Here is a 121896-nt window from a genome sequence, read left to right as displayed (position 1 = left end):
TGTCGAGGCAGGGGCTGAGGCCCGGGGAGTGGCGGCTCCACCCGGAGGTGGTGGAGGCCATATGCGAGAGGTTCAGCCCGGTGGAAGTGGATCTGTTTGCATCTCTAGAAACGACCCACTGCCCGCTGTGGTTCGCCCTCAGGCTCCGGCCCCGCTGGGGCTGGATGCCATGACACAGACGTGGCCGAGGCGGCGTCTGTACGCATTTCCCCCGATCGTTCTGCTCCCGGGAGTTCTAGAGCGAGTCCGCCGGGAGGGCATCAGCCTCCTATTAGTGGCACCCCGGTGGCCGTTCCGAGTTTGGTTCTCCGACATTGTGGCGGCCCCCCCATGGCAGGTCCCTCTGAGGAGGGATCTGCTGTCTCAGGCAGGGGGAATGATATTCCACCCCAGGCCAGAGCTGTGGGATCTCTGGGTCTGGCCCTTGAGGGGGCACAGTACCCAGGGAATGGCCTGCCACAATAGGTCGTAGAGACCATTCTCAGCTCTAGGGCTCCCTCTACGAGGAGACTGTATAGCCTTAAGTGGTATGTCTTCACTAGCTGGTGTAGAGAACGGGGGGGGGTGAACCCAGTTAACTGTGCAGTTGCCTCAGTGCTGGAGTTCCTCCAGCACCGTTCCTCCGCCGGTTTGACCCCATCCACCTGAAGGTGTATGTGGTTGCCATAGGGGCTTTCCACTCGCCTTTAGAAGGGGGCCCGCTGGGCAGACACCACTTGGTAGTACGGTTCCTCTGTGGGGCTAGGAGGTTGAGGCCTGCGGCTTATCCCAGAGTCCCAGCTAAAGGGGACCTGGTAGTGGCTCTCGAAGGGCTGGTTGAGGCCCCCTTCGAACCATTAGAGTCGGCTGAGGCGAGAAATCTGACCCTCAAGGTAGCTTTTCTCCTTGCTATCACTTCTCTGAGGAGAGTGGGGGACCTTCAGGCCTTGGCGGTAACGCCAACTTGCTTGGAGTTTGCCCTTGGCGGGGTGAAAGCTATCTTGTACCCCAGACCGGGCTACGTTCCCAGGGTCCCATCTACGGGGATGGGGTCGGTGTTTCTTCAGGCATTTCATCCTCCGCCTCACGCGACGGCAGAGGAAGCTAGGCTGCACCTGCTCTGCCCTGTCAGGGCATTGAGATTTTATTTGGACAGGTCAGCTCATTGGAGGAAGTTGGACCAGCTTTTGGTGTGCTTGGCCCCCCTAAGAAAGGGTTGCCTGCGGCGGGACAGACTATTAGTAACTGGATCGTGCAGGCTATAGCCACGGCTTATCGGGTGCGCAATCTGCCTTCACCCATAGCCGTGAGGGCTCACTCTACGAGGGGCTTGGCCTCCTCGGTGGCCCTCCTTTCGGGAGCCTCACTTATTGAGATTTGTGAGGCGGCAGGATGGGCTAATCCACACACCTTTATAAGATTTTATAAGCTGGACCTCCCGGCTACGCTGGGTGCTAGAGTGCTTGCGTCCTGAGTGTGCCTGGTTTCCAGCTTCACACCAGGACGTGCGTGTCTCGGTGTGGCATAGTGGGTATTGACGTTCCAAGAGTGTCGTCACTCGACGACGCAGTGTTGAGTTCCCTCGATAAAGGGAACGTCTCGGGTTACTATTGTAACCCTTGTTCCCTGAGAGGGAACGAGACACTGCGTCTCGTCGCCACACCTACACGTAGAGCGCTCGCTTCATCGCAAAGGCTGTCTTTCGTTTGGGGCGGCGCCTTCTTATAGCTTCCGCTTACGCCGTCGCCTACTACGTAGGACGTTGCACCAATCGGATTGGTGACTGATTTCATTCATACTTCAGAGCCGTCACGCTGGGGGCGTTCCCAGAGTGTCGTCACTCGACGACGCAGTGTCTCGTTCCCTCTCAGGGAACAAGGGTTACAATAGTAACCCGAGACGTTTTTTACAGCTAATAAGTGTATTGAGAGTTGCTAGACGACACTCGTGACAGATTAGATTTGCTGCCGCTAGGGTGCGTCTAGATTTCTAGGCTAGGCCTATTCTGCTTTTTGACATGCTCATCTTTCTTGAGTGTGTAATGTTGTTTGAGAATGAAAAAGCTCTGAAAAGTTACAGAGCACAAAGTCACTCCAGCAGGAGTTACTGTATCACTGTCACTGTTTAAACTCCTGAAACAGTAGTCTTGAGTTTTCTTCCGGGAACGAACACATCATAATATTCCTCATTTAAATAATTCCTGCCCAAAGAAAATGCAAAATAAATGGGCAGGGCCTGTTTGAGCTGTGCTAGTAGTGTGATGGTGAGGGGCGTGACCAATCACAACACACTGGTCCAGCCGGCCAATCAGAGCACATTGGCAAAGTCAAATGCCATCCAGCTCCACCTCTCTGGACGTCTAGTTGTGAGGGTGAAAGGGTTAGTTCACCCAAAAATGAAATTGATGTCAATAATGAGTCACCCTAATGTTGTTCCACACCCGTTAGACCTCCGTTCATCTTCAGAAGAGTTTAGATATTTTATATTTAGACCGATAGCGTATCTGTGTATGCACACTATACTGTCCATGTCCAGAAAGGGAATAAAAACATCATCACAGTAGTCCATATGAGACATCAGTGGGTTAATTAGAATCTCTTGAAGCATCAAAAATACATTTGGGTCCAAAAATAACAAAAACGACGACTTTATTCAGCATTGTCTTCTCTTCCGTGTTTGTGTTCAATCCTCAAATAGAGATTTGAGCGGTTAAAAATCAGCTTATTGATTCATGTTTCGGATCGCGTGTCAAACTGCTGAAATCACGTGACATTGGCGATCCGAATCATTGGTCGATTTACTGATTCATGACTGTTTGAATCTTTTTTAGGATTGGTAATGTAGTTTTTCAGTTCAACAGAAGCATATCCCATCAATTAACAACCTCATAACTCTGTCTTTAAAGCTTAATGAGTTTGTTAAAATGAAATTTCCCTAAAGAAAATGAATGGATCTTCTACTTCCAGAACCTGACTTGAATAACAATGACTTAACCACATTAAAGTGTTCTCCACACTGACAGTGAATAAAGAGGGCACGTCATATTACCTCTGACTGTTTTATTTTTAATAACCATGCTGTCTATATCTTTAGCAACCATCTTTATGGCATGTGAGACGCACATCATGGGATCAGATATTCACAGATGTATTTCTTCTGGCTGCGACAGACCTCGTCGTGCCACTTTCCCTGTGCGGCCAGCGAGAGCGTGACACAGCTCTCTCTCTTCCCCCCAGTGGGCTCTCTCTTGGATCGGTCCCAGTGGAAGAAGGTGACGGGCAGGCTGTTCACGTCCACATACTGGCCTTCCTTCACTATGTCTGTTATGCCAATCCAGAAATCTTTGGCCCCAGGCGAGCTGCGTTTGGCATAGTCTCTGAGGTCGTCGTTTTCGCTCATGTCTCGGGGTATGGCCAGGGTCCCTCCCTGAGCGATGCAGTCCTCATTGGCCTCATGGTAGTGCTTGGCCTGCTCAGAAACCAGGTAACACTTCCTGTGGGCCTTGATGCCACGCAGGCAAACTGAAGAAAAGTATACAAAACATTCACTCATGTTAACTACAGCAGTTTGTCTTTCACCTGCTTTACCATGTGCATATTTCCATCATTATTTATGAAGCTTTTACTGTTGTTATATTATTAGTAAATCAACTTTATTCTTATGACACCTTTAAAAAACTGATAGTTAAAAATTATAGACAAAGCAATGCCAACACTAACATGCCAGCTAACAAGCCCTGACATTGTTCTTTCTTTTGTCGGTTATTTTATACACATCTGTCAAACACCATTTAGTCTCTCATAATATATTTAGGGAACACATTAGACCTCTCTCTCATAAAAAAAAGCCATTACAAATATGCACACTTACATATTTATAATACATGTATTATCCAAAATTTGGGATCTTTAAGATTTGTATGATTTCTTTTCTTTTTTATCTTTCTTTTTTCTTTTTCTTTTTGTGAAAGAAGTCTCTTACCGTCGCATATAGGCTTCCTTTATTTGATCAAAAATACAGTGAAAACAGTAATATTATAAAATATGAATACATTTACTTGAAATAGGATCTTTTGTAACACTTTTGATTGAGTTTCCACCAATTGGTTGATTACCACTATTGTTAGAACTATAAATCTGTTCATCGTCTATAAAACTATTAATCTTCACTGCTGCCTTTAAAATAAATAATTAAAAAGAAAAGAAATGGAAAGATGTTTTGAAAGCACGCTGATCGAAAGAGATACACTATGAATACATTGCAACTTTACAGTAAATTGTAGTGACTGTTATTTTGGTGAGAGCTAGGGTTACCACGGTACTTTTTTTTAACGTTCTGCCATATTCTTGGATGAATCCCAATCCCAGATTTCTCCTGAAAGACATGTTGCTGTCCTCATCAGGTAAACTGCAGTGACAGAAAACCTACATCATTTGACATCATTGAATGTGTACAGTAATCCCCCATCATTTTCACTCATTAGCCTTGAGAAAAAGAATTACACTTTAGCATACTTTTAACTAGATTACATGTGAAAATAATATAGATTAAATAGACTGAATGGGATTAATGGGGGTTAGGGTCAAAAACGCCACCATAATAGCAGAATTAATATTTATAGAAGCATTTAGAGTGCTGTTTTGCTGAATATCAGCACGGTTGTAAATGTGATAGCAAATGGATTCCATCAGTTCAATAAACAAGAAGTTAATTTTGGGTGACTTTCCTTTTAGACTTAGTCTATGGTTGAATGAATTTGAGTTTTGAATGAATTGCAAAGGCTGATTCTGTCAGTGCATGAAAATGTTCTAAGTTAAATTTATATTAAATGCAATTATAGTTGATCTTAAGAGTAGCAATGGAGGCTAGGGTGAGATGCGTAAGAAATGAGTCCCAGACACAAGAGTGTTTTAGGACAAAAACCTGACAAATGTCTTGAAATCAGCATCTGAACAAAGTCTAGAGGTGTGGTATCCATATAAGCAGAATAATTGATGACTCATCAGTTTTTTCATTATTTGGTAGAATGTCTAAAGGCCCAGGCATACTTAATTTTCCACATTCCGCACCGTCTGGCACACACTGGAGCGCATGCGCCATTGAAAGGCCCTGTCGTCCCCTTGGAATTATAAGGTTCTATCTGCGTTCTGAGCAGTTTTGAGATGTTGAGCTTCAAAGTTTTTGCATTACATATAGGAAAATGTATATTGGGAACAAGTTTCTTTTAAACATGAAAATAACAGGGACCCTTAATGTATTCTAAATATACAATATCAAAATCCTCTCAAAATTGTAAATGGGGATTTTTGGAATGGGTCAAACGCAGATAGAACCTTTAATTCTAAAAACACATTTTTCGCGTAGAATTATAAGGTTCTATCTGTCAAAACATTTTTTTATTAACATTAAATATAAAATTAATGTTGTAACAAAGTCTCAACATGTGTTAGATAGTAAAATTGTATCCTTTTTATGATTTATTTCATATTTTTATCACTTCCATGTATTTAGGACATTTCAAATTAAGCAAGGTAGGTCTAAATACTTTGTCCAGTGCAGATGTTAATTTTTGGTATACCAATTTGGTGGGTAATTAAACATATTATTGCAGAAATAGTCAATTTTTCTTTTGTTTAGACAGAAAGCAGCTACTGTAATACATCTGAGCAGGATTTTATTCCACCGATAGTGGGCCAGGTAAAATGGCTTTCTCTCTAGACATCAGTATGGCTAAAAATAACATGCTAACGTTTATTATTGTAACTAAGACTCCATAAATTAAACTGATGACTAGTTTACCTTTAAGGCTTAATATTGTAAAAAATTTAAGACTTCAAAAACTGAAAATAAAATTGTTGATCTTGAGGTTTCTTAAAAACTTTGCGTTGCGTGCCATAATCCTCACAGATATTGGCTGTGTCCGAAACCTGGAAAAGGCTGCCTTCAGAGGACACATTTGAAGGCAGAAAGGCATTAAGTCACGTCTGAATCTATTGTTAGCTTCACTTCCTGTCTCCTGAAAGATCTAGCTTCATCTGATCGAGTTTTGAAAGCAGCATGCATGTATCCTTCGCTGCCTTTGATATCCCACAATCGTGTGCTTTCCATTCAGTGACAGTTGAGCTGGGGAAAAAGATGGCGTCTGAAAGTTGCGTTTTCTGGTCAGTTTGTGTGTAAATGTATGTTTTTTACCTATATTTTCCCCTTCTGATGTCCTTTCTAATGGGAAATTACTAATGTAGTAATTAAATATGTGTTAAGTTCTCACCAAAGCTCACTCTTTTTTGCTGTAGATCATTAAACTATTACACTGCCTTAAAAGTCTGAAATTAGTTTTGTGAGGTGCCTTCATGCACAAAACAGTGCCTTACAAGCCATTGTCTGATAAGGCAGCGAGGCAACAAGTCAGCTGCCTAGGTGTTCGGACGCAGCCATTGTGTGTCTGCGATCCTTCCTGTCAAGGAAAAGGTCGGTGACATTATATATAAAGTTGATCCTGATTGGTCCTCCTCTGTGCATTCGAAGTGCTGATTGGCTAACACAGAGAGAAGCTTATAGAGCCAAGTCAGAGTTCGACTTTGTAGATAGAACCTTTTTGTTTTTTCTCAATAACAAGTCCCAAAATGTACACAAGTAAAAAAAAAAAACCATCACATAATGTAAATAAGTTGTCACAGAATAAGAATATGTGAATAACTCAATTTTGACAAATATTAAAAAATCTGTCCAAAAAACGAAACCTTATAATTCCACGCCCCATTACCTTCAGCCCCGCCCCCCTCTCTGCAGCTCCAGCTCCCGCCTCCTCTTAATCTACTGTAGGCATGATGGGTGGAGCTGCATCCCCTAACCACACCCTAACCTTACCTAAAACTCTATCGCTCCAACCATTAAACAGGTTAAGCTCCACTCTTGAGCTCCAGATGCTCTGCAGCAAGCACAACTCGCCCTAAACACTCGCGGTCTACCTACGAGTACCTACACCGCTTTGACTGTCGGTAAGAAGTCTGCTGTGGAGCTCGCTTCAGTGTGGGCAAAAGTCAGAATAGAGGGTACATATCAAGCCATGACCATAAATGATTAAATTACTTCCTTGAAGTCTAAGGGCTTTGTGAAGGGATTCAGTTGTTCACCTTTGTTTGGAACACACCTACAAATGGCGTCCCCTTCCCAAGTGCCCATCATGATTGCAAAAGCACTGTTTGGGATTCTCCCTACGTCCCATTGGCCGTCGCAGAACACGGATGACCAAAGTACTGTAGGCCTATATTTTGGCTCAAAGAAGCAATATATAATTTTCACAGTCAGTGGCCGCTTACTCAAAACAAAGGCGTAGCTTGATGACACCTTGATTTCACAGAATCATGGCAGTTGTTGTCTTCACCTTCGGGCAGAAATGATATTCATGGATGAGCTAATGATTTATTAACATCACTGTAGTATGAAGCAGGGTGGAGCGCTAATGAGAGACAGGTGTGACACACTGCTCAACACCAGCGGAGCTGTTATTCTGCCACAGACGAGCGCTTTTGTTTCTTCCACTCATGTGTATGTGGGGGAACACAGCGCTGTTTTATGATATTAGATACATTTGGGTGTGTTGAAAGTTGTAGCAATGCTTCTCTTTGCGGTCACTCAGCAGCTATCATAAGACACTTGTTGCACACTGCAGTGAGCTAGATCGATATTTGGCGTGGTAAAACATGGTATTCGCTGTAAATCAAGAAAACCAGATGTAAACAATAATAAGTGTTAACAATAAGTGTGTTGAGCTATATAACAATGATTACGAATATCAAGGGTAAAGTGGGTACGATGTCATTGATAGGCGACACAGTCCGTGTCCTGTTTAAAATTGCTTATTTAAACATTCTTGGAAACATTTGGGATAATGGAAGTGTACAAGTCAACAAAATATATGACACCGTTCTAGTGGTTTTTGGATATTTAAATCAAAAAATATCTTACATATTGTGCCTTTAAAGTTTAAAGCGGACCATCGAAATGAAGTGTAACCAACACTTCTTTTTCACAAATGTAGAGACGCTTCTGATGTCGACACTCTTATTTGTTAACACAGGCACTATAAAAAAAATATGCACTGATTCTTCTGGTCAGAAACAATAAGCATCGAAAGCTTTTATAAATGGATGAAATGAAAATAAAAAGCAAATTTAAATGAAATAAAGTGTGTATTATTGTTTACCTGTTTGCAGTGCCTGCATCTCTTTCAGAGAGTTAATTTCCTGCCACAGCTTGTCAATCTGTGTCCTCACGTCGTCATCTTCTGTAGCTGTATCTCAACAGAAGAACGCCAGAGCAGAGGTTAAATAAAGGCTCTGATTATGATAAACATATATTTCTTAGAGCTGACACAGAAGTTACCTCTCTGCTGAGCTGGAACTGCTTTCTTACTGCGAGAGGGATGGCCATATCCGCAGTGGAGAACGCTGAAGCAGATCACCAAAAGCAGAAGCCGAGGTTGTGCCATGGTCATGGACGGGCTGTTTGAAATCACTGGGAGAAATATGGACAAGTCTAACAGTTTTCTCCCTTCCTCACTCTCATGCTATTGGCTGGACATGGAGTGTTTGTGTGTACCTAAAAGGGAATTCAAATACCTTCAGTGCGGTCACAACAACCCTTCCCCTGTTTCCAGCCATTAAAAAATATTTACTCGGAAAGCACACAGAAAGTGTATTTATTCGTTTCTCATTCATAACCCAACAAGAAAATTCATTCACTTCCACACGTTATGTCATGGATTATCAAAACCCAAGTTAAAGTGCCCCTTTATGCTATTTTAAAGGTTTCTGAGGTCTTCTACAACAGGTTTACATCTAAGGTCAAAAGGTACTTTAATTTTCTCATAATATACATTACAACAAACTGTTTATTTGAAGATTCTCTCTAAACCCCTCCTTTCCTAGAGCCTACTCTGCTCTGATTGGCCAGATGGCCCAGTCTATTGTGATTGGTCTACTCTGCTCTGATTGGTCAGACGGTCCAGTCTGTTGTGATTGGTCTACTCTGCTCTGATTGGTCAGACGGTCCAGTCTGTTGTGATTGGTCTACTCTGCTCTGATTGGTCAGACGGTCCAGTCTGTTGTGATTGGTCTACTTTGCTCTGATTGGTCAGATGGTCCAGTCTGTTGTGATTAGAGTTGTCAAAAGCACAGACTTTGGAAATTTAAAAAATATGATACCAGTATTTCCCTATAGCATTTTTAGTGATGTTGAACGGATTATTGAACACCTCTGATTGGCCATTGTGTTTACACGCTCAACATATATGTCTGTGATTGGCCATTGTGTTCACACACTTAAAGCAGCACTTGGCAACTTTTGCTCTCGGGGTCCCCCTACAGTTTGGAAAAAATAATGTTCTCAACTACTGTCGTAAGCTCTGTCATCCTACAACAGGGGATGCCATCGCACGTGCATTTGTTGACATGACAACCTTGATAGCCCTGAACTAGTGATGCGTGGGTCGTCTCATAACCCGCGGACCCCGTATGTCGATTTAATGGTCGTGGGTGCGGGGCGGGTTGTAAAAATATATACAGTGGTGCGGGGCGGACCAAATAACTTCATAAAAGCGGACCCGCAGGTTGGTGCAGCACTAACAGTTAACCTGAACACTGCAGGAGTTCACATGCAGGTGTTCTTCTGCACGCCTCCTTCAGCTCACGCCGACGAGCAAACGCTGGTCACATGTTGATCCTAGTCCTGCCTTTAATCCCATCACTTTTTCGTTTCCTCTTATTGCTTTCCTACAACAAAACCGCTTTTGTTCTTATTTGTCTGTGCTGCTTCGGACATGATTATCCGACTAACAAAGTTGGGCTCGTGTAAACCCTTCTGTTCAGACCGGGACTCGAACCCGGGTCCGCCGGCATGAGAGTCGGACACTCTAACAAAGAGGCTAAAGGCTGCAACCTCTAGCATCAGTCGCTAGAGCGTCTCTTGAGGTCAGAGGAGTGAGGTTTACTCGCACAGCAACTACTACTAGCTGGCCTTTGTTACACTCACCCCCCTAAACCTCACTCCAATCCGGGTCACGGCACCAATGCTACCCCTTCTGTTCGGACCGGGACTCGAACCCAGGTTCGCCGGCATGAGAGTCGGACGCTCTAACAAGGAGGCTAAAGGCTGCAACGTTAAGTTCACGCTAGAGCGTCTCTTGAGGTCAGAGGAGTGAGGTTTACTCGCACAGCAACTACTACTAGCTGGCCTCTGTTACACTCACACGTCCGAATTTAAGGAAGTGTGGGTGTTGGTGGAAGTGGAAGTGACGTATATGCCGTAAAGCAGTCGAATTTTGTAGTTCTTTTTGTTCTCGGGTTACTACCCGAAACCCGAAGTTTAAAAGTACGATTAAAAACGATACAGACCCCATCAGGCTATGGCAGACGTGTCATTCAACCTATTGTAAGTCGATTTATCATCACAAGAGTCTTAAAAAATATATTATGAAGGTTGAAAAGTTACCTAGTGCAGATTTAACATATATGTCTATGATTGGCCATTGTGTTCATGCACTCAACACATTGTGTATGTTGATCATTGTAGCCAATCACAGACATTTATGTTGAGCAAGTGAACACAATGGCCAATCAGAGGTGTTTAAGAATCCGTTAAACAGCACTCAAAATGCTAGAGGAAAATGGTGGTATCATCAAAAAAAATGTAATATCAGTAGCGACTTGGTACTGAAGTCAGTACTTTTGAAAACTCTTGTAATTTGTATACTCTGCTCTGATTGGTTAACGGCCCAGTCTGATGTGATTGGTCCACTGCTTGTTTGTCAGAAATGAAATGCTTATTGCCATATCTGAATTTCAACTCTGGCAATTCTTCAGTACTTTGTACACAATGATGCGAACAGTAACGGTGGCGTCAGTTTTTCCGTATCAATTCGAGTCGGAGTTGTCATTCCTTTTCGTGCATGAAAAATAGCGAAATGTCCACGACACGAACCAAACTCTTCCAGGCCTCAGCTGCAGTGTTTGAGGGCACGTCTAAGTAGACTTTGTTCACGGGCAGCCAATAAAGACCCTGCACTGGTATTATGTCCATTTTGTTATGTGGCATTATGTAAATGTTGTTTTGCAATGTTGTACATTTGAAATGTTCATAATTGATTCCATTTGAACATTTTCAGGTACAATCTTTTTATTCATAAATGTTGATGAGCTTAAAACAAATGATTTTATTTTAGCTAAAAAAAAATAACCATATTTTTTGTTTACTTATTAAAAAAAGATAAATGTATTAAATCATTATTTAATAAGTTAATAAATATATATGTTTTAATCATAAAGATAAATGGAGCAATTCCGAAAGGTAATCACACAGTTATTAATTAATTAATTGCATAACTCTCTTGTTCATAAACACGTGAATTACTTCACATTTACTTTAGATGGAGTATGAGACAGAGCGGCTGTTGATCAGGGAAGGAAGACCAGTTCAGAGCTCCGTGTTCTCGGCTAATTTTAGAGTGTGATGCTGTGAGATGAAGGGAGTGGAGAGACGAGTGCAAAAAAGAACAAACAGCCCAAAGGGAATATCTTTCACTGTGTGTCTTTGAAACCCATGACATGTGCCCTGAAGATCATTTAAAGACTCCTTCTCTTTTTAAAAAGAAAAAGATTTTGACAGCCTAATTTGTGTTTCATTAAAATTTCCAGGAATATAAATTGCGTGGACCATGTGTCATTCCTGAGCTGTGATCTGATGGTTGTAATGTAATTTCACTCAGTCAGGATTCTCACACCTTTTGACTCATTTGAGCATTTCAAAATATGAAAGAATGAAAAACTTATGAAAGTTTAAATTTACTGAAAATAAAAATACAGTACTAAATATTTTTTTATTTTAAATAAAATATTTTACACAAAAAAAGCCATATGTGTAACCACATTGTGTTCCAAATTTGAAGTTGATTTCCCAAAAATTGAAGTCCCCATGAGATTTTATTTAGGCGCTATACCAAAAATAGCCACCGGGTGTCATTAAATTTCCATTGATTGTTTTAATGCATTTTCCTGTAAATTTATTTCCAAATATCACTTCCATCATAAAACAGTCATCAAATATGGAACCTTGAGACTCAGACCTTTCCAAAGATATATGTTTTGTCAAGATTAGAAAAGATTTTGATTACGAAGTAGTTCAAATACATTTTGTAATGTGAAACATGACACTGCCCACTAGAAGAATTTAGAGTACCATTTCCATGGTAACGCAACGTCTGATTTTAAAACAGTTTTCACAGGATGAAATTTGAGTTCGTAAGCTTTCGAATGATACCTAATTTATGATAATTTCTAAAATATATGATACGAAAAAAGGTAATAAAAACATGTGTTGCTGTACTTGCTTTTTAAAAAGTGATGCAATTGTTTTTGGCATGCATAAAGTATACGTGAATAGGCTTTTTAGGCCTAATACAAGTGTCCCAGATTACAAAGTGACCTGTCCCAGATGATCAAAATCAGGTGGGGTTTTTGGCACAAAAACAATAATAGGTGTGGCATGTTTCCTCTATCTTTCTTCCGGTGTTAGAAAACATCTTAGGAATTTCAGAAAAATCTATTGTGTTGACCTAATGTGTTAATAAATAAATTGCATCAAAACTGCAGTGGTGTAATGTATTTGAGTTAATGTAATTAGTTATTGTACTTAAGTATCTTTTTGGCTACTTGTATTAAGTATCAAAGAATAGCACGTTTTACTCTCTATAAGTAAATGTACTTTTTACTTCAGTGCATGTATGTTGAATAATGCAATTACACATTACATTATGCACGGCACCTAACCTTTTCTGCAGCAGTTTATTTCTTATAAAGATATCGCCATCTAAGGGCATTGAAGGTACTATTGCCTTTACCCACCCAAATATATCAACAGGGCTATGTTACATGAACACAAGTGCATTAGCAGGGAGGTGATGAATCGAAGTGTTTGATTGATGAGATGAGGACATGACTGCAGCCAGTGATCAGGCCAAACCAGCACATTCACTGCTAAGGTTTTGACTATTTCATTTGACTTAACATTGTTTTATTTGTCCGCTATTGTTGAGAACTTTTCAAGGATGTTGGTTTGCTTATGGCTTTTTTGTGCACTTGAGCTGAACTGAGTCTTGAGAGTTTGTAGATGTTAAAGAGGCGTTGTGTCGACCTTGATTTATTGCAATATTGAGGCGTTCAGTTTTATTTTGACTTTAGAAAATGAACATGATTTCTCATCTTAAAAATCAATAATTTCTTGTGTTCACTGACACGTCTCACGTGCACATGTATATTTATTATGAGTAAAATACTTAAGTACTGTTAAAATCAGATACTTTAAGACTTTCACTTGAGTTGGAATTGGTGACTAACTTGTAACTTGTAATGGAGACATTTTCCCTGTAAGGAATCTGCACTTTTACTCAAGTATGGTTTTACAGGTAAGCTACTCTTTACACCTCTGCAAAATTGCAAAAATCCCAGAAATTACCCTACATTTAGGCTACATGACAACAATATGCTTAAAATGTAGTTTTTCTTTGAGTTCGAAGTCTGCGTTGAACAGATTCACATTTATGTTGTTTACACCAAGACTGTTTTCAAAAACATACATTTTAAAACCCATTTTCACACACAAAACGCCCCATTTTCATGCAAATGAACTGCCAAAACGCACCAAAAGTTTTACGTTTAGTTGAAAATGGTGTTGTGTAAATGGACCCCAGGGTTGCCAGGTTTTCAAAACCTGCCCAAAACAACCCCAATCGTGTTTCAGAGGGGTTTTTGGCACGATTCCCTGTTAAAATTCGCATTCCCGGGCCTAAATATCACTGGGTCGCTTTAACCAACGGACATGATAAGCAGCCTGCGGTAAAAGTATTAAAGTAGCCCAATTTCTGCGGAAAACCGCAGACTTGGTAACACCATGATAATAAAACAGAACATACACGTTTCAGTTTTCAGACTTGAAAGACCTCGTGCACAAATCATGAACCACTTTTGACACTTGGTTTTCTTGTTTCCTTTTTGAAGCTTCAAGCTTCAATCCTAGAAATATTCTTCAACATTTTCATTTCTGGTAGAGGTAATCCTGAAGATATTTGTGGCTATAACAGGAGGATTTTCAGGCAAATCAATATCTCAAATATTTCCATCACCACAGTGACGGTTAGAAAATCCATGGGAAAGGTCAAACACATTTTTATCATAGTCATATTTCAGTTTTCTGATTAGCAAAACCATGCAAAGGTCACTGACTGCTATATTTTGAACTGAAAAGAGCAGAGTGATGCTTTGTTAATTTTCTCAGTGCCATGTGTGAGAGTAACCTCAGGGGTTAGGCCAACTGACTGAGAGAAAACAATGTCTGTCATGTGCTACCATTTCTTATTGCTGAAAGAAAAAACAAATCTGATATGGCGTGTCAAAAGTTATTTGGTTGGTAGATGCACAGAACAGCATTTTAATGGAATAAACACCAAATCACACTCCACAGAAATGCTCTGCACAACATTTTATTCAGGCTTCGTGTGTTTGTAGTCTCTGACAGTCCAACATAAAGCACGTCTACTAACTAAAACTACACAGCAACAATAGACGCTTGTGTTTTGAGCTGAGATCGGCTAACACATCAGAAATGTAGAGCTTTATCTTTAAGGCAAGTTTTTAAACAAATCTCAGATAACTGTAACCCAAAATAATGACAGGAAAATGTGGAAAGAGGCTGTCACATGCGTCTGATTTTAGAAACAAGCAAAAAATACAATTCATTGTGGGCCTTTTTAGGGTAAATGGGTCAGGATTAGGAGTCTTTTTTTGCTCATGTGTAAGTCATTCCTTCTCGCTTATTGTAAAATAAAATTAAAAACACTCATACTGGCTGTTTTTGTATATATTCTCTATAAAGCCAACTCGTTTAATTATTAGATAAGAGTTGGGGGGTGCACAAGTAAACATAACAAAAATATAATACCACACGAGAACATCAAAGTGTTCATTTATGAGGTATAGGCCAGAAAATATTTGCAGTAATAATTTTTGACATTAAAGTGTCTATTCTCCATAAAATAGAAAGAGAAAAAGCCTTCTGGTCCTCAGTGCAGATAAGGCACTAAGAATATATATTTTTTAATTTTTGTTGTTGTTGGTTACTAGTTTAAAGATAATACCCGACTTTGACCTTTAATGTCAGAACATTAACTTGTGATTCTTTAAGCGACAGTTCACCCAAAACACACTCCTGTCATCATTTCTCACCCACATGGAAAAGAGCAATCTTTCAAATATCTCCTTTTGTGTACCATATGAGAAAGTCATATGGGTCTGGAACAACATAAGGGTGAGAAAAACGATGACAGGATTTCATTTTTGAGGTGAACTGTTTCTTTAAGAAAAATGCACAATACTGTAGGGCTTATATCACATCCTGTAGTTGATCATGACAACTCATTTAAATGTCTTAAATCATATCTTTATATTCTGAGGTGAACAAAATGTAACAAAGCTGATTTTTTATGCTTTGATGCAGTAGAACTCAACAAACACACAATATATATTTCCAAACGTATTGGGAGACCTAAATAATTGAATTCAGGTGTTCCAATCACTTCCATGGCCACAGGTGTATAAATCAAGCACTAGGTATGCAGACACTTCTACACACATTAGTGAAAGAATGGGTCGCTCTCAGGAGCTCAGTGAACTCAAGCGTGGTACCGTGATGGGTTGACACCTGTGCAATAAGACCATTCATGAAATTTTCTCATAACTAAATATTCCACAGTCAACTGTTAGTGGTATTATTAGAAAGTGGAAGCAATCGGGAACAACAGCATCTCAGCCATGAAGTGATAGGCCACCTAAAATCACAGAGCGGGGTCAGCACATGTTGAGGCACACAGTGCGCAGAAGTCGGCAACTTTCTGCAGAGCCAACAGCTACAGACCTCCAAACTTCTAGTGGCCTTCAGATGAGCTCAAGAACAGTGCGTAGAGAGCTTCATGGAATAGGTTTCCATGGCCGAGCAGATCATCCAAGCCTAACATCACCAAGTGCAATGCAAAGCATGGGATGCAGTGGTGTAAAGCACGTGGAGACGTGTAAAGAATGAAAATCATGCAGGTTTGGAATAACATGAGGGCAAGTAAATGATTACAAAATTGACATCTTTGGGTAGTTCATCCTTTTAATTGGTAGTGAATACACATTTACTCTTTTCATTAATACACATTTGATGGTAAATTGGCCACTGAGGTAAAAGTCATAAGAAGACACTTGAAGATTTAAAGTCACTTATATCAGCGAGGGTCCTACTGTTTGACCTACACCATGTTTTAAACTGCAGTTCCTTATAAAGTTGCTGCATTTAATGTACTTGCCAAAACCATCTGTCTCTTGGCAAGTGTTAATTCTGGACTTTGACTGCAGCAATCTGTCAATCCACTGATTGCCAGGCCCAAATAAAACATCCGAAAGGCTGCAAAAGGCATTCAGGAAAAGTCAATCCAATAATGACATTTTGGTCTGAAACACTGCAACAATTCAACACTGCACTAAGAATGGCACTTAAATCGAACATTAAACAGCACAATTAGGTCCAGATTTACTCAGCGGGGCAAATTAACGTGAGAGCGCAATCCTGTAAAAGCGCTGACGTGAGTGGAAAGTTCTTGCTCGATCTACTGACGACGCGCAAATGAAAGAATACAGACGCAGCCGGATCACTTCCATAATGACCAACACAATCTACCAAGAGCAGAACAAGTTAGCTTTTTGGTTTAAGACGTGTTTTTTTGAGCCTTAAATAATGGCGCAAACACCAGTAAATGGACGAGCGCAAACCTTAGTAAATCAGCTCACATTGCAAATGCATATGCAATAAAAGTTTCACTGCATTTCTTTAGTAAATCCTGACTGTAGTTTTTTTAACACCAGAAGAGGGTTTGCACTGGCACAAGCTGTTAGTAAATCTGGCCCCTAGTGTTTTGGGGTTCTTTTGACTGCATTGCCCAAAACTTCCAAAGATAAAGACAAACAACAGATCAAGCACATCACATAAACATGTTTCACAATGGCACGGGTCAGGACAGTCTCTGCTTGTGTCTGGGTTCACTGAATGAAAGGCATTCGCTCCTTGTTGTCATTGTCTCCCTCTTGTTCCTCTTCCTCCTCACCTGCTTCACTGGTCTCTGTGCTGTCATTGGCCATCTGAAAGAGAAATGAAAAATCACGCACCACACACCGGCTGGCAGTCTGAAGGGCCAGGTTATCTCTTGGGCAGCGTTTCAGAAGAGATCTCAACAACTGAGCTAGACTGCAGCAATAAAATGTCAGAGAGCTCAGATTGAAATCAAACTTCTTATATATAATGTACATTCTAAAAATATCTGATTTTTTTTTCTACTCAGAGCACCAGTTTAGACACTATCTGTTGTTTCTTCTGAAACATTTCATTTTTAGGGAGAAACAACTAATATGCAGTAGATTAGAGCTATACAAAATCCACACTTACACACACACACACACTTGTGTTTTTGTGACATATGGGGACATAGGCGTAATGGTTTTTATACTGGTCAAACCGTATTTTCTATCCCCTTACACTGCCCCTGCCCCTAAACCTACCCATCACAGGAAACATTCTGCATTTTACTTTCTAAAAAACCTCCTGTATGATTTATAAGCATTTTGAAAAGTGGGGACATGGCCAATGTCCTCATATTTCACCCTCTCCTTGTAATACCAATGTCATACACACACAATTGTCTTCTGGGAAAGGACAGAAATGGGAAAAAAATTCTGATGTTCCTCTTCAGTTGCTCCCAGAACCTCCTAGGTTTAAGTAAAGACACTAAAGGTAGATTTCATGAGAGCACACTGTTGTACGCCACTATTTCCACTGTTTATGACTCTACTCTGAGAACAGCGTCATAAGGCGCAGTCTCCATGGAAACTGCTGAGGTGATGTCGCCTGACTCGTGGATCAGTGTCACAATACCATTTTTTGTTCCTTCTAAACAGGTGCATTATTCAAATGTGCCTTTGTACTTCATAAAAGAACATTTCTTTTCTCTCAGAGTTTTGGACAGTGTGTACACTGAATGTAAAAAAAATAATAATTTTAGCAAACTGAACAATGCAAGACATTATGAAAACAGAAAAATGAAAGGGCCGCACTACTCTCTGACATGATAATTATAATGTTTTGCACATAATGTTTTGCTTGCCTTAGAACACTGGTCTGAATTCAAAGGCAGGTTTTCAGATGACTCACTCACCAAAGGCGTGGGAGACTTTTCCACATCCAAAATGAGCTTCCCTATGTTTCCTCTGTCATGGATTCTCTGCATGGCTTCCTTCACCTACAGGTTAACACAACAAATCACGTAAATAAATCATTAAGTCAAACAAATGTGCTTTTGCTCTCGTGAAGTGATGCTTAAACTCCATATTGGCAAGTGTGTAACACCACAGACAAGACTAGAGAGGGCAGCAGAGTCACGACCAGCAATCAAAGTCATGTAATGTGATTAGACAGACAGACAGACAGACAGACAGACAGACAGACAGACAGACAGACAGACAGACAGACAGATAGATAGATAGATAGATAGATAGATAGATAGATAGATAGATAGATAGATAGATAGATAGATAGATAGATAGATAGATAGATAGATAGATAGATAGATAGATAGATAGATAGATAGATAGATAGATAGATAGATAGATAGATATACAGACGGACAGATAGATAGATATACAGACGGACAGATAGATAGATAGATAGATAGATAGATAGATAGATAGATAGATAGATAGATAGATAGATAGATAGATAGATAGATAGATAGATAGATAGATAGATAGATAGATAGATAGATAGATAGATAGATAGATAGATAGATAGATATACAGACGGACAGATAGATAGATATACAGACGGACAGATAGATAGATAGATAGATAGATAGATAGATAGATAGATAGATAGATAGATAGATAGATAGATAGATAGATAGATAGATAGATAGATAGATAGATAGATGGATAGATGGATAGATGGATAGATGGATAGATGGATAGATAGATAGATAGATAGATAGATAGATAGATAGATAGATATACAGACGGACAGATAGATAGATAGATAGATAGATAGATAGATAGATAGATAGATAGATAGATAGATAGATAGATAGATAGATAGATAGATAGATAGATAGATAGATAGATAGATAGATAGATAGATAGATATACAGACGGACAGATAGATAGATATACAGATGGACAGATAGATAGATATACAGACGGACAGATAGATAGATAGATAGATAGATAGATAGATAGATAGATAGATAGATAGATAGATAGATAGATAGATAGATAGATAGATAGATAGATAGATAGATAGATAGATAGATAGATAGATAGATAGATAGATAGATAGATAGATAGATAGATAGATAGATAGATAGATAGATAGATCTAGCAGGAAAAATGGGCAAGTGTAAGGATTTGAGCGAGTTTGACGAGGGCTAAATTGTGACGGCTAGATGACTGGGTCAGAGCATCTCCAAAACTGCAGCTCTTGTGGGCTGTTCCCGGTCTGCAGTGGTCAATATCTGTCAAAAGTTGTCCAATGAAGGAACAGTGGAGAACTGGAGACAGGGTCATGACTGGCTTAGGAGCCAAGGCTTATTCACATAGGGAACACATGGCCCCAGGATGCACTATGGGAAGAAGGCAAGCAGGCAGAGGCAGTGTGATGCTTTGGCCAATGTTCTGCTGGGAATCCTTGGGTCCTGCCATTCACGTGGATGGTACTGTGACACATACCACCTATCTAAGCATTGTTGCAGACCCTGTACACCCTTTCATGGAAACGGTATTCCCTAGTGGCTGTGGCTCTTCCAGCAGGATAATGCGCACTGCCACAAAGCAAAAATGATTCAGAAATGGTTTGAGAAGCACAAGAAGAAGTTTGAGGTGTTGACTTGGCCTCCAAATCTCAACCCAATCAGGCATCTGTGGGATGTGCTGAACGAGCAAGTCCAATCCAATTTACATGACTTAAGGGATCTGCTGCTAACATCTTGATCCCAGATGCCCCACCACACCTTTGGGCGGATGGATGGATGGATGGATGGATGGATGGATGGATGGATGGATGGATGGAAAGGTTATTTTACTGGTCAGGCACTGATAAAATTAAATACAAGATTCAATACAAGACACGTTCTCAAAGATTGTTATTCACAGGACATCATAGGGCACAGTGCGCACCAGACAGATACTTCTTTTTTTTTAAAGTGCAAGTAGGCCTTATGTTTCTGGGGAAATGTGTCAACAGTAAAAGTAAAATTAATTTACACTGGATTAAAATAAAACAAAAAAACATTGCCTCCTCGTTTCTGAACCACCACTGCACAGCACAGACATGAAAGTATTATGTAACATGAATGTGAACCTGTGCCCACAGGTTATGTGGGGGATGCATGGTACAGTATGTCCACATCTTGTAAAGTGACTGTTAACTGGATGAATCAGCAAATTAATAAATATGACAGCTGCTAGACAGGGCATGAGAATAGAAACAAAACCTGGCAACAGCTTTCTAAAGTCAAAATGACAAAATAAATGAATAAATATTAGTTTCAAACCACTGGATTGTAACAATACATAATAATTCAAAATGTCAAACCTTTGGCATAAACAGGTAACTGCCTTTTAAAAGATGTTTTTTCCTCAACAGTCCCCTACAGCAGCCTGTCTGGCTCAAGGACAAATGTATTTCATCCGGAAAAGACGGCGATATTCTTCACACTTCAAATCCTTGTTTTGCTTATAAACCAAAAGTTTCTTAAGTATGTTACAGTCAACCTTTAAATACATTTTTTGGAAACAAATAATTGCTAGGGTTTCATGTTCAGATTAGCACTAATAAAGGCCAGAGTACCACAAGTGTCTGTTCTAGGACCATTAACATTAACAATACATTAATATAACATCATTAAATAGAAATTCACTAACATTCATTTAATTACTAAATGAAATCCAAAAGCTTAAGCAGTAAAACAATTTCTGAGCTATCTTCATATAAATAAGAGGTCGTTAGGCAGCACATGCTGTCACTAATAATTCATAATGTCAAACCTTTGGCATAAACAGGTAACTGCCTTTTATAATTCAAAATTTATATTTTTCATCCACATAATATGAACCAAAAGTGTCGTATGTTACAGTCAACCTTATAAAGGGGTGGTTGATTATGATTTCACTTTTTTAACTTTCGATACTGTGTAATGTTGCTGTTTGAGCATGAACAACATCTGCCAAGTTGTAGTCCTTAAAAATCGCTTTTCAAGGACTACAACAAACGGCTGGTAGGGACTACAACAAGCATATTCACGGGTTAGTGACATCATAAACCCTAAAATTTGCATAAACCCTCCCCAGGGAACACACAACAAAGGCCATGTTGAGAAGAGGAAGAGTTGTAGTCGAGCACATTTGTGAGTCTGCTCAAGCTGTCGCAGCCGTCTTTTCACATTTATTGTAACGCAGTACGTAACACGAATGAAATAGCATGTTATAAATGCAAGATGACAACATAAGTTATAACCATAATTAAACTAAACTATACAGTACATGTTCTGTCTTCATACGGCAGATATACTCTGGCTCTGAAGGATCTTATAACAGTTCCTACATGAGCGATTTACAGATTTTCAGAATATGCTAATCGATGACTTGAAGAAAGTTAACTCCACATCAGCTACATAAATTCATCAACTAACCCTTCAGAAATGTCTTGTCTCATTCTACATGTTGTCACTTCTTCTCGAGTCTCTCCATCATTGACCAACTCCAGTCTGAACATAAAAGGCTGAACAGTTTCTGACATTTTCAGTGCGTGTCTTTGTGAGGTAATCGGATCTGCTAACAAAAACCATCTTTAAGCTCCACACTCTCATGAAAGGGGGCTGGAAGCAGAGACTCAGTTACATTTAAAGGGTCACGAAAACGGCGTGGAAACCTGGCTTAGGCTTATAGTTTTTTATCTTTTTTTGCAATAAATACCTGTGACTTTGAGAAAAAAGAGTTGACATTGTTGAGAAGTAGGTAGATTTAGGGTAGGAGTGGGGTTAGTTGCTGTAAAATATAAAAAATATATATTTATATATTTTTATATGCTTTTACAAATGCAAAGAGTTAAATGTCTTGATCTGACACATAAGGAAAATATCTAAAAGCAATGGAGCACCCTGCACATCGAAAAAAGACACTAAAGATGAGTTGGAAGTGAGAACGTGTTGCTCAGATTTGAATATTACACTCATCTACTTCGGGCACTGCCATCATAATCTAATTTCATTTGATGATTTTAAACTGTGAATCATTATTGGATTGTTAATGGTGCTTGTTAATACCTGCTCAGTATTAAACTTCTGCATAGCTCATCTCAAAAACACCTCAGATTTAAAGGCAAAGGACACTGGGATTTAATTATTTAATGCCACTGATGTTTGAGTAATAAACACGGACATCATTCTATCCCATAAAACATCAAGGGTCATTTCTCCAGCCGTGCCCCTCAGAATCAGTTTCATTTCACCGCTTTTGCAAATATGTGGAGGGCTTGATTGTGTCTGAATGAGTCACAGAGGTTATGCAGGATTGGAGGCAATAAAACGCATCAGTGGAAAGATTGCCTCAATATATCCCCAGAGGCACAGAGTACAGTCACTGAGGAGTTCCAGCACAAATCGAATTTAAGTCTCACAAATATTCATTTATACATCTAACTTTCTTCACAAAATCATGTCAGACTTTATAAAATTTCATTCTAATATTAGTTATCAATTTCAAGGCTCAATTTAAGACTGAACATTGGTCTGGGGAGTCTGCTCTGTATTTTCTACTGCACAAGAGGCGTGATCAACGAGCATTATTCAAATGACTCTATACGCAATTGGATAGTCCTCCACCCAATCAGACCATAAGAGATCAACAGGCAACGACCCATCCTTCTCTATCCGTCATCATGTTAAACCCGCCAATAGCGCGCCAGGTGGATAAGCCAGTCTGTGATTGGTTCCCCAAAAAGTGTAACAGAAGCAGTAGAAATGAACGTACAGGTTTCAAGGCTGAGTTGCTGGGTGAAATCAAATCGCCGGCAGATCAGGCTGGGTTTACCCAGTCTAAGTTCTTACAGCATTTAGAAACAATCAGGGGCGTAACAATGTCTTGAAAAAAGGGGGAGGTGGGTCATTTTATTTTTTTTGTCTTTTTCTATAAAGAAATTAAATAATTAAAGGATTTAAAGGAATTTGAGGAAATAATATTTGCTAATAATATATGTTTTTTAAAGATGTCATGAACTGGCTTTTTTTATACTGTTGTCTGAGGTCAACTAATGACTCGATGATTTGTGTGGTTTTCACATTCAAAAACATCATAACTAATAAGTAATAGGCTATTCTCTACACTGGTATTGAGGCTCGCTCCTGAACGCTGGGTTTTGGTGGACGTGACGCACTGGAGACTTGGAAGTAAACGCCCACGGCTAGGATTGGAGAAGATTTGCATATTTAATGAACTTAAGCTCACCTATCAGTTCAGGGAGAGAAGAGAATGAGGGAGAAGCGGCAACCAGAATGATTATCTTGATCATAGGGCTTGTGAACGTCTTTATCAAACAAACGCAATGTTTTATTTCTCATAGACCCGCGATTGATTGGACTGTAATTTTTATATTACACATAGCCCGCAAGATCGGACGATATAAGCGCGAACCGCACGCACACATACACGTTCGGAGCGCGTGCCGCCCTTCAGATGTCAACGAGAGAGAGAGAGAGAGAGAGAGAGAGAGAGAGAGAGAGAGAGAAAGAGAGAGAGAGAACAAGAACGGAATAAGAGATTCTTTTCCTTCTTTTCCTTTCCCTGGCCCATGCGTGTCTTAGTCCAGCGTGCGAAAGGTATGCTCTGTTAGACACGTACACATGAGCAAAACGATCTATAACACTGCAACACTATTACATATAAAAACATGTTTTACTCACATCGGTGTGTTGCACCATTCCTGTCGGATCCAAATCCAGCATTGACCGGAGATTTGTTTACAAACGATCCCGCAGTGAACTGAAGTGAACACCACTGTCTTCCCCATGTGAGCTGGAACTTCATTAAAAATAAAGTTTAACCACTCATTCCTAATATTAGGATCAGAAGGAAGCTTATGCAGCGACTGTGTTCTTCCACAATCAGGAATAGCGCAATATCTTAATCTTCCTCAATGTATTGTTGTTGACCAGCTGCTAGCACGAGCCCTCCATGAGTCAGTGGGCGGGGCTACTGAACTACACATGCTCATTATTCTGTAGAGGCGGTGTTTCGTCGCACACTGACGTCAGTATGAAGCAGAGGACCGTTTGCTGAGCCGGGTGTCTATAAAAGCTTTTCTTTGACTAACAAGGACGTTTTCAGCTCTGAAACTTAGAGGATATTCTTTTATTACCACGACCTTTTATATATCAAAGGCTCAAGGAAAAGTTGATTCCTCAATTCATCACCCCTTTAAAATATGTATTTTAACATTTACTCCTTTCATCCTATAGCTACTATGTTTAAAACTGGTCTGGTGGTGTTTCTGGTCACATATGGTTATGAATTACTTGAATGTATGTAAATTGGAGCCTACATTTTCGATTCAAAATGGCAAAAAGTAGAGTAGTATGCATTGGATATTACTGTGTGTAATATTTCAAATATTTCATAATACAGTTATTAAAAATATTAAAGTGCCCCTATAACACTAATTTAAAGGCTCCTAATTTTGTTTGGGAGTCTCCTAAGTTCAGGTTTACATGCATCTAAGAACATTTTCATTTTCTCATAATATAATGCACATCACCAGATAAACTGGGTACTGCATCTTTCAAGAGGAAGCGATTTGTGAATCCTGTGTTGAACTCTGAGATTTGAGAAGCAGTCGTCAGTAAAGTCCCAAGTTGAAAGGCAGGTCAAGTTGTTCGTGGCTGGAAAACATATTATGAAAGTGACGTAGAACAGTCACACAGTGAGATTCGAAATACAAGCGACTCGTTTAGGCGGTTCAGAGTCGACTGTTTTCAAGTCAATGACTTTGCAGAACGTTTACATTCACAAACAGCTCTATTAAACTGCATTTGTCAGGGTTCTCCTCTGACGGTTCAGTCTTGTCTTTGTTTCATGTCTCTATGTTTGTGTTGTGTGTCACCACACGACTTTGTCTTTGTTCGTGTTTTTCATTTGCACCTCTTGTTCCGCCTCCTTGTTTCTAATTCCCACTGCCTTTTGTTCATTTAAAAAAAAGAGAAAATGACCACAAAAAAGGGGAAAATAATGTGCCTAACAGGTATTTAAAGGTGCATTGTATATATTTTAGCAGCATCTAGTGGTGAGATAGCACATAGAGAACCTACGGTGGCCGACACAGATCAAAGATGACGCGGAGAGTAGTTAGCGCTCTGTAGAGAGGTTTGTCCATTTAGAAACATGACGGAGCAAAATGGGGCCTTCACTGTAAGAGGATCTGCGGTGTGTGTAGATAGAAATGACTTATTCTAAGGTAATAAAAACATAACGGTTCATTATGTAAGGTCTTTATACACCACTGAAAACATAGTTATGTATATTATATTGCATTTCTGTCAATAGATCCTCATATATTTTACACATTGCAACTTTAATAGTGGGAATAAAGTGTTGAGGAGGGCTATAAATGTACACGGGAGGCCTTTAGGGATATAGGGACAAGTAATGACCCAACAAGGGATCATCCATTTAATAAATATAATCATAAACACTGAATATAATGTACTACAATACACTGAGGTGCAAGTAGTACAGCATCTGACACTAATTAAGCATAAATAACATCTAACAACTATTTACACAAAATACTGTTTTTGCACTTGGCACTTTGCAAATGGCCTCTACCATAATGTTATTCCAGACAAAATGAAACTCCTCCCATGAGAACAATTCTCCCTAATCTGTACCCTGAACTTGTTCATTATCACAGAGACAAAAGGTGACCTCAGATCAGACTTGAATGAGCCGAGGTTGGCACTGGTTTTCACCCTCTGGAATTCCCCTCCCACACACTGCAGTCATGGGAGCCTGACCGCCTGGCACTCAACACACTCACACTATCCTCAAATAATGCACCTGGTCAAAAGCTGCACTGGAAACGATGGGCGATATTGGTCAATTACTAAAAATGAACATCACTAAATTAAAAATGCACTGGTATTCATTAAAGCACTAAATGAAATCCACAAGCTTTTTAAGCAGTGAAACTATTTCCGAGCTATCTTAATATAAACGAGCAGTCGTTGGACAGCACATGCTGTCACTAAGAAACTTCATTTTGAAGTGTGAACCACGGCGCGCCCTCGCATTAGTGCGTTCCCTGGTGTTATGTGCCAGTTTGAGCCTTGTGCCGCCACAGCTTGTGAAGACGATTAGTCTCTTGTCAGACACATCATCAGAGCACACACAGTCTCTGACTTTATCAGGCTGCTCGTTCTGTTCAGCCGTTTGAATATAATGATCCGGGTTACTCTTTAACTTGGATTAAAGGAACACTGCCCACAGAAGGAAAATAATCAAGAAATATTATCGTCTTTCCCGTTACCTATTAAATGTGGTTTCGCATAGCTATGCGGTTGATGGGGTACTCTGGGTATTTGGTCTCTATTGATTCATTCAGCAACATTACTTGTTATTTACTAAACACGTTAGCGTGAGTGTGCAATTGCAAAACAGTGCCGATGTGAGAGGAAAGTTCTTGCATGATCTACTGACATTGCTCAAATTAAAAAACAGACATAGCTGGATCATTGCCATAATGACCAACACAATGTACCAAGAGCAACGCAAATTAGCATCTGGTTTAACACATGCTTTATTTTGGCAGTAAATAATGGCACAAACACCAGTAAATTGAGGAGCACAAACCTTAGTAAGTCACCTTGCATGATCCCCTTAAATACTCTCCTCCCATAAATATTGCGTCTGAAAGGAAAACTCCTACAAATGTAAATGCAGTAAGGTCAGCCACAAAAATAACCCTGTCCATGCCTTTTCAGCGATAATTTATTACTGCAAGTCTTTAGTAAATCCTGACAGCAGTTTTTTAACACCAAAAGAGGGTTTGTGCTGGAGAATGCAGTTAGTAAATCTGGCCCTTATTAATATAGCATTAAAATGATGTCCACGTTTGTATATGAGCTATTTTCCAACAAGTTTGAATACAACTGTCACATGTCTGTCTGTGTGTTTGGTCTTTCGGTTGCGTTTTGATTCTGTCACAGGTTCTTGTTTTCTAGGTTGCCTTCGTTAGTTAAGTTCTGTTCAGCTGTGTTTAGTTAATTATCTCGTTTCTGTCTGCTATTTAAGTTAGTCCAGTCCATGTCTGATCACTGTTATGTTGGAGTGTATTTCCCTGCCTTTCTGTTTGCTCCAACTGTAACAGTGGCTTATGCTGCACTCCAGGCAGGTTTTTGAGCCCGTAAGTTACGACTTCAAACCACGACTCATGACTTTGAAGCACTCCAGGCAAAGTCACGCCAAACAGCCTGAGCGCAATGAATTGTGGTGGCTACACGTAAACCAAGCATGGCGGACCGTGCAGTTTAATTTCATTTAAAATAATTTGTAATGCCAAAGGGGCTTACTCCTTGCTTATTTGAGGGAAACTGAGGAGAAAAAAATGGCGCATAAGGCAAGAGAAGCACATCGAACTAGCACGAGTTCACGAGTGGGAAGTCACGGTTTTGCACTTTCACGGGTAGAAGGCTGGAAAAACACAGGTTACGGGTTGCCAGGAATGCGACATTAGTTTACAGTTTATTTTGCCTCATTGTTAGGCACATCTCATAAATAAAATTACGGGACTTTGCTTGTTCTTCTAATGTGAATCAGAGAGTGCTCTACAAATATTCTTGTCAATTAGACCAAAATTAAACTATGCTTTTAGTTGCACAGAACTGCATGTCCTCATCCCATGAGATCAGCACAGGGGAATCTGCAAGGCTTTCAAGAAGCCTGTGATGAGAAAAATCAAAGTGTGCATGGTCTCCCAAAACTCAGAGCTCTGCTTTTAATCTGTTTATGGAGAAGCCTTTGTTCCCCTCCAACAAAACAAAGGCTGTGTCTGAAATCGCCCCATATACTCTTAATTAGGGCATTATTTGTAGTGGTGTCAGAAACCAGTGGACGCTATTGAGTGCACTCATTCAATCCCATAATGCACCGCAATAACAAGTGTAAAACTGATGTGCACTCAACGGCTAGAGAATACCCATAATGCAATGTGAGGGTTACACACACAATGCTAAACCCTCCATCTGTCCATTTTCTAAACCGCTGGTCCAATGTGGGTACAGCGTAATATCATACAGGTACACACAGAAAAATAGGGTGTCAAAATTTTACCTTTAGCTTGTCGCTGGGGCAGTACCCTTAAAAGGACATCTTTGTACCTGTTTTACTCCTAAAATTGCATATTAGTACCTTTGAGTACAAATGCGTACCTTAAGGTACAACTATGAACCTTTTTATGGTAAAAATGGTACAACGTTGTTCTTTTAAGGGTACTGCCCCAGCGACAAGCTGTTGTACCCCTAAAGGTAAAATTCTGACACCCTATTTTTCTGTGTGTATAAATTCACTTTTCATTGATTATTAAGTTGTTTAATTAAGGTTTATACATAGTTCCCATGACAACATTCAGGATAAGTCTTTTCATTACCACTGGAGCTGCCAAATTGCTAAGTTTTTAGTTATTAAACAGCAAAAACAAGCTATATGCAAACGCACCAGCCCTTCTGAATTCGCTCACTCGTTCTCATTCACTCCCTCAAGTGAACCATATTAGTAAAGTAATGTAGGGAATAGTTAACTTGGGTGTAGGGGTGATTTCAAACACAGCCCATCAGTTTTACACTCGTTATTGAGGAGGTGCATTGTGGGATTGAATGAGTGCACTCGATAATAGTTTCTGACACCACTGGCTGTCCCCTCAAATAGTGCTCTATTTAAGGGTATAGGGGGCGATTACGGACATTCGGACAGTCATTGTACAAAATGAAGAACAGCGCAGCATCAGTAATGAGGATGACGACTCACCAGGGTTTCGTCTTGATGGGGAGAATGAAAGATAAACACATCTTAAAGGAATATTTGAATTTTTTAAAGGAACTTTTCCATACACAATGAAAGTGGTTTGAAGCTGTCAAAAGGCAATAATGGATCTTCAAAGTAGACCATATGTTCTTTTTTTTTTTTTTTTTTTTTTACTAACAGGAGGTAAGATCTGGCATGAAACTGGTTAATAATTATTCATTTGAATAAAATAGGGTTATTTTCTGTCATTATATTCTTTTAGATGAAGCAGCTGTATTAGTTGTCCATATGTTTTCCAACAGTTTATCCAATGATGATAATAATATCAATCCACAATATGACTTGTGATGCAGTCTGAATCATATTCACACCATGGCTGTTTGTTTGGCCAGAGGAGTACCAGTCCCCTTGACTGAGCCTGGTTTCTCCTCTGGTTTTTCTCCATTTCTGTCACCTGATGGAGATTGTGTTTCTCACCTCTGGTTTGCTTAGTTGGGGTTCAATGAAACTAGTGCTGTCAATGTTAATGGGTTAATGCATGCGATTCATTTTTTACAGCTTAAAGGGGGGGGGGGGGGGGGGTGAAACACTCAGTTTCAGTCAATCTTGAGTAACCAAAGAGTAGTATTGCATCCTTCATATCCCCGAAAAGTATTTAAGTTTTATTATATTTATAAAAGAAATATAGGCTGTACCGAGTCTTTCCGGGAAAAAAGAGCGCCTGGAGGCGTATCGTGTGGGCGGAGCTAAAGAATGACGAGCACAAAGCAGTGACGTCTTCAAGCGTGGAGAAGCCCATCGCTATCGATCTCAGCTAATAGATATATGATCCAGAATCATTCGGAGGCTGAAATAAATTGAACAGGAGAAACAGCAACAGCAGGACGTCCGTCTCTGTGGTATGGACTGTATTTAGTGGCCTGTCAACATTTGTGTGTCTTTACTCGCAGTTTATGAGGACATGATTCGGTTTATGGACTATTGTATGCGACTAAACCTTAGCAGTAGCAAGCAAAACGGTTTTGCACGTCAGACTAGTGTAACGTTATACATAGAACAACAATGGAGTCCGTTAGCGCATTTGAATGACGAAGCACGCGATCGTGTCGTTTACTGATGTTTACTCACGCGACGATAGCCAACAGCACAGACATCTGAAGCAGTTTTACTCACCGGCTGCTTCCAAAGCAGGACCGAACCCTTATCGCTGGGACCGCTCCGTCAAAAACACACTTCTTTGGTCCTGTGACAGCAGTGACCGTGGAAATCCACTTTGCGACGCGACTGACGCGATGTTGTGAAGCTTCCCGTCATTTCTGCGTTCAAATCGGTTCAAATGCAGCGCTGCCTTCCCGGAATGCTGTGCTGAAGCGTTGAAGTCGCTCGACGTCACTCATAGGAATAAAGTGGAGCGCGGCGCGACCATAGGGCGCGTCAGAAGTGTTCACGGATGACAGGATCTGCAGCTGAGAGAGTGTTTATGGGCGTGCATTTCCTCTCTCGCTCTAGTCACGCGCGCGCGCACCCTTCCGGGAGAAGAGCCCGTACGGCCCATACAAGGACCTTCCGCTCTTTTTAACGTCAAGTCGACCCATACTCGAAAAAAACTCTCCGAAACTTGTGAGAAACCGGAAGGAGTATTTTTGACACAGAAATACTCCATCAAACGTCCAACATTAGTTTTTGAAACTTTGTCTATGTTTAGGATGGGAATCCAAGTCTTTAACTGTGTAAAAAGGTCAGTATGCACGAAACAGCATTTCACCCTCCCTTTAACATGTTAAAAATGTTTATAGCAAATAACGCAGCATCCGTTTTTTCTGTCATCCTTTGGCTAGCATTATATTATATGATCCACCTCTTATTCGTGCAAATGCTTTTAAAACATTGTCAGTGAATGTCCTGACACACACACGACACACGTGCTGCTGAGTTTGGTCGATTTATGTGAGGTGTGGCGCTCCTCAAACAAGTTCAAGGAAAGGAAACCAGACGACAGAAAACACATCTAGTGTTCTTTATTTTACAATAGCACAATGTAAGCAAACACTTTGCAATTTTAAAAGATGTCCTACTTATTATCTTTATGACCAAAAAGTATTTTAGGTTTCCTCTGTTCGATCGTGCCGGTGCCTCACACGCACATAACAGCTTGTTCATTGTCAACATAGTCAACCTAACCTATAAAAAGTTACACAGCTCAGTATAAATAGTCAATAGTAAGATTTGCCCCATTCAGTGAGAGCGGCACTCTGCTGTGACCAGTGTTTCCAAACACATTTTTGCGCATGTAAAGAGGACAATTTTTCCAACAATATTTGGGATGTGAGTGAAGTACAAAACCAATAATAAATAATGGTTTAGCATCCAAATACATCGCGAATATGGAAACATTTAGATTCGAATGAGAGTTAGGATACGTGAGCCCAACGCAGTTTCTCTTTCAATTATTTTGTTTTGGCTTGTTTATAGTTAGCCATATATATATATATATATATATATATATATATATATATATATATATATATATATATATATATAAAGGATTTGTTGTGGAGTGAGGGTTGTCGTGTTTGTAGTGTTTATAATGTTTGTAGTACGCTATAACATTTCACTTTATTTACCGTAGTGTAGTGTTATTTCTGACTTATACTGTATATGTGACTTTTTTCTTTCTCAAAAACATAAAAAAATAAATATTTGAAGTGTATTTTGAAGCATGCAGCAAAAGACTAATTGGTTAAATTACTGTTGGTTAACAGTTAACCAGTTAATTAGCGTCCCATATAGATATCCCACATGTGAATGGTTGTAGGCCTGTATATGGCCTGTGACAATTTTAAAAAGAAAAGAAAAAAGAAGAGGGTTGCTCTTAAAAAAGTTGGAAAACCACTGCAATAAATAAAGATTTAAAATAAAGATTATGAGGGAACAGTAATAACAAAAAAGATTGAACTGCACAAATAAATCATTTATAATAAACACAACAATTTTAAACATAAAAAAAATTGATTTGCAAGTTTTTATTGAATTGTGACTTTAATTTTAATCAAATAACTTTAAGTAAGACATTTTGTAGCTTTAATAAAGTTAAATTAAATACATTTAATTTATAATTTATGCAGTACAGACTGTTTGATAACTTTATTCAGTCTCTATAGGCTATATGTCCAACCTGTTTATAAATATGACAATTATTATGGGTTTATGTGAGGATTGTTTTAAGCTCACTAAAATTAAAAGATTTAATATTAAATATTTTTGAAACCTAATAAATGTAAATGTAAAAAAAAGATAGAATTGGCGTGGAAAAATAATTTTAGCTGTATTGGTATCAGTACTGACCTTCATTCATAAAAATATGTCATGCATAAGTATTTTTAATTGCGATTAATCACAGAAAGTTATTTTTTTAATCGACTGACAGAACTAAAAGACACTTAATATTTGGTGATATACTCGATTTGATAATATCAGATGAGAGCAAAACCTCAGGGTGAGTAATTCAAGAAAGAAATGTTATTATTGGGTGATCTAGAAGTAATACAGGGTAATAACATTTCTTTATTTGATGTTCTTCAAAATCCTAAAACTTTCTGGACGCAAATAAGACCCAGGGCTTTCAAATTGACATTGCGACATCTCAAACCCAGAGATTAATTAGAAACTGAGAGACATGGATGAATTGGGGTTAAAAGGGATCCATGAAGTGTGAGAGCTTACTTAACTGATCATAACTCAGGAATACAGCTGCGGCCTTGAGCATACGGCTTCATCTGCCGCGAGGACGCAGTAATGTGGCTGACATGCTGCTTTATACGTGTGTGGGTGGCTGAGACTAAACAATATGCAAAGAAACAGATCATTTCTGTGCTTGTGCAAACCGTGTACAAATGATTAAGTGCTTCTTTTTTCTTTCATGCGTCATACAATACTCTCTTGAGAAAATGCTCACTTAGCCATGCAATATGAGGAACTAATTGGTTAAAGCCCACAAGCGCAGACCAATTAAGCAAGCGTCCAGCATGCCTGTCAAGCTTCACGCTTTGAGACGCTTTTGCTGTCCACAGGCCTCAGGTCAGTGCTGATATAAACGTTTTCTGCAATGCCAGGTCACCAGACACCAGCACAGAGCAGGCCCCTGGTTACCACGACAACAGTGCAACACACCGTGTGATTGAGAGGAAAATGTCAGCGAGCGGACTCTTTGTTGGGCACAGCAACCAATGAGGTTCGCTGCGGTCACTGACGTGAAACAACACTACACATCGAGCTCAAATGAACATGAATGGCCAAATGTTCCAAAGAAAAGATTAGTGCTTCAAAATGGTGATTAGGAAGAATGTCTCAATTAGTCAGAAATCATGGCTGAATCAAAAGAAAACGAAGCCTATAAATTTTTTTTAAAAAAAGTGATATTATTTATTACAGTGGTTCCTAAACCTGTCCTGGAGGACCACTAGCCCTGCATATTTTGTATGTCTCTCTATATCTGACACACTCATTTCAGGTCTTGCAGTCTCTACTAATGAGCTCATGAGTTAAATCAGGTGTGTTAGATGAGGGACACATACAAAATGAGCAGGGCTGGTGGTCCTCCAGGACAGGTTTAAGAACCACTGATTAATTATTATTTGGTGTAAAGCCTTAAAAATTTAAACAATTAACAAAAATATAAAACATGAAAATATACACACATTATTATACAATTTTGGTATGTAATAAATATATATTCATAATTGCATAATCATTTTTTATGCATATTATGCATTAAAAAAGTCTCTTTTGAACTAACTAATAATTTGCTTTAAAGTTGTCATGGCTTTTTTTAAAAATGTTATACTGTTGTCTGAGGTCAACTAATGACGTTCTTGTGGTTTTCACATTCAAAAACCTAACTAATAAGCAATAGGCTATTTTCTACACTGGTTTTGAGGCTCGCTCCTGAACGCTGGATCGGTCGATATATGCGCGAACACACAACACACACACACACACACACACACACACACACACACACACACACACACACACACACACACACACACACACACACACACACACGTGCGCAACCAGATCAATAAAGATTTTCTGCCGATGGGCGTACGTTTTGGTAGCCCGTCTGGAAAACTCACAGCCCCCGGACTATTATTATTACATATAAAAAATATATTTTACTCACATATGTTTGTTGCACCATTCCTGTCGAATCCAATATAAAAGGTACAACATTGTGTCTGCAAATCCAGCACTTGAGACTTGTTTACAAACGATTTCACCGTTAAATGAAGCGAACACACAAACGGTCTTCCCCATGTGAGCTGGAACTTCATTAAAAATAAATGTAGTATCACATATTCCGAATATTATGATCCGAAGGAAGCTTATGCAGCGACTGTTTTCTTCCACAATATCTTGCTATCTTCTTCCACATGTTTATTGCTGCTGGCTAGCGAGCTGATCAGCTCCATGATTGGGTGGATAAGGCGACTGAATTACACATTCTGTAGAGGCGTGTTTCGTAGCGCTATGACGTAAGAATGAAGCTTACGACTGATTTCTGGGCCTGGTATCTATAAAAGCTTTTCTTTAACTAAAAAGGAAGTTTTCAGCTCTGAAACTTACAGGATATTCTTATATTACCATGACTGTTAATATATAAAAATCTCAAGGGAAAGTTGATTTCTCAGTTCATCACCCTTTTAAACAATGAAGAATGAATTATCACAATTTAAAGATTCAAAGAGTGAAGCCCTGTTAAATCAGTATAAATTAAAGTGTAAAGTCAGAAAGTGTATAAAGATTTAAAAATGTATATATTCTAAAAAATGTATTTTGCACAATATAATACTTTTTTAGTAACTAATAAATATATACAAAATTTCATAATGAAAATGCATTATGTAGGGCATTAAAATACGTTTTTATTCATTTTAGGAGGTGGATATTCAACCATCTTTATGATGAGAGAAATGTTCCTTTATCTTTAATGTGTATGTCATAAAGACATTTGTTCCTCCACCCCCAAGAAAGGACGAGTGCTAACCATTATGTCTCCTTATTTACCTAAATGTGTGGTTTTCCTTGCTTTACCCGAGGCAATTAAGCCACGAGTTGACTTTGAAACAGAGTAGACTTGAGCATCAATGCATCTGTGGTGGAAATACTAGATTTTCGTGTCAATGCGTGTCCAGCACAGCAAAAAATAGACTCGATCGCCGTACTGCTGTATACGCACCGCTCCTGGAAAGCACTGTCGGACCGCATCTGCGTCCAGTGTGAAAACTCTAACCGGCTAACATGGGTACGGAAAAAAAATTGCACCACACATGCACTGCAAACGGAGTATGTGTTAAAGGGTAACTAAACCCTAGAACAACTTTTTTTAGTTAATGATCTGCAAGAATGGAGGTTTATTATTATTGTTCATTGAGTCGAGTAAATGTTTTGACAGTTGGGTTTAAAGTGTTTAAATTCTATAATATATGGTGTAAAAACGTCTTAGTGCTGCCCTCTTAAGGTTGAACGGTGGCTACTGCAGTTGAATTTTCCTATTGGACGTTATGGTACTTCGTTACGTAGGTTTGTACTTCCAACGGCTCACTACCACCCCCCTGGCGGGAACTCACAACGCCCCTGGCGCGAGCTCACCACGCCCCTGGTATAAAAGCATCCTGTTTCAGTTCAAAACCTCTGTAGCGAGTCAGGAGTTGTAATTGCGAGTATAGAAAATTATCAGGATAGCATATATTATCATCTAGTTAGCACAGCCATTTGTATAGTTATTTAGATTAATTCGTGTAGCCTAGTTAGTTAATTAGCATAGTTGTTAGTGTAACATTGTTAGAAGTTCTCTTCACTTGCTTTCAACATACTAATTAAGAAAATACAGATATATAATGCAGTTGTAAGTACATGTTTAGCTTTTCTTCTGATATTTTTGCCGCCTGTCATGTCTACAGATAATTTTCATACTTCAGACGCTTTCAGACAAACCCTGACACGCAAATGGTTGCCGTGGTAACAAACAACAAATCCGTAACGTGCTAGACTGCTGGCGTATGTAGTCTAACTTTTATTTAATGCATGAGGAATACAAAACTAATGTCCTCACTCCAGTCACTATCCATCTTTGCGAGTCTGACAACTGTCAAACAAGTTGTCACTACGGGTCTCAGGTGCACCCCAGAAATGACGGGAAGCTTCACAACATCATTTCAGTCGCGTCGCAAAGTGGATCTCCACCGTTCACTGCTGTCAGGACTTTACCAAATCATACCAAAGAAGTGTGTTTTTGACGGAGCGGTCCCAGCGATAAAGGTTCGGTCCTGCTTTGGAAGCAGCCGGTGAGTAAAACTGCTTCAAATGTCTGTGCTGTCGGCTCGTCGCGTGAGTAAACATCAGTAAACGACACGATCGCGTGCTTCGTCATTCAAATGCGCTAACGGACTCCATTGTTGTTCTATGTATAACGTTACACTAGTCTGACGTGCAAAACCGTTTTGCTTGCTACTGCTATGGTTTAGTCGCATACAATAGTCCATAAACCGAATCATGTCCTCATAAACTGCGAGTAAACACACACAAATGTTGACAGGCCACTAAATACAGTGCATACCACAGAGACGGACGTCCTGCTGTTGCTGTTTCACCTGTTCAATTTATTTCAGCCTCCGAATGATTCTGGATCATATATCTATTAGCTGAGATCGATAGCCATGGGCTTCTCCACGCTTGAAGACGTCACTGCTTTGTGCACATTCGTCATTCTTTAGCTCCGCCCACACGATACGCCTCCAGGCGCTGGGTTTTTTCCGGAAAGACTCGGTACAGCCCATATTTCTTTTATAAATATAATAAAACTAAAGACTTTTCGGAGATATGAAGGATGCAATACTACTCTATAGGTACTCAAGATTGACATGAGATTGACTGAAACTGAGTGTTTCACCCCCCCTTTAAACTACTCCTATGATAACTGCACACCTACAATAAAGGCATATTTCTCCCAGTTTAGTTAGTTTTGACATTCTATAATAATAAAAATAAGAATAAGAATTCAACCGTTTTTTTTGTTTTTGTTTTTTTGCTCGAGAATGCAACCGTTAATGCAATTACAACTTAACGTTTGATAACCTTTGATAAAGTATGAGGTTTTTGTATGAAAAGGATTTTCATTTGAGTGTAGAGCAACATTCAAAGCATGCACCTCCGGGTTCTTGTGTGGTCTTGAGCTATCAGCCTATCATTTAAAGGCTATTTTAATAATACGCAGGACACTTTGATTTGGGAGACAGAATAAAAACACAAGAATATAATTGTAAATATTTATTTAAACCTGCAATCATACGCAGTTAAAAAGCTTAATCTCATTCATTCATATTTTTACTATCATAGAACGTTGACAACTTTTAGAAATTTGATGAAATATGCCTTTTCTGTGTGCAGTTGTTATAGGAGTAGTTTAAGCTTAAAGGGTTAGTTCACCCAAAAATAAAAATTCTGTCATTAATTACTTACCCTAATGTCGTTTGACACCTGTTAGAACAATGCTTTAAATGTTATGAATCAGCGTATCGATTCATGATTCGGATCGCGTGTCAAACAGCTAAACTGCAGAAATCACGTGACATTGGCGATCCGAATCATTATTCGATACACTGATTCATAACGTTCAAGTCTTTGTTTTGAAATCGGCCCAGCACTATATAAGTCGTTATTTCTGGGGGTTTTTGCGCACAAAAACACAAAAACTATTCTGGTGTCTTCATAAAATGATTGTAGAGCCGCTGTAGTGAGATGGGCTTTGTAACGACGTCTTTAGTGCCTTTATGGGTCCTGAGAGAGGAAATGACATTGGTGTCAATGAAGGCCTTTCTGAGCCATCGGATTTCAACAAAAATAGCTTTCCTATAGCTCAAACAGTAGAGCATGGCGCTAGCAACGCCAAGGTCATGGGTTCGATTCCTAGGGAAAGCAAGAATTGACTAAATGTAAAATATGTACCTTGAATGCAATGTAAGTCGCTTTGGATAAAAGCGTCTGCCAAATGCATAAATGTAAATGTAATGTAAATGTAAAAATATCTTCATTTGTGTTCCGAAGATGAACGGAGGTCTTACGGGTGTCGAACGACATTAGGGTAATGTAACCCTTTAAATTCTTTTAACGTTATTACCTGTTTGAAATAATGCATAAAACAAAATCCAATCTGAGGCGCTCACGCTAATAATTTCTGTTCTACTCGCCTGTATTAGTCTTCCTGCCCATGACAGGGGCTCATGGATATTCATGCAAGCTTCACCCATTGTAACCAAATATTTCAGGGGCCGAATATATTGTAACATCGGCTGTGTCTGTTCTTTAATTTGCATGTCGTCAGTAGATCAAGCACAGAGGAGGAGGAGGAGGAGGAGGAGGAGGAGGAGGAGGAGGAGGAGGAGGAGGAGGAGGAGGAGGAGGAGGAGGAAGAGGAATAGGAAGAAGAAGAAGAAGAAGAAGAAGAAGAAGAAGAAGAAGAAGAAGAAGAAGAAGAAGAAGAAGAAGGTACTTTCCGTAGCTCAAGGTCTACATTGCACAATTACAGTACATTTAGACACCTACATATACAACTATATATACACATCACATAATACATATAATTGCATAATCCAAAATGCTTGTTGAATAGATATGTTTTTAACTGGGACTTAAATGCACCCACAGATGAGATATTTCGTAGTGTAAGAGGCAGCGAATTCCATAATTGAGGAGCATTTATAATAAATGACTTTCCACCAACAGTAGACAAACAGAAACGAGGGAAGGACAACAAACCAAGTTCAGCTTATTGACAGACAGATATTGGGGAGCAAGACCATTTAATGCTTTGAACGTTAGAAGCAATACTTTAAAGTGTATACGTGATGCTACAGGTAGCCAGTGAAGGTCATGAAGCAGAGGAGTAGTGTGAGCAGAGCGCCTAGTGGAGGTGAGAACTCTGGCTGCTGAGTTTTGAACATACTGTAATCTTGCGCTAAGTTTTTTGGGAAGACCAAGAAGTAAGGCATTGCAATAGTTCAGACGTGAAGTGATTAGCGTGAATTAAGGTATCAGCTATAGTGAAGATCGGAGATGAGAATATTACGACGATGGAAAAAAGAGTTTTTAACAAGAGAAGAAATGTGAGGGCAAAAAGATAGATTTGAATCGAATAAAACACCAAGTTTATGAATCAATGACGAAGGCTTAATGTGAGTTCCATGAACATCCAAAGACTGGTTCATCCTTTTGACTGTGGCAGTAGAATCAATCAATAATATCTCAGTTTTCTTATCATTCAATTTAAGGAAATTCCGGGACATCCAATACTTGATGTCCCTGATACATGCAGTGAGTGAGTCAGGCAGAGATGGCCTGTCAGAGCTGGTGGTGAGGTAGATTTGAATATCATTAGCATAGCAGTGGAACTGAAGTCCATGCCAATATGCCCTGTTTAGTAAATCTGGCCCTTAGTATGTTTTACTCATGCACAGTAAGGTGATTTAAGCATTTTCAGATGTTTCAGTGTGGATGAGCAACTTTTGGAAAACGCTTGAAAAAAAAAAAAAAAAAACGTTTTCAAATATATCTGGATTAATGTAGCCCCAACCTAAGCCCTGAGTTTCCTCAGTTCTGTGTTCGGTCTCGTTTGCGTTTATGTTGGAAGTGGGTGTTCATTATTAGATTGTGAAATAAAGAATTTCTGTTTATTCTCCAGCATTGTGTGCTCATTACAGCCACACAACCCTAACAATATCATTAACTCAGGAGATTTGATCAGTAAATAAACATGACATTTTACATGGAGCACAGACAAAAACAGTGTCCTGCCGGCTGTATCATTTGTCACAAACAAAAACAACTTAATAACGATTGAATATCCGCCAGGTAAGACTTCTAAACACGTTTGATGTTCAGTTTCACATCAGGAAAGCCATCTTTATATCATGCCGAGGGGGAGACAGCAGCTTGAACTGTAAACACGTAATGAGATTTCTGTCCCTCCTGCAGCGCCGAACACATTACTGTCTGCCGAACTGAGGCCCGTGCCCCCTCAGATTTTTAGAGCCATTGGATTTTAAATGTGAAAACTTTCTTCCATAAAATTAGCTCCCATTGGGTGCCTCTTTTTTTTAAAAGAAGAAATAAAAAGGTGCATGACGCTCCTGGTTTGCCATCTGTACTCAACCTCGGCTCACGTTTTTGTTATCTCTCAATTCAAAGCCGTTTCTTCCCCTCCTCCTCCCTCATTTTCATCCCCCACTCTAATCATTTTGTCTTCTTTCACCATTTTCTCGTTCTTATTATTGTGGAAAGTGTCAGTCCGTGATTAGAGCCACACATGGTGTGTCTTTTGTGTTGTACATAATCACCTGACACTGGCTGACAAGGATCTAACCGCACTACAATCCCCAATCACCCATCTCCAGCTTTAAAGCAGCCATCTGTGCTGCCTAAAGCAGAGGACATGCAGTAAATGTTCAAGCAAAATGCTATAATTCATCACAGAACATTTTCAATAGACCCAAAGGCTCTTGTGATTCTGTTGCAGTTGAGACAGAAGACCCATGTAAGTCAATGATTCATGACAACATAATGGTCTTTGCGGGAAAAAAGATTACACAAGAATAAGCTGGTTTAACTTGCATTCACATGGTTTAGGTCTCCCAACATTGCTAAGCTAGTGTTTAGCTGGTTTGGCTGGTCTCAAAAGTGTTCAAAAAAGGGGGTTATCTTGCTTCTGCCAGACTACCTATGCAACTTACAGAAAAAGTGTAACTAAGTGTTTTGACCTGAGAGAGACGTTACACTTTCTTCGTAAGTTGAATACGGAAGGCAGTCTGCTGGAAGCTAGATATTTTACTTTATAACGTTAAATATGGATATTTTTCTTATACAAATGCATTGCTTCATTCTGAAGGTCGTTATTAAACCCCGGAGCCATTCGGAGTATACGTTTATGATGGATGGATGCTCTTTTTGAGCTTCAAACTCAATGGACCCCAACAGTCACTGCCATTATAAAGCTTGGAAGCGTCAGGATATTTATTAATATAACTCTGATTGTGTTCAACAGAAAGAAGAAAGCCATAAAAACCTAGGATGGCTTGAGGGTGAGTAAATCATGGGGTCATTTTCATTTTAAAGTGAACTAATCATTTAAGTGCTACTTACGAGTCGCTGTCCGTTTTTAAAGAGCTGAAATGTCGCCTTATAGAATGGCTCGCAATTGTAGCACAGCTTGTATTTTAAAATGTTAAACCTATATATCATTTGCTACAAGGGAAAACATATAAGCACATAGGCAGTCATACAAATAAACAAAAACCAAAAAAACAATCTGGAAGGATATTGCTACAAAACTAACTGCAACAAGGGGCATTAAGAGATCAGGGAAGGAGGTCAGGAATACGTGGCAGGATTTTGCAAGCCTCAAGGGCACTGCAGAGGACAATCATTAATAAAACAGGTGCTGTGCCCAATAAATCCCCCCTTCTTACACTGAAAGAAGAAAAGGCACTGTCAATACTTGGCACAAGTGCTTCAGATGGGATTTGTGGTGGTATTGCCCTCCATGGAGGAGTAGGGATGCCTCAACCTGAATCTGAGTCAGGTCCATCATAGTCTCACGTAGCCAGGCCTTCAGACTCATGACAGAAGGTCTGGACTCCACTTAAGCTTTTTATCCAAGATGTCCGTGCAGATCGGCAGTGCGTCTATACATGATTAATTCAAGAATGTTGTGCAAGTTTACTGCAACACTCTCAGAAAAAAGGTACAGTTCTGTCACTGGGGCGGTACCCTAAAGTACAAAAGTGAAAAGGTACATCTTTGTAGCTTACTCACCCCTAAATGGTACATAGTAGTACCTTAAAGGTACATATTAGTACCTTTTCAGTTTTGTACCTTAGGGTACCACCCCAGTGACAGCAATGTACCTTTTTTTCTGACAGTGAACAATGGAGCCACAAACTTCATATAATTGTGAAAATCCAGCGTTTATTTGATCCTGGTAAGCGCTCATTGGCTCTGTCCCAAATGGCACACTTCATATGCACTTTTGGTCTTGTGAACTTACAATGGCTGTCATTTTAGGTCTCAGATATGCGGTCGATATGCGCACTTTTACAGAGCCTGACCTGAATCAAGCTCTGCAGCTGACTACTTCTTGACAGTCAAATCAGCATTACATTATAAAAGTGCGGACTCGTAGGTATACCAAGGCCATTGTCACAGTTATTAACTTGGTGGCGTTCTTCTAAAGAATGGAGTACAAACGTTTCGCGGGACATCCTGTAGAATTCAACCAATCAGATGACAACTTCAAAACTCCTGAAGTGTTTCCAGAAAAGTGTGCCATATTCACCCAACAGTCCGTGGGCATGTCTGAGGCTGAGACTAGATCCATCATGCTCACAGGAGCAATTAGGTTCACCTCTAATTGGCAGACACCTACCATCTCCCAAACCTCCCAACACCCCACCCATTGCCCAGAAATCTTCAATTGTCATACTACAGCCACAAGACTTAAGTGGTTTGAGAAGGTCTGTGGTTGTAGTCAGGACTAAAAACGATGTCCTAATGTCAGAAAATGTCTTTAACATGCCAATGAGAGGGACAAGAACTTTCAGCAGCAGCTCACTGACCTCAAGAAGACCAAGCTCGCTTTAGTAGAGAGGAGATTGGCACTGGAGGAGATGAGGTTTGCAAGGCCCTCCATTCCAGTGCCAATTATCCTGCCAGATGATTCAGGTAATATTGTTTAATGTTGTTAACCATGACTAATTATACGTTTTAATCTCTTGTGCAACATGAAATAATATTTTCCATATGAAGTAAGTACTCATCCCATTGTGCAATGTCTTTTGCAAATCCTGGGGAACAAACAACAAACTCAAATCAATAAAAGCGCACTAATCAACTTCAGAGCACTAGTTCTACACTTCTAAAAGATTCTTCTAAAGATTTTAAAATACTACATAGGCTTACGATGCTTTTGGGAAACCACCCTGTTAGGTTTGGGTCAGTAGAATAAGTTGACATGTACACTCTGGGTTAAAAACAACCCAAGTTGAAAATGGACAAATCCAGCAATTGGGTTGTTTTGTGAAAACATTTAACCACACTGCTGGGTTAAAACAACCCATTCACTGGGTTAAAACAACCCAGTTGTTGGGTTAATTTATTTTCAAACCAACTTGGGTTGTTTTTAACCCAGCATTTTTTAAGTTACTTAAAAAAGCATTCAAATATAGTGTTAGTAGATATAAAGCAGACAGTCTCTAATAACTGGTAGTTGAAATGTATTTGCAAAGTTACTTATAGTTAGTAGAATGTCTAAAGTGAACCAATGAAATAAAGTGTTCCAAATAATTGTATTAACAAGGACGAGATGTCAGTCAGCCAAACACATCAGTCAGCATCGGTGACTAATGCCTTGCAAAAAACAAACTTATTTGTAATGCTGAATATAACTTTAGATGTTAACACATGTTCTCAGCGCTGCTTGTTTATGTGCAGGCTATAAGGAGCCTGTCATGATATCTGTCAGAATCATGGGGTTCACAGTTCTCCTGCCAAACATCAGCCCAGCACAGCCTCAGATTCTGGCAACACACCGGCATCAATTCAGTGGAAAAGGGATGGCAGAGATCGGTTGATTACCCTTGAATTAAAATATTACTTCTAAATGTTACAGTTGTTTTTCTGAAATGTTTGTTAAACGACTTTAAATGTAGTTATGCACAAATAAAAACTGTATGAAATGTGCTGTGTTAAAACTGTATTCATCTAAAATAAAGAACGTGCCTTGTTTTCACATGCCTGTCCTGTCTCGTGTGAACATGTGTGTTTTGTCAGTGTGACCATGTGCTTCTGTCATTGTTTGATTCCTCCGCTCTTGTTATCTCATTATTGGTTTCATTTGCCCCACCTGTGTTCCTTCATACCCTGCCTGATTTCTTCCCTTCTATAAGCTCCTTGTGTTTGTCAGTCTTTGTTGGATCGTTGTTGTGTCTACGTCTCCCGTTTCTGTTTTAGGTTGCATTTACACTGCAGGTCTTGATGCACAGTTCCGATTATGTGATTATATCCGATTTTTTTTGACAACCCGCTTACGTCATCCTTTCAAAAGCGCCCCGTATCCGATATTTGCATTTACACTCTACACTGGCAAAACAGCCCAAGACGTTCTTAACCGGTGGAAGGAAGTAAAACAGCGCGGTAAGCAATGGACACAGACAAAATGATTGCACAATGTTTTGCTGTCTGCACTGTTCCACACATCTTTAAAGTTGGTAAAACATTTCTCTCTTAAGGCGGAGAAAAAGAGGAGAGCCCTTGACGGGGTTGCCAGGTTTTCACAACAAAACCCGCCCAATTGCAACTCAAAACTGTGTTAAAGTAGACCTATTCTGCATGAAAACTGTGGACTTGGCAACACTGATCGCAGTTTGTGTCCACCTGAGTTGACGTCATTCGCCCCCGTCTTTTTTTCAATGACATACGACTCGCATTTACTGGGGAATATCCGATTTGACCGCTTACATGGCAGACGCTAATGCACGCATCCGAATCATATCGGATTTATTATCACATATGAGTGAGGCCTGAATCCGATCTGAGGATATCGGAATTCATCCGTTGTTTTACTGCTTACACGAATTGGGTCACTTGAACCATGCAGTGTAAATGGGGCCTTAAGCCTAGTTCAGACTGCACGATTTTCAAACTCGTCGGGTCACAGCTCTATTCACACTGCATGACTATCTGGGGTATCATTCAGTCACTGCTGTGTTCACACTGCACGATGGTTTGACGACAGAGGAGTTCACACTGCATGACTGAACAAGAGGAAGAATCGCCGACAACTCTCTCGCTCTCCGGTGTGCAAACTACTTTCCCAAACACACGTGCGATGTGACAAGTAAACAACGCGAGATCACACGTGCGTCAGATTTGTTGGAATTTTTATTTTATTTTATTTACTTTTTTGGAATTGTTATTAAAAATGATAAACTGCACAAAGTTTGCTTCAAATTGTATGTGCGCTGATTTGTGGAGAAAAAGAAAAAAGATTATGGCGGAAGAAATTGTTGGAGAGACAGAGGGAGCCAGGATTGTGTTCTGCAAAGACAGTTTGAGGTAAATAAATAATTATTTAATGTGCTGCTGCTGTGGCTGGATGTGCAAATGTTTGGCCTTTGTTTCTGTTTGATAGAACTGTAAATATATCTATTAAAATACTGAAATTCTGCTTTATAACTCCTCCCTGAACCTCCTGCTGCCCTGTATCTCACTCTCTCATTGGCTGTCGGTGTAATTTTCAGTCAGAACATAGTTCACACAGCAGGAGTTTGAATCGCCGACAGGTCCAGATATTTAGCATGCCAAATATCTCACCGGCGTCGGCGACTCGTCGGCGATTCTCTCTGATCGCGTCTTTGATTATTCATACTGCGTGATTGTCACTCGCGTGCACGAGCACCGATTTGCCTGTGATCTCGGGCATTTGTCGGCGATTTCACAAAACCTGTCGGCGACTCAAAATCGGGGCAAAAATCGGGCAGTGTGAACTAGGCTTTAGTTGTGGTTGTTTTTTTCTGATTATGTGCCCCCAAAAAAATCCCTCTCCCCACCCCCCCAGGCCATTTACTTTCAAATAGAAATCAATGTTAATGTAGAAAACTGTTCTAAATGTGGAAATAAAAATCGAAATGTTTAATAATAATAAAAGCATTTATGCATTTATTAAATGTCTAACCAAAGGTTTAAACTCACATTTTAGTTTTGTCCAAATTGAGTTATTTTCAGTCTATATGCTCCCTATCTAGGCATCATAGGGCATCCACTGACATTAAGTCTGTTTTAAACAGCAAACAGCAAAATTATGATTGCTAAGAGCAATCCCGTAAACAAGAGAAGTGTTTGCTAAAAAGCATTTTAATTGAAGGTACTGAAAAATATAGATCAGTCTATATTTGTGTGTGCTATTTTTGAGGTTTCATTTCCGTTAATTAACATGTATTTGCAAAATTACTTATAGTAAGTAGAGTGTCTAAAGTGGACCATCAAAATTAAGTGTTATCAAATATTTACAGCAAAGTAAAGACTTTTGCCATCATATTTAATAAAATCATAATACCAGCTTACACTTGGAAAGTAAATGTCTGCTCATTTTCCTTCTCCCTAACTATTTAATGTGCTGCAGGGATAAAGACAAGAGATAAATTAGAGCTAAAACATTTTGATCCCATTAAAAGGTTAGGGAGAAAAGAAAAAGTTGGAGCTGGTGTGAGTATTAGGATTTTATGAAATATGATGGCCTAAAGTAGCATGGCATTTAAAGCGACGCTGTACGAATGAACACTGAGCGCGAACACCAGCTGTACATGCTAATGTCATCAGAACAACGCTTTGAAGTCTCTCCAGAAGATCACAGCTGACAAACAGGATCACAGGTGTGTCCTACATAATGGCTCTCAATTAGCATTTACAAGAACACAATTATTCCGCCTTCTTCACAGCACAAGCTGAAAACTGCAAACTATTTTTTAAATACATTTTAACTGTAGTGACATGATCCTGTATACAAGTGAACCGTGACAAGGCAAGAGCCTAAAATGGGTCCTAAATAAATTATTATTATTATTTCTAAATTTAACAATAGTCTCTCTTTAAATTCATGAGTTTTAATTTAAACTTTCATTTTCTAGTTAATAATTACACTTGTGGAGTTATTTGCATTTATTTGAATTTCAATGCAATTTATTTTCTACGTCCTTACATTCAATTATGTTGAATTAAATTGTAATTATAAAGACATTTTTGATTCAGTTGTTGGGTAGGCCTACTTTAGTTTGTACATAACCTTATATTATATAAATGGTCAATGATGGAGAGACTCAAGAAGAAGAGACAACAAGTAGAATGAGACAGGACGTTTCTAAATGGATAGTTGATGAATTTATGTATCTGATGTGGAGTTAACTTTCTTCAAGTCATCAAATAGCATATTCTGATAATCTTAAATCGCTTGTGTGGGAACTGTTGTAAGATCCTTCAGAGCCAAAGAATATCTTCTGCATGAAGACAGAACAGGTATAGTTTAGTTTAATTATGGTTATAACTTATGTTGTCATTTTGCATTTATACCATGCTATTTCATTTGCGTTACATACCGTATTGCAATAAATGTGAAAAGACGGCTGCGACAGCTTGAGCAGACTCATAAATGTGTACGACTACAACTCTTCCTCTTCTCAAAATGGCCATTGTTGCGTGTTCTCAGGGGCGGGGCTTATGTCAATTTTAGGGTTAGTGATGTCACAAACCCATGCATAAGTTTGTTGTAGTCCCTACCAGCAGTTTGTTGCAGTCCTTAAAAAGCATTTCTTTAAAATAAAATATATCCCTTTGCTTTGAACGTTATAACATTGCAGATATTGTTTATTCTCAAACAGCAACATTGCACACTAGCTAAAGTTAAAAAAGTGAAATCATAATCAAGCACCGTTTTAAAGCCTGCAGCCATCTCTTATAAAGATAGTCTTTCCTCAGCAGTCCTGCTGCTGCCTCCTGAACTGCACTAAAACATCTGTCAATGATACATTCTTGTGCTGACATCCAGCAATTTCCCTCCAAAAGTCAGGTATGAAGAAACAAAAACTAAATTTAATTATACACACAAAAAGACACCAAATGCTGTAATATCCACCAATTCAAGAGTCTGACACATGCTCTCAGTTGATGCAATCAATCAGTGTGATATAAACACTGCACTCAGACAGCTGCAGGGAAATGTGTGAGAGTGTTCAGTGAGAGATTGAATCGCAGAATCTGGAGAGTCATGCGGATGACAGATATCAAAGCTTACAGAGCATTAGACGACAAATTTTCCACACGAGCAAAAGTATTGTTGTTCAGAATATTAGCATGGCTGTGATTCGGCCATAGGCACAAAGCAAACCGAATATACAGTGGGGCAAAAAAGTATTTAGTCAGGCACCAATAGGCAAGTTCTCCCACTTAAAAAGATGAGAGAGGCCTGCAATTTTCATCATTGGTACACTTCAACTATGAGCGACAGAATGAGAAAAAAATCCAGAAAATCACATTGTCTGATTTTTAAAGAATTTATTTGCAAATTATGGTGGACAATAAGTATTTGGTCAATAACAAAAGTTCATCTCAATACTTTGTTATATACTCTTTGTTGGCAATGACAGAGGTCAAAAGTTTTACACACTGTACACTGTTGCTGCTAGTTTGGCCCATTCCTCCATGCAGATCTCCTCTAGAGCAGTGATGTTTTAATAATAATAATTAGTTACATTTATATAGCGCTTTTTCTGGATCAACGGCAGCCATATTGTGCCAGAACACTCACCACATACCAGCTGATTGGTGGAGAGGAGAGTGATTAAGCCAATCAGGAGAGGGATGATTAGAAGGCCATGATGGACAGAGGCCCATGGGCAAAGTTTGGCCAGGATGCCAGGGTTACACCCAAAACATTTCACAATATTTTGGGGGTGTCGCTGGGCAACACAGATTTTCAACTCCCTCCAAAGATTTTCTATAGGGTTAAGATCTGGAGACTGGCTAGGCGACTCCACGACCTTGAAATGCTTCTCACGAAGCCACTCCCTCGTTGTCCGGGTGGTGTGTTTGGGATCATTGTCATGCTGAAAGACCCAGCCACGTTTCATCTTCAATGCCCTTGCTGATGGAATGAGGTTTTTACTCAAAATCTCACGGTACATGGCCCCATTCATTCTTTTATTTACACGATCAGTCCTGGTTCCTTTGCAGAAAAACAGCCCCAAAGCATGATGTTTCCACCCCCATGCTTCACAGTAGGTATGGTGCAACTCAGCATTCTTTCTCCACCAAACACGACAAGTTGAATTTTTACTAAGAAGTTCTATTTTAGTTTCATCTGACCATATGACATTCTCCCAGTCCTCTTCTGCATCATCCAAATGCTCTCTAGCTAACTTCAGACATGCCCGGAGATGTACTGGCTTAAGCAGGGGCACACGTTTGCCACTGCAGGATTTGAGACCCTGGTGGCGTAGTGTTAGTGATGGTAGCCTTTGTTACTTTGGTCTAGAATCCTGCAACGGGTAGGGTACCCGCGGATACCCACATAAAAGTGGCTAAAACGGGGGGATTGTGACCTTCCTAAAATTCCCAGGTTTAATGAATTTGGATATGAAGGGCGGATAATGAGCTTTTTTTTCTCATTCTGTCTCTCATAGTTGAAGTGTACCTATGATGAAAATTGCAGCCCTCTCTAATCTTTTTAAGTGGGAGAACTTGCACAACTGGTGGCTGACTAAATACTTTTTTTTGCCAAACTGTAGTTTGATAGTACAAATCTACTGCAAGTGTGCTATTGATTTTATATTAACTAAACAAGAAATTATAATCTATATAATTAGAGAGCCGACCTGGAACAGTTTATACAACTGGAGTGGAGTGACATTAACCTACCAGCTCAAAAGCCTGCTTCTTGCTTCAGTTCAGCGCCACACACATAATCTGGGACAGCATAAAAGTGATGAACCATGAACACATAAAAGTGGAGGGATTCTAAGAGTGAGTAAAAGTCATTCTCTTGTTTTGGGAAAAAATAACTCAAAATTAAGAGTTTTTGCTTAAAATAAGCAGATATATTACAGATATATTATCAGATACTTCGTTTTTTAAGAATTTTTAGATGTTTAGACTAGAAACAAGACAAAAATACAAAGTACGAAAAGCATTTTTTACAGTGAACCTTTTAGGGTTTCCAAATACGTATGGCCGATAGAACCTTTTCTTCTAAGAGTGTATAGTGTAGTATGATATCGTATGATATAGTATAGTAAGATAAAGTATGATAAAGTATAGTACAGTATAGTATGATATTGTATAGTATAGTACGCTATCAGTACAGTACATTACAGTACAGTACAGTACAGTATAGTATAACATGGTGTGGTGTGGTATCGTATAGTATAGTATAGTTTACACCTGAGAAATTCGCTTTCAACAACAACAAAAATTTGAAATATAAAAAAGTTAACACTTTATTTTACAGTCCTGTTCTCCTTTTACATACTATGTATGTATTATAGTAATTGCAATAACTGGGTAATAACTAGGTACTAATCATGAACCTACCCCTAAACCTAACCTTAACCCATGTAGTTATCTTACATTACCAGTACTTTCTTAAGTAAGTAAAGTGTAATGTTTAAAGTGCAACGGCTTCAATCGTAGCCTTTATATTAAGTGTTACAGAAGAGGATTAGGGCTAAGCAATAATAAAAAGTAAAAATATCTCAAGATTAAAGTCATTATAATGTGAGATTAAACTAGTTACATTTTGAGGAAATACAATGTTGAGAATAAATACCTGCATGCAATACTTTCTGTATTTACATCTATAATTACTGTTGACCCTTCCCTTACACCTTAAAGGGGTGGTAAAACATTCTTTCGAAGGCTTGATTGTGTTTGTGGGGTGCACTGTAACGTGTTCATGCTTCGTTTAAAAAAAAAAAAACATTATTTTTCAAATATTTTACCTTTATTCTACACTGCTCTGTCTCTCCTTGTAAAAACGGTCTGATGGTTTCCGGGTTCTATGAAGCCGGTCCCTCAAAAATATGCCATAGGCTCAGATTGGTTAGCTGTGTTCTGATTCTCTAAGTGCCTAGTGCACGTATTTCAGAAACCCCTTACCTTTACTGGTAGTCTGTAAAGACTGCGGATCTATAGTGATCGCCACTGAATGGCACCTTTTGTATTTTTAAAACGATTATAGCCAACTATCTGTCGCAAGAACTATTAACCCAAAATGAACACTAAACATTGGCTTTGCTATAGTAGCCAAATCAAACACAGAACCTGTTTAGCATGCCTGTAGATAAACAAGCATGTAGATAAACATTATAAGCGCTAATAAGAATAATTTACACTAATTCCAAGCAAATTCGCTGTTGAGATTTAAAAAAGTTTGTAACGTTAGGTGTTTGTCGGATAACGTTAAGTATGAATAAGCATTTAACAAACTGGTTTGCAGAGCCAAACAGCATTGTCATTTGTTTACTTCCTTGCTACAATATACAATTAACAACTATTAGAGGAAAACACATCTACAAAAAATAAATCCTACTTACAGCTTGTGGCCCGTTTTTAAAGTTGGAACTGCTCCATCTTTCAGGACAAGACGTTGTGCGAATCCTGCATTGAACTCGCAAAGATTGTGTAAGCTTTCCTCCATAAAATGTGCAGAACACAGAGCGAGATTAGGGTAATAATTATGAGGGACCGAGTTAAAAATACATTTTAACCATTGATCCCTAACTCCCCCATCCCTAGGAAGGCTGAACAAAGTGGACCTGCAATCCAGATGAAAATAACAGTATTCGGTCGGCATTGCGGCACAAACTCTCCAGCCTACAAACAACTCTTCTCCACAGCAATAAAAAATGGCCTAGCCTCCCTTATTTAATATTCTCGGAGGAGGGGTTTATGTATTTTAAACATTAATATTGGGGCTGGTGATGTCAGCAACCCTGGAGGAATGTTTGTAGTCCCTACCGGCCATTCGCTGTATTCCTTAGGAATTTAATTTTTTAAAAGCAAATATCTCCCTTTGCTTTAAACTTTGAACGTTGTAACTTTGCATATGTTGTTTATGCTCAAACAGCAACATTACACACTAGCTACACTGAAAAAATAAAACCCTTGGATCAACTTAAAAAAATTGAAGTAATCGATCACACGAAATATTTTACATTGACTCAAGTAAATAATTTAATTTAGTTTAATTTGAAAAGTTTAAATCCATGCAACCACTTTTTAAAGGTTGATCAAACTAATTATTTTAGATTGGAACAAACTAATTATTTTAAATTGGATCAAACTAACAAATCATTATTTTATGTTGGGATAAACTAATTATTTAAATTAAAACAAAGTAATATTTATAGGCCAAAGTAAATTAATTATTTTAGGTTGTCTCAAATTAAGATGTCATTATTTAAAATGTATAATCAAAACAAAAAAAAGCTTTTAAAACATTTTGATCAATGACTATCATAACACTTTCCTTTAGAACACATTTATATTTATTGTTCAATGAACATGTTCACATGTATGAAGAACAGTCTGCTTCACACAAAAATACAAATTTGTTACAAATAATCAAATCACCACTCGATGACATCACATTAGTAGTAATATTAAATTAGGAATGTTTGTCCTGACAACACAGTTCGCCATAAAACATCCTAAAATACAATTAAAATATTAAGATACAAATGTATTTCATGTCCATAAATGTATATGATGAACAGTCTCTTTCAGCTGAACACCAGAGACAAATCCTGGAACTGCTCCTCAGACAGTGAACAGTGATCACTGCATCAGTTTCTGATACAGAGCTGTAAGCTCTACATTTAAAGGGTTAGTTTACCCAAAAATAAAAATTCTGTCATTAATCACTTATCCTCATGTTGTTCGACACTCGTGAGACCTCTGTTCATCTTCGGAACACAATTGAAGATATTTTAGTTGAAATCCGATGGCTCAGACAGGCCTTTAATGACACCAATGTCATTTCTCTCTCTTAAGACCCATAAAGAGTTCTGATTGGGCCAGCGCTTCCCGTGATGTGATTGGACAGCAGCTTAGCGCACTTTGCCCGGAAAGGTCCCGCCTCTTACCATAACGGGGCGATGCAAGCGCTGAATGCGCGCTCTTCTCCACGTAGGAGAGCAACGAGACCACGCCCCCTATTTTGTGTGTTCTTGTGGGTGGAGGGTTAGTCAACAAACGGTTCTAGTGACGTCATTACAGCAGGAAGTGCAGCGGTGTAGTCCAAACCGGCTGTTCGCTGTAGGCTTTGAAAGGGAACTTCTGTTAAATAAAATATCTCGCTTGGCATTGAACTTTGAGCTTTATAATTTTACAGGTATTATTTATGCTCTAACAGCAACATTTCACACTAACTAAAGTTTGAAAGATGGAATTGCGAAGAACGGGACCTTTAATGACAGAATATTCGTTTTTGGGCGAACTAAACCTTTAAATATAACCTATTTGTATGCAATATAGCAAGCAGGTTCCGGACAATTTTAATGTCTTTTGGTGGATGAAGAGGATCCTCTTTCCCAGTGATAAAGATCGTTTGCTCCAGTTCTTCAATCTCATTTTCCTGCATAAAAAAGAAAGAGAAAATAAGTACATTATAGTTTCAGAACTCTCCCATTTTCAGCTCTTACACACTCTAAACTGAACTTGAATAGGCGCGTGACGAGTGAGAGCAAAGCGAGGCCGGTAAGTAATTGGATGATCAGTGCCAACTGCACGTCACACTGGTCTCAGAGCTTTCACAGAGGAGTGAAGGGAGAATAAAAGGAGGAGCGACGACAGTGAAGGAAGAGAGAGGACCAGGCATGGATTTTACATAGCATATAGGTGTTAAGTCATTTGCAAATGGATTCCTTTGGACACACTTATTTTGACAGTGTTCCAGGGAAGACAAGGAAAAAAAAGATTGTTTTAGTACGTCTGGACATGGTCTAAGTGTTCACAGCTCAAAATTCAGCATCAAAGATTTCTCATAAATAGTGTTAAAATCTCATCTTGTGAGCTGAGTTTCTCATCACACCCCTATTTATTAAAAGTGGCTAGGAAAACCTAGACTATGACCATGTTAGTCTGTAGGTGTTATTTGTGTGAGGAAGTGAGAGAGATGCCCTTACCTGGTATTCTTTGAAAAGGTGCGCAAAAGGTTCGCCGAGGTAGATCAGAGATTTGAGGATGCATTCTCTTCTGATGGTGATGTCTGCAGTCTGAGTAAGAACAATAACTATGAATTAAAATTAAACAATTACAAAAAAAAAAAAAAACACTATTCAGCCATGGATCCCACTGATTATCAAATTCATAGATACCTCATCTAAAACCTGCAATGTCCTGGTGGACTCCTCCCTTGCTCCTGATGACCTCCAACAGTTTGGTGGAGTGCTTGTCCAACTGCACCAAGAACTTGTAATCCAACTTGTCACCAAAGGAACTGTTGTAATTCGCATGAACTTAAATTGATCTTAAAAGTAGAGCATACAGAAATAAGTTTAGAAGATGGTGAACACAAAACAGAATCCCCAGCACAACCGTACTAAATTACAACAACAACAACTCATTAGTGAATCAACAGTTAGGTCTAAAAATGTGGAATGCCAGGGTATGGCAAATGCCATACGTAAACGAGTAGTCGTGTGCCCATTCTATTCTCTGCTATATGCCGACCTAAAACATTCACTTTTATAAAATCATCATCAAAGCAGTCCATATGTGACATCAGTTAGTTAATTCGAATCTCGAAGCATCGAAAATACATTTTGGTCCAAGTATCACAAAAACTATGACTTTCAATCTATGACGTGTTCCTCAAAAAAAGATTAAAATGGTTCATGAATCAGTGAATTAATCAATGATTCGGATCGCCAATGTCACGTGATTTCAGCAGTTCGGATCGCGTGTCGAACTCCCAAACTGCTGAAATCACGTGACATTGGCGATCCGAATCATTGATCAATTCACTGATTCACGAACCGTTTTAATCTTTTTTTAGGAACACGAAAGAGAAGACAATGCTGAATAAAGTCTTTTTGATATTTTTGGACCAAAATGTATTTTCGATGCTTCAAGAGAATCTAATCAACCAACTGATGTCACATATGGACTACTTTGATTATGTTTTTATTAGCTTTCTGGAAATGGACAGTAAAGTGGGCATTGACTGCATATGCTCTGGGACTAAAATATAAAATATCTTAAACTGTGTGTGAAGATGGAGGTCTTAAAAGTAAGGAACGACATTAGGGTGAGGAGTTAATGACATTAATTTCATTTTTGGGTGAACTAACCCTTTAAGAGCTGGAATAGAGTGTGGCCCCTTTAAGAGCTGCGAGTTTCACTATTGAACTGCCGGTATTTTGTGTGTGTGTGGAACTGTGCCGCGATTCACGCAAACTGTGAGAAACACAGACTCGGGAGCACTCTTTTTCAGAAAAGTAACCTGCTTATTCGTTTTAGGCGATTGTAATTTATTTAGTTCAATACTGTAAGCAGTGATGGTGTTAATGATTTACCTCAGATATATGAGCAAGCGCTTCAGCGCGCTCGGACTGCAGAGTGCTCAGCGAAAAAACACACTTTTCTTTTGAACTGGAGTCTAAAAAAAGATAAGCAGAAAATATTGTAGCTTATATAGGCTATAACTGCACTTGTTTCGAGAAATGTTATTGTTATAACTCTTTCCCTTGACACGGTCAATGCCCCCACAAAATGAATTTAGACAGTTTGCATGCATTTAGGTTATTACTCACCCGCCCAATGAGGGGCTAAAATAACCGAACGTTATAGTTTGAATGAAGATTACGAACATTTCGAGTGCTATCTTAAAAGTTAATTTACACGCTATCAAGCGTTAGCGCTGAAATTACGGCCAGACTCAAGTCCCGTCAGATATACGTGAGGTAAAAACGTTAACGGTAGACAAAGTTTCTCTTACCTTATCAATGTTCCTCCTAGTTCTGTCTCGGAGCCTGGCTGGATGGGTCTGACGTCCGTTGAAATGTAACGTTATCGTCACGGCCACCGCTCAAGTTCGTGCTGTGTTCTTCTCAGACAGTTCTCAACTTCTCAGACTTTTTTTTTTTTTTGAACCACAGAGAGCGGGATCTGCAAGTCAACAATGCGCATGTGCAAATCCTGCTTAATCTAAAAAAAATGCTCTGATCAAATTAATAAATTCAGTTTAATGTCCCGCTGCCCATTTACATTCTATCAATGTAAAAAAATGGATTGAACCATAAATCTAAGCTAAAATGTTTACTTGACATGAAAAAATTAAAAAAATTAAGCTATTTCAATGAGAAAATACACATTAAACGAACAACACTAAAGTTATACTTTTTTCAGTGTAAGTGACATGAGTGAATCAAACTCCTCCCAAAGGAAGGGAGACTTTAATTCTCTCTGGCGAGTGACTTGATTTGATTCACTCACCAAAACCAATTTTTCTCTTGCAGTTGGCACTTTGCTGAGTGTTTATTTTGGACCCTGTTAACACTGTTGCTGAAAACTGCAATCCATGGACTCTGAGGTTGAAGACTACTTTTATGTCTGACATTAAATTTAGTATTTCATACATATAATGAATACTATTTGTATTTTATAAGGTATCTAGTTAAAGACTGATCAGCTAATTAAAATATTTTGTTAAATAAAAAAATAAAAATGTATCAATTTCAGACAATTTGTAATATACACTAAATTGCCAAAAGTACTGGGACATTCCTCCAAATCATTGAATTCAGGTGTTCCAATCACTCCCATGGCCACAGGTGTATAAATCAAGCACTAGGTATGCAGACACGTCTACACACATTTGTGAAAGAATGGGTCGCTCTCAGGAGCTCAGTGAACTCAAGCGTGGTACCGTGATGGGTTGCCACCTGTGCAATAAGACCATTCGTGAAATGTATTCTCTACTAAATATTCCATGCTCAACTGTACACAGTGGAAGTAATTGGGAACAACAGCAACTCATAACCACGTAAAATCACATAACGGGGGTCAGCTCATGCTGAGGGAGACAGTGTGCAGAAGTCTGCAACTTTCTTCAGAGTCAATAGCTACAGACCTGCAAACTTCTAGTGACCTTCATATTTGCTAAAACAGTGCGTAGAGAGCTTCATGGAATGGGTTTCCATGGCCGAGCAGCTCATCCAAGCCTTTCATCACCAAGTGCAATAAAAAGCGTGGGATGCAGTGGTGTAAAGCAGCCGCCACTGGACTCTAGAGCAGTGGAGACGTGTTCCCTGGAGTGACCAATCACGCTTCTCTGTCTGGCAATTTGATGGATGAGCCTGGGTTTGGCGGTTGTCAGGAAAATGGTACTTGCCTGACAGCACTGTACCAAGTGTAAAGTTTGGTGGAAAGAGGATTATGGTGTGGGATTGTTTTTAAGGGGTTGGCGTTAGCCCCTTAGTTCCAGTGAAAGGAACTTTTAATGCTTCAGCATACCAAGACATTTTTGACAATTTCATGCTCCCAACTTTGCGGGGACAGTTTTGGGATGGCCCGTTCCTGTCCCAACATGACTGCACACCAGTTCACAAAGTGTTGGTCCATAAAGACATGGATGGGTGTGTAGGAACTTGACTGGCCTGCTCAGAGTCCTGACCTCAACCTGACTGAACACCTTTGGGATGAATTAGAGCGGAGACTGAGAACCAGGCCTTCTCGTCCGACATCAGTGGCTGACCTCACAAATGGGCTTCTAGAGGAATGGTCAAAAATTCCCATAAACCTTGTGGAAAGCCTAGAGTTTAAGCTGTTATACCTGCAAAGGGTGGGTCAACTACATATTAAACCCTCTGGATTAGTAATGGGATGTCATTAAAGTTCATGTGCATGTAAAGGCAGACATCCCAAAACTTTTGGCAATATAGTGTAGGTCCCAAACAGACCTCTTCTTTAAACACACAGTATTCCTGACAGTTAAAATGTACCCATATAAAGAAGAACTCTTACTAGTAATACAATACAAACAAGCTGAATTTTAAAGCAGTGATATCACTTTGAAGTGTGCTTATAGACTGGTTTATTATATATCTTTTTTTTTTCCCACAGGGCTAATTGTAACACGCATACTTCTTGGCTTTAATTGGATATATTGAGCTAGACTTGCTGCTCAATATTCATGGTACATTGCCAGATTTCACAAGAAAAAACAAGCAACCAGAATAAGTGGCTTGACTTACCAAAATATGTTCTGTAACAACGAAAGCAAAGTAAATAAAAATTAAATATAGCAGGAAGCCAGTGGAAAATCAACCTCATTAATTATTCAAACCCCAGTGCATGATGGGAACACCAGTATGAGAAAAGTTGAGTAGTTTTACTTAATTTTATAACATTGATATGTACGCTATTGACATTTCTACAAGCTTGTATTGAGTATCAATATAGAATTTATTTATTTATTATTATTCTTGCCTGAACTTTCTCATGTAGAAAATACATTTGTTTTTTCTGTAGTATTTACTACACCACAGAATCATTTTCATCAGTGCAGGAAATTAGGCCAAAACATTAATGCGGTCAACCGCCAGAGTACAGTACGTCACTTCTCAGACATTTCACAACCTGACAAACGCTGATTGAACATGTTCAATCTATTAAACAAGCAAAACCCAACGAAGCGTCCATCATGTTCATTGTCAACAATGCAATAGTTCTAAGAGACACATACACAGCTTGATAAAACATGGCCACAGACTGTGCCGCTCTGCAGGGTTTCACAGAGGGAGGGTGTCTGACTGTGTAGGAAGAACAGAACAACATAAACCAGCCGTAATCAAAGCAGAGAAATGTACCAGAGCCGGACAGCCCACCCGTCATCTGATGGTCTGAGACAGCAGCTGATCAAATGCAGAAATAGAGGTTGGCGTGCGTCTTCTTTTTTAAATATCTCCAAGCTTTCAAAGGGCTTCTGGGAATTAGATTTTCAGGGATTATGAGGAGGTAAATGTATTGCTTGGCTGATGACAGCAATCTAAAGAGAAATCACTCTGACAGAGCATAACGAATGTGTTTCAAACCCAGCTACTGTTGAAATGATAAATGACGTGAAAGTCAACAATAAATTAAAAATAAATTACATCTGAAATGGTTTTGCACCCACATTTTTGATTTACATTACCATTTTTCACCTTAGAATTAAATGAGCCATTTTTTGATCAGCTACTATTCCCTTTAAAACTAAGGCAGGCAATGTTTTTCATAAACACTTTTTATCATACAGGTTGAAACTCTCTTCACATCCTGATAGAAATCAATAAGGCTACGATCACACTGCAAGCTTGATACTAATGTATTGCTTAAATATATTTGGCTGAGTTTAAACAGGCACAAATAATCCGATTTTTTTACTCACATCTGACACAGTTGGGAATTTGTTCCACAATTGTAACCCAAGCGGCAACCTCCTACGGTCTCTCTTGAAGCGGAAGCGACTTTAACTGCAATTCATCGACTGGCCACTAGAGACAGGCTCCAGAAGGAGCAGAATCTCATTGAGCCCCATGCTAAAATGCCCAACTTTACAGCAGAAAAAAACATGTTTACATACTAATACAAATTGTGGTTTTGGTCTATACGGCTAATTTTGCCCTTCATGACAACTGTGAGGGTGTGATCGTTTTGTGACTCATTCATTTACATTATATAAAGCTCTGCATAATTAAGGGTGTGGTCCCTTTGAGTGACAGGTGGATTTCCGTTTGTCTGCTGTCTATAGTTGGTCATTGCATCACCTCAGCTCCACCCACGCCTCGCCTCTTTGGCCATTAAGCGGGTGACGAGCGATGACGCACTGGCAAATTGGCAACAGCCAGCTCGACCTTACTTTACGCTTCAGTACTGCTCTTCAGAATCCTATGGGTGACGTCACAGACACTGTAATTAAACCAACAAGCATCACTATTAGGCTACTCACTCACACTCTCGCAACTGTCTTGATATCTTTAGCTATTTTTACCCAAAATTATTTTTTTTCTGGTTGACTGACTACTATTGAGACTAATTTTCAGTAATCAAAAAGCATGTCTAATTCATTGAAATCATGAAACGCATACAATTTAACAACAATTTATTAAAAGATGAACAAAAATTACATCTTTAGGGTGTTTTTTTTTTTTTCTCAAATTCTGTTTGATTTTTACCAAATTCTGTTTTTCTGGCAATCAAATGAAGACGTAAAACATTAATTTACTTTTCTTTTGATCATATTAGACAAACAAACTGTTTTTCAAAGTGCTGCACAAAAAAATATGTTTTAATAATAATTTATTATTATTATTATCATTATTATTATCATTATTATTAAATTGAGATGTGAAATTCTACTTTTATTTTGGGTTGCCATGAAGACCTTTGAGAGTCTGTGTGTTTATGATATAACAATAAAATTAAATAAAAAAGTATTTGTGTGTGTGTGTGTGTGTGTGTGTGTGTGTGTGTGTGTGTGTGTGTGTGTGTGTGTGTGTGTGTGTGTGTGTGTGTGTGTGTGTGTATGTGTGTGTGTGTGTGTGTGTGTGTGTGTGTGTGTGTGTGTGTGTGTGTTTAAGGTATATTAAACCACAGTATCTATCAAAAGTGGTCCAACGAAGGAACAGTGCTGAACCGGCCAAGGCTCATTGATGCACGTAGGGAGCGAAGGCTAGCCCATGTGATCTGATCAAACAGGTGAGCTACCGTAGCTCAAATTGCTCAAGTAGTTAATGCTGGTTCTGATAGAAAGGTTGTCATAATACACAGTGCATTACAGTTTGTTGCATTTGGGGCTGCATAGCCACACAGACTAATCAGGGTGCCCATGCTGAAACTTGTCCACTGTCGAAAGCACCAACAGTGGGTACGTGAGCATCTGAACTGGACCATGGAGCAATGGAAGAAAGTGGACTGGTTTGATGAATCAAGTTTTCTTCATGTGGATGGCCGGGTGTATGTGTGTCGCAAACTAGGGGAACACATGGCACCAGGATGCATTTTGGGAAGAAGTCAAGTCGGCAGATGCAGTATGATGCACTGGGCAATGTTCTGCTGTGAAACCTTGGGTCCTGCCATCCATGTGGATGTTAATTTGACACGTACCACCTGCCTAAACATTGTTGCAAACCATGTACAACCTTTCATGGAATTGCTATTCCCTAGTGGCTGTGGGTCTTTCAGCAGAATAATACGCCTTGACACAAAGCAAATATGGTACAGGAATGGTTTGAGGAGCACAACTACGAGTTTGAGGTGTTTAAATTACTCCAAATTACTCAGATCTTAATCCAATCAAGCATCTGTGGGATGTGCTGAACAAGTCCAATTCATGGAGGCCCCACCTCACAACTTACAGGACTTAAACCCTCTGCTGCTAACATCTTGGTGCAAGATACCACAGCACACCTTCAGGGGTCTAGTGGAGTCCATGACTCAAAGGTTCAGGATTTATGCCTTTATATGGCAACACTATCAACAACGAAATGAACCTGCAGCAGTCAGGTGGTACAAGTCAGAGCATTTACAAGGTGAGTTACAGAATATGAAAACTTTGAGTTCTAAAAATATCCTAAAGAAGTTGTGTATGTTTATTATTATTGTAATGTTATGTGCTTTGAGACATGAGGTAATTTAAAGGTTGGGTGTGTGCTATCTGGTAACCGTTGTTGGTATTTCAAATCACCAAAACAAACACGCCCCTACCCCCAAAAGGGTCTCGCCCATATTTTGATAGCGCCGCCCCACACATACGTGAACCCAGAGGCATCAACGGCTATGGCAGAATCTCTGTGTATCTAATCCAGGTCGAATATTCAATGAAAAAGTCATCCCTTCTATCACAAAAACACAAACCGTTCTTGTGAACAACTCGATAGTACACGAGCAAGACAGTCCAACTAATGAACATATTACAATTATGACAAGATTAGAGTTACAGCAATCACAAAAACACACACAAACCGTTCTCATGAACAACTCGATAGTACACAAGCACACAGTCCAGCTAAACACAGATTACAATTATGACAAGATTAGAGTCATAGCGATCACAAAAACACACACAAACCATTCTTGTAAACAAATCGATAGTACACAAGCACACAGTTCAGCTAACGACATATTACAATTCTGACAAGATTAGAGATAGCGATCAAACTGTTCTAATGAACAACTCCATAGAACACAAGCACGACAGTCCAGAAGGACATATTACAATTATGACTGGATAAGGGTTATAGATCATGAAAAGAGTAAGCAAACATATATTATCTTACTTGTCGGAGACATTGTGTGAGCTGATGCTTGAAGCACACAGTGATTAGATTTAGATGCTCCATACGGTGTGGAAATGAACGGGTCTTTATCATCGCTGAAGTGAGACACAATACGATCGCAAATGGACTAACAAGCGAAAATGACACACGAGCATAGTGAAGCAGCATATTTTAGGCTAGTTCTCGGCTAATGTCCGTCATGTGTGACTCGTTTGTTTTGAATAATGACATGCACAGAGCGAGAGGGAGCGCTCTTCTCACCATCAATAGTAGACACGCCCTTACCTGCTGATTGGCTACAAGTTTGTTATTCCACTCAGCCCGTGTCCTTTTTCTAAAACGGTTTTGAAATAACACTTATCCCACCTTAAGCCGCCTTTCCACTGCACACGACAAACGACCGCCGTCGGACCGGAAGTCATTCATTTCCAATGGAGAGTCGTACAGGGATTGCGTGGGGTGCCGACCATATGCGAATGCGGAATTTACGGATCCGATTTGAGCTTCGGATGCGTTCAAATATTTGAACTTGAGCGGCTACACCGTATGCGACACGCCGACCGGATGTGATGTATTCCAATGTTGTCCAATCAAATCAGTGTGCGCGCAAGTTGAGAATTATTATTCTTTTTGTTTATCAGGTTTTATTTTGTTTTACAACCTTTTTAAAAATGCATAATAGATGAATATTAAATTATATATTTTTCTAAATAAATCTGCCGAATGGGTCGGGGTCAGCCGGTTATTGAAACACACACACACACACCATCATTATATTCAATGTGTGAATAAGAGTAAACGGTGTTATTTAGTGCTGATATTAGATAGGTCAGCGGCCGCTGTCTGGCTCTTGTGTAACGATCGCTGCGCCGCTCGTGTGTGTGTGTGTCTGTGAGAGTGAATCACAGTTCACCTTAGTAGTTTATGTGATCTAGTTTACTAGATTGAGGCGGCTGGTCCGGTCCTATGGCTGTTGGAAGAATAAACAGATCAGAGAATACAAAAAAATAAAAACACTTAAAAGACGCAGTGTGTCGTCATGTTTTTGTCTACCGTATATGAGAAGGTTGCGATATGATTCTAGAGAAGTATACAAATGAGACCGCAAGATCTCTCCCATGTTGCCGTGTACGATCATAATAACATTTCCGTGCGACTGCCACTAGGGGGCAAACTCCGACAGTCGTGTCCGAATGTCGTGTGCAGTGGAAAGGCGGCTTAAAAGGCCTTCTCTCGTAACTCTTTGCAGACTCTGCTCTGGAAGGCTCTCGCTGTCTATTGATTACGTATTCTATTGTATATAAATCCGCTCTGTTACAATTCAGTGTAACAAGGTGTGTTTAAAGTGTCTTAACGTGAAATGTACACATTCAGATGAGTATGATACTTTTACATACTGTAGCAATTTGATTATGCTTATGAAAACGCTGTCTCTTACCTCCTCAAGCGCCCACAAGGAGTCTACAAGAGGCTTGATCTTCTTTTGGTCGTAGAGAGAAAGAAGTTTTTGCACCGCTTTCTTGACTCGGCTGCAACCCCCCTGCTTGAAGAGGAGATTAAGGAGCGAGAATCCGGCCATGACTTTATTCTCCTCATAGAGTTTGATAGGGTTCACCTTCTCAACCTGCCACCACTGGGAGACAAAGAGCAAATTTAACAATGACAAATGAGCACCAAATCTTTAAAACATCTTTAGACCAACACTTAATATGTTTACATGTTATGGAAAATAGATATCAAACTCTACTCACAGACTTAGCAAAACTGAAGAAACTTTTTGTCTCTCCCGTCACCATGTTTGATGAACCTGGAAATATGTTCACAAAAGTACATTTTAACAGTGTGTAAGGTTTCTTAAAGATGATATATGAACTTTCTTCTATCCCTACCTAACCATGTAAAGCCTGACATATGATATCATATATTTTTATATGGAACTGAAAATGGTTTAATGAACCTTTAGACAGAATTATATGGGGAAAGAAACCAGAAATATGCAATTTGGCACAGATGTTGATATTTATATGACCAAAAAGTAAGACATAATATAAAATAATGTAATAATATGATATAGTGCAATATAGATCAATGATTTAAATAACAGTATAAGAGTACTTACACAAGATGCATATCAAAATTTTAGTCATCACTCTATATCTGCCAATAATGTATTTGTAAGATGATATTTAAATGTTTTATGAGCAAAGCTGAAGAAAGCGAAAGGCTTCTTCACTAATGCAATATAATGATGATTGAGAGTTGAACAAACAAGCGTTCTTCAAAAGCCTGATGGACCGTATTTGATACTCACATTTTAATATTTTTCTATAAAAAAATGATGCACAGATAATCAATTACACTGAAGTTGCTTCAGTCCAATAAGTTTTGATCTTGGAATATTACTAAAATATAAAAGATATTCTAACATTTAGTTTGTGAATATCATTAAAGATTCCACAGCAAAAAGACACACAAACCACAACCTGAAGGGGGACATTTTAAGAATAATACTAAAAAACCTTTTAAAAGACTTGCTAAAAAGTGTTAACTATCAATTGGTCGACAGACGGCATGTAGTAAAATGTGCAGGGGCGCCTTAAGAACCCAGAAGCCCCTGGCTTATGGCATTAGGGTAGTTGTTAATAATTATATTTATTAAAATGATTAAATGGAGGCCTTAATGGGAAAATAAAGCCCTCCCTACACCTACCCCTAACCTTCACCGATTATTAAACACTCTTTAGACACTTTATTTCCACTTTTTGACAATTTCTTAATTTTTATTGAAAATAAATGCCTTTCCAATCCGATATGCGATGGGAAAAGGGATGACAGTGAGTTCGGCAAAAGGAAGCGATCTGTGAAGAAACGCAAAAAGTGCCCTAAAAACCAAGATTTGTATACTACTCAGAGTAGCAAAAACCAGAAAAAGGGGGAAAAAAGATAAGTAGAGGAGGAAGAGTTTAGAGGGTTTTTTTAAATGATAAGATTAAATGCTCATGGAAGAGATGAGTTTTTACCTGTCTTTTGAATGAAGCAAGTGATTCTGTCGTGTGTATGGAGGACGGAAGATCGTTCCACCAACCAGGAACAATGAATGAAAAAGTTCTGGAGAGGGATTTCATGCCTCTCTGTGATGGTACCACAAGCCTCTGCTCGTTAGCGAAGCGAAGGCTTCTGGTGTGGGTGTAGACTTGTAGGAGTGAGTCGAAGTAAGCGGGTGCTGAGCTTGTGGAAGATCCATAAGCAAGAGTCAGAGCTTTGAATTCGATCCGAGTGGTAGCCAATGCCGAGAGATGAAAAGAGGTGTGACATGAGCCATTTTGGACATGAGCCAAGCACTGCAACATGCAGTGCTTGCGTTTAAATAATGAAATCGTAGCCTTTTAAAGTTTAATTATGACATTTAATAAGTAATATTGTGAGTCCTGTTTTTTCCATCCCCAGATTCAAAACCTCTTCACTTTAAAACTGAGACTAAAGCAGCACCGATGGAACACAGTGACCAGATCTGGAGCATTACGAAATCACAGATTATATCCGCGTTGTCCAGTCCAGTTCAGACAGCAGTTCTTCACCAAAAATTCGTTTGCGAGTCATGAATTTCTAGAATGATGTAGTCACTGCTGCAAATTCTCATAAATACAAATATAAGCCTATTTGAAAAATCAAGCATTATGCGTTAGTTCAGGCAGGCCATGTAGTCAAGCTCCGCTATCAGCTAATTGACAAAACTGCAACCCCACCAATATCAGCTGATCTGATTCCTATGCACTTAAATGGTAACTGTAAAACTCTCAAAGCCTTACAGTCTAGTCTGCCTTCTTGGCTGCTTCCACTGCATGCTGCTCCTCTACCCCAGCTCCTCCATGAAGGTGTCATGAACTGACTTTTTTAATATTTTTTTTTACTGTTGTCTGAGGTCATCTAATGACATTTATGTGGTTTTTAAATTCAAAAACATCATAACTAATAAGTAATAGGCTATTTTCTACACTGGTTTTAAGGCTCTCTCCTGAATGCTGGGTTTGGATGGACGTGACGCACTGGAGACTTGGAAGTAAACGCCCAAGGCTAGGATTGAATAAGATTTGCAGATTTAATGAGCTTCAGCTCCTGTCATATCTATGCCACTCTCAGTTCAGATTGCATGAGGGAGGGATTGATTTGAAAGCGGCAACCGGAATGATTCTCTCACAGGGCTCGTAAACATATTTATCTAACAAGCACAATGATTTATTTCTCATCAACCCGCGATTGATTGTAATATTATTTTTGTATTACCTGGCCTGCACGATCGGTGGATATAAGTGCGAACTGATCAGACCCAGATTAAGAAAGGAATATTATTTCACCATTTGAGATTCACCGGCCTGCTGACAGGTCTATGTTTGGTAGCCCGTCTGGAAAACACACAGCCCCGGGACTACTATTGCATATAAAAAAGACGTTTAACTCACATAAGTGTGTTGCACCATTCCTGTCGGATCCAATTTAGAAGGCACAACATTTTTTAATGTGTTTTAATCTCAAACTTGTTTGAGACTTGTTTACAAACGATTCTGCAGTGAAATGAAGCGAATAGCGTACAAGTCTTACCCACGTGAGCTGGAACTTCATTGAAAATATATTACACATTCACACAATCACACATAAAGTATCACACATTCGTAATATTAGGATCCGAAGGAAGCTTATGAAGCGAATGTGTTCTTCCACAATATCTTGCTATCTTCTTCCACATGTTTATTGCTGTTGGCTAGCGTGATTCGAACAGCTCCATGAGTCGGTGGGCGGGGCGACTGAATTACACATGCTTATTATTCAGTAGAGGCGTGTTTCGTCAGTCGATGACGTCAGGATGAAGCACACAATCGTTCCGAGTCCTGGTGTCTATAAAAGCTTTTCTTTGACTAACAAGGAAGTTTTCAGCTCTGAAATTTACAGGATAATCTTATATTTCCATGACCTGTTATATGTCATTCTGTTGTCATTGACACATGCTCTGTTCTCATTGGGGGATTTATGCTGCCCTCCCAGTTAAAAAAAAAAAGAGTGGTTGTCCCCAGAAGCTGCCGGTGTTCCCAGTCTTGGCTTTTCATGGAGCTCAAGAAAAGTATGGGGAATTTAGAACAGAGCCCTAGTGTAAATTTTTTTACAAAATATGCCAATAAAAATGTGTTCTATGGTGTTTTTGACTTAAGTGGACCTGACTGAAATATCATTTTCGTGCAGCCAGTAGGCCCCTCCCCCCTGGGCCTCAGCCCATAGAAGCCTGTGCGTTAATGCACCCCTGGTTGTGTGCAACAGGTTTTTCAGCAAAGTTTTGATCATGTTCATAATTTAGAGGCCTTAGAAATGTGCATATCAAATATGATTCAGTAGGCCTTATAGGGTTAATAAGCAGAGTAAGTTCATAGGTTGATTTTCCTTACTTAGGTTGATAAGTCTCTCTGGAGCTTTAAAATCATTGCATTGTTTGGGCATCCCAACAAACCCCCCACAACAAAATCCATCTGTTTAACTGAACAATGGCAGATGAGATGCATTCAGCAAACATCTTTGAAAACAAGCATTATATTTGCAGGTGCAAGTGGCTCAGAAATTAAGCAATCAGGCATGATTAAAGATGTAAAAAGATACAGAGAAAAGTCTTGGCATTTGAAGCAATAAAACATGGCACTATTACAGCTATGCCAATTGGCTCTTATTAATAGGCTCCATCCAGAATTATGATGCCTGATTCATTCTTTTGGCAGTAATGTGTTTTTAAACATAACTTTTACATTATCTCTGCTGCATCCCTCTTAATTAAATATTCCTAATGGACCAGCAAGCTGAGGGAATTGGAGTAATTAAAGATGCAGGCATTATCTTTTATATGAATTAACCTCAATTTGCTGTTAGCCACCTACAACGTGACACTTTCAAATGAGGGTCAGGAGGTCAAAAATTGCTATGCAAAATATTGCATGAAGCAATAGTTACCAAAAATGAAAGTTCTGTCATCATCTTTCATCACAGTTTAATGAAGTATGCAAATGAGTCAATAACTTGTTTGTTCATTAAACACAGCTGTCATGGATTTAGAAGAATTAGAAAATAGTGCATGAGGCAAATCGACCCTTGTGAAAAAGACCTAGATGTAGTGAATATGCACTTGTCGTGTACTTCAAATTTTTGAAAGTATAAAGTATAACATAAATATAACTTGGATCCTGAGATTACAAGAGAGTACATTTTCATGACTATGTTTCTTAACTTAAGTAATTTTTTAAAAGTACGCTTTGTAATAATAATGTCAAATTAAAAGTTGTACTTTAAAGTACATTTTAAATCACTATGTTTCAATAATCGGTAACACTTTAGTTTAGGGTCCAATTCTCACTATTAACATGCATATTATTTTGATATTGGCTGTTTATTATTACTTATAAAGCACATATTAATGCCTTATTCTACATGAGCATATTCTAACATCCCTTAATCCTACATAATATCTAAACTACCGCACTAACTATTAATAAGCAGTAATTAGGATTGTATTGATGCAAAAGTCATAGTTCATAGTTGATAGTGAGAATTCAACCCTAATCTAAAGTGTGACCCAAAAATCTTTTGCAGTGCTTAAAAATAGTTAAAAGAAAATGTTCATGCATGCTTTTTATTAAGTATTATATACTTGAGGAGGAAAGAAACACCACAATTTTAGACCCAGAGTGAGCAAAAATACGCAATTTGCTGCAGTTGCTGGCCAAAAAGTAAAATATTTTAGTTATATTTAGTACTATAAAAGTATGCTAAAATTTACTTTTTTTTAAAAGAGGTACTTTTTGTCCCTGGTCACTCAATGCTTTTAAAGGGATAGTTCACACCAAAATGAAAATTACCCCATGATTTATTCACCATCACGTCATCCTAGGTGTATATTCTTCTTTCAGATGGATAAAATCTGAGTTATATAAAAAAAATGTCCTGGCTCTTTCAAGCTTTATAATGGCAGTGAATGACAGCACAAAATTTGAAGCTCAAAAAAGTGCCTCTTATCCATCATAAAAGTAATCCATAGGGCTCCAGGGGTTAATAAAGACCGTTTGAAGTGAATTTATGGTTTTTTTTAGCCTGGATGCCAGCCGAACTTAGCCCCGCCCACAAATTGTTTAGGTCGGGCAGTTCGGTCTGGCATCGCTCCATAGAGGAGTAATTATCTCCGAACAGAAACTGTTCAGACCAATGAAATCATCAGGGCGGGCTTCAGACGATGACGGACAGATGATCAACAGTAATGTAATCATCACGTCATCAAAGGGGCTTGGATTATATTTGTTCGAATTCTAAACGGAGAGCTTGTTTGTGTATGCATTCACCTTCACTATTTCTCTCAGAAATGATGATCATGTTGGGTAAGTACTCTGTGTATCATTATATTATTTTATTTTTTAACAACACCGGCAAAGATTGTGTATTCCAGCCTGATTTCAGCGCGCGTGCAGACAGGGTTGCCAAGTTTTACAACAAAGCCCGCCAACTACTAGACCTAAACAATAGCTTTAGGGGGTTAAATGACGTTTGGGGGGTAAAATGTATGTTATTTTGGCAGGGTTGCCTGCTAAAATTCGCACTCATGGGTCTATATATCACATAATAGTCGCTTCAACCCGCGGACATAGAAAACAACCCGCGGAAAAAAACGCGGACTTGGCAACACAGTGCAGTTGAACTCTGTTGCCATTTGAATGACAATGCGTCGCTTTGTTGCTCTGATTGGTTGTAGGTCTGTCCAATTGATGTCTTTCCTGGTTCGGTTGAAACACGCCCCATAATCACAGCCCAATGGAGCATCAGACTCATATTCTGACTAGAATTGAGTATGACCACGTCAGGCTAGATTTTTGTAAGAAAAATATAATATTTACACTTAAAGCAAAATATCTACCTTCCACCAGACCACCTTCTGTATTCAACTTAAGAAAAAAGTGTAACTGCCGCAAGTTACGCTTTGAACTGCGTTACACTTTCTGCGTAAATAAAATATGGAAGGTGGTCTGGAGGAAGCTAGATATTTTACTTTATTAAGTTTTTAATATGGATATTTTTCTTACAGAAACCCATTGATTCACTTCAGAAGGCCTTTATTAACCCCCCGGAGCTGTGTGGAGTATGTTTATAATGAATGGATACACTTTTATGAGCTTGGATTAGCCAGGACATTTTTTTATATAACTCTGATTGTATTTGTCTAAAAGAAGAATGTCATATACACCTAGGATGGCATGAGGGTGAGTAAATCATGGTTGGGTGAATAAACCCTTTAATAACAAAAAAAAAAAGAGCATTTTTGAATATTCTTCAAAAAAATCTTCTTTTGTGGGTAAAAAAAACGGGTTTAGGGCATTTTGGGACCCACGGTCCCTTTTTTATATATATCCTCAAAATGTTTAATTAATTTCAGTGCTGTGAGAATTCTTGGTGTGTACAAACCATACAGGATGTACGTTCCCATGGGCTTGAGCAAAGTTAGGCCTTTTCCTGTGTTCTCTCCACACAAACTGTCCAGTACAATATCTACTCCTTCTGGAGATATCCTGCAGGGAAAAAAACGAAACAAAAATAATAATAATTAACGATACTTTTATTTTCAAGCCCTGGCAAGTTACTTAAACAAGACCCTATACAATTTTGAAACCATAAAAATATCAAACATCTGTCATTTTTTCAGTATCACAGCTGATAAGTAATGAGAGGCATGGGCTCTAATGCATTCCTGTCTTCATGGTGCTTAGACCGCCTACAAGGCTTAACCAGTAGGAGGTCTTGTGATGCCCGGGGTCCTGCCTATTGTGGAAGAGAGACCAACCTGAGACCAATTTAATTTTGGTTTGCCCCTAATCCTGAAAAGAATGTGTCCTAATCTCCTCTCTCATTCTCAGTTTACGTGAATTTGTTTTAGCATAAATGTGTTAGAATAACAGTTACACTTTATTTTAGAGAACGTGTACTTACAGTGTAGTTATCAAAAAAAAAGTACTGATAAATATAAGGTCACTACATGGGTTAGGGTTAGGTTCAGGGTAAACACCTAGTTATTACCCAGTTATTGTAATTTCTATAATAAGTACATAGTATGTACTTGCGAAAAAGGACTGTAAAATAAAATTCTATCAGAATAACACTAACAAAAAGTATCAAGTACTACCATAGTTTTCTGGAGATGAACCATTGTTTTACAGATGATAACTGGCCCCCTGGCTAAACCTGGTTCCTCCCAATGTTTTTTGTTCAAGTAGTACAGTAAATCGAAAGATTGTTGTATAATAACACTGAAACAAACATTTTTCTTCAGAGAAATATATTATAATTTGAACATGAAAAACAAATGCAAACAATGCAACAAGTTGTGACCAACAAACCGTGAAATAAGATATACTGAGGCTACACGCATGGGCGGCTATTTTCATAAACGGACATTTTAAGCTCTCCGCAAATAATCTTCTCAAACACAAATTGAGGAAAATATACTGAGTGAAAGCAGTGTAAAACACAAACTACATACAAATAGATAAATATACTGACTTTTGTGTGCTGTGCTATGTGAGAGAGTGCTTTGCAAGCGTTTATTTCTGTTTGTTTTCATGCACGCAAATTCACACCCACTTTCACATTGATTTTTCAGAGAAATATGTAATTGGTGGTTCAAAAGACCAAAAACTGCGTTTATTGGTTGTATGACAGTTTCAACAAATCTTGGCACGGGGGTGGGACTAATTATATAAAAATACTTTTTGTTTGGCTCAGGGGACCAACCCACATGTGTTTCCTTGACAAATCAATGCTGCATATTTTGATTTCACATATCCACGCTGACTACGGAGCCTCTGAATGATCAATTACGAGAAATGTTTAATATTATCTCATAATGTGGCAGCAGGTTTATTAGGCTGCTGTCACTTTAAGACCTGACGCACTGATCCATTATACTGTTGCACATGCGTTTTCTTTCTCAACTGTTTATGTACACTTAAAACATAACTGATTGTGTGTATTTGACTGTTTAAGTTTAATAATCAGTGAAAAAGAACTGTTAAGTACTGAGATGAGGGGTTATGTGTGCACACTTTGGGTTTGAGCACAGAATCTGCAGGAATTAGTAAAATTATGTGCAGTACACACAATCTCACACCAATCCCATCCCAAATTCAAGCCCTGTAACACCAATAATATTCATGAGGAGCAAATGAAGTGAGGGAGTGAGTAGAGGCGGGTTTGTGTGTCACTCGTTGACAGAGAGATGAAAGAAAGAGAAAGGGTAGCTGGAGCTGTGTCTATTCTGCAGGAAAATGAGTACTGGGAGTGTTTCAGATATTTCAGTACTGATGTGTCGAAAAATCTATATTTTTGACAAAACTACATTGCACTTTTTAAAAGACTAACATTTTTTATGCAGTATGTTGAAGGTTCCCTGCCAGTCAAAACCGTTTTTACTTGTATATTTAAAATATGTTAGGTCCATATGTGTTTGTGTTATGTCGTGAATGTGTAAATAAACTGCTGCCTCCTCTATCGCCCAAGCCACTGAATATAAATAAGAGGAGAAATCAGGCCATTTACAAAAGCTGGTCAGTCTGACGTGGTGTTGCCTGGACTCATTAGCATTCATGAGCTCGCCCAGTTGAGACTGCGCCCACAGAATTCGTCTAGCTCAGTGACAGTTTTAGTATATAGCAAGGATGTCTGAACGTCATAATATATATGGCAATATATCTGAAAAAGCCATTTCTGCAGCAATTCCAGACGACAAAAAACAAAGTTCTTCTACTTGAGCAGGGTAAAGGATGCTGATAGCCAAGCTCTCATTGGCTAGCTGTTAGCCAATAAAAAGAGTCAAGCAGCTTAGCTTGTTGAATATTAATGAGAACTGGCGCAAGTCACTACATCTGAGTCTGCAGGCTTTCTATACCACGCCAGCATGGCTTGAAACAAAGTAAGCAAGGCAATTTTTTCTCAAAAAAATGTTACAGAGTCCATGGTAGAACATCTGACATTACCACAAAATTAATCAAAGTGTGGCAGGGCATCTTTAAATTAGTTTCTTTGTGCGTGTTACCTTGTTACCGTCAGTGCATAATACATTATATATTATTATCCACTGTTTATTCACAATCAGTCACCACTTACATTAAAGGGCAGATTTACTAAAAAGAGCAAATTAGTGTGATAGCGCAATTCCAAAAAAGCACAGATGGGAGAGGAGAGTTCTCACGTGATCTACTGAAGACGCACAAATAAAAAAGAATACAGATGCAGCCGGATCATTTTCATAATGACCAACACAGTCTACTAAGAGCAGTGCAAATTAGCATATCTGCTTTTTTGAGCCGGTGAATAATGGCTGCAAACACCAGTAAATTGATTAGCGCAAACTTTAGCATGATTCATCTAAATACTCTCTCCTAAATTTAGTATGTGAAAGTGAAACTCCTACAAATGCATATGCAATTAGATCAGGCGCAAAATTAAAGGCACAATATGTAATGTTTCAGCATTAAAAATATAAAAGATCACTATATCTATGTTATATATTTTTTAAAGTTGTGTGTTTACATTATCCCGACAGTTCCAATTAACTTCTAAATCTAGAGAAATTTATATTTTAATTCGAAGACACGGACCGTGTCTTTATTTCCGTTATGTCGCCAGTCTTTCACGTCATATCCACGTTTGCGTCTTGCTTCCTGCGAACTCGGCGGAACCGCCAAACTCAAAGAGGAACACTGACAGACAGTATAAGGGGAACCCCCGTATAAAAAAGTCTGTATGATAATGGATCATGATTACTCTTTGCCTGTACGTTTTGCCAGCTCAACAAAGCGCAAACGTACGGGTGAAAAAAATGACCCAAGAAGATTTTGGGACAGTAGAAGAAGCAGGAGACGTGTAAACCTTGGAGAAGCCTTTGAAAGATGGCGAAATCTTCGTGACAAGCTGACTGCAGAGAGATGCTGATCTCGCTTGCGTTTTAATAAACAGGTCATTTAAGTAACCATTCAGCTAACATAATAATCATATAATCATAACATGCTGTATGTTTGCATATTGCATAGCGATCTTGACCACATTGAGACGCGTTTAGCTGAATACGTAACGTTATACATTTTGTATCGGCTTTTCAAACAGGCGGATTCTGTGTTTTTGGAGACTGAAACAGCTATTTTTTTAAAAACTGATTCAAAAGTATTTCTATCCGTATATTTGGTGACACGATGATGTCATGTGTAAAACGCAGATGGACTAGCTATTATTGGTTTTATATGTAGCTGGAGAAAGTAACGTTAGCTTCATAAGGTAATATGCCACTATCTTGGTCAATTAATATAAGGTGACCGTCACTTTTTTATCATATGTTAATACTAGCTACATATAATATTGATTTAATAATGATCTACTTATTCATATATCTCTGAGTTCCAAAATAAATGTTTATTAAAATGATTGATGAACGTGGGGAGCGACACAGCGCGTGTTCCAATAAACAACGTATTGCTGGTGCTGGTTCTCTCATTTACTATGTTTTATGTTGGTAATGATAAACTAAATTGAAATTTATTTCCTTATTGAAGAGTTGATATACAGAATGTTCGACAATCGCGGATGCCATGTCAACATATCTATAATTTGAGTAACTCAAATTATGATGCGCGGTTAATATGTCAACATAGCCTACCAACTTATAGGTATGTTGACATAGCGACCGCCCGCACAACATTCTGTCTCGCACATTATCTAACGTTACTGATAAGTTTGTTAAGTAACGGTAGCTTGCTGCTATTTCATTAGATTGACATTACATTAAGTGAAAAGCCGTAACTAAACTTAACAATAATAGAGATGTAATAACAATTACCTTGTCAGTGAACATGTTTTCTGCTGGAGATGCCAGATTCGCTGGTTGACAGCAGGTTGACAGTGGCAATAATGACAACAACTCCCATGAGCCCACGCACTTTCCCGACGTCATCAAAGTACGTCTGTTGTTATTATTTTGAATGAGTGACCCCTAGTGGCCAAAAGTTGCATACTGCACGTTTAACCCTGTCCACGTCTTTTCAGCAATAATTTATTTCTGCGTGTCTTTAGTAAATCCTGGCAGCAGTTTTTAAAGCCAAAAGAGCAGGCTGGAGCATGCTGTTAATAAATCTGACTCTAAATGTAATTAAATAACAATCATTCTAACATTTTGGTATTTTGTTTTGGGGTTTTTTGATGTTTTAATCAGTAGAGTAAAATTCTCTTTCACTTGCCCCTTCAAAAAAATCCACTTGTCCCGCACAAGTCCTATAAAGGTAACTTGCATTTTAGAACTACCATGGTGTTTGTTTTTACCATTACCCTACCATGGTCTTGCTACAATACTTTTTGGTGACAAAAATGCTTTACAAATAAGATTTCCACCGTGGAAATGGTTAGGCAACACCACATATAAATAATGGTTTCCTCAAATGTGTCGCGGTTAGCTCTGAATGAGTCAGTTGCTGCACATTTTCTGGCTTTGTTTGGTTGATCAGAAGGACGTACAGATGCCCCTCCCCATTCTACAACACACCACTTTCCCATCTGCTGGGTGTTGCCATGGGGACTGGAGCCACACAGGTCTAGAGGAGGTACTGGTGACGTCTGCCTTCTCAGACTCACACTGGCCTCCCAGTATGACTCATTTATTTTATATTCTCACCATCTAACTGTTTCTTTTTTGCCCCAACATCTACATAATGGCAACAACCGCATTTGTGCTTACTTCTTAACTTCTGGAACGTAGTCAAGGTTTCTGTCAAAGAGATGAGTGACCGAATGCTTTATGGCTTCGTGTTTGAAGGGCGAGGCGGTCCCAAACACAGTGACGTTGGGGACAGTGGAACAAAGCTGAGCGACTGCTTGACCCTAATGTGGAAAAAGAGGACAAACAGAACAGAATATGATTAATGGTTTATGTTACACACAGAACTTGTTTTTATATTCTACTGCGCTACTTTTCCATTATTTTGCGTGTAAACACGCTAGACAGACGTTTTTGACCCTTGTTACTTGCATTTTTTGCAGTGACTTGTACTTGAAGGATGATTTATACTCAATGTGTCTGCAAGTTTACTTGAGATTGCACTTAAAAAATGACCACTGCGGCCAGGGTTGGGAGGGTTACTTTATTTAAAAAGTATTCAGTAATGTAATCCAAGCAACACAATATGAAAGTAATGTAATCTGATTACTTTTGGATTCCTTTAAGGTCACATGTAAATAAAGTAAGTTTAAAAGCAATTTCAAAGCAATTTTATTTAACTGTGAATTTAAAATAAAAACTATTAAAACTAACCAATCCTCTCTTGTTTCAAAAACTAGAGAAAACACAGCCCTTTATAGCTTTATTTCCCGCTCAAAACGTACATATAATTGCGATCATACAAACTATGGGATTTTAAATCACAAGCAAACACAAAATTTTAGCTAACATGATTTTCATGCCAGTCCTACCTGTACATGTTAAAGTTGGATGTTCTTTGATAAAGAAAGTGTCTTCATAGCTGGAAGGCATGGTTTACGCTATACAACTATGATATTTTGTTGCTTTTTTTCCTCTTTGAAAACAAAATAACTGTAAAAGTTCCAGTCATGAAATTGCTTTTGAGTGGTGTGCACTGAATTTTTTTTTTTTACTTTCCACCGCTTCGCACAACTTTGAGGGAAATCTGGTCAAGGAGGTACGTCTTGCATGTGTAAATTAGTTAAATTTATAAAATGAGCCTATGATAGCAGAAATTAGCCCTTTTAATGAGGATAAAGGTCCATGTTTAATAAAAAAATTTACGAAATTAAATGAAAATGTTTAGTGAAATTAGAAAAGATTTAATTGTTGTTTATTTTGGTACATGTTCTCATATCCATACACGAACAGGCAAAACATTATAATAACATTGCTTTGGTTTCCCTTTTGCTGCCAAAACAGCCCTGATTAGTCGAGGCATGGACTACACTAGACCCCTGAAGGTGTGCTGTGGTATCTGGCTCCAAGACATTAGCAGCAGATCCCGGCTCCATGTGGGGCCTCCATGGATCAGACTGAGGTCTGGGGAATTTGGAGGCCAAAGTCAACACCATCACACCTGGAGAATTTAGGGAGCCTCTATGGTCCAGTTTGAGCAATTTGATCTCCAGTAGCTTGTCTGTTTGATCAGACCACACGGCCCAGCCTTCGCTTCACACGTGCATCAATGAGCCTTGGCCGCCCATGACCCTGTCTCCAGTTCTCCACTGTTCCTTCCTTGGAGCACTTTTGATAGATACTGACCACTGCAGACCGGGAACAGCCCACAAGAGCTGCAGTTTTGGAGATGCTCTGACCCAGTCGTCTAGACATCGTCATGTATATACTTTCCATTTTAAATGTCTGTGAAGGAGCTATGATGGCTCACTTTATGATATCACTTTGGCATTTGTTTTACACAAAGTAATGTATTTCCACTAAATTACTCTGGTGCCATTTCCGCCTGGATTTGGCCAACCCAAATTAAAAAGCTTCCCATACACACATACAGTGGTCTAGGTTCAAAATGTTGGTGTCATTTTACAGGAAACCCTTTAAAGTTACATAAAACACTGCTAAAAGTGATAAACATGTAAATATGTTGTGTAAGCTGTAATTACCCCCCTAAAAAATTAGCCGCTTTTTTTTTTTTTATATATATATAAATTCATTTTTGAAAGTGTGTAACTCAGGCCCTGTGTGCACTAGGACCCTGCAGACACTTTGGCCTGCTTCCAGCATGTATAATTAATTTAATGACACTGGAATATTGCATTTATATCATTGTATATGGTGGTGGTTGTGGTGGGGGGGAGATGCAGGGGAGGGGGTGGGGGAGGGGTTTCTTCTCCCAAAAAATGGCCCTGGAGTGTAAAAGATTAAATCCTTACGTTTGCCCATTTTCCCTGTTTCTAAACACATCAACTTTGAGGTCAACATTTTCACTTGCTGCCTAATATATCCCACCCACTAACAGGTGCTGTGATAAAGAGATATTCAGTGTTATTCACTTCATAATGTTCATAATGTTATGCCTGATCTGTGTATATTTTGTTCTACTGTCACAAGAAATAATCACACAGGGGTTTACTGGGTTTTACACAATTCTTTTGTATAATAAAAACAAACATTGTCACATGTGTAACTTACAACTTCTCACCGCTGATCCATGATGGCTCAGAGGACAATTTTTCAAGAGTGAACTTACCGAACATCCAAAACAATGCAGTATGCTGGGCTAAATGCTCTCGTTGTATGTGCGTAGCCCTATTTTGACCAGCTGAGAACTCGTGAAGAGCTTATAGAAAACAAAACAGATGTGTTTCTGACGCCTGTACTGAACTGTGATGGGCAACATCATCCATGACTATGATGAGAAAACAGGTATGCTTGAGCATACTGTCCTTTTTAGGATTGCATTTTGTGACCCACGCCAGAGTTTGTTTGGAAGTGGACAGAGTCCCATATTTTTAGGTGTCTCGGTGCTCTTGTTTAGTGCACAGCAGGGTTCAGACGGCAGCATTCACACTTCTACAAATGAACCGCACTAACATGCCAAAATGTAATCGCACTAACGTTTTAATCGAAACAAACATGCCAAATGTGCACACACCCTTTAAATAATTTTGATCATATTCCTCCAAAAGCCACATAATGAGGATATAAATTTGCATTGTTTAAATGCCTGTTCACACCAATGATAACTCTTATGATAAAAGTATTGTTCAACACATTATTCTGAATGTCCACATCACAACTATAACGGACTATAACACTATAACGTTTAAATGACATTCAGAATGGTTTTTTTCCCATTGACAGCCAAAAAGAATCCACCAGACTTTAAAGGTCCCGTTCTTCGTGTGTTTTCGAAGCTTTGATTATGTTTACAGTGTGCAATATAACATGAGTTCATGTTTCGCATGTAAAAAAACACAGTATTTTTCACACAATTTACTTATCTGTACAGCGCTGTTTCCTCTGTCCTAAAAACGGCCTGATGATTTCCTTGTTCTATGAAGTCCCTCCTTCAGAAACACGTAACGAGTTCTGATTGGGCCAGCGCTTCCCGTGTTGTGATTGGACAGCAGTTTAGCGCACTTTGCCCGGAAAGGTCCCGCCTCTTACCATAACGGGGAGATGCAAGCGCTGAATGTGCTCTTCTCCCCGTGGGAGAGCAATGAGACCACGCCCCCTATTTTGCGTGTTCTTGTGGGCGGAGGGTTTGTCAACAAACGGTTCTAGTGACGTCATTCCTGAAGGAAGTGCAGGGCTGTAGTCCAAACCGGCCGTTCGCTGTAGGCTTTGAAAGGGAACTTCTGTTAAATAAAAGATCTCGCTTGGCATTGAACTTTGAGCTTTATAATTTTACAGGTATTATTTATGCTCTAACAGCAACATTACACACTAAGTAAAGTTTGAAAGATGGAATCGCGAAGAACGGGACCTTTAAAGACCTCAAGCATTTGAAGAGAGAGACAACAAAACTGCAAAGCAATATTAGAATAAACAGAACGATAGCGTCGCTGGTGTGGACGCTTATGTTTTTCTCGTTATAGTTATCATCCTTGATGTGAACGGGCCTTAAAGGTTTAGTTCACCTAAATATGAAAATTCTGTCATTAATTCCTCACCCTGATGTCATTGGACAACTGTAAGACCTCAGTTCATCTTCAGAACACAAATGAAGATATTTTTGTTGAAATCCGATGGCTCAGAAAGGCCTTCATTGACACCAATGTCATTTCCTCTCTCAAGACCCATAAAGGCACTAAAGACGTCGTTACAAAGCCCATCTCACTACAGCAGCTCTACAATCATTTTATAAAGCCAAGAGAATAGGTTTTTTGCACAAAAATAAACTAAATAATGACTTATATAGTGATGGGCCGATTTCAAAACAAAGAATCGAACGGTTATGAATCAGCGTATCGATTCATGATTCGGATCGCCAATGTTACGTGATTTCAGCCGTTTGGCAGTTTGACACGCGATCCGATGAATCGATGCGCTGATTCATAACCGTTCAAATCTTTGTTTTGAAATCGGCCCATCAATATATAAGTCGTTATTTAGTTTATTTTTGCGCACAAAAACTATTCTCGTGGCTTCATAAAATGATTGTAGAGCCGCTGTAGTGAGATGGGCTTTGTAACGACGTCTTTAGTGCCTTTATGGGTCCTGAGAGAGGAAATGACATTGGTGTCAATGAAGGCCTTTCTGAGCCATCGAATTTCAACACAAATATCTTCATTTGTGTTCCGAAGATGAACGGAGGTCTTACGGGTGTCGAGCAACATTAGGGTAAATAATTATTGACAGAATTTTCCTTTTTGGGTGAACTAACCCTTTAACCTGTGAAGCTAAACAGCAATAAGGGCTCAGATATGTTTGTGTCCAAATTCCAATTTTTGTATAAGCTAAAATAAACATCAATATCTGCTACTTCAAAGTTTCTTTACTAGTCATATCGTTCAAAGCAACAGACTTACCACCCCACCTCCTGCTGAGTGAACTAATACAGACATCCCCTCCTGGAGATTGGCCACTTCAAACAGCATCATGTAGGCAGCCACAAAGTTCATCGAGAAGGCAGCCGCCTCTGGGAATGTCATGTCGTCTGGGATCTTATACACGAAATCCAACGGTGTGCAAACCACCTCTGCCCAAGCATTGTAATTTACAAAGGCCATTACTCTGTCACCTATCTGAAAGAAGAAGAAAAAAACACGTTGTTAAACTTGAATGTGCTAATGTTAAAAGCATATAATGCCAGGTCTTATTCTTTTCCAGCTCAAACAATGAATCATTTTTTCATGCCAAGTAACAAATCTTTCCCACCACCCGAAGAACGATACGTTAATAAAGATCCAAGCTCCATTATGAAAAAAAAAAATTACTGTTAATACTGGCCATCATCGTCTGAAATTCCTGAATCAGTGCACAACCAACATATTAGCATGAAAACATTTCTGCACATACCTCAAAGCCTTGGGTGTTTTCTCCCACATTCTCAACGATCCCAGAACACTCAAATCCAGGCACAAGAGGCGTTTTTGGAGGATTATCAATATTTCCTTGTCGTACCATAAGATCAAGAAAGTTCAGTCCACTGTAAAATTAAACAATCGAGATAATGTAATATTTAATTCTAGTTCATTTAATCAAAAATATAATATCAGAAAGTGTGCTGAAATGCCCCTATTTGATCAAATGTGCTGAAATGCACCTATTTGAGTATATGACTCTTGTAGAATCTGTGTAAATGTGATTAAGTTTAACAAAAGTATTTATAAGTATTTATAAACTTTTCATCCAAAATGCATGTTATTTTTTATTTAGTACTGTCCCGAATAAGCTAATGTTTACATAAAACATTTTTTAGTTTTATTCCACAACACAAAAAAGCTGAATTTATTGCAATTACCCAGTTCAAAAGTGTACACCCCCGATTCTTAATACTGTGTGTCGTTCCCTTATGGTCCACGGCTGTGTGTGTGTTTTGTGATGGTTGTTCTCAAGTCTCTTGTTTGTCCTAAGCAGATAAACTGACCAACATTCCTCAGAAAAATCCTCAAGGTCCTGCAACTTCTTCAGTTTCCCAGCATCTTTTGCATATTTCAACCCTCACCAGCAGTGACTGTATGATCTTTTCACACTGAGGACAACTGAGGAACTCAAACACAACTATTAAAGAAGGTTCAACTTCAAACATTCACTGATGCTCCAGAAGAAAACGTGTGTAATTTTTTTGGGAGATATGTGAAGGTCAATGTATATTGTACTTCATTTGTCTACCGGGTATCTTCTGTTGCTTCTGAAGGGCAGTACTAAATGAAAAAATACTAAATGAAAAAATTAATAAATTCAGCTTTTTTTTGTCTTGTGGACTATATGTAAACATCTTTTATGTCAAATATCTTATTCAGGACAAAATAAAAAAGAACTTGCATTTTGTATTATGATCCCGCTTACTTTGTTAAAAATTTTAATATTTTTACAGATTCTGCAAGGGGTTCAGTATCTGTCAAAAATTATACATATATAGTTACACACACACATTATATATATATATATATATATATATATATATATATATATATATATATATATATATATATATATATATATATATATATATATATATATATATATATATATATATACACACACACTTTTATTAAGCAAGGCCGCAAAAGTATTAGGCATGCCTTGATAAAAACAAAAAAATGTATTATTAAATGAGCACCAACAATAATTGATAGTAATTAAGCAGCAAATCATCATATTAGAAGATTTCTGAAGGATCATGTGACACTAAATAGCTACTGGAGTAATGATGCTGAAAATTCAGCTTTGGTCACAGGAATAAATTATATTTTAAAATATATTAAAACAGAAAACAGCTATTTTAAAGTGTATTTATATTACAATATTACTGGTTTTACTGTATATTTGATCAAAATAAACTTTTTTCAAAAACGTTATATATAAAATATTTTTTAAATAATGTTTATTCACATTTAATAGTTTTATAATACAATTTATCACCATTTTAATATACTAAACTTTAAATGTCCCATTTAAGCCAAGCACAACAGGAACCAACCATATGGATTAGTTTGTGTTACAAAACTGTTATATACTGTTTAGTTTATTATTTAATAGTTATAAACCAAAGTAAACCTTAAAAAGGGTAATGTTTCAAGTTTTTTTCTGGTTTGAAATCTCTATACGTCAGAGGAATAAAAAAAAACACTCGTAGCCTACACTGATTTACTTACATCTGCGTCTAACCTCCAAAACCACCAAGATTCATATCGTACTCTGTTTTAAATCCTAGATGAATAACTAATAGGGTATGTATTTAGGCACCTGCTCTTGCTGCAACATGTTGCTGCTGTTGCCAGTCGTGCGCAGTCTCAGATATGCCATATGTGGCATTTTCACAAAGAATACATAAATGCATGACTATTTAAGCAGAAATATTTACCATGCTTTCACGCGAATTTTGACTTCTCCTTCTTGAGGCTCTGGCATTGGTTTCTTGGTGACTTTGAGTTTGTTTAGACCACCAAAGCCCGTCAGAACAACAGCCCTCATTTCTTTTGGATCTACTACCGTAGAAACGGGATTCTCCGGCTCCTTCTGGTCTATCATTTGCTCGGTCTCTTCCGCAATCTCAGTGCCTTCCTTTGCCATGTCTGAAGATGATATGAACAGCCTAACGGTCTGCTGAAGCCCTGCTGGAAACTGCGCTCTCTCCTGCCGCACCATCCACTAGCGATGTCCGAATCCTTCTTTTGAACGGATCATTCAAACCGATTCGCACAGCATTTTTGAATCATTTGACTGTTAAGGAGAACATGGGGCAATATAGTAGACATTTTTAGAGATAAGTAGTATTTAACTACATATGTAGGCACCAACCAAAGGTTTTTACCGTAAAATGGTCTTCGGTAAACACTTTTAAGTGGCTGAGGCGAGTCGATATATCAGTTCTTATCTTGAACAGACTCGCTGAAAAAAGACACTGTATGCGCTTTATTCGTAAATACAATAATAAACAGCAATATCTAACTAAACATTTACGTCGATAAAAAGAATTACGCCGAGACAAATCGATGAATCACGATTTGAACCACTGAACCGAGCTACCCGAACGAACCAATTCATCGAAATATAATCTGATTGAATCCTTTAATCCACACTGGAAAGCCAAAGCATAATGTCACATACGGTACCCAAATAAACTACAGTACCGTAAAACTAGCAATAGCATACGTAATGTAGCAAAGTTTGAGGGGAAGAAGAGCTCAAATAAGTATTACAGGAGACAAAAAATAGTGCACCTAGCTGTATAGTAGGCCTAATCAATTGTAGATACAATTCAAAACACCACGTTTAACTCTTTCGTGTTAAAAATGACAATGTGAAAAATGGTTTCTGTAGAACCTACTATTGCATATGGATTTGGTCATTTATAAAGTACAAGCAGCAAATCAATTACATAATAATAAATAATTGGAATACTTGTCTCTGAATACAATCAATTTTGCGCCACTCAAACTTGTGATATAAAGGAAATGAAGATCAAGGAAGTGATATATTTAATAGATCAACAGACCTAATGACAGAACAGAAAAAAACAGATGACTTACAAAGATACTTCAAGTGCAATTTTAGATAAACAACGAACTATGACTGAAGATTCAAACAATCCACACGCCTTTTTTTCTTGCACACTCATTTACTGGCAAAAACAATATTATTACATTCTTTTATTTTGTGCGTTTGCAGCATCTGAGAACCATACCTTGTATATATTTTATACAGCTTTTATTCATAAAATCTATCAAGTATTTCCCTGTCACTGTGATTATTTATTTCAAAAGCAGACAGACAGATGTGTGTGATACAATATTGTAGTGAGACGGCAGACTGACGCGATGTGAGGATGATGCTGAGAAGCTCCTACTTTCTAGGAACATCAGTGAATATGCGTAGACCGTGCATGGCTTTAATCTCGTCTTTAAGAGCCTGTTGAAAAACAAACCACATATAATTTACACTGAATATTCTTTTAAAGTGCCCTATTATGGTATTTTAAAGGGGGGTGAAATGCTTTTTTTCATGCATACTGAGCTTTTTACACTGTTAAAGACTTGGTTTCCCGTCATAAACATGGACAAAGTTTCAAAAAAATAAGTTGGACGTTTGATGGAGTATTTCTGTGTCAAAAATACTCCTTCCGGTTTCTCACAAGTTTCGGAGAGTTTTTTTCGAGTATGGGTCCGCTTGACGTCACAGACCTGCAAACTGGACTGTGACGTCAAGCGGACCCATACTCGGGGACAACTTTGTCTATGTTAAGGATGGGATTCCAAGTCTTTAACAGTGTAAAAAGCTCAACCCCCCAAATAAATGCTATTTTATATATATATATATATATATATATATATATATATATATATATATATATATATATATATATATATATATATATATATATATATGCAGTAAAAAATGTAATACAATGAAATAATATTCTGATGTACATCATCTGTTTGCTAAATGAATATATAGTAAAGTGTAATTTATTTCTGTGATCAAAGCTGATTTTATCAGATAATATACTGTACATTGCAGCATCACCTCATTTCTCAGTGTCTAAAACAGTTGGATTAAGGATTCAGTCTCTCTAAACGCCTCCTTTCCGAGAGCTTCCTCTGATCTGATTGGCCAGATGGCCCAGTCTGTTGTGATTAATTAACAGGTTAGAAACTTAACTGCCATTACCACATCTGAGTTTCAGCTCTGGCTCTTCCTCAGCACTTGATACACAGAGATATGAACAGTTATGGCGGTATAACTGTATCAATCCCATTTTTTGGAAGTGCTTCAAACTGGGTTCAATTCTCTATCAACTATTAACAAGTTGCTTATTATCATACATATTACTAGGATATTGGCTGTTCATTAGCACTTATAAAGCACATATTAATGCATTATTCTGCATGACCATATTCTACATCCCATAATCCTACCCAATACCTAAACTAAACAACTACCCTAACTATTAATAAGTAGAAATTAGGAGTTTATTGAGGTAACTTGAGTTAAAGTTGAGCGAGTGGTTCTCTAAGCTTGTGTGAGTTTTTGGTCAAGTGGGCAGTTTTGAATTTAATTGTTTGGGTAAAAATTGCTTTAGGTGGGTGGACAAAACTCGGGCTGGTTTGGGGTCAGTTTGGCAGTTTTCAATACTCTGCTCACCGCAGAGTGTTGACGTCAGCGACGAGCACATACTTTTAGCCAATCAGCGATCAGCAGGCAGACGTGATCATTCATGACAGCTTTAGCGTGATAGATTGTAGCTGGAAATTCAAGTGAGATCTATGCCAAAGTGGCATAAATATACAGTAAATTATGTAAAGTAAAGAGTGGGAGAGTGACTCAACTCTCAAAACATGGATTACACCTGTGACTTGAAGACTCTTTATAAATATAACTAACTGTGAGAGCACAGCTGAATGATTTGAATTAAAATTCAAGGGACTATACGTATATGGGAGTATATGACTTGTCCATCATCATGTGCACTGATCAGGACATCTGCAACTTTTAAACCGCCCAGACTGCGCTCTACTCGTCTCGACAGCTGCTGTTTGAATCAATGATTCATCCGATTAGACTGCGTTAAGTCAAGTCATGTTCTACAAATATGAACTTCATGAAAGACGTAGTGAAATTCTTTCTGAAGTTAAAGCACAACACAAAGGTAAGCTCATTGTTGTTGTCATTCATTTTTTGTTGTCAGATTATCGTACAGTATGTATCAACACTTTGGTGTGCGTATCAACTATGTGAAATGCTGACATACTGCTGACATTAAGATTTATTATACATGTGTTTTCCCGAAAGATAGTCATCGGTTCATTTCTTGTTTGCCATTTTGACAGTTTCCCCTTGACATGTTAATTTGCTCTTCTTTTTTTTATGCATTTGACCTATTTTGATTAGTTTTTGTGTTGTCATCATAATTTTATTTTAAGAAGATAAAAAGAGTGCTTATAAACATTGACATAGCAGTAAAATTATATCAAATTATTTTGGCATTTACGTTTTGTGTGGGTTTTGGTGAGCTTATGGGCTGGTAATTGTAGGGTGAATGGTGAAGAGTTACATTCAAGCTATTTTAAGGAATGAAGAGGGGGTTTTGCACAGAAAAAAACAATTAAAAATGTAAATTTGGTTAAAGAAAAGTGTCAAGGGATACAATTATTGACTTACTGTGGGACTTTAAGTAGAAAAGATGCTGTCAAATTATATTATTTTTATATATATATATATATATATATATATATATATATATATATATATATATATATTTTTTTTTTTTTTTTTTTTTTTTTTTTTTATTAAGGGTGCAATGATACCCTCATATTATGATGCTGAACTCACAATGCTGGGGAGAAGGACATATATGATTACGGACAGTTGAATCCATGTCTGGATCTACATGGAATTCACAAAGTGTTTCAGTCTGATTTTAAATTCCTACATAGCACAGAAACTGCACTGTTGAAGGTTTTGTAGCATGAAGACTTGTTACGTGCTACTGACTCGGGAGACAATTTTAATTATTCTAGATCTTTCGGCTGCATTCAATACAGTAGACCATAAGATCTTGATCACACACTTAGAACAATGTGTTGGGATTAAGTGTACTGTGTTGGGAAGGTTTAGATCCTATTTGTCTGAAAGAACTTCAGTTTGTCTCTTCGCTGCTTCTTCCATGTCTGGGGTCCCCCGGGGCTCCATTTTGGGCCCTATTTTGTTCTCCCTATATATGCTGCCATTAGGACACATTCTGAGGAAATATGGTATATCTTTTTTATTGTTATGCAGACAATATGCAAATGTATCTGCCGCTGAAACGAATAGATACTTGCTCTCTAGCCCCCTATTGCAATGTCTTGAGGAAATTAAGGCCTGGATGACACTAAATTTCCTTAGTTTTAATGAACATAAAACAGAGGTTATGCTGTTTACACCAGGACTCACATATGAGTCATTAGATTTGGACCTTGGTGAGCTGAGTCCACTTGTGAAGGCCTATGCAAAACAAATTTTATCAAACATGCCTTTTTTTTATTGCGATATATTGTCACAGGATATATATTGTTACACACCTAATATAGAGTGTATACATATTATGTATACTGTTATTTTTTATTTAACTCACCTGATTAACTAACTGGTGCTGTTGTACTGTTCTCTTTCCTCTAAACTCGTCAGACTCGATGTGAATTTCATACATTGCACCACAGCCCCCTGAAATGAGCCCAAATATATTACTGCACATTACCTAACGGTCTAAAAACATAAGATCAGATCTGCAGCTTCATTCACAGTCAGGACTCACCTGATATATCCACAACCTTGAGTGCCGAAGCCTGAGGAAACTTCTCCTTTAACACTTGCGCGATTCGCACCTCTCCATCAGTCAGACTGGACGAGGACCGCGCGATTACATTTCGACACAACGTTTGAGTCTAAAGACAAAAGGAAACATGTCAGCTTACGGTATACGATTACATTATGTAACAATGTGACAATGCAACTTCAGCTCACAAACGAATCTCTCACATAAACACTACTGTATGTGACTATCATAGTGACGTATATAGCAAGATTCACATATTTACGTTGTATCTGAAGGCTCTGAGAAGAGACATGTTGGTGTCAGACCGTTCCTCGATTCATCAAAATATTATTCAATATAAATATAGCCTATGTTACGCTGAAAACGCACTTGACAAAGTCATGTCCTGTTCAATTCCAGCGCTCGTCTCCGGAATATGTCGTCATCATCACGCATACGTTCTCGTCTCTGGCGCCCCCTGGTGATCCCCGGGTGATCCAAATGGCGGAGATTCGAATCGTCCTATTGATTCGATTCTTTTAAATCAATTCCCAAAAAATATTCATACTGGCTGGTTCAGTAAGGTGACAAGATTTCTTATTTTGGACAATAATAGTGAAGTAGTTTTACTTTCTACTTAAGAAAACTTACACTTTTCTCTCACACATTGCAAGTAAAGAAAGCTTTTAGTTCACTACACTCCAACGCATAATGTAGCCTATAGGCTGTCCTTACTTACTGCACTATATTTCATAACAAAATACCATTTTTTTTACTTTTGTACTTTCTTATGTTTCTCAGTTTTTCTCAGTTGCTATGGCTCAATTCTCGAATGAGACTTTTTTTTCTCTCAAAATATTAAGTTTATATCTCTGAAAAATTAGTTTCTTGTTCAAATCAGATTCGAATTTCTTATTGATTTAATAATCAAATTGTTTTGGCACGCATGCAAAAGAGTAAGTAAAATTGTGTACAATTTGCAAAATGACTAAACTTTATTTTTTTTGTGTGAGCCATTACATGCAAATCCTGTTGAAAAACCTAGCAGCCTATGCTGGTTAGGTATGTATTGAAGCTTGGTTAGGTATGGGGGGGGGGGGGGGGGGGTCAACTGGGAAATGATCCATTCAGTGTTTACAATCCATCACATATTTATTTATGACCCCCTTTCACCATCAGCACTGCCTTAATTCTATGTGGCATTGATTCAACAAGGTGCTGAAAGCATTCTTTATAAATGTTGGCACATATTGATAGGATAGTATCTTGCAGTTGATGGAGATTTGTGGGATGCACATCAAGGGCACGAAGCTCCTGTTCCTCCACATCCCAAAGATGCTCTATTGGGTTTAGATCTGGTGACTGTCGGGGCCATTTTAGTACAGTGAACTCATTGTCATGTTCAAGAAACCAATTTGAAATGAGCTTTGTGTCATGGTGCATTATCCTGCTGGAAGTAGCCATCAGAGGATGGGTACATGGTGGTCATAAAGGGATGGATATGGTCAGAAACAATGCTCAGGTAAGCCGTGGCATTTAAATGATGCCCAATTGGCACTAAGGAGCCTAAAGTGTGCCAAGAAAACATCACCCACACCATTACACCACCACCACCAGCCTGCACAAGGCATGATGAATCCATGCTCTCATTCTGTTTACGCCAAATTCTGACTCTACCATCTGAATGTCTCAACAGAAATCGAGACTCAGACAAGGCAACATTTTCCAGTTTTCATCTGTCCAATTTTGGTGAGCTTGTGCAAATTGTAGCCTCTTTTTCCTATTTATAGAGGAGATGAGTGGTACCCGGAGGGGTCTTCTGCTGTTGTAGCCCATACGCCTCAAGGTTATGCATGTTGTGGCTTCACAAATGCTTTGCTGCATACCTCAGTTGTAACGAGTGGTTATTTCAGTTAAAGTTGCTCTTCTATCAGCTTGAATCAGTTGGCCCATTCTCCTCTGACCTCGAGCATCAACAAGGCATTTTCGCCCACAGGAATGCCGCATACTGGATGTTTTTCCCTTTTCACACCATTCTTTGTAAACCCTAGAAATGGTTGTGTGTGAAAATCCCAGTAACTGAGCAGATTGTGAAATACTCAGACCGGCCCGTCTGGCACCAACAATCATGCCACGCTAAAAATTGCTTAAATCACCTTTCTTCCCAGTCAGTTTTTACCTATTGTGTGAATCTGTACAGTAAAAGCTCAGTGTGATCCACAAGAGCATTCAGACTTCAGAGAAAAACTGAAGTATTAAATGATATTCAATATGAAACATAGTGCAGTAAAACAATATCATGCTTCGATAAAGTACAGACACTTGAAAAACATACTGTTTCATACATGATTTAAGAAAATAAAGATGGGCCTGCCAATATCTTGTTTTTTTTAAATGCAAGGTAAGATTTATTGCTCATCAAACAACATGACTTGAATATATTAATAAAGAACAGCTACATGGTACATTATTTGGCCTCCAGTCAATTTTTTTAATATACAGTATTTTAAACCCCTTCAAAGTTCTGACACGATTCAAACACAAGCTAGCACCATTATTACAGAATAATAACTTCAGTTTATGATGGCTTTATGCCAGCAAAAATGACAATAACCACACACATTTGTTTGATATTACTAAATGCAATTAATGACCTTTCAAACAGTCATTTTTTTTACATGTATATATTATTCACAAACAAGCAAACAAAGCACAATGTGTAGAAACATTTTCACAGTTATTTATGGTCCACTGTACAGCTGTTAATACAGTACATTGACAACTTTCTAACCAGACCATCAAAATATCAACATTTACAGGACATTCTCCATCTCTGTCACTATGCCTTGACAGTTGGCAGACGTTAAACTCTTAGCTACTGTCTGGTATGAAGTAGCCATGCATGTCCATATGAATGTCTACATCTAAACAAGCACGAGCAACTTCTTTAAACGACTTGCCATCAAGCATCAGCAGAAAGCCACCCTCCCTTGGTTTGGCATTTATGATAACTGTCAGGACTACACCTAAAAATTAACAACAACAAAAAAAAGAGTTTAGTTAGAATGTATAAAGCATTACATTTAAACACCATTAACATTTAATTGAGGTGACAATTTCCTAAAACAGCTCAATCACAGTTTAAGGCGACTCATTTTGGAATTAGAACAAACTTCATATCTACTTCAAATGATTCATAATGAAAGCGGCAACTAACCATCATCTTCATCAACGGCATCAGGCCTGGGAATGAAAACGGGCTCTGATGCAAAACCGTCCTCTCCAGTCCACTCAATCTGCTGCTTTGTTTCAGCATCAAGCTTTACAATCTGTGAAGAACAGTCAGTGCTCAGTACTGATTCACAGAAATCATGTGCTCCTGTTGCTAGGCCATGGGTTTGATTGGGGAGTGCATTTACTGATATAATTTCTGCAAAGTATATAAATGTATAGTAAAAATGAAAAAGACCAATACCTTTGTGGCCACTGGGGATAGGTCCACACAACACATGTAAGAATATCTGTACTTCTTTCCATTGAAATTGTAATTAATTCTTGGAAGTTCCACACCTAAATGCAACTCATCAGTTTAGAGGTTAAACAAGTATTTAAAAAAAAAGTAACAAAACTGTGAGACAAACACAATGACAGACAGATACTGTACAATGACAGATAGACAGACAGACACGATGCCAGACAGGCACACCAACAAACAGACAGATAGCCTGAGACACAATGACAGACAGACACTGTACAATGAAAGACAGACACTTTACAATGACGGACAGACAGACAGGCAGACAGACAGACACTGTACAATGAAAGACAGACACTTTACAATGACGGACAGACAGACAATATTGACAATATTGAGACAATATTAATTTGACTGCTATATAAATCAACAGTTTTACAGGTAATGATGTTTATGCTCTGTGTCCACATAGAAAAAGTGGATTTATGAAGATTTTAATTAATTTCATAAAACTTGATGATGATGATCATCCGTTTGTTATACCTTTCCGACAACGTTAAGTCATCTCACCCAACAACCATGGCAATCTCCTTCTAGTGTCACTCATCCAGGCTCAGCTCAGGTGCCGGTCACGTGCACAGCCACATAAACAGAGTTTGCCCTTCCCCGACTGACTTTTACTTTCGGATGAGTGCCCAAATATGAAAGTGAATGAGGGTTTGCGATTTGTTTATCTAGAGCCCTATTCGGACTGAATTAGTTTAACATGGGGACGTGGGGGTAAAGTAATTATTACCAGAGGTTCTCTGTGATTTTAGTCCCGTCCGAATGTGCCATCTCGGTAATCATTACGGACAATGTCAGTAAAGATTACAGAGACTTTTACCTTCTGGAAAAAGGTCCGGAAAAATGACCTCGGGTAATACTAATCCCGTTCGAATAGACCTGCTGTAAAAATGTATGGTAAAATTCCGTCATTTCCTGTTTAAAAGTTAAAAAAAGCGCATTTTGCGACCTTGGAGGCGCTTGAAGCATTCGGTTGCGTTGTAGGTGGTGGGACAAATCTGTAGAAAATGTCCAGTATTTTCCGCATGTCATTTAAAGCAAAAAGAAGATCAAAAGCACTTATTAGAGGCACAACACTTATTTTAGCTCTAGGAAAGTGTCTATTACCAACACAGTCCAATCAGAATCGTTAGACTGGACCTAACTGTTTATTAAAACACACATATTGGAGACGGAGTTCAGACTGGCGCTCAGGTTGTGCGTTTGCTCACATTATAACGGTAACGTCATACGCACATGACGTCAAGGAGGTGCGTGAAGCGAGTTACTCCTCCCACTTCTGCTTGTTTTACTGAGATGTCTTATCCCGTGCAAGTTGGCCATTAATATTACAGATTCCTGAGGTAAAATGACTTTACCCCCATGTCCCCATGTTAATCTAATCCCGTCCGAATAGGGCTTAGGACTACACTACGTAAAATTCTGCATCCATTGTACGATTTTTTTAATTTATTTATTTCCACCTCGGAAGGGCAAAGTGAGTCGAGAAGGGCATCGGGACACACGCGCGCACACACACACACACACACACACACACACATATACCAGTATCATTAGCTTACCATCACAGAGAACCTCGCCCTGACACAGAACTTTCCCATCTTTCTCTATCACAGCACTTGCAGTCGTGTATTTAAGTTTGACCAGATCTTCACCTGTCTCACCCTGAGTGTCAAAGTAAAAATTCATCAGAGGCTTTCAGTACAACATCATAAAGTACATTTTCCATTAATGGAAATACCAGTGTTTGAATGGCAGCTTAAGAAAACAAACCCAACCACAACATACCTGTTCACTGAGTGGCAACACAAATCTTCTGAACTTGGGCTTGCAGTACACAGTATTTTTGCCCATCTGCTCCTTCAGCTTGTCCAGGTAAAACATATCATACAAGCTGTTGTCATCATAGGCGATCACATCAAAAACAACATGCCCATCATCTTCAAAGGCATTGACGTGATGGTAGACGGCCATCGCACCCGTGTAGAATTTGGTACCAACTTCCTTCTTTGTCTTTCGGTCAATAAGATGAATCAGGGTCTGATGAATATAAAAAGTAGGAGAGTTTAGAGATACAAAACAAATGCTCCAGCTGACCGAAGTGTGTTCCGATGTGCATTCTAATGTCGGAAAGAGTTCGTCCTTACGCTGTCCTCAGGGTGGAATTTCATGCAGCTGGCCCAGCTGACCCTCCTCAGGTAGGCTGTGGCCATTTTGATGATATCCAGCTTCAAAGGCTGTTCGATAAAGATGAAGTAGTTGTCAGTCATGCCAAAGCTGTGGTAATAACTGGGTGTGAGGAGAGAGCGGCAGGGCACGGTGCACATGACCTCAGCGTTTTTCAGTGGTGCAGCCCCATCAGGGCTACCTGATTAAAGAAACAATTGTTGGGGGTTGGTAGCTCTTAACATGTCATATAATTAGGGATAGCTATTCTAAACTCAGAGTAAGTGAATCTTTGTGCCTATCAATTGCTTTAATTTAAATCAAAGTTTTGAGTCTGTCAAGGTTAGACATGGGTAAAACATCAACAACCCCTACACACACTACTATGATCCAATAGCCTAGAAATCTAGACGCAGCCTAGCGGCAGCAAATTTAATCTGCCCGCGAGTGCCGTCTAGCAACTCTCAATATGCTTCTGAGCTGTAATCGCCTAACTCTTGCCGGGCCAATCACATTGTGTATAGAGTCGGTGGGCAGGGCCATAATGACTACGGCCGAGTTGCGTTTGCGTGCTTCTAGTAAACACAGAAACTGGCGAACTACGGCGGTCTTTCGAATCAGCTTTGACTGCGATTCTGGAAGACTTGGAGTTAAGCTTTTCTCTGAGAAAAGAACAAAGAACGGCACTGAAGTCACTCTTAAAAAGGGAAGATGTGTTCGGAGTTTTGCCGACCGGATACGGCGAATGTTTAATCTATCAACAAGCTCTGCTTCACCTTCGTTGCTCTGGTTGGTTGTAGCGCTATCCTATCGCGTGCAGAGGGAGTTTGAAAGACAACCGTTTATCCCGCCCCTCGGATTGAGCCGTCAATGGTGAGTTTCCAGACCAAACATCTTGATGTGGGTCTGGCTTGTCAGGCTAATGATCCAATGCTTTCTGAACTGCCATTTTCTCCAAAAATAACAAAAAATATGACTTTATTCAGCATTGTCTTCTCTTCCGCGTTTGTTTTCAAACCTCAAAGATTCAAACGGTTATGAATCAGCGTATTGATTCATGATTCGGATCGCCAATGTCACGTGATTTCAGCAGTTTGACACGCGATCCGAATCATGAATCAATACGCTGATTTATAACCGTTTGAATCTTTATTTGAGGTTTGAAAACAAACGCAGAAGACAATGCTGAATAAAGTCTTGTTTTTGTTATTTTTGGACCGAAAAGTATTTTCGGTGCTGCAAGAGATTCTAATTAACCCACTGATGTCACATTTGGACTACTTTGATGATGTTTTTATTCCCTTTCTGGACATGGACAGTATAGTATGGATAGGCGTCGTACTAAATATAAAATATCTTAAACTGTGTTCTGAAGATGAACGGAGGTCTTACGGGTGAGGAACGACATAAGGGTAAATCAGGCTGAGGGTGGCGTGTTCTGGCGGGAAAGTGGCTTCAATGCATACCCTCTAGGTATGCATTGAAATAAGTAGTTTTTAGCATGTTGCCATGCAGCTATGAGAACGGGTTGGCTGCTTACTGGTCAAAGTCAAAATTAGCTACTCCTAAATGCTCTATAAAATATGCAGGCTAGGTTAAGTTAAATACTTGGGGTTATGGATTGGAACAAACCCCTAAAATTAGCAATAGTAATGTGCATCGTGAAACAGAAATAACGGCAGCATACTTACTTCCTCCTGCAACCTTGAACAAAGTGTATTTGGTTTTGCCCCTCTCTGCAATGCATGTTCCCATACTGTAGCTGTTTCCCTCTTTATCATAATGCGTATGTGATGCCACAATATTTACAGGAAGGTATTTCAGGTAGTCCACCTAGAGAAAATAAGGCAACAATATTCTCTGAGAACAAGAAAACAGAAAATAGCATTTCAATCATAACTCTCAGAATAGTTTTAGCTGTTAATGTATTTGGTCTTGGAGGACTAGATCTGCTACGCTGCTGCAACAGAGCAGGTATGGACTTGTCGCTGTTTACACAAACACACACACACAGCTGTGAGCATGCAAGATATGCAGCTGCCGCATAAATAGACAAATATAAATCCTGTAACATATTTAAGCAGGTGGAGGGGTTAAAGGAACTCTGATAGCACTGAAGGACCTCCCTAAAGCAAACACTGAACCAGACTAGACTAGAACCAGACCAGAGCAAGAAATCTCATTCGCTTTAGATTCAGCAGAGGCCAGTCAGCTTGTGCGATGTGATAAATTATGTTATTGCCTGTGCCATGTGATCAGCCTGTGCCAACTAGACTTTCAAGACTAAACTAGATATTTTTACAAGCAGTATTTGTTACCTTTTCTTTGGTCTCTAAAGTGATGGGGTCAATTTTACGAATATAATTGGTTTCAGATGTAGCATGGTAGTCATTTCCATATTTGATTATGTTATTGGCACAGTTGTCAGTGAAGTCTGGGATGGTGTGGCTGAGGAAGGTGATCACTCTGAAAAGATTTAAAAAGAACAATTAAATGTACAAATAACTATGCTTATATACACACACACAAGCACGCATACACAGTACACATATACATACACAAATTTTCCCTGTTTACACTGAAGTCTCACAGCAGACACGCCCCTTATAACAAGGCATTCAAATAATAAGACTAAAATTTGAGCCTTTTATTTCTAATTGATGACATTTTTGATGTAAAATCATGCTAACATTATAAAAGTTCCCCCCAGGAAAATGTAAAAAACAATAAAATAATGCAGTTCTTCACCCCTTCAACATCTTATGAGCGATTTTAGAATTCCTACTCTTATGGTGTGTTTACACCAGACGCGAAGCAAACATTTGCATAGCGTTACTCACTCTATTTTACTCGAGGGATAACGGTTTTTCGCATCACTTGCGCAAATAAAAACATTGCACGATGAGGAGTGTTTTCACACACATCAACAACAACTTTTCTTTCTGCTGGAGATATAAATAACAACTATTGCTGCTCTACATCTGTACTGGAAGTCCTGAATACGCCAGAAAGAAAAAGATGTGTTCACACAGCATCATCCAAGAGGCGTCCGCAAATCTGTGAATTTCACCGTCTTATCCAGGAACTGCATCTGGATGACAGCCGTTTCCAGCACAACTTGAGGATGACAGGTGCCCAGTTTGTTAACCTGTCAAACCGGGCGTGTCAATAAGCACTTCACCGATTGGCTTGCGTGATAAAGCATCATGCAAATTTTCCGCTTGAGTTTAATATTGAGAAAATTGCAAGATTTGCGTCATTTGCGTCTTTGAATTGACTTTGTATGCAATCCACTCGTGCAAATAATTCAGTTTGTATTTGGTGTGAACACCATTATAGTCACTAGTTGAATTTTAACTGACTGTCTCATGTGCAACAAGGTTTTATAATATATTCAATTCTCTGTCATATTGATTAATTTGAGGTTGATCCATAAACATGCTTAACATCCATTAATAAGGGTCAAGCACTCAATTTGACATCCAGTAGTATACATCCCTATGACTAAATTAAAGATACAATATCACACAAAACAATAATTGAGGTGAGATTTCTTATCATTTAGGTTTCTGAATCTGATGCAGTAACATTACTCACTTGGAGAATATATTTTTGCAGGGGTCTGGGTACGCCATGGTCCCCATCTCTGACACCACTATTCTGTTGGCCTGCATGTTGGAGTTATAAGAGTCACCTCGAAGATATTTGCTCCTGTATGTTACCTCTCCTGAAAATTAAACATTAATATGAAGCACTGAGGTAACAAAGTATAAACCCAAATACAAGGCTGTAAAAGAGGACTGATGAAAGACCAACTGTGCAGCCTGTTTAAATAATATCATAGGCTTTTCTAGTAAAGTAAATACCTTTATTAATTGTGAAATTGTGCAAAAGTGCCATTCCATCAAACCAATGGTTGTATGAGGTCTCTCCCACTGAGAAAAGGCCGGGTCCATTGCGTATTAGCGTGCCCTGCAGCCATTCGGGAACCAAGCCTGCAGAGATGATGAAACATGTTTAAACTGGAGTTAAAGTGGAGACATTAGGTTTAATTTACTGATTATGTCCACTTCTTGGCCCAAACCATCTGCTATTAAAACCCTTTAAAGAGAGAAAATTGCTAAAGAGATCCTTCAAAAGCACGTGACTTAATCAGAACCATAAATAAAGACACTCTTTTAGGCACCTAAAACAAATAAACCATCTCTGTTATTTCAGCAATTTACAGCCAGCTCAAGCATTATTCTGGTTTACTACTGAAATTCAGTATAATGATTATACTAATATTGTATGTTTCTTTATGATAAACGAGGAGAAAATACAATCAGTCTTTAAGAGATTTCAATAAAAGCATCTGCCAAACGAATAAATGAAAGTGAAAATGTTCATAAAGATTTTTAGGGGTGAAATTCAAGCACTTTTATAGCACTTTCAGTCAGTGCAGCCGGTGTTTTTCAAAGTTCAGGAAGCGGTTTATAATAAACTATTCATTTTACTAATAAATAATTGAGTTGTCAAGACAAAATATAGTGATTAAAAGTTGAAGATGAATATTCAGATGCGTGCAAAAACAGCATGGGAAACTTTTATATGAATGGCAGGCCATAGGAAATATAATTTGTGCTCCTGCAAAAAGAAAAAATCTGCTATTGCATTACTTTCTAAAAGAGGACGAAAATAAAGAGATGGATTATGGCAGCTCTATCTGAAACCACATTACAGCCATGTTCACAAGTACATGTGCATATATTCAGGGAGCAACGGAAATGCCATTCAGCTGCAATGCCATTCTTGATAGTAAAAGAAAAACAACCATTTTAGCAATACAAATAAAAAGAAACTTGAAATTAAATCCAGAAAGTATGCTTGCATTATTTTACTGTATCAATTACATCGTTACACCAGTAGGTGGCAATAAGTGACTTAAAAATGTATTTGTAATTGAATCATTCGTTCAAAAGATTTTTTCAAACACACCAAATCATCCATTTTTTCAAAGTTTTTTATTTATTATTAATTCAGATTATTATTACTTTTTAAATCGACTACAGCAATTAACATTTTGTCAGAACCTCTAGTAAATTATGTTATTTTGTTTAGTTGTCTATTCAGAATCATGATTCATTAAAAATCATGTTTTTTTTTTTTAATCAAATTAAAAATATATTAATTGCTACTATTTTAGTCTTTTGGCTGATAAAGTAATTTAATACAAATATATGACGTGAATATAAAAACTGTGTCTTTGGTGATTTGGTCGAATGGAAATGACTAGGCAGGGTTATTGCAATGATGTATGCTCTAGTGTGTATTTTAATGTATACACACAGCAACCCTTTCACAAAGCAAATATTTGTTTTAAGTAAATGAGTTATTACTGTAGATTATGCCAGTGTCCATGTAACTCCAGCACTGGAACCCCAAGACGCATTGCAGAGATAGTATTCCACACGCTTGTGTTTATATGCAATTTCAGGTTGCCTTAATGGTGGTTAGGGCCAGATCATTAGAGCTGATCATTCACAGGCACTTTCTTGAGATAAAAAAAACATCCGTGACTCAATTTTTTAATAAACATTACTTACTGGACATTCTAATAAAAAAATAAAATAGCATTTCAAAGAAATCAAAAATCAAAGGTAGTCAAATTGGACTTGCACATTTCAAACCTTGAAAACACCAAACATTAAAATCAAGCATTTTCTAAACCATGTACAAATCCTGAGAGTAAATAGGAAGAAATCCAATGAAGGCACATAGAATATTAGACTGAAAAAATTATTCACTTTTCACCTGGAGACAATCAACAAGGTTTTATGACATCTGCTGAAATGTTGCTGTTTTTGTAGTTCAGTAGATTCTACACAAAAAATCAAGAGACTGGGTAATTATGTTTAAGGGCCTAAAGAAGCATGTAAAGTTTCATTCACTTTGGACTAAACATGCTGCTAAAAAAAGAAAAGAAAAAATGACCAAGGATAATTTTGACATGAGAATTGCGAAGTGCAGCATGTTTTACATAATAATTTAATTTGCAATATTAATATATTTTAATAAAACCAACCTAAAGGCCTACATGTGTTTTGAGGGAAGAAACAGTTCCTTTAAAGGCTGGTATCTGGTATTTGCCATTTAATAAGCTATAAGAACAAAATTGATAATAAACAACACGCACTAAAATGTATTTTGTAACAAAATGTAGCATGTATCTGGCTCTAAAATATAACATACAAAATTGTGCATTTTGATTAATTGGGGTATTATTATTATTATTATTTTGTTGGTTATTTCTCTGATATTATATGGACAGAGGTATACCGTAGCTAATGTTTACAATATCACAGCGCTTTACCTCAGACGTGCTTCCTCTCATGAAAAATACATTAAAACTTTACAGCCAAGATACATGAATGTTTCGTGTTGCACGCTAAAGTTAGTTTAGTAGCTTAACTTACTTGGTTTACCATCAAGCAAACAGCAGAAACTCACTACAGGCGACTACTAGCTCCGTGCTTTTCTCCACCTACCTTTTACTTCAACTTTGATGGGCTCCGGATGTTCTTCCTTGTTTTTACCATAGTCGTACTGCATCTTTCACGCGTCGTCCAGCGTTTCTCCAAAGAAGTTATGAGTGGCATTCAGTGTTGAAACAAACAGATAAAGCTTCAGGCGGATGAAGACCCCGCCTCTCATGACACGACGTATAGACTCATCATGTTGAATGTGCTGCTAACTGCTAACTTCTCTTATTCTTATCTCCTCATCACTGCGTGGGCTCAGGATTGTTCTTCAAATGTAAACAAGTGCAAAATTGTATTCATCTAATTATAGAGATCACAGGTAAGTGTGCCCATCTGACCTAGTAAACATAAAACATGAGAGCTGCAGAATTATTAAATTAAAGAAAAGAAAATATATACCGAGTTTGCATTTGGATCGTCCTGTTTATTTAATTAAACTGAAGGACCATTAGCAAATAATAAGGTCAGTCAGGTGTATTAATTATTATTATATTTTTTTTTTTTTGTACTTCTTTTGTGCATTTTTTGTGCTGTTATCACAACATTTTGTTTTATTTGAATAGAAAGACAAGAGAGTCCAGTCATGAAGTAGTTTGCCTCAGGAAGGCTGACATGTTTAGATCATATGACTTACAGTGCTTTACTAACTTGATCTCAGTAATGTCCTATTATCAGTCATTTTTATGAATTAAAAAATGAATAGCGGTGAATTAAATATTTCTAAAATTAAATCATGAACTAAACCTTCAATGTTTAAAGTCACCATGAAATCAAAAATGACACCTTTTAATATTTCATTAAAACTACTTCCCCTCTTGCATTCACATTTCTCCTCAGGCATGAGGGCTGAGCAACTTGTCACATGGGATCGACCAATAGCAAACCACAACCATTCAATCAATTCCCCATAGAAAAAAATCAAGGCTTGCCCTACATTTTTTCTTGTTTTTCTTGCCCCATTGCACTCAGATAAATACGGTATATGGAAGCTTGTTTCTGCCTTGAAAAAAAAAAAAAAGTTAATTGCAACTTTTTATTTTACAATTCTGACTTTTTTTTCCCTTTACAATTGTGAACTTACTGTGAAGAATCGTGTGATATAAACTCAAAATTATAAGTGAAAAAAAATCAGAATTGTGAGATTCTCTATTTTCCCGTGGTGCTTCCATACGTCACAATATGGGAGAAAAACGTTTCAAGTTAATCCATGCTGGTACTTTATGTGTCAGTCCACGTGACTGCTGTAACCGCCAGCACAACATACGATAAACATCCATTTCAGTTTATTCATTATCATGATTAAAAATAATATGAACACATGAACACAAAGGGATCAATCTTTCTAGGGATTATGCTTTTAGCACAGCAACAGGAAACATGCTGAGTACATACATCTAGACCACCCATCCTGTGTCAACTCACTAAAACTATCAACTATATGTATGTGTATATTTCTATATATATATGTGTAAGTTGAAGAAAAAAAGCCTCAGAGCTAGTATGGCCAGTAATGCATCACAAATGATAGTCATGAGGTCAGCAACGTGTCTAAGCATGAGAGAAACAGATCTCAGTTTACACCGTTCCACATTTATTTCTTTGGAAAATTTTGTCTTTTCAAAATTCAAAATTTCAATTATGACAAGCATGTCATTTTAGCATGTTATTGAATATGGAGGTGTTAATGTTCTTGGTGGACTAGATCTGCTACGATGCTGCTGCTACAGAGTAAGTATGGACTTGCAGCCAATAGATACAGTTGCTGTGAGCATGTAAGATTTGCTGCTGTGGCATGAATATACATACATAAAACCTGTAGCAGATGTACGCAGCTGGAGCTGGGGGAGAGGTGGAAGTGAATCAGTTGGCCATATCTTGTACACAAATTCGGCACTGGGAAGGACAGTAAAGGACACTGGCTCGCTACACGTTGGGACACTGATGACTATATTTCTTGGCGACGTGATGGTGTCCTCATTGTACAACATTATTACTGGTATTTATGAATAACAGCAGAGCTGATATCTTTCTAACATTACTTTTAATATTATTTACAGTACATTATGATAAATACTTTGCTTGTTACATATACATGCAACATTTCAGCCCCCTCGGTAGAAATCGCGGTGGAAATCGCGTTCGCGGGGGCACTGTAGTGTGATCGAAAAGGGCACTTTCACTTTCAAAGGGGCAGGGTCTCAAGTGCCAAGCACAGGTTGTCCGAAAACGCCATGGCCCTTCCCATTACGAGCAGAAGTCACATCTGCGGTGACTAGCAAGGGTTTATGATGTCACCAACCCAGGAAGAAGCTTGTTGTAGTCCAAACCGGCTGCTTTTGTAGGCAATAAACTGCCATAACTTTAAAAGACAATATCTCGGTTTGCATTGAACTTTCAGTGCTGTAATTTTGTTGATACTGTTTATTCTCAAGCAGCAATATTAAAAAAAAAGTTAAAAAAGTGAAATCACATGCATCCACCCCTTTAAAATATCCTATTATTCACTCACCATCAAGCCATCCTATGTGTGTATGACTTTTTTCTTTCAGACAAATGTAATCAGAGAAAAAATGTCCTGGCTAATCCAAACTTTAAAATGGCAGTGAATGGAGGTTAAGATTTTGCAGGCCAAATAAGTGCATCACCCATCATAAAAGTGCTCCATACTTGTCTGGCTAACACCAGACCAGGCTCAATTTAAGACTGAATATTGGTCTGGGGAGTCTGCTCTGTATTTTCTACTGCACAAGAGGCGTGATCAACGAGCATTATTCAAATGACTCTGTAAGCAACTGGATAGTCCTTCATTTCAACCAATCAGACCACAAGAAGCGTGATCAATGGGCAACGACCCATCGCTTCTTTAAAACCCGCCAATAGCGCGCAAGGTGGATAAGCCAGTCTATGATTGGTTGCCGCAGAAGTGTAACAGAAACATTAGAAATGAATGTACAGGTTTACAGGTGAAATCAAATCACCGGCATATCAGGCTGGGTTTACCCAGTCTAGCTCCATACGGCTCCGGGGGTTACTAAAAGGCCACATAACAATCCCTCTTAAAGGTGCACTATCCAACTTTCCATCCACTGGAGGGCGCCTATTCAAAACAAATGCATAGTTTGATGACACCAAGTTTGAGCGCAGCATTTTGGGACATGTGGTCTTCACCTCACAGCCGGTGGAAAATAGGACTCGGGCAGAAATCACGTCCATGAATGCGGTTATTAACGTTACTGTAGTGTAAAGCAGAGCAGGACCGAGTGTTGTGGAGCTGAGCACGGATGCTGGAGCGATTGTTATACAAACACATGGCTCGCGAACACCGGGACTTTTATTATGACGGGACGGGACACAGTCGCTGGGCTCCTGCACTGATCCGCTCTCCCAGTTATGATTATGAGGTAATGCAGCTCTGTTTATCAAATTAGATAAATTTAAGTGTGTTGAAAATGATGTTATGACGTTACTCTTTCACACTGCTACACACGAGATACTTGTTCACACTGCTAAGAGTAAAGCGCTCCTGCAAAATAAAAAATGAAACCGAGGGTAACGCAGATATGACGCAATTGACAGTCGACTTCCTCAAACGCTATGCTGAAACGTCCCGGTCCTTAGTTAAAATAGCAATTTTCTCACAATTTACAAATAGTTGGAAACATTTGGGATATTGTAAGTACTCAACTGAACAAAATATATAACACTGGCCTAGTGGTTTTTGGATATTTTACTGCAAAAATACTACATAGTGCACCTTAATGGGTGCTACACCAACTTAAGGGGTGCTACAAATCATTTTGCCTTACAATGTATGTGCTGAAATGAAGACAGGAAAGTTTCTGTGGTTTCTATAGAAGTCTACGGTTCTTGACTCAATTGTAAAGAACCCTTTATGCTACAAAGTTCTATGTTAAGAAAGGTAAGAAATGCTTTATTGAATTTTTCCAACGGTTTACAGGCTGTTTAACTGATAAAGTGTATTTAAAATGAAATCGGAATTTAAAAAAAGTAATTTATCCTGTCAGGACCACTATCTTCAAAGATGATTGACAAGTACAGGTTGGCGGAATGGTTCTGTTTACTCTTTTTCTGATTAAACAGAACAGAGCCAACATAAATGTATTGCAGATTTCATTAATGCTCTTAATGATAATAATTTAATGTAACAACAACATAAATCAAGATAAACTGGAAGAGGAATATCAGAGGGCCAAGTCCGAGAGCACTGCGATAAAGCTGTTGATAATACTGAATTGACCATATATAGGGATATATGTCATTTCCTATAGGTATATGTGGATCGGCCAAGAGTCAGCTGATGCGAGCATGACTGACATGACCTGCCAGAACTAATGTTACACTTGATAGCCATAAAATGATTCCATAATGGGAACCCCTAAAAGTTTCTACTCTATATGTAAAGCACCTGATGGAAACCTTTATATAGAACCTTTTCTTCTAAGAGTTATTCAAAATGCTTTTTGGAAACATTACAGAATGGTATTTTCATGCAAATTCACATAACCATATTACAGAGGGGCAAAAAAGTATGTAGTCAGCCACCAATTGTGCAAGTTATCCCACTTAAAAATGATAAGAGAGGCCTGTCATTTTCATCATAGGTACACTTCAGCTATGAGAGACAGAATGAGAAATTAGAAGTTAAACAAAGTATAACTCAATACTTTGTTATATACCCTTTGTTGGCAATGACAGAGGTCAAATGTTGTTTTCTCTTAGTCACCACAAGGTTTTTACACACTGTTGCTGGTAGTTTGCATAGACAGTAAAAGAAATGGACACAGCGACCCCATAGACTTCAACGGCGAAAACTAAAGTCAATTAGAAGCACTCACTTCCTGATGGCTGAGCGTACTGCGCCGGCTCAGACTGAGCTTGACAATGTAGATGTGATGTAAGCAACCTGTCTGACAGCTGTAAGTCTTCTAGTAGTTGTGGAAAGTAAAATCTGAATCACGTTGTTTAAATGTTTTGTCCCGTTGCTTTTGGCTCACTATTGGGGTTCTCCCCATTCTTCTCCCTTGACTTTATCTGACTTTATCGGTTGCCCGGGCAGTGTTTTTAGGCTCATTGTCATGCTGAAAGACCCAGCCACATTTCATCTTCAATACCCTTGCTGATGGAATGAGGTTTTTACTCAAAATCTAATGATAAATGGCCCCATTCATTTTGTCCTTTATACGGATCAGTCGTCCAGGTCCCTTTGCAGAAAAATAGCCCCAAAGCATGATGTTTCCACCCCCATGCTTCACAGTAGGTATGGTGCATCTCAGCATTCTTTCTCCTCCAAACATGACAAGTGTAGTTTTTACCAAAAAGTTATATTTTATTTTCATGTAACCATATGACATTCTCTCAGTCCTCTTCTGGATCATCCAAATGCTCTCTAGCAAACTTCAGATGGGCCCAGACATGTACTGGCTTAAGCAGGGGGACACATCTGACACTGCAGGATTTGTGTCGTGTGTTACTTATGGTAGCCTTTGTTACTTTGGTCCCAGCTCTCTGCAGGTCATCCACTAGTTACCCCGTGTGGTTCTGGGATTTTTGCTCACTGTACTTGTGATCATTTTGACTCCACTGGTGGAGATCTTGGGTGGAGCCCCAGATCGAGGGAGATTATCAGTGGTCTTATATGTCATCATTTTCTAATAATTGCTCCCACAGTTGATTTATTCACACCAAGCTGCTTACCTATTGCAGAGTCAGTCTTCCCAGCCAGGTGCAGGTCTACAATTTAGTTTCTGGAGTCCTTTGACAGCTCTTTGGTCTTGGCCATAGTGGAGTTTGGAGTCTGACTGTTTGAGGTTGTGGACAGGTGTCTTTTATACTGATAACGAGTTCAAACAGGTGTCATGAATACAGGTATTGAGTGAAGGACAGAGGAGCCTCTAAAAGAAGAGGTTGCAGGTCTGTGAGAACCAGAAATCTTGCTTTTTTTTAGGTGACCAAATACTTATTTTCCACCACAGTTTGCAAATAAATTCTTAAAAAATCAAACAATGTGATTTATTCTCATTCTGTCTCTTATATTTGAAGTGTACCTATGATGAAAATTACAGACCTCTCTCATCTTTTTAAGTGGGAGAACTTGCACAATTGGTGGCTGACTAAATACTTTTTTTGCCCCACTGTATATCATTCACTGATATGTTAATACACCAGCCTTCTTCTTGACCTTCAAAATGTACTGATAACCACCATGAAAATACAGATAGTGAAATAAGGCCACATGATCACTGCACTGAAAGGTCATAAAAATGGGCCTTTTCAAGAGCCATGGCCATATGCAGACCGAAGAGGAAGAAGACTTTGAATCAATTTGCACCGCATGAGAGCCACTACGCTAACCTTTAAGCTTCAACAGAGTTTGCTGTTTTGAAAATAATTTCATAGAATGCATGCAGTGATGCTGCTCATTTCTCTGTAGCTGCCTTTGTTTTTATTACTGGAACTGGAACAGAGTTCAGTGCATTTTACAATAACGGACTCTGTGCAATAAGGACCTTTTGTGTTACATTGTCCTATACATATATCACAAAAGATCATTAAGCCCATTATTGCATAACCCGATTCCAAAAAAATGGGACACTGTACAAATTGTGAATAAAAAAAGGAATGCAATAATTTGCAAATCTCATAAACTTATATTTTATTCACAATAGAATATAGATAACATATCAAATGTTGAAAGTGAGACATTTTAAAATGTCATGCCAAATATTGGCTCATTTTGGATTTCATGAGAGCTACACATTAGATGTACAATAAGATGCCGGGAAAAGTTAAATGTACATATAAGGAACAGCTGGAGGACCAATTTGAAACTTATTAGGTCAATTGGCAACATGATTGGGTATAAAAAGAGCCTCTCAGAGTGGCAGTGTTTCTCAGAAGTCAAGATGGGCAGAGGGTCACCAATTCACTCAATGCTGCGACGAAAAATAGTGGAGCAGAAAAATCAGAAAGGAGTTTAAAAATTGCAAAGAGTTTGAGGTTATCATCATCTACAGTGCATAATATCATCCACAGATTCAGAGAATCTGGAATAATCTCTGTGCTGATCTTCGGGCCCTTAGACAGCACTGCATCACATACAGGAATGCTACTGTACTGGAAATCACAACATGGGCTCAGGAATACTTCCAGAAATTGTTGGTGAACACAATCCACCGTGCCATTGGCCATTGCCGCCTAAAACTCTATAGGTCAAAAAAGAAGCCATGTCTAAACATTATCCAGAAGCGCAGGCATTTTATCAGGGTCAAGGCTAATATCAAATGGACTGTGGCAAAGTGGAAAACTGTTCAGTGGTCAGACGAATCAAAGTTCTTTTTGGAAAACTGGGATGCCATGTCATCTGGACTAAAAGAGGACAAGGACAACCCAAGTTGTTATCAGTGCTCAGTTCAGAAGCCCGCATCTCTGATGGTATGGGGTTCATGAGTGTGTGTGGCATGGGCAACTTACACATCTGGAAAGGCACCATCAATGCTGAAAGGTATATACAAGTTCTAGAATAGCATATGCTCCCAACCAGACGTTGTCTCTTTCAGGGACGATATGTTTTCCAACATGACAATGCCAGACATACTGCATCAATTACAACATCATGGCTGCGTAGAAGAAGGATCCGAGTACTGAAATGGCCAGCCTGCAGTCCAGATCTTTCACCAATAGAAAACATCATAAAGAGGAAGATGCGACAAAGAAGACCTAAGACAGTTGAGCAACTAGAAGCCTGTATTAGACAAGAATGGGACAACATTCCTATTCCTAAACTTGAGCAACTTGTCTCCTCAGTCACAAGACGTTTGCAGACTGTTATAAAAAGAAGAGGGGATGCCACACAGTGGTAAACATGGCCTTGTCCCAACTTTTTTTGTGTTGACGCAATTAAATTTAAAATATACTTATTTTCCCCTTAAAATTATAGATTTTCTCAGTTTAAACATTTGATATGTCATCTGTGTTGTATTCTGAATAAAAATATTGAAATTTCCACATCATTGCATTCTGTTTTTATAAAAAAAAATATGTACAGTGTCCCAAATTTTTTGGAATCGGATTTTTATATATATAAAATCAATTATTAGTTATGAGTCTCATTATATAGTATTGAGAACATATGTTTTTACATTGCATTATTTATTTTTGTCAGTTTAATGACATTTAAGTGGATATGACTTAAACATCCAAGCTTCTTGTGCTTAATTTTGAGCCAGCAACTTTTTTCTAAAGTGTTTTGTTGGACATTGGTTTAAAAAAATGTAAATATTACATTTTTTAAATGTTACAACTTGTTACAAACACATAACATTCCCAGAATGTTTAAGTGAAGTTTTATTAACTAATTTCGGGAGGAGCACTAACAGATAATTAAACAACAGAGCCGTCAGCTAATCAAACCTAATTAACAAGGGGAGCACGGCAGATAATTAAACCTAATTAAACACAGGTGAAGCATGGTAAGCTAATCAAACTAATCAACGATAAGAGGTGTACTTATACTACAGATTTACCTCCTCTCGTTGACCATTTTTATTTTAGCATCCCTCCACCGCCCCATCTCCTCACTTCAATTTAATAAACTCTCATCAGATGCCATCACAATCCATAAAACATTACAGTCTAGTTATAGAATATCTTTATCACGGGGGGGAGGGGGACAGCACGCCAAATACGCATAATCTTTACTCTGATTTAATTTGATGTAAGTGGGAACTTGTGAAATAATGATAAAAGGGGTTTCCATAATGTTCGCATAGCAAAGAAAACCTGTCATAACTTAAAGGGAACGTTAGCAAAACTGTTATAGAAGGCTTTTTTAATAATAGTTTGTAGTGAAACACATTCTTCCATTCCAATAACTGTGGTAAAAATTAATACATCAAAATGCACAATCCTCAAACCCAAATAGGGCTCACTTAGGGCCAGGACAAAGGAGACAACACAATTTATGGCAACATGTCAACCATCAGGTCTTAGCGAACTAAGGTCCAACTCTATATAGACCACAGGGGATCAGTGCACACCCCATAATAATAATAAAAAGAAATCAAAAGAAAAATCTCAACTGTTTTCAATATATTTTATATTTATGTGTAATTATTTATGTGTAGTCATTTTAATTATTTATGTGTAGTCATTTGCTGGTATTATTTAAATTTAAGACTTCTGTATTAAACTTTAACTTTAGTATTGTCTTTTTTTACTGCCCTTATCTTTTTTAAGATAAGATAGTGCTTTTGAGAAGACCAAAGCAGAGTATGTACTGTATAACCTCATAGTTTTTATTATTCATAAAATGAATCCATTTGTATGAAAAGATCCCACGCCATATATCACAGCTTGCATGACACAATAAATATTGATGTTTAATAATCCTGCACTAAGTTCTTGAACATCGCTCCCACTGAGCCATTTAGAGTTTGGTGACACGAATAACTTGTTAAATGAATAATATCTCAAATTATGTGGCTTGCTGAGGACAGATGTGCAATACTTTTACCCAGTGAGACTTTTACACTAAACTTAACCACCAAATAGTGATGGCCTGGCTACTACCACACATATGCGAATGAAATATGCCATTGGCCAGATTTGTGATTAGAAACTATTGTAAATAGTTATCCAAACTGTACATTGCTCTTTCTGAACTTTACTCTCAACATTAGTCCAAAGTCATTGCATATCAGAAGTAATTGCCTGCTCTTTATTCTTTGGATAAGATGTCACAGACATTAAAACATAAAGGGGATTCCTGGAATGTGTTAAAGCTGAAGGATGAATGTTAATCTATTGTATTATGAAAAGTAGGCTACCTACAAACAAGAAGGTATGGATGTACCTCCACATGGACAGATTTATAAATGATTGTATTGTTAATGCCATATAATCAACTCTAATCACACTCATGATTGGTCACTTGGTGGCAGTGTAGTCTTTAGAAACACATAACAGATAAAAAATATAGGCTTTATACATTTTTTTCTGACAATTTCAAGAGTCTGGATGTTTAATATGAATAATGCTTGAGGTTTTACAAATTCCATAATATGTGATTTTATTGTACAAAACAAAAATAAAAAACATTAATTTACTGCATTTAAAGCAGTTCTATAATTAAAACTTCAGGTTTAGATTTTTTTTATAAACAAGAATTATATTAGCAATATACAGCTGCTGGTCATATAATTAGAATATCATCAAAAGTGTATTTATTTCCCTAATTCCATTCAAAAAGTGAAACTTGATTATTATTTATATTCATTACACATAGACTGATGTATTTAAAATGTTTATTTATTTTAATGTTGATGATTATATCTGACAACTAAGGAAAATCCCAAATTCAGTTTCTCAGAAAAAGACTAATATAAAGAAAGAATTTTTAGAAATTTTGGCCAACTGAAAAGTATGAACATGAAAAATATGAGCATTTACAGCACTCAATACTTAAAGCTACACTGTGTAACTTTTTTAGTTTATTCTTAGCTAAAAACACTTAGTTCTTTCAAAAATATATGTGCTCATTAATGTATATTTACTTCTTTCAAGTAATAATGTATTCTCGTAAGTTTATAATATACCATTGAAAATACATACGGGTGAGGGGTTCGGATGGCGGTAGCCTGCTCCTCCATCTTGAAAGTATGTTAGCCAAAGAGGGACATACCCGTAAATTCAAGCTTCGCCTTTCGCGTTTTAACACTCGATGGCACCGTGTTGAATGTGAAGAGGGGGATTGCTTGAGCTCTGCTATATGATGATGGAGGATCACTCTTATTCTCGAGGATATTTGCCAGAGTCGCCAAGGAAGCGGAAAGGAGAATTAAGACAGCAATGCAACGAGCAAATCAACAAGACAAAAGTAAATATTGGAGTGGCCTTTCCAAGATGGAAAGAGCTCATGAGGAGCAACGATTTTAAAAAGGACGCCGACGTTGCCTGCTTTCTTCTCGACAGGTAATATTAATTCAGCCTATTTGTGTATATTGGAAGTTTTATTGTTGCGTGGCTAATTATATCATGGTGTGCTGTGCATAACACAACAACGACATCTAGGATAGTTTTCCTCGCGTCAATGATGAAAAAGTATTGTTTACCTTATAACATAAATCCGTGTTCTATGATGGATAACATGAGATTAATATTTTAATTGTATTATAATTTGTAGGCTATATATGTAGGCACTTTAAATTTTAGTTATTTTTCATTTATTTTACTGTATAAACAATTAATGTGGTCTAATCTGATAATGCAAGTGTAAATTAGCTGTTTCTAAGCAAGACTTTCACATCTGTACTGTAATCTGATATAGCCTACAATGTAAACTTTGCCTTACGCTAGTGATGTCGTACAATATACAGAATAACGATAGCACTGATAAAAGTTACTTTACTAAGATTAGCTTGCATTCGTCTGGGAACCTGATAGCTGATGTTAGCAATGAAATGGTAAAACAAATATAACGAAAAGGTAAAACTATTATTCATTTTACATAGATTAATTTAATCATAGATCATTTGGCAAATTAAATAACTGCAAATTATAATAATTTTCAAAAGTAGGCTAACCTCATCACTTGAAGCAACACTCACCGAAGAGGTCGAACTGGAAGCCATGACTAAATCGGCCACCGTAGGAGTTGAAACGAAATCGAAATTGAGAGGAACAGAAAATATTATTCACTGGATGGTCATATACCTTTTCACCGCTAGATGGGGGAAAATATCACACAGTGTAGCTTTAATTGGGGCTCATTTTGCCTGAATTACTGCAGCAATGCGGCGTGGCATGGAGTCGATCAGTCTGTGGCACTGCACAGGTATTATGAGAGCCCATGTTGCTCTGATAATGACCTTCAGCTCTTTTGCATTGTTTGTTCTGGCATATCGCATCTTCCTCTTCACAATACCCAGGTCAGGCGAGTTTGCTGGCCAATTAAGAACAGGGATACCATGGTCCTTAAACCAGGTACTGGTAACTTTGGCACAGTGTGCAGGTGCCAAGTCCTGTTGGAAAATTAAATCTGCATCTCCATAAAGTTTTTTTAGCAGCAGGGAGCATGAAGTGCTCTAAAACTTCCTGGTATACGACTGCGTTGACCTTGGACCTCAGAAAACACAGTGGACCAACACCAGCAGATGACATGGCACCCCAAACCATCACTGACTGTGGAAACTTTACACTGGACCTCAAGCAATGTGGATTGTGTGCCTCTCCTCTCTTCCTCCAGACACTGTGACCCTGATTTCCAAAGGAAATGCAAAATTTACTTTCATCAGAGAACATAACTTTGGACCACTCAGCAGTCCCTTTTGTATTTAGCCCAGGCGAGACGCTTCTGACGCTGTCTGTTGTTCAAGAGTGGCTTGACACAAGGAATGCGACAGCTGAAACCCATGTCTTGCACATGTTTCACAATCCTCTCCAGAGTGAGTTTATCCTTATTGCTTGTACATTTTTTTCTACCACATCTTTTCCCTTCTTCGCCTCTCTTTTAATGTGCTTGGGCACAGAGCTCTGTGAACAGCCAGCCTCTTTTGCAATGTCCTTTTGTGTCTTGCCCACCTTGTGCAGTGTCATTGTATTTTGAACACCTGTCAAGTCTATAGTCTATAAGCAGTCTTCCCCATGATTTTGTAGCCCACCAAACTAGACTGTGAGACCATTTAAAGGCCTTTGCAGGTGTTTTGAGTTATTTAGCTGATTAGAGTGTGGCACCAGGTGTCTTGAACCTTTTCACAATATTCTAATTTTCTGAGATACTGAATTTAGGAATTTCTCTACATATAAAAACTTTTTTGAAATTATGTTTATATATATATATATATATATATATATATATATATATATATATATATATATATATATATATATATATATATATATATATATATATATATATATATATATATATATAAATGATTACATAGAAACAATTTTAATGTAGGATCTGTATTCAGTATATGTGAGTAATTGGGACACTGAAACATATACAGAGCTAACGATACATAGTGCCAGGTTTATTAATTGGTTAGATTAGGAATGATAAATGTCACATATTAACAAATTAAGATCCACTCAATTGTCACAAACAATTTTAATATAATCATGTTACAATGTAACAATAGCCTGTTTTACAGAATGTCTGTAAAAATATAATACAATTCACAATAATGAAATAATGTTCAATAATGTAATATACAGATTACTCTACAGTATATACTTGTCTTTCTTCTTATATTTCCAACATATATTTCTACAAAAATAAACAAATTATTCTTTAAATCCTACATTATCTAATAAATGGGTTGGTGCATAACATTTTAGGTAGACTTCTCATGGATGAAAAGCCCATGCAGGTCCATATGAATAGCAGCATCAATGGTAGCGCGGCCGATCTCTTTAAATGACTTAGCATCCAGGACCACAAGGAAAGGTGGCTTTTGGGGATTGAATGAAACCACAGAGGAAAGGATAATACCTGAAAATTAAGACAATTCACTTACTTTATGCTTTGTCAAGACAGCATTATTACAAAAGCTTTGTTCTGAGCTCCCTAATCATTATGAGATCTCATATCTGACTAATTTGGAAGTTTCAGTCACATCTACCAGCTGAAGTGCCCCTAATCTCCACCAGAGGCCACTCCTCCTGACTCCTGGGTCTTCCCATTATGGACTTCATTTCCCAGTATCCACAGTCTGTTCTCATGATTGTGTGATTTTCTTCAGCTGTGTGTTTACCCTTGTTAAAGTCTGCCTATTTAAGTCCTGTGTTTTCATTCTCACTTTGCTTTCTCGTCTTGTTTTGTGATACACTGCTATTCTAAGACCCTGTCCCTTCCCCTTCTCTGAGTGATCCTATCCTATCCTATCCTATCCTATCCTATCCTATCCTATCCTATCCTATCCTATCCTATCCTATCCTATCCTATCCTATCATTCCCGTCCCTGAGTGCCTGTATCCTATCCTGTCCTATCAAATCATTTCCTTTCCTTTCCTGGATAGTACCAAGTACCTGTCCTTTCCTATCCTATCCTTCATATCACTCTCTTCTTTTCCCTGAGTATCTTTATCCTATCCTATCCTATCCTATCCTATCCTATCCTATCCTATCCTATCCTTCCCTGAGTGCCTGTATTCTTCCCTTTCCTTCCCTTCCTTCCGTGCCCCATCATATCCTTTCCAATCATTCTATTCCCTTCTATGAGTACCTGTATCATATCCTTCCCTTCCACTTCCTACCAAGTGCCTCTATTTCCCCCCTTCCCTCCGTGTCTCTATCCTATCATTCCCTTCCCTCCACTGAGTGCCTGTATCCTATCCTATCCTATCCTATCCTATCCTATCCTATCCTATCCTATCCTATCCTATCCTATCCTATCCTTCCATTCCCTTCCCTGAGAGCCTGTATCCTATCCTATCCTATCCTATCCTATCCTATCCTATCCTATCCTATCCTATCCTTCTGCCCATTTTCCAGGATATCCTTGTTTGCCTTTATTTTTAGACTCTAACATGCATTTGGATTGTTCGCTATATGGTTTTGACCCTATGCCTGTTTTATGGATTACGATTCTGGATTGTCCCAGAATCAGAATCTGAATAAAGCTGCATTTGGATCTTCAACCCAAGTCTCTAAGCAGTTTGTGAAACCCATCTTCTTGTGCCACACAATTTTAACACAGAAGAATCAGCAATTGCAATTGATCTTAAAAGAGTTCACTCATGACAACACTCTAATGAGTTTAAGCATGTTAATGTATTTGGTCTTGGTAGACTAAATCTGCTGCACTGCTTCAGAGTAAGTATGGACTTGCTACTGCCAAGATAAACACAGACACACTGTTGTGAGCATGTAAGATATGCTGCTGCTACTGCATAGACATACATAAATCAAGTTCTGTCATGTGTTGCCCTAATGTGTTTTTGTGTCATGTCATTGGTTGATTGGTTAATCAGTGTTGACAGGTGTTCCTTGTCTTGTCATTAGTCCTTTTCTGCGTCCCAATTCACCCCATTATATTACGACCTAAAAGTATGTACTCTTTTTGTGAAGAAAAAGTACATACTTTTGAGTGTGTAACAGAAAAGTATGCAAGCTTTGGGACATACTACTTCATCATCTTTAACAGACTCTGCCTCTTAGTTACGTTCATCCTATCACTGTTTAACTGCCCTGTCAATCATCATCAGATTCGTCACAGTTCTAGGGCTGGGTATTGTTCAAAATCGTTCTTAATCCAGTGCCAATTTCGATACCTCAGTTTGGATACCGGTTCCTAACAATACTTTTTTTGATACCATATGCAACCGACTAGCAGCACAAGCTAACATACATAAAGTGGGGTCAATTGTTATGGGGATGCAGTTGGTTTAAATAGTGAAATTACACTTATCTGTCAAGTATTTCCCCAAGCACAATTGTCCCCCGCCCCTTCTCCTTCGCTGGCCTGCACTCACACTTGCACTTAACGTACCAGGCCGCACGTTTGCGTCATTCATGATACAAATTTTTGTTTTGAAGAAGAACAGAAGAAAAGAGCTTTCACTAATAGACTGCCTAATAGATTTGTAATTTATGCCACACAGCAATTTTCACTTGACTGCACTGCACGTATCAGAAGATTATTATGGAGAGAGCTGACTTTGATGGAGGAATTTACAGCTTTACTCGCAAACTACAATTCATGTTAATCAATAAGGTGAGAACCAGGACCGTTATAAACCTAAATATATACTTGATTTAATCAAAAAGTGTATCTAAGAAGTAATAGTTTGGTGTTTGCTGTCGTAATGATAACAGTAGCGCACAGCTGTTCCGTGGTCTAGCGCAGTTAGCGCTCACACTGCATGCGAACTGTGCTCTGGCCCAACCGATCCGCGTTCTGGCCCAACCGAAACCGCGCTCTGGCCCATACGATCTGCGCTCTGGCCCAACTGAACCACGCTCTGGCCCAACCGATCCGCGCTCGGGCCCAACCGATCCGCTCTCTGGCTCAACCGAACCGCGCTCTGGCCCAACCGAAACACACTCTGGCCCAACCGAACCACGCTTTGGCCCACCCGAAACCTCGCTCTGGCCCAACCAAACTGCGCTCTGGCCCAACCGAACCACGCTCTGGCCCACCCAAAACCTCGCTCTGGCCCAACCAAACTGCGCTCTGGCCCAACCGAACCACGCTCTGGCCCACCCAAAACCTCGCTCTGGCCCAACCAAACTGCGCTCTGGCCCAACCGAACCATGCTCTGGCCCACCCGAAACCTCGCTCTGGCCCAACCGAACCGCGCTCTGGCCCAACCGAAACCGCTCTCTGGCCCACCCAATCCACGCTCTGGCCCAACCGAACCGCGCTCTGGCCCAACCGAACCGCATTCTGGCCCAACCGAACCGCGCTCTGGCCCAACCGAACCGCGCTCTGGCCCAAACGATCCGCGCTCTGGCCCAACCGATCCGTGCTCTGGCCCAACCGAACCGCGCTTTGGCCCAACCGAAACCGCACTTAGGCCCAACCGATCCGCGCTCTAGCCCAATCGAACTGCGCTCTAGCCCAATCGAACTGCGCTCTGGCCCAACCGAACCGCGCTCTGGCCCAGCCGAACTATATTCGAAGCGGGCCAGGGCCGGCCAAATAAACCGTGCCAGGGCATGAACTGAGCGCTCACACTTATCAAACGATCAGGGCTTTGGGGCTCAAAAGCGCTCGGGCACAGTTCAGAGCACCTAGTGTGAGTACACCGTCGCCTTTGGTTGCAATACTCTTATCGCATATGCTGCACTTTGCTGACTCGGCATCCACTTTTATAAAGTTTAGCCACACTTTAGACCTCTTTGGCATTGTAAAACGATGGGGTAGAATACATAAGAAAAAACAACTACACTTGTGTTGTGTCTGTGACAGCAAGTCATGTGGTGGTGGACAGCCAATCACCGATGCTTTAGGAAAAAGTAGGCCATCCGGATATCTCTGGAATACTCTTTTCAGCATACTATGGTTTGGGACATACTAATTCTATTTTTGAATACTATTTAGTATGGATAATATGCGAATTGGGACGCAGGTATTTAAGCCCTCATGTTTGTCATGGTCTTTGTCTTGGATTGATGTTGTAACCACTGTTGGTGAGTTTCTGCTATAGTCGAGTCTGTTTATGTCTGTCAAGTTTAGCCAAGCCATGTCTTTGTTTTATGTTTTGGGATCTTTTGTTAAATAAAAGCTGCACTTGGGTTCTTTAACTTGCCTTCAGTGGACTAAATGTTACACAGATTGCATGTGAAGGAACTACATAATTATTTTTAAATCTTTTGTTCTTTCTGTCTGCATTATGTATGTTGATGTCCAATATTTCCATAAAATACTCACCATCATCTTCTTCAACAGCACCTGGAGATGCCACAAACACTGGCTCGGATGGGTAACATTCCTCCTCCATCCACACTGTATGTGTCCTGGTAACTATGTCCACTTTTGCGATCTATACAACAAGAGACACTATTGCTAAATTGTTGCATTTTTTGCAGAAAATGTCAATGCGGTCTTATAGCTTAACTGGCTAACAAGGTTCAAATAAATGCAAATGTCCAGAATGCTAGAAATATTTACCTTGCTTGGATAGGGCGACCACTCCACCCTGGTGCCAAAGAAGTACCTGTACTTCTTGCTGTTGAATTTGTAGTTGATACCTGGTAATTCTAAGCCTGTGATCATACAAGCAACATATGTCAACATGAGAGAGAGAAAAAAAGCTCAAAGAACGATCAAGTTCTGAATTTAGGACTCACCCTCAAAAATAGTGTCAGGGGTGCAGTAGAGTGAGCCGTCCTGCTGCAACACTGCTGTGGCTGTTGTGTCCTGCAGCTTGACCAGGTTAGTGTCTGATGGAGTTTCCTGATATCATGAGAGAAAAGATTGTCTTATGACATATCAAATCAAAGACTTTATGCAGCACTCATATCACTAAGAATGGGAGAAAGTCATCACATGAGCCAAGAGTCAAAAAGCCAATTGGTACAGTCTTCGCATCACTGCAGCCTTTAGAGGCTGTGGCTTCAAATATAGGGCTTATTTTTGCCTGTGACGGTCATTAGTGTGACTATATTTTATGAGGAATTTGCACACCAGCTGTTTCGGGGGTTGCCTAGAATCTTCTTAAAAAAAAAAAGACGCAACACTGTTACTTTCTAAACTAAAAAAAACGTCAACCAAAAAAGGCAGCGCGGTGCGCCTTACATTTTCGAACCTGAACTATGTGTTCTGTGTGATTGGGGCTTTAGTTTAAAAAAAAGGGTGTGTTCATATAGCAAGTTTGACAAGTCCCCAAGTTTGGTGCCATTTTTAAAATTCAAAATATAACTTTTTAGTCCCATAAGGTAAAAGCTTGGGTCAGTGCAAACCCTCTTTTGGCATTAAACTACTGTTTTTCTTAAGATACGCAGTGATGAATTAGCGCTGAAAAGGCATGGACAGGGTTATTTTTGCGGCTGATCTTATTGCATATGCATTTGTAGGAGTTTCCCTTTTAGACGCAAAATTTATGGGAAGAGAGTATTTAAATTAATAATGCGAGGTGATTTACTAAGGTTTTTGTTCTCGTCAATTTACTGGTGTTTGCGGCATTATTTAGCATCCAAAAAAGCACCTCTTAAACCTCGACTTGGGTGCTCCTGGTAGATTGTGTTGATTATTATGGAAATGATCCAGCTGCATCTGTGTTTTTGAGCGTCGTCCGTAGATCAAGCACAGAACTACTATCAGCGCTTTTTTGGAATTGCGCTTTCATGCTAATTTAGTAAATCTGTTTAGTAGCTGTTTGTAAATCTGTCCTTAAGTGTTGAGACACACACTTATAAAGCATTGGCTGGTTTAGACTGAAAAATTCTTTTGATTTGAGAAATGATTTTAGCATGTAAAAACTACATTTTTGACACAGTTGTTGTATGATTTAATTGGTAATTTCAAATATAAAATTTAAATGAACAGCTTTGGAGAATTGGCTGTTTCCCCATTCAAAGAGATATAGGAGCTGTATTTGAAATAGCTGCCCGAGAGGCATTTCAAAGATGGCCGCCGAGTGAAATTGAGATACTTTGAAGATTTTTTTTTGTCCCACTATGGAAGTCAATGGCCACCGTCTGGTACCAAACATTCTTGAAAATATCTTCTTTTGTGTTCAACAGAAGAAAGAAACTCATACAGGTTTGGAACAACTTACGAATAAGTAAATGATGACAAAATATTTGGGTGAATTTTGATCAACTCTAAGTGCATATGAAATCTGAAATGTGGTCACAATTTAGTTTGATTCCATCCATTGTTTCTGATACAATTCATAATTTATGGAAAAATACTTAATATTTCCTGTTTTACCTTGTCTATGTTGAGAGGAAGGACAAACCGCTGGCATGTTGGTTGAGAAAAGTCCTTGTTGGTCTCTATAAAGTCTGCAACATCTTGCTTCATGTTTTGTATATAAAACATTTCGTACAGATTGCTGTCCTGGTATGTAATCAAGTCAAAGACGACATGGCCATCTTCCTCATAAGCATTAATGTGATGGAAGACAACAAATGGGTCTGCGTAGTACTTCGTGCTCACGGTTTTCCCAGTCTTCTTATTAACCAGATGGATCAGTGTCTATGTGGTGATAAAGACCAACAGTTGTTAGACTATTTTAGACAGTTATTGAAGCATTTAAATTAATGGATAAAGTCTTATTTTAGTTAAAAAAAAAAAAAAAGGCAGAATAAATTTTGCTCACAATGTCATCTTTGTCGAATTTCAGGCAACTGCCCCAGTTGACATCTCTGAAGTAAGCCGTGGCCAGTTTGAGGATATCCAGCTTGAAGGCCTGCTCCACAAAGATAATGTAGTTCTCCGTCATGCCAAAGCTGTGGAAGTAGCTTGGATACAAAGAGGAGCGGAAAGGAATGGCGCAAACTTGTTCCAACTTCCCGAGGGCTGGCTTCTTCTCTTTATCTGCAATAACAATTGTATACATTGTGTAGGTGTTCATTCTGAAATATGGCCCATCTACAGTATTCCTCACTTAGGGCCGCGGTCACACTAGTAATCCTTGGCTGTTGAAACAGACAAAAAGCGTTTTTGTTTGTTAGTTTTGAAATGAATGTACTAAATTTGTTTCTATAATATTTTCTTTAATATTTATTCTTTAAAATGTTGTATTATGAGTGGATTTCATTTTTCAGGCTATCACCAGATCAAGCTCAATTTAAGATTGATCATTGGTCTGGGGAGTCTGCTCTGTATTTCTACTGCACAAAAGGTGTGATCAACGAGCATTATTCAAATGACTTGATTAAGGGCGTGTCCACTTTGAGTGACAGGTGGATAGCCATTTATCTGCTGTCTGTCAGTCATTGGGTCACCTCAGCTCCGCCCACGTCCCGCCTCTTTGCCCCTTTTATGTTATCCGGCAATGACCCGCTGGCAAGATGACAACGGCCAGCTCATCTCTACTTTATCCTTCAAAACGTCTCTTCAGAATCCTAACAAGGTGAATAAAATAATAAATACAATTTTGTGCAGACTACATTTTTATTTTCTCCCTGGAAATTTAAATGTGAAATTCTGGAAACAAGATTTAAATTTAGCGGTATGGTCGGGTCGGGAAGAAAATTATTCTAAGCAGAGAGTGGGTGAACAAAGAGTGTATATATATATATATATATATATATATATATTTCGGGAACGGGTGGGTGCGGAACATAACCCTAGCGGGAGCGGGACTTAAAAAACATCATCATTAGTTTATCTGTTCCAGCTGTGTGTTATTATCCTCGTTTGGGTTCCCTATTAAGTTCTGCCTTTTCATTCACACATTTTGCGGTATTAAACGTTGCTGTATAGTCTAACTGTATTTTATTTGTATAGCACAATATCCCACAGCCCCCAGGCTGACCAAATTGCTTTACAAAAGAGCAAGAATATCCCACATACTTAGAAATAAACCAGAAAAGAATAATAAAATAAAATAAAAAACACCTATTTAAAAGTTTAACACCATGGTAATCAGTACACTAAGGAAAATAAAAACGCTTTATAAAAGTTCGTTTGAGAATTGTATGTACCTGTCTTCGCCTTTATGCCTGCTCACACCTGTGCCAGCTACATAATGGGTGAATTATGTGTAAAATGTATATTACTATGTTATGACCTATGTGCTTTTCTTCACTGATGTTTTAAGTTATTCAAAGTGTTCCTAAGGATACTGATTTTGAGAAGGAACATTGTTTGTGTAACACATTATTAATTGTTTGATAATGTAGTCAAGCGAAAGGCTAATCCTATTCATTTCCACTATGTGTCTGACGTTGTAAAGAGCGATACTATTGTGCAGCGCTTACTACAGTAACCTGAGTTAAAGTTGAGTGAGTGGATCTCTGAGCTTATGTGAGTGAGTGGAGGCGGGGATAATTTGCATATTCATGGTTCCACGTATACTAAATTTAGCAAGGGTGTAAAGTTACATTCACACTATTTTAAGGCATGAAAAAAAAAAATGTCATTTTGGAGATCAAAGATTAGT

At 38.6% G+C, this 121896-nt stretch overlaps 5 protein-coding genes and 1 long non-coding RNA gene across 7 annotated transcripts in view; all 6 read right to left on the bottom strand.

Annotated features, from left to right (window-relative positions):
- Window positions 1-3034: 3034 nt before the first annotated feature.
- clec3a (C-type lectin domain family 3, member A) lies at window positions 3035-9215 on the bottom strand. 2 transcript variants are annotated; one of them, XM_067448453.1, is made up of 3 exons: window positions 8365-9215; window positions 8186-8278; window positions 3035-3500 (listed from the first exon to the last, which is right to left on the bottom strand). In XM_067448453.1, the coding sequence occupies exons 1-3, from the start codon at window positions 8474-8476 to the stop codon at window positions 3103-3105; spliced, it is 603 nt and encodes a 200-aa protein (XP_067304554.1). In that variant the 5' UTR covers window positions 8477-9215; the 3' UTR covers window positions 3035-3102. The 2 variants fall into 2 exon arrangements, with proteins under 2 accessions (XP_067304554.1, XP_067304562.1); XM_067448461.1 differs by having other exon boundaries at window positions 8186-8272.
- Window positions 9216-14787: 5572 nt separating this feature from the next.
- Window positions 14788-84136, bottom strand: vat1l (vesicle amine transport 1-like). The gene is made up of 9 exons (XM_067458393.1): window positions 83158-84136; window positions 81147-81276; window positions 80657-80872; window positions 75885-76027; window positions 70574-70677; window positions 63844-63899; window positions 63531-63725; window positions 18275-18358; window positions 14788-17204 (listed from the first exon to the last, which is right to left on the bottom strand). The coding sequence occupies exons 1-9, from the start codon at window positions 83439-83441 to the stop codon at window positions 17106-17108; spliced, it is 1311 nt and encodes a 436-aa protein (XP_067314494.1). The 5' UTR covers window positions 83442-84136; the 3' UTR covers window positions 14788-17105.
- Window positions 53378-54472, bottom strand: LOC137082886 (uncharacterized). Its single transcript, XR_010906419.1, has 3 exons — window positions 54149-54472; window positions 53957-54046; window positions 53378-53406 (listed from the first exon to the last, which is right to left on the bottom strand). It is a non-coding gene; the product is annotated as an uncharacterized lncRNA (long non-coding RNA).
- A 121-nt stretch (window positions 84137-84257) lies between the features above and the next one.
- On the bottom strand, window positions 84258-88546 carry bola3 (bolA family member 3). Its single transcript, XM_067458495.1, has 4 exons — window positions 88373-88546; window positions 88090-88219; window positions 87910-87998; window positions 84258-84704 (listed from the first exon to the last, which is right to left on the bottom strand). Exons 1-4 carry the CDS (start codon window positions 88400-88402, stop codon window positions 84639-84641), a joined length of 315 nt encoding a protein of 104 aa, XP_067314596.1. The 5' UTR covers window positions 88403-88546; the 3' UTR covers window positions 84258-84638.
- A 1933-nt stretch (window positions 88547-90479) lies between these two features.
- bco1 (beta-carotene oxygenase 1) lies at window positions 90480-100526 on the bottom strand. The gene is made up of 11 exons (XM_067458292.1): window positions 100324-100526; window positions 97663-97791; window positions 97394-97523; window positions 96115-96262; window positions 95488-95629; window positions 93778-93998; window positions 93419-93670; window positions 93193-93295; window positions 91565-91659; window positions 91307-91418; window positions 90480-91115 (listed from the first exon to the last, which is right to left on the bottom strand). Exons 1-11 carry the CDS (start codon window positions 100385-100387, stop codon window positions 90961-90963), a joined length of 1551 nt encoding a protein of 516 aa, XP_067314393.1. The 5' UTR covers window positions 100388-100526; the 3' UTR covers window positions 90480-90960.
- Window positions 100527-113360: 12834 nt separating this feature from the next.
- Window positions 113361-121896, bottom strand: part of bco1l (beta-carotene oxygenase 1, like) — an 11835-nt gene continuing 3299 nt past the window's right edge. Inside the window, exons 6-11 of the mRNA XM_067458197.1 lie at window positions 120109-120326; window positions 119718-119984; window positions 118133-118238; window positions 117954-118048; window positions 117714-117825; window positions 113361-113830 (exon numbers count right to left, since the gene is read on the bottom strand). Of these exons, the coding sequence (XP_067314298.1) occupies window positions 113673-113830; window positions 117714-117825; window positions 117954-118048; window positions 118133-118238; window positions 119718-119984; window positions 120109-120326 (956 nt within the window). The 3' untranslated portion in view covers window positions 113361-113672. The remainder of the gene's footprint in view (window positions 113831-117713; window positions 117826-117953; window positions 118049-118132; window positions 118239-119717; window positions 119985-120108; window positions 120327-121896) is intronic.

The sequence above is a fragment of the Pseudorasbora parva genome, chromosome 1 (genome assembly GCF_024679245.1).
Source record: "Pseudorasbora parva isolate DD20220531a chromosome 1, ASM2467924v1, whole genome shotgun sequence".
In the NCBI taxonomy this organism is placed as follows: domain Eukaryota; kingdom Metazoa; phylum Chordata; class Actinopteri; order Cypriniformes; family Gobionidae; genus Pseudorasbora; species Pseudorasbora parva.
This window is presented reverse-complemented; position numbering and strand designations above follow the sequence as displayed.

Coding starts and splice junctions, on each gene's coding strand:
- clec3a (XM_067448453.1), bottom strand. CDS start 8,476: ATGACCATGGCACAACCTCGGCTTCTGCTTTTGGTGATCTGCTTCAGC. Junction 8,279..8,364: donor AGTTCCAGCTCAGCAGAGAG/GTAACTTCTGTG, acceptor TCTTCTGTTGAG/ATACAGCTACAGAAGATGAC. Junction 3,501..8,185: donor GATGCAGGCACTGCAAACAG/GTAAACAATAAT, acceptor ACTTTTCTTCAG/TTTGCCTGCGTGGCATCAAG.
- vat1l (XM_067458393.1), bottom strand. CDS start 83,441: ATGGTGCGGCAGGAGAGAGCGCAGTTTCCAGCAGGGCTTCAGCAGACC. Junction 81,277..83,157: donor AAAATTCGCGTGAAAGCATG/GTAAATATTTCT, acceptor TTAATTTTACAG/TGGACTGAACTTTCTTGATC. Junction 80,873..81,146: donor AAAACACCCAAGGCTTTGAG/GTATGTGCAGAA, acceptor TTCTTCTTTCAG/ATAGGTGACAGAGTAATGGC.
- bola3 (XM_067458495.1), bottom strand. CDS start 88,402: ATGTCTCTTCTCAGAGCCTTCAGATACAAC. Junction 87,999..88,089: donor CAAGGTTGTGGATATATCAG/GTGAGTCCTGAC, acceptor GGCTCATTTCAG/GGGGCTGTGGTGCAATGTAT. Junction 84,705..87,909: donor AGCACCAGTTAGTTAATCAG/GTGAGTTAAATA, acceptor GTTTTTCAACAG/GCTCTTAAAGACGAGATTAA.
- bco1 (XM_067458292.1), bottom strand. CDS start 100,387: ATGCAGTACGACTATGGTAAAAACAAGGAAGAACATCCGGAGCCCATC. Junction 97,792..100,323: donor CATCAAAGTTGAAGTAAAAG/GTAGGTGGAGAA, acceptor TCATCTCTGCAG/GCTTGGTTCCCGAATGGCTG. Junction 91,116..91,306: donor TGCCGTTGATGAAGATGATG/GTTAGTTGCCGC, acceptor GTTAATTTTTAG/GTGTAGTCCTGACAGTTATC.